This window comes from Mirounga angustirostris, unplaced genomic scaffold (assembly GCF_029215605.1).
Source record: "Mirounga angustirostris isolate CCGP_5_RB_7025 unplaced genomic scaffold, mMirAng1.0.hap1 SCAF_1, whole genome shotgun sequence".
Lineage (NCBI taxonomy): Eukaryota > Metazoa > Chordata > Mammalia > Carnivora > Phocidae > Mirounga > Mirounga angustirostris.
The window spans coordinates 176,607,469-176,751,647 of record NW_026991709.1 but is presented as its reverse complement, the minus strand read 5'-3'; the positions used below and the strand labels follow the sequence as shown (position 1 = coordinate 176,751,647).

Genomic DNA, 144,179 nt, shown 5'->3' with positions numbered 1-144,179 from the left:
CTCTCTGACATACTCCTTACTCTTTCATCCATTCTTTCAGTACACGAATTTTTTCAAAAGCTGCCAAGAACGATCAGGGTTTTTTGGCTTTTTGGTTGTTGTTTGTTTGTTTTTCCTGTACTCCTATAAAAAGCCTTTAGTTCGGGAGAAACACTGTGATTTCTTTCATTTTCAGGAGTGTTTTCTTTTTAATTCCTTCATTCCCTGTGTAAACTGGAGCAGTCAAGTCAGGTCTTGAGGTAGGGGAGGGATATAAAGAATTCTCAGCCTAGTGCAGATCATCAGTACAGCCAAGAGATATTGTATGTAGGGGAAACCTTCCAGGAAATGTAGAACTAACATCTCCTCAGAGAGAAAAAAAACAGTCTCTGCTCTCTCCTAATCTGGCCCAGGGATGTTTGTTCTCTGGCATCATTCGCTGACTCAGAGGGAGAAAAACTCTAGGTTCAGATGTCCCAGTGCCACAGTCTCTTCCTAGCTGTGTGGTCTCAAGCTGAGCCTCAGCTTCCTAATCTGTGAAATGAGAATAATAAAATCTGACAGATTTTAAGAACATCTGCCTGAGTGAACAACCTCAGAGCACCCAGGGGAGCACCAGAGGTGATACAGTCCGTGAATATGCCAACAGGCACGTTCTATCAAGTCGTGACCTGGGATGGCACACCTTTGCTCAACGGTGGCCCCCAAGCCCTGTTCTCCAGCCCCAAGCAAAGGGACCGGCTCTCCTCATGCTCTCTCTTTGCTGACCCCACTGCCCGTGCCCTGATCTTGTGTAAAGCACCACAGCTTCCACAGCAGGCACTGGGCGAACAGGGCTGAGTGGAAGGGTCATTGCTGTGGCTCGCCCCCGCAGGTTGGGAAGACTCGCCTTTCGGGGCCATCATTTCCACTGCTTGAAGCTGATTTTCTCCTTTGGGGGCAACTCAGCCACCAGGACCTTCACCTTGATTCCAGAATGGAGAAGCTGGGGCAGAAGCTTGGTGCTTCACCATCCAGTTTGTAATACATGCGAGCCGCGTCCGAAGGCCAGCTCCATTCACGTGATGTGAGCGGGGCCTCTGGAACCGTGCCATTCAGCTTAGGGCTGCTACTTGAACATGGCCACTCTGCCAAGCTTTGCAACTACCATGTGAGCCAGTGGGCATTTTAACACATCGGGACAACCTCAAGGAGCCACCCTAGGTCGGTCTTTAAAAAGTAGGAGTCAGGAAACCAAGTCTGAGGGCCCACAGGCAATCTTGGCCTCCGCTCTCCAGGCATCCCTGACTTTCCAAATGGTGTTTCCAGGGTTGTTTCAGAATCCCCACGCAGAGGGAGGGCATCCAGGTGGGCCCTGACTACACAGCCCCCTCCACATCCTAACTTCAGGGAGAGCGGCCCAACTCCTCCACATTTTAGAAGTGGGATTCTAAATAAGGATGTGTTTGAAAGAAAGGAAAGAAGAGAGGAAACGGGGTGGATGATTAGGCTAGTGGGTTGTTAAAGCTCGTCTATTTTTTACGTTTGATGACTCTCCCGTAGCCGAGAACCTCCGACTGACATTTTTGTTCTAATGACTTCAAGGAGAGAAAGTCCTTTCATGGCTGACGTAGGGTAAATGGATCAGCTGTCTTTTAATCCTAAACAATGCAGGTGGTTCTGAGGTAGAAGACTCTTCAGAGCGGGGGCGCCTGGGTGGCGCAGTCAGTTAAGCGGCCGACGCTCAGGTCCTGATCTCAGGATGGTGAGATCGAGCCCCGCGTCCGGCTCTGTGCTCAGCTCTCCACCGGAGTCTGCTTGAGACTCCCTTTCCCTCTACCCTTCCCCCACTCTCTTTCTGTCTCTAAAATAAATAAATAAATCTTTACCCAAAAAAGATTCTTCAGAGCAGCGGTACTTCACTTTAGTGTGCACCCAGATCCCTTGGCAGCTTATTAAAAATCCAGATTCCTGAACTCCCACATTCCCAGGGTAGTGCTTTGAGTTGGAGCCTGGGGACAAGAACAGGGTCTGGTGTCCCCTCTGCCACCTACAGCTTTGCAACTGAGACCACATCAGTTAATCCTCTGTGCCTCGGCCTTCTCATCAGGGAAGTGGGTGTAATCATGTACCTACCATAGGGTTTGTGAGGATAAAATGGGTTAGTGAGTATAAAGCACCTAGAACAGTGGCCAGCATAAAATATGTGTTCAATAAATGTGATCTATTATTGATATCAGGGTGGAGTCCAGGAAGCTCTGGGTGACGGACAAGCAGCCCTGGGTGATTCGGAAGCAGATCCACAGGCCACACACGGAGGACCGAGGATCTACAAATACGTGGACCAGTCTTCTTCACCTGCAGGCCACTCCTTTCCCTTTGGTAAGAAACAAAGAGTATGACACTTGCGTGCCACCAAGCCATCTGTGTGTCTTAAGAGGCAGCAGCTATTTCCCCCTCAAATGGAAATAGCTTGTTATTCCAATTAGATGTGGAAAACATGCTAATTACCCACCCCCCAAATCAGAAAGGTCATGGATGGAAAGAAAAAAAACCTATAAATAATCCCCAAACCCAGAGAAAATAACTAGTAATGTGTTGTTTCTATGCCCCCCCACACACACAGACACACACACACACAGATTTTTTTTTTTTACCATAATCACCGTTTTCCCTTTAATAGTGCGACAGGAACATCTTGCCACGTGAATAAACATAGCCCTGTAACATTCATTTTAATGCTACTCAGTAGTCCAAACTATGGATATAATGTTATCCAGCCAAACCCTAATCGTCAGACATTCAGGTTATTTCCTTCCTGGCTGATGATCAACAATTGTGGGAATATTCCAGTTGCCCGTTCCTGTGGGTCCTACGCTTTTCCCTCAGTGATGGCGGGCCTGGGTAGGGTTTGCTGTGTCAGCCTCCCTGCAGGGCTGAATCTCAGAGACCAAACGGTCACAGAGTTTACACTCTCAAGGCAGCTCAGCAGGCTTCAAATCCAGCTCCACTAATTGGCTCATTAACTGCCAAAGGCCTCAGTCTCCTATCTGTAAAATGGGGACCCTGAGCAGGGTCTGAGGGAATGCGTGAAGTCTCAGCAGGATGCCTGGCACCTGTTAAGGTTCAGTCACTTACCAAATATTTAGTGAATGGAAATGTAACTAAACATCCTTGCACATTAGTCAAAACTCAGGGTAAGTTCCGAAGGTCAGAAGGGCTACACTTTTTAAAGACTTACTTCATACTATCAAATTGGCCCCCAGAAACGCCATACCACCCACAAAATAGAAGAATGCTGGTTTCTCTTGGCCCTCACAAACACAGTTAGGCACCTTCTGAGCTGATCTGTGCCATCGTTGGTGAGCAGAGCCTGGAACTGTCAAAGCAATTCCCTGAGGCCACAAAGGTGAGGCTCTGGAGTCCCATCTCTGTAAGGAAGAGCGAGACGGCTGGTGTCCCATCTGGGCAGGGAAGCATCCACCCTCTCTCACTCTGTGACTAAGCCCCATTAACCTTGCCTGGACACCAGAGTCACGTCTGCCAAAACGTATCAGCGGAATACTCAGCATCTCTATCCCGGACCCTGCAGAGGCTGCCCCCGTCCCTGGCCTGCTCTGTCTCTCGGTGCATCTGGAACCGAGCGAGGACCGTGGTCCAGCAGCGATGCTCCCTCTGGTCTCCCGGCGCTGCAGCCCAGGCCTCCTTCCATGGCCTCCCTCCTCCCTCAGCTGTGACCAGCTGGTCTGTTTTTCAGCCGCCAATGGCTAATTCCAAGATTACCCTTTCTAAGTGGATGAAATGTAATATCCACAGTGTAAAAGCTTTAGACTTGCTCCCAGCAGTGAAGCATGGGGCATTTCTCCAGGGGCTGAAGATCGCCTTTAGACCATGGTGAGCATGGTCTGCATTGCTAAACCCTTTCACGACACACGGCCCCGTGAAAGTGCGGGAAAATTCTGGCCAAGAGGGATGAACTTTATTACGACATGTTCTTGGTTCCCGAGGAATTAAAGAATCTGCTCTGGGTCACGTTCTCTAAAAGTGTGGAGAAGGGGCAGGGGGAAAATTTCTTCCAGGTGGTAGGACATTCTCTCCCCAAAGTTTTACCCTCGGAGAACACTTAGGAAAGGGGATTTGAAGAACATAGAAAGAAAATGAGCATTTTCAAAAGAGGGAGCTGTTTTTCATTTTCTGCGGGGACTTGACACCTATCAGGAAACAACTTCAACCCACAGAAAGACCTTGTTTAAGGCCGTTTTTTAAATTTCTTCCTCTGCTAAAGAACAATGACATTTTCCCCAGATTGTTAAAACAACAATAACAACAACAACAACACAGGCATTCAGAGAGATCTAAGAAAAAGAAATTGTTAGTAACAAAAATAATAACAATAATGACAGCCATCATTCATGAAGCACCTAACATTTTTAGGTAGTTAACTATCCTGTTCGCCTTCATGAAATCTCTGTGGAGCTATAGCCCTAAGATGAAGGCTATGTTACCCATATTTTATAGATAAGGAAATCAAGCTTAAAGAGGCAAAACAATTTGATCAACGTTGGCTATTGTGTTTCTAACCTTTTATTAAACTATACATTTTAAAAAGCATACATTGTAAGGGTACACATTACCAGCTGGATAGATTTCACCAGATGAACACATCCATGGGACCAGCAGCTCAACCCCAGATCTCAAGACACAGACCATCCTGATCAGCACCCCAGGAGCTCCTCTCCTGTTCTGCCACTCACTCACCCCCAAGGGCAACCACTGCCCTGACTCACACCATAAACTCACTTTGCCTGCTCTCAAATGCGCATAAATGGAATCATGCCATACGTACCGCTCTGTCCATAATTCGTGTCCTGTCACACTGTGTCTGTGGGATTCACCCATGTTGCTGCATGTGGTTCTAGTGCGTTCATCCTAGTGGCAGCATGATACTCCGTGATGTGGATATCTGTTCCGTAGCCAAACATTTGGGTGGTTGCCAGTTGGCAGCTCTTACAAATGGTGCAGCTACGAGCATTCCTGAGCATGTCTGCTGGTGCACGTGCGTGTGCATGTATCCATTTCTGCTTTCCAAAGTGGCTAGACTCCTCCCACAGTGTAGGAGAGTTCTAGGTGCTTTACTGCCTCAGTGAGACTGGGGATTGGCTCTTGTTTTTGTTCTAGACCCTCTGCTGGGTGGATGTCAGATAACTTTTAGGGACAGGGGCAGAGCATCAGACCCAAACATTTCTAGAACCATGCCTAGCCTGGTCCTGGGCACTTGGAGCATGCTGAAGGGATAGCTGTTGAATTAATGAATGACCCCAAAATGCTCATGGTGGGTTTTTTTTATAAGTTTTTATAAGATTTTATTTATTTACTTTTATGAGAAAGAGAGAGAGAGCATGCGTGCAAGCACACAAGCAGGGGGCAGGGGGCCAGAGGAAGAAGGAGAAGGAGGCTCCCCACGGACCAGGGAGCCCGATGCAAGGCTTGATCCCAGGACCCTGAGATCATGACCTGAGCCGAAGGCAGACCGTAACTGACTAAGCCACCCAGGCGCCCTTGTGGTGTTTTTTCAACAGTATTCTACCGTGGCCTATCCCTCAGTCCCAGACTCCTGCCTATCCCAGGCCCTACCTTCTCTGAAGCTACCCAGCAAAACAGCCTGACATAACAACTTCTTAGAGACTTAGAGTCAGTAGTAAAAGGAGGCCAAGGCAGGCTGCGAGTTGCCTCAGGAGGACACAGGCTCAGTCACGGGGGGTGGGGTCCCAGGCTGCAGAGCAAGGCAAACGTCCCAGGTGCCCACCTACAGCCAGAAGTCAGCAGCAACTGTCCCCTCAAAGAACAGTCCCTGGAGCAAAGGGAGGAAGAAAACCAAGAAGGCAGCTGTGCTAACAACCCTACCCATGGGCACTAACACATCATATGGGGGGGGGCATTCTGGGAGCTAAGGACAGAGAAGGGTCTCTTAATTCCCTTGCAAACGACATGGGTTCATTAGGGCAACTCTTACAGAGGAAACCAAATAAATGACGGTTCCAATTTTAAATACCCTCCTGAGAACAGGATTAAGTATGATTAAGATAATTCTATGTATTGGGAAAAATAGACAGCTGCCCAGGGCCCTCTGCCCTCAAAGGCACATGGGCTGAGCCCTTCCCTTTACTGCTTCTTTGTTATCCCACTGGCAATGTCTGGGAAGGGAATAGTACCAGTGACAGTGAGCATTACTAGACATGAGACCCTGCCCTGGGCTCCTTGTTGGAGTTGCCTCATTGAACGTTCGTGAAGCTCCTACAAGGCAGGAACTGTTCCTGTCCCCATTTAAAGTCGAGGGGACAGAAGCTTGGAGAGGTAACAGCTAAAGATCAAACTGCTGGTTAGCAAGTGGTAAAGGGGGACTTGAACCCAGATGCTCTAGTTATCTGCTGCTGTGTAACAAATTACCCCCAAAGCATAACAGCTTAAAACAACCACCATCTGGGCAGGGCTCCGCTCCATGCAGTGCTGACTGGGATCGCTTTGGGTATCTAACTGGTGGACAGGTTCATCTGGAGGGTCCAAGACAGCTTCTCTCGAGTGACCGGTGCCTTGGCAGGGAGGGAGGCTGGGCCGCTCAGTGGGGACTGTCACCGGAGGGAAAGGGTGTGCTCTCTCCAGCAAAGCCATCTCAGGGTAACGGCGCTTTTAGGGCAGCTCAGGGCTCAGAGTGAGCCACATGGAAGCTGCCTGAGGCCTGGGCCCACAGCAGGCACAGCATTGCTTCAAGCCTGTCAGAGAGCCCAGTCAGACCCAGGGCAGGGACACAGACAGACGTGGCTTCTCGGGGAGGACTAGCACGGTTTCTTCAGTCTACTGTATTTTTGTCTTTGTTGGATTCCAGAGCCCTGAGCCATAACCACGAAAGTATACTGTTTTACTGGTTATTGTTGGGTGTCTCCTTTGTGCGTGGCGTTTTACTCACTTCCTAAAAGAGAGAGAGAGAAGAAGGAGGAGGAGGAAAAAGGAGAAGAAGGAGGAGGAGGAGAAGAAGAAGGAGAAGAAGAAGGAGAAGAAGGAGGAGAAGGAGGAGGAGGAGAGGGGAGGAGGAGGAGAAGAGGAAGAGGAGGAAAAAGAAGAAGGAGGAGGAGGAGGAAAAGAAGAGGGGGAGGGGAGGAGGAGGAGAGGAAGGAGGAAGAGGAAGGAAGGGAGGGGAGAGGTGAGTACAGAAGAAGCCACGGGAAGGTAAGTTAGGAGACAAGCATTTCTCTCATTCTATCGATGAAGACACTGAAGGTCAGAGAAGTGAGTGCCTTGTCCAAGGTCACACAGCTCATGAGGGTGAAAGGATCTGAAGCCCCCCTTCTTTCCTTCCTTCACACTTTCTTCCTCTGGGCCCATGAATGCTCCCCCCACCCCTCCCCGGCAAGTCTGCAGCCATACATTTCCCAGTTCCCAAATACAGCACTTGACCCTTCGCTTTTGATTAAAGAAACCCCGGTTTCCAGAAGAGGCCGCCCTGAACAGCGCGCTAACAGAGTGGCCTTCCCTCTGTGGCTGCCCTGGTTTGTTCAAGAGGAGATGAGTCATCGCAGGGATCAGCTCCTGTGGCAGAGAGGATTTTCCTCCATCTGTCCACCCTTCGGGCCCAATTTCCTCTGAATTGCTTTAGGGAGATACCAGAACTACAAATGCCACCCAGAGACAAAAAATACACATATCCCAGTGGATCTCCAGTGCAGTGGGCAACTTTAAGGGTGTGCATGTGGGACCCAGAAAACCGTTGACGAAACCAAGGAGCTGCCTGGGCGAGATCTCTTGTCCTTCACCCTGACATAACACAGCAGCGCCGTGACACGCCGACACCGTTCATTGCTATAATGTGTCAGTGTGGGTAACAGAAAGCAGGCAAGGAAGGCTTAATTATAAAAAGGTATCTTTTCAAGACACTTTAATTCCCTCATTTTTTTTTTTTTTGTCCTGACAAGAACTCACACACATACCCAAAAATGTGAATCTAGTTTAATTTGGGACTCTCAAAATTATTGCTAATGGGATTTCTTAATACCCCTTGTTTCGATCTTAGAATTCCAAAAATTTCTGGCTGAGATTTTGTTTTGCTGGAAGCAATGTAGCCAGGAGGTTGGAAGTGGGGTTTCTAGAGACATCGTGCCTGCCTTCGAGTCCTACCCCCACCCCTCAGCAGCTGGGAGGCCCTGGGTAACTCATGCCCCTGCTCAGTTAAATCAGGTCTAAAATGGACAGAGAAGCAGAACCTCCCTCCCAGGGCTGCTATGAAGTTACAAGAGGCAAATATGAGAACAGCTTAATATAATACCTGGTACTTACCTACTTAGTGTTCATGTTTATTAAATACTAGATATTTCCATATTGTTATTATTCAGTAGCCCAAAGAGTTCAAACATATAAAGAGTCACATACACGATGTGGATATGTGCACATCTCAGTGTAAATGACCAGGTATATAAGCCCCTGTCAATCACTCTTAAACATTTGAATTATTATAAAAGTAATTTGTTTATTCTAGAAAAAATTTTAATATAGAAAAGTAGAAAGAAAAAATAACCACCACCTATTATCCAAGGACCTACAGAAAAACATTTTTCAGCATTCTGGCCAATATACTTCCAGCCCTATTTAGTGTGCATAAATATATTTAATTCTTTTTTCATAAAGTACTTGCTTTCTTATAAGGTGCTCTACTCACTGGTGATATATCATAAATACAGTCACATGTCATTCCTAGACAGCATCCCATGAAACATCTATATAGTCCTCCATGTCCTGAATATATTGCTATTCATTTAACTGATCCCCTGCTGTTGGACATGTAGGTTGCTTTCATTATTTTTGCAATATTAAAAACAACACTGAAATGAACATTCTTGAAATAAGATATTATGCACTTCCATGGTCTATTTCGTTTGGATAAACTCCCAGAAATAGAATTTCTAGGTCAAAAGTTCTACCCATTTTTAAGGTTTTATGTAGGGCCATTGCACCCTTCAGAAAGGGTGCATCTCTCCCCCAGTGATGAATGAATAGTTCTTTCCCCTATATTTACCACCACTGAGCATTCCATGTTCAATTCTTCCAACAATTTTTCATTGAGCACCTACTGTTTTCCAAGCACTGCTGAAAATGACTAGAACAAGTCCTTTTTTTGCTATGCTCACAGATTTTTCCCTATCTTCACAGATTTCATATACACAACTCTGAGGATCTAGTTTCAGTGTGGCCCCTTCATCTCTCTACTGGCCTGTCAGAGAAATGGACAGTCTGGCAAGTGGACCAGGGTTGGAGACAGAGCTTCAGTCTCTGGGACTGTGAAGAGCCCGTTCTTCTGTCCTTCAGCCAGGAACATGCTAGTTCCAACGCCCCTTGTCTCTGCTCTTGTGTCCTCTGTGCCTTGGTCTGCTCTCCTAATCTAAGCCTTCTGCCTATATGTGCGGCAGGAGCTTACAACCCAGACAGGAAGAGGGTTTCAGCGCAAACACCGACTCTGTGTTGGTGAATGAGGCGTGATAACCTGGCTCTCTGACTGAGGATGCTGAGGCTCGGTTTGAGATCCCTTGAAAGAATGCTGTGATTGGTTAGTGATGTCTGCTGCAAACACAGGAACAGAAGAAAATGGTATGTATGCCTATCGATTCTGTTATTTTCTCCATCTCCAGGCTTTGGCTGTCCTTAGCTCAGATTCTGCTGGATTCATGTGCCCTTTTCCTGTACTTCTGCTCTCTTTTGTTCCTTTCTTCTTCAAGCTCTCCCTGGTTCACTTTCTCTTTCTTTGTTTCCGTACTTCACACACATTTCTCATCTCTGTAAATAGTTTCCTACAGACTATATCCTCGTTGTGCTTAGCTCGCCAAGAGAGCTCTCTATTGCTCTCTCTCACTCCCTTGGTCTTTCTTCCTCTGCCTCTCTGTTCCTACGGATCCTCCGCTAAGTTTACCTCTCTGTGTTACCAGAAGCTGTTGGTGGTAAATAGTGTACCCCAGGCCAACAATACATAATTGATGGACTGACCACAGGAGGGGCTGTTTCCCTCAGGAAGCCCACTGTTTGGGAAGGAGGGGTCTGGTGTCCTGAGAGAGGAACCAGGAAGCCACCTCACAGGAAACAAAGCACATCATTTATGCTGCTGTGTTCACATTAAAGCATTGCCTGAGTGCCTCACAAGTTCCCAGAGACCGGTAAAATGTCACTTGTAGAATCAACTCCATGCTGCCCCAGGCCTGGGGATAGCGCTGAAACACAGCCCGGTGGGGCTAATGGTCTCTGAGCATAGTAGCACATTCCCATAAATGGTATCCCCTTACTGAGCTCTAACTACAGATCGGACATTGTGCTAAAAGGTCTGCACGCATTATCTTACCGACTCCTGACATTAATCTGGAAGGTATGCCAGTATTATCCCTATTTTATAGACGAGAAAACTCAGGCTCAGGAGTCTAAGTAACTTGCCCCAAATCTCTCTGCCAGGGAGTGGAGGGGCCTCCAACTGGGTCTGTGCAGCTCCACATCATATATTAGTCAATCCAATATACACCAATCCCTGGGTGGGGTGGGGGAGCGAAGGAGGGGGAAATGTCCCACCTATCCATCCCAGTGCCCCAAAGAACTGGGAAATAAGGAAGAGAGAATCACCATCTGGGAGTTAAGCCGTATAGTCAGCCCATACGAGGTCAGATCAGCAAACGGCAAGGTGGTTCTAAAGGATACTATGGCATCTAGGTCTGTAGGAATGAAAGTATTTGCATATATAAAGACAAAAAAACTGTGTCCCTTTGAAGGAAGCTTAGCTACCACTAGTGGAAGCCTTCAAAAAGAGGATTTAAAAAAAAAGAGGATTTAAAGGATGCCCATCCAAGCACCACCCAGGGGAGGGGTGGGTACACCGAGTCTGCTCTGCCCAGTGGCCTACCCTGGTAGGCTACTCGTTCACTAAGCCCTTATTCATAGAGCACCTGCTCTGTGCCCGCCACCGTGCTGAGCACTGTCCTGGCACTCGCCGAGCTGAGGTCCTCGTCAGGAGGCAGCTTCATTGGGAACGAATGAAGTCGGCGCGGCGGGGCCCTCCAAGAGCCCTTACAGTGCGTCCATGTGACCACACGATTTTGTGACATGTACCAGTGTAAGACATCACAACAGCCATCAGTTAAGGCCACCATCTCCACTTGGATTTCCTCTCTGTATTGAACATAAACATTCCCATTGGTCCCCCGGGAAGCAACCCCCGGGACAAGGACGAGGGCACACTTGGGTTACTCGGGAGGAAACCCTGGCCAGCAAGTGGGAAAGGCGACCAGCGAGGGCAGTCTGCCAACACAGGCCAGCCCCCCAGGTGAGCACTTGGAGCTTAACCCTATGGGGGCCTTTGGGGGACAGGCTGTTTTAAAATAGAGGTTTTATTCTTATTTAGGTATGGGAAGGACAGCAGATCAGCGGACGACTGCCAATGAAAAGACAGATTGTCACCCATGGTCTCAAGACGATAGGGCATGCCACGCCATGCTGGGCCACATGAGGAAGCACCAGCTTCAGGCAGGAGGCAGAGGATGCGGGAGCTGTGCAGAGCCTTTATTGTGGTTTCTGCAGGAAAGAATGGGTGAGGCAGGGTGAACAGGCTTATGCTGGGCCGGTTTGAATAGTCCCGGTGGGCTCTGGGACGTAGGGCGGTCCCTAGCTGTCTGGTACCTGGTCCTCAGGGGGTGAGGGCACGTGGATAGTGGATAGTGGCCTGGCACGTCAGAACCCAATAAAGGAGGTGGTTGGGGGTATGAGCTCTGGAGCTCTGGACTGGTTGGTCTGCATTTGGATACATCCCAGGGTGAGGGTTTTTTGTGTGTGTGTGTTGTTTTTTTTTTAACTATTTGGCTAACCTTGGAAGGGCCAATCCCACCAGGGTCGGCAAGGTCCCAGATGTCAAAACAATGGCAGCACAGAAAATAAAGACACGGCTAATGCACAGGGTACAAACCGGACCATAAAGCCGTCCCACCTCGGGGATGAGGAAGCCACTGGCTGAGGGCTTCTGGGGGTGGGGGTGGTGGGAGTTATTTCCCCAGCACTCCTGGTGGGCAAGAGGTTTTGGAGAAAGAAGGAGGTCCTGGCAGCTGAAACGGCTGGAACATTCTGAAATGCCCGGACCTGTGGGATGTGGGCAGGACACCAGCAGCTCTGCTCCCTGCACCTAATTTTACATTCATAACTGTATATTCTTTGTTATCAAGAAGCCCTCCAACGTGGTCTAAACTTTGGACTCTACAAAAGTGGGTCTGTCCCTGTGGGAGACAATCAATATCTGATTGTCATGGGCTGGATTGTGTCCCCACACAAATTTGAATATTGAAGACCTAACCTGCAGCACCTCAGAATGTGATTGTGTTTAGAGAGAGGGTCTTTAAGGAGGTAATCAAGTTAACATGAGGTCATTAGGGTGGATCTTAATCCAATGACTGGTGTCCTGATAAGAAGAGATGAGCACCCAGACACACGCAGAGGAAAGGCCACGTGAAGACACAGGGAGGAGGCAGCCATCTGCAAGCCAAACAGAGCCCTCACAAAAGACCAACCCTGCTAGCACCCTGACCTTGGACTTCAAGCACACCCCCAGAGCTGAGAAGAAATCCATTTCTACCGTTTAAGTCACCCAGCCTGTAGTAAGTGGTTAGCCCGAGCAAACTAATATAAGTGGTTAGCCCGAGTGGCAGCCCAAGCAAACTAATATACTCATTAAGATGTGCCAGGCTGGTAACTGTACATGCTGGCATCCAAGAACCTCCCTTTTTACTGGATCTGGTCTTCCACTGTGGCCGTGGGGGTTATTCGACTTCCCATGGGACAGGCCCAGGCGGGGTGCAGGCTACAACACTCTGGAAGGCTCATGTTACTTCTAAAGAGGGCAGCCATCCTCAGCTCCAGCTGCCTGTTCCCACACCTGCTTTAGCAAGAGAAGCCAGAAATCTGCATTCTGTATGAAAACTCCCTATTTCTAAAAGTTGGTCATGAATTCAAACATTTAAAAAAAAAAAAAAATACTCTCCAGGCCAAACAAAACAACTCTGCAGGCTGATTAGATGCGCGTCCACAGTTTGCAACTCTAGGCTGTATTTCTTCCTCACGGGGAGCTACAAAGTTCCCATCTGCTGGACATTTCTATTTCTTGTTGTCACTGAATCACTTGGCATTGGCCCAGGGTTAAAAATCCCATCTCTGCCACTGACGAGCTGTGGGAGCTTGAGCAGGTCACATCACCTCTTGTGCCTCGGTTTCTCATCTCGAAAGTGCCTGTCACCAGGGTAGATGAGCAGGGAGGGTCAGAGGCATGGTCCGCAAATGGCGGGTGTGCAGCAGGTGTCCAGGAAGTGAAAGCTCTTTAGGCCACACTCATCAGTCCGCCTGGTTGGCTGTTGTCGGCCTCCCAGGAATGCTGCCAACAGGCAGGACAGAGTTTCTGAGCCCATGGGGCCGGTGATAACTGAATTTCAAGGTAAACTTCTCCTGGTCATGACCTTGTCAGGCTGCATGCTGTCCTCTCCTGGGGACGACCTGACCTTGAGACACTCTCCTTTCTGGTGTCTGCACGCTGAAATACATCGCCGCTGGCTTGGTCTTAAAGGGTCCATAATGCTGAAGGCTAAAGGCGGGCCCTTGGTCCCTGATGAAATATCACTCTTTAGAACATTCACTTTGATCACTCACTTCCCAGGCATTGGAGCACAATGTCGAGGGGCTCCAGAAGGCGTCCGGGTTCTGCTGCTGGACTCACGGCATCACACACATTCATTTTGAATTCCCACCCAGATATGTAAAGAGGGGAAGATACTGCCAAACATCAATCTTGGGAAATGAGACACAAATGAAGCTAATTCTGTCCACCCAGACCCACTCCCGCAGGTGGGCTAGAACAGCTGACAGAGCCTGTGTCTACCTTTTTTTTGTATTTTTCATAAAGTAAACCCAACACTCGGCCCATGGGTCAATCTGAGAACACAGATAAGAGCGCAGCTTCAACCAGCAAGTTTTTACATGAATCCACAGAATATTCTTGTTGAGCATTCTGTCTGCAAGAAGGAAGACGACATAGCCAGGCTTTGGAACTCAGTGGCACCCCTAGCTTGATTATATCCTAGCCAGGTGAGGACTTTCAGCAAGCTACTGAACTCCGAACCTTGGTTTTCTTATCTGTGAAATGGGCCAGCACTAATGCCTATCTCATCGATAAGGTAAGAGGAATAAGCAAGGGAATGTGAAATGCTGAATGCAGGGCTGCGCTTAGTTGCTAAAATGCGCCCTGCCGGAGCTAAGCACTTTACATGGATTAAGTCATTTAATCCTCCCAATACCATGGGCTTCATTTTGCCACTGAGAGAATGAAGGCAGCACAGAGAGGTGAGGCAAGTCACACAGCAAGTCGATGGGCGAGCCAGGATTTGCGCCCCAGGGTCGGGTCTCAGTGTGTATCCTCCCAACCATAAAGGGAAGGTATTGTTTTCATAAATTACCACAGATTTATTTATTTGTTCAGCAAATAGTAAAATAAGAAATAACTAAAAGTGTGCTGAATATTTTTGTAAAATTCAAGTCCTAGATGTGCTGTGGGCAGAAAAAAGAGACTTGACTATGGCCCGAGGGGCAGGAAACACCTCTGTGGTTACAGAACTGGCGAAGCCGAGATGAGAATACAGAGAGTGAGCTAGGACGATGCTGCCACATTGATGTCATCAGCATCCCCCGGAGGGCCTGCTGAACCCCATGCCATTGTGTGCGACTCAGTAGAGCTGGTCTGGGGTCCGTGCCTTTGCATCTCTCCCTCTGCCCCCAACAAGCTCCCTGCTGATCCGGGGAGCACACTGTGAGAGGAGGAAGCAAAGAAGGGGAGGAGGGTGGAAATGGCTCGGGGAGAGGAGACTGCAAGGCCAGAGGTCTCATCTCCTAAGTGACCCCGACGATGCCTGATAGTGTTCTCCCCATTCTGGCAAGCGAGAAAATCGGACTTAGAGCAATGAATTAACTTGTCACAAAACTTCACAGTGGGAGAGGCAGGATGCAGAGCCAGGTCCTGGAGGGACAGAGAGAGCCACCCCCAGGAGTCCCCAGGGGCAGCCACGGCGAAGGAGGACTGTGGCACCCTGCTCAGCACCCAGGGCAGTCCACAGCACGAACAGCCTCACGCACACTTCCCAGGGCCCCTAGAGAGGCAGAGCTGAGGAGAACCCGCTCTGTCCATGTTGCCTCTCCTGCTTGCGGGTGCGGCTCCTGCCCAGGGCTCTCCTTCCCCCCCACCCCCCGCAGGGGGTGGTGTTTGGAAGCAGGATGCTCTGACCCTTGGGACTTTTTTTCTGCCTCTCTCTGGCTCATGAAGCCAAACAGCTCAGGTTTTTCAGAGCAGGACAGATCCATTAAGTGTTCCAGGAGGAACAAAAATCTGGGGAGAGGACAAGGGCACAGACCATATCCCCCTGTGATCCTTGCAGCCTTTTAATTCGAAGCTTCCAGAGAGGAGGCTGGTCTTGCTAAAATCATTACAATAATTCAAAAATTTCAATCTCCTTCAGTAAAAACAACACAAGGCAAAATATTCACATTGTAATCAGACTACTAATGGGTGGTCCAGGGGTTCAAAGTCAATAACAGTAGTTACTGGACTGGACGGTGGGGGGCTTCCTAAATGCAGTGCCAAATATTTTTTCTTCATTATCTTGCATAATAACGCAGGGCTGCACTTAGTTGCTAAAATGCACCCCTGCATTCTCGGGGGTGGATGCTTCCTTATCCCCATTTTACAGAGGGAGAAACTGAGGCTCCGAGGGATGGTGTACCTTGTCTCAGACACAGTTCACAATGGCAGAGCCAGGCTCTAGGTTCCCAAAGCTGCAGAATTTTCCCAAGTTGCCATCCTCCTGTATCACACACACCCTTCTTTCTTCTCTCCTCTCCTAGAGCTCAATGGTCAAAAGAGTGGGCACAGTGGAATGAGACCTGGGCTTAAACCCATGCTCCTTGGGCACATATTAGCTGTGTGACCTTGAACGTACACCGTTGAATCACGCAAAAAAGGGAATTTACAGGTGGTATAACTGAAGAGCCCAGGGACAGACCAGTGTTCGATCTGGTCTGATCCAGGGGCTCAGATCTGTTTTCTCCCTCTCCAGCTCTATGGCTCTGCTTCCAGACTGTTGGGTCCATCCTAGATGCAGTTTCCCTTCATGGAGGCAATATGCCTGCCGAAGTTCCTACCCCACATCCTCCCAGGTTCCTGTGCATTAGGAAGGTGTCTCAGCCCTAGCAGTCCCAATAGAAGTTGTGTTATGTTTCCGTGGCTCTACTGGGGTGTCTACTGAACCCTGAGCCAATCCCTGCGGCCAGAGGATCCTGATAAGCTCATTGGCTTGAGCCAAGTCATGAGCTTTAAGTCTCAGCTGGGGATAGAACCCCCTCCACAGCACATTTGCTGACAGTGGGGAAAGTGGTGGTTCTTCATGGAAATTAGGGAATAGTTAGCACAAGTCTGAATAGATTCCAGATATGCCTGATGAAAGAGCAACTGCTCCATGCCTCAATTTCTCCTTCTGTAAAATGGGAATTATTATAGTGTCTTAACTCAGGCTGTCATAACAGAAGACCACAGACTAGGTAGCTTAAACAACAGAAATTTATTTTCTCACAGTTCCGGAGGCTGGAAGTCCAAGATCAGGGTGTCTGTCAGCCTGGCTGGGTTCTGGTGAGAGCTCACTTCCTGGCTCAAAGATGGCTACCTTCTTGCTGTGTCCTCACGTGGCCTTTCCTATGGGCAGGCACATGGAGTGAAAGATCTCATTTCTTCCTCTTCTTAGAAGGGCACTAATCTCACATGGACATCCCACTCTCATGACCTAATTGAATCTTAATTCCTTCCCACAGGCTCCATTTCCGAATACCAATGGAGGTTACATCAACATATGAATTTTGGGGGGGACACAATTCAGTCCATAGCTGTTAGCATCTACCCTATTCAGTTAATGTGAGAATTAAAAGATAATACTGTAAAGTTCTTATAATATTTGGCCCTTAGTAAGTACCAGTTAATAAATAGTAGCTTATAGGTTATACATTTATTTTTTTTATTTAAGTACAATGAAATTCACCTATTTTAAGTATAGCGCCTGATGAATTTTGGTAATTCTATGCATTGGTGTCACCCCCCCACACCACAATCAGGATAGAGAGAGCACCCTCACCACAGAAGCACCTTCAAGACCCTTTGTAGTTGGGCTGTTCCCATGACTCCCAGGCCCAGGCAACCACTAATCTGCTTCATGTCACTAAAGTTCTGCCTTTTTTAGAATTTCATACAAATGGAATCACAGAGTAGTTTGTCTTTTGTGTTTGACTTCTGGCACTTGGCATAAGGATTTTGAAATCCATTCATGTTGTTATTGTGTATTAATATTTTGTTCCTCTATGTTGACGAGCAATATTCTACTGCATGGGTAGACCACAGTTTGTTTAACCATTTGTAACTGATGGAACTGTTTCTAGTTTTTGGTTATTATGAACCAGCTGCTAAGAGTGATCGTGTACTGTTCTTTATGTGAACGTATGTCTTCTCTTTTTTTTAATTTTTTTTAAAGATTTTATTTATCTACTTATTTTAGAGAGAGATTGACAGCAAGCACGGGGAGGTGCAGAGGCAGAGGGAGAAAGAATCTCAAGCAGCTCCGTACTGAGCACAGAGCCCAACACGGGGCTCAATCGCACGACCCTGAGATCATGACCTGAGCCAAAACTGAGAGTCAGACACAACCGACCGAGCCACCGGGCGCCCCTGAACATGAGTCTTCTAGACTAAGGTTTATATGGCAGGTTCTCTGGTTTATCTCAGAGTGTTCTAAACATGTTTAAAAATTATTTGTACCAATACCTGCTACAACATAAAAACCACAAACTACATGATCCTAATTATGTGGAATGTTGAGAATAGACACATGTATAGAGACAGAAAGTCTATGAGTGCCTGCCTGGGACTGGAACACTGGGGGAAGATGAATGCCTGCTCATAGGTGCTGGGTTTCTTTTCACGGTGATGAAATGTCCTAAAACTGATGGTGGTGATGGATGCACAACTCTGAATATACCAAAAACCACTGAATTGCACACTTTAATGGGTGAATTGTATGCTATGTGAATTCTATTTCAATAAAGCTGTTAAAAATTATTGGTTAAATGAACGAATGATTAAATAATTGGGATGATTCCATGTATGAATGAATATTCTTGTTTCTGACTGTTTAATCACTCCAATACCCTTTGGTATTTATTTATAATTCAGCACACGTATTGGATATCTAGTAAGCACCAGATAGGGTGCTAGGGGCAGAGGGATCAAAGACAGACGAGACAGGGATCTAGCCTCTCAAAAATACACACTTGAGAGAGGGAAACGGACTATAATTGCCGCTGTGATTGCTAACCCTGACACAGCACTCACAACGCTATGTTCACTAATAGCTGAAGTCTATATTCTAGTTATAAATATATATCTTTCTTCATCTACTCTTCATAGCCACCTTGGAGGAAGGTACTAGCGTTATTTGCACTCTTCAGATGGAAACACTGATACAGAGAGGACCAGTCACTTGCCAAGGTTACCCAGCTAGTAAATGGTACAGCTGGACCTTGAAGCCCAGGAAGGCTGGCTCAGTGTTCATGGCCATGACCGCCGTCTTCCACTGCCCATTCAGGGAGACAGGGCTCCAATGGCAAGCGTCCTAGCCATGGCACAGTGGGAGAGCCAAGGGCACTGTCCCGTCTCCCCTCGGGCTTGTGTTCTCAGCCCTGCCTCAGTCTTTACACTCTCTCCCTTCTGGCCAGCCTCTGGCCCTGATCATACCCTGCAGACCCCAAGAAAGGAGCCCCCCAGACCTACCTCTGGCATCAAGGCCTGCCTCATTACCTCTCTGTTTCTATTCCTCTCCCCCAGCAGAATGGAGAGCACCTGTTAGGGACTGAATTGTGTGCCCCACAACTTCATATGTTGAAGCCCTCACCTCCAAGGACACTGTGTTCAGAGATGGGGCCTTTAAAGAGCTAATTAAGGTTACATGGGGTCATCAGGGTGGGGTCCCGATCTAACAGGACTGGTGTCCTTACTAGAAGAGGAAGAGACATAGGAGTGTGGTGCACAGGGGAAAGGCCACATACGGACACAGCAGGAAGGCAGCCGTCTGCAAGCCAGGAGGAGAGGCCTCACCAGAAACCAATGCCGCAGACACCTTGATCTTGGACTTCCAGCCTCCAGAACTGAAAAATAAATTTCTGTTGTTTAAGTAACCCAGTCTGTGGTATTGTGTTATGGAAGCCCAAGTAGACTAATACCTCACTACATACCTGCTCCTCTCAGAATGGAAGCAGGCCTGGCCCTGGTGGGGATACACGGTGACTCTGGAGAGGAAAGGTCTGAAACACGGGCCGTTCTTGCAAATCTCACCTGAGAGCAGACACTGGATCAGATCTCCTCAGACCAGCGCCGTGCTGCCACCGGGCTCACGCATACCTGAGAGCTGACTGTAAAGTGGTCAATAAGCACCATCATTATCAAAAAGTAAATTACATAAGCTTTTATTAAATACATTATGTTAAAAATAAAGGCAATAAATACTCAAAACCACCCCTGTCTAAGTATTTTACTATATGTATCTGCACAGTAGATAAACCACAGAATGGTGCACAACTGCACATCTCGTCCCAGATCCCCATTCAGTGACATCACATTGGTAGTGTAAGTTAGGTCAAGGCAGGTGTATTTACACCACAGACATTGGCAAACACTTTAATTCAGAGCTTGATCTATTGTTGCATTGATGGTCTAGACTTACGAAAGTGATTGAGAAAATGTCAACAATTAAGTGCATCGTCTATATAGATGTTATGTTGTGAATAGCACAAAAATCAAGGGCAAGTTCTTGCAGTATTCAAACACTGCTATCCAGCTCAGCAAAGAAGTCACTCATGCCACTGATGAAAACAAATGTCTTCCCTGTTTTGCTTCCATCTTACTCTTTAACATAAGCAAAATTATCAACCAATATTCATGTTGGAGCTGCATCCGTTTGTCAGTTGCAACTGCTGGCTGGATACTGATATGGGCGTTGGGCAAACATCAACAAAAGCATTTTGTGAAAATCATCTGGCTATGTGGAATGTATAATATTGTCTGTTTAATTTATATTAAATTGTATAGTATGTTTCTACACTATAATTGCATAGAATATTATATTTATTTGTACTAAATGGCTTAGTATACATCACTAATATTAATAAAATGTATAATAAATAGGCAATATGTGTGAGTACATATATACATATCTATGTACTTTGGTGGGGGAGGAGAGGCATTTATTAGGCGTTAAACATTCAGTAGCACATTGTCGTATCAAATCCTCCCTGTTTGAGAAGACTGGGGCCCAAGGAGTGGAGCATCTGCCCCACATCCCACACCAGGGCTCCCGAGACCCTACCCAGTACTGGTGAGTCCACCTCATCACAGCACCCTGTGCAGGTATGGAAGGGCAATCTAGGAAACAGGAGTAGTCCCTGGGATTCCATCATTTCTATTTGTTCCTGAAATCCTCTTGGTGCCATACAAAAAGCTAAGCCATAAATCCTAGGAGGTGCATAATTTCATTATTCTTATTATGCTTAATTAAAATAACGCTGAGCCTGGGTTAGTGATTAACTTTCTCTCTACCTCCCTCAGACTCCCATTAGGGTAATTTGTTTCTGAACCCTCTGAACAAACACAGAAAGATTTTGTTTTTTCCTCTGGCTATTTTGGTTATTCTTTATGATTTCTTTTTTTTTTTTTTAACCCCTCAAGGGCGGCAAATTTATTTGTCAAACTTGTCCATCTTAGTCCTCGAGATGAGACCTACTTGAAAAAATGGAAAGGAAGGAAGGGCAGACAGACTTTAGTTCAAAAACAGTTCTGACACCATTTAGGAAATGAAGAGGCCAGGCACACGCTGGAAAAAAAAAATTCACATTACATATATCTGACAAAAATTAGCATATGAAAAGAATTATTTAATCTCGATAAGACAATCCAATTAAAAATGGGCAAAAGATTTGAACAAACATTTCACCAAAGAAGATGTACTATGGGCCAAAAGGCACATGATAAATGTTCAGTAACATTAGTCATTTGGAAAATGAAAAACCAAGCCACGGTGAGACAATGCTGGACACCCACTTCAATGCTTGAAGTTAAAGAGTTTAATTTCAAGGTAAAATGACTGGCCATACTAAATGTCAGTGAGGGTGAAGAAATCTCCCATACAGCTGGTGGGAATGCAAAGTGGTACAAACACTTTGGGAAACCAGGTGGCCATTTCTCATCACGTTTGAAACAGAGAGCAAGCATACAATGCAGCAATTTCACTTCTAGGTGTGTACCCAAGAGAAATGAAGACATAGGTCCACATGAAACTTGTACCTAAACGTTCACAGAAGCTTTATTTCTAAGAGCCAGAACAACCCACGTGTTCATCAACAAGCAAATGGATGAAGACATTGTGGTATAATCATTTAATCAAATACTACTCAGCACTAAGAAAAGGAATAAACTGGGCGCCTGGGTGGCTCAGTTGGTTAAGGGACTGCCTTCAGCTCGGGTCATGATCCTGGAGTCCCTGGATCGAGTCCCGCATCGGGCTCCCTGCTCGGCAGAGAGTCTGCTTCTCCCTCTGACCCTAACCCCTCTCATGTGCTCTCTCTCATTCTCTCTCTCTCAAATAAATAAATAAAATTAAAAAAAAAAAAAAAGGAATAAACCGTCGATGCACACAGCAACAGGGACGTATCTCTAATACTCAGCATAAAGAAGTACCTGTCGTATGATTCCATTTTATACCACATTCTAGAAAAAGCAGAAGGATAAGGACAGAAAACATCAGGGGCTCCCAGGGGCTGGAGGAAACGGACTAGAGAGTGGCACAAGATAGCTGTACCAGAGGATGGTAAGTTTGCGCATCTTGCTTGGGTGATGGGTACATGGGTGTATCCACTTGTCAACTGTATGTCAAGTATAGGCGTATTTTGTTATATAAAATTTATCCCTCAACAAAATGGATTTTAAAAGTACTAGCTGGGTAACCTTGGGCAAGTTATTTTACTCTTCTGGGCCTCAGTTTCCTCATCTGTAAAATGGTGATAATGACAGTTGTTACAAGAATTAAAGAAAACACATGCAAACACTTAGAACATGGGTTTGCACAATATTGGCTTGCTTTCTTTGTTGGTTTTTGATTTTCATTAAACTATAAATGGCCATATAATAGGTATTCATTCATTCATCCATTCAATAAATATTTAATAAGTACCTACTACATTCTAGGTGTTGTTCTAAGCCCTAGAAATATGCCAGTAAACAAAACAAAGATCCTTGCCTTCTTGATATTTAAATTCTATTAAGGGAAGACAAATAATAAATAATAAAGATAAAAAAATGAATTATATATTAAGTTAGACGTTAATAAATGCTGTGGGAAAAAAAGAAAAAATAGAATATGGTGATAGACAAGACTACTGAGTCAGGGCTCACACAGGTTGCAATATTTTTTTAAGATTTATTTATTTATTTATTTGAGAGAGAGAGAGAGAAAGAGAAGGAAAGGTCGAGCATGAGCAGGAGGGGCAGAGGGAGAGGAAGAGAGAATCTCAAGCACACTCCGTACTGAGCCCAGAGCCAGACATGGGGCTCGATCTCACGAACCCTGAGATCGCAACCTGAGCCAAAATCAAGAGTCAGATGCTTAACCGGATGCACCACCCAGGCGCCCCGCAGGTTGCAATTTTAAGTAGTACAGCCAGAGGAGGTTTTACTGAGTAGATGATGTTTGAGCAAAAACTTGAAGGATACGTACTTATAAGACAAAGGAAAAAAATACAAGCAGAGAGGCAGGGAAGGAGGAATCATAATTTCCCAATGTAATTATTTGTCAATTGCCTAAAACTGATGAGCATTCATTCTACGGGGTAGGGTTGGCGGAGGGGGGTGGTCGTGCTCTTTCTACTGTACGGTTTGATCACACTGGAGTATAAACACTGAGAAGGTAACAACGGAAGTGAAGAATGTTTACAAATCACAGGCAGGCCTGTTGACACACTGAATCCCAAACACCTAGATTCAAAAGTCACCTCAACCCCCTACCAGCTACGTGACCTCCAGCTGGGCATTCAACCTCTCACAGCGATAATGGTCCCCCAGGAGTGCAAGAAGGATTAAAGGAGATACCGTAGGTAGGGTCCTAGCATCACTGCGGTGCCTTTCCTCCTGAGAGCCCCTCTGGATCTGTGTTGCTGCCCCACCTTGCACACACCCCGCCCCCCCGTCTGACCACCAACGCTCCAGAAACAACAATTACTGTTCGGCTTTCTCCAGCACCAACACCATTTCCCCGACTTGCCAATTAGCATGTGTAATTTCAACACTTCTCCAACTAGATGATTTTAAATTCATATTCAATAATTTATGGAAATGAATGCTGGTATTTTCCCCCTCCCTTTTTTTTTTTTAAAGCACTTTAAAGAGATGGCCCCATCTTCTGACACTTGACACAGTTGATGAGCAATCTGCCTGGTGGCAGAGTGGTTCCACATTTGCCGGCGCTTGGCCTCCTGGGGAGACCCAGGAGAAAAGAAAGCTTTCTAAAACATTTCAATTGTAAGTGGAGTTCATTAGTTTAGATCCCATTACAATAAATTATTATCCACAGCTTTAAATCTTAACAAAATGGACACCACAATGATTAGCCTCTTCTCTGTTTGTAGAGGGACCCTATAATAAACCTACACCAAACTAGTTATTTGTCCCAAAAGGGAAAGCACCCCCATCTGACAAAAAAAATAGGAGCCGGATCTCTTCATTTCTCAGATGAACATTATTAGCACTACGTCCACAGGTAATTGTGATCATGGCAGAAGCCGGCTTAAAATCCTCCAGTTTCTCATCACTCTTAGGAGAAAGTTCTGTCAAAGAATAATGTTCCAATGAGAAAAACCCAATTCTTTTTTTTTTTTCCAGTTTTATTGAGAAGTAGTTGACATAGGACACTGTATTAGCTTAAGGTGTACAACATAATGACTGGGTATCTGTCTACGTTACAAAATCGTCACCATGGTAAGTTTACTTAACATCATCCAGAGCTTATGCATCTTATAACTGAGAGTTTGTGCCTTCTCATGACCTTCACCCATTTCACCACCCTCCATCTCCTGCCCTGGCAACCATCAGTCTGGTCACTGCTTCTGTAAGTTTGCTTCTTTTAGATTCCACATATAAGTGAGGTCATACAGTATTTGTCTTTCTCTGTCTGGATTGTTTCATTTAGTGTAATGCCCTCAAGGTCCATCCATGTTGTCACAGATGGGAGCATTTTCTTTTATATGGCTGCACCATATTCCATTGTGTGTGTGTATTACACACAATGTATATATACAATTGTGTGTGTGTGTGTGTATTCTCTTTATCTCTTTATCCATCTCTCTTTATATTCTCTTTATCCATCCATTGGTAAATGGACACTTAGGGTTCATGTCTCGGCTACCAGAAATAATGCTGCAACGAACATGGGGGTGCCTTCAAGAGAGTGATTTCAGAAAACCCAACTGTTACACTGACAAAGAATAAATATGTGTCAAACATTTATTTAACTCATTAATGAGAGAACAAGGGATATGGTAGAGTTGGTTCAAACAGCATTTGATGACGGGGGGTTACAGAAAAGGTATACAGAAGTAAGTTTTAATTTACTTGCTCATCTTTCAAGTTAGAAACAACACTGACTCAAGTTCTTCAGGGTGATGAAGTGATAACCGCTCGGCTTACCTTCTCCACCAGACAGAAACCACTGGATTCTCTGCAGAGCGACAGCCACCTACACACATACACGTCACCTCCCAGAGATCAGCCCAAATGGGTACACAGCAAAATCAGACAAAGACACGGTCCCATAGAGAATTAAGTCCTCCTTGGGTGGGCCTGGTAGATGATGCTCCAGCCTGACACTGAAAGAATCTATAGTCTTCCTTTTTGCTGTGTTTCTATGTTTTGGACAATTTTTCTTAGCAGTTCTAAGTCTTCAACATGGCAGATGAAGTTAGCTTCTTCCTCTTCCTCCAGCCACATCTGGTAATGCTACCCTCCGGAGACCAGTTCCTTCCCATGGCTGGGCCACACAGCTGCTTCCTTTGATGGACTCACAAACCTCCCCTCTCCCACCTCTACTTAAGGTCTCAGTTAAGTCATTTCCTCGGGGAATCGTCCTAACTCCCCTGGTCAGATCGCCTGTAAACCCTCGAAGGCAACCTTCCATAGGCCTCCCTCTTGGCACTTTTAACAGCTTTGGTTAACCGCTTCATCATGTAGCTGGTGGTTGAAAGTCAGGCTCCCTGACTGGACTAGAAATCCCCTGAAGGTAAGGGTGGGTCTGCTTTACCCATCACTGGACACCTGGGGCAGAGCCTGACCCGGAGAGACTAAGGCAGAGGGTAAAGGGGGCGGTGGCACCCTTGGCTCCTAGGCCTATGGCTCTTCTCAGGACCCAGAGGCTCCACGCTTGGGGGGTCTAATTGTGCCTAGTTCTGGCCCAAAGCCTGGCTGAGCCCCCGGTGTTCCAGAAAGTTCATGTGAACAGGTCACAGGCAGACATGGGACCTCTCGGCCAGGCTGCCTCTCAGGCAAATGGGAGGACTGTGACTCACCTCCGTGGGCCCATCTCTCGATCTGACCTGTGGGCTCTTGAGCGGAACCCAGGAAAGCAGTGTATTCTTCCCGGCGCTAAGTCAGGGCGAAGCTCATTTGATTAGGCTATGACAGATTGCAACGAGACACCACAGGATGATTGAGGGCTTCCTCTAATCACACCAATTGATATAAATTACTACGTCGGCCGCCCCGAGCGGCATCTGTGGGATTTACACCTCATTAGACCGGCGGTACCAAGGGAAGCAACAGGGAGAGCCCGGCCCTCCGTAGGAGCCATGTCTGTTCCAGGCCAACGTGGTAAACGGTGACTGGAGAGTAACATCAAAACCCCCCAGGCACCCCCTAGGTAGTGAACAACGAGCGGCAACGGAGCTGGAGGAGACAGAAACAGAAATAGTCACGGTTCTGTGTTGGGGGGTTTCTGATTTGAATCAACTCTTTACACTTCTGCCAGCCTCCGGTTTCTGTACTTCCTGAGGTCACGCCGAAGCCCCAAGAACGAGCGGATCGCAGAGCCAGGTGGCCTGGGGACAGTGCTGACAAGGACGCGAGGTCTGCAGAGGCAGCGGAGGCAAGAATTCAGCTTTGCCGGGGGCCGTGCCAAGCGTGGCTTGAACCTCCCAGCCTTTCCATTGGCCACCTCAGTAAATAAGCCGGGGAAGAGAGAGCACAGCTGTGTGACAGACACGGCTCTCAGATGAGCCCCCCGCCCCCCAGCCGAGCCCCAGCCCCCCTGGCAAGCCTCCCTCCGGAGCCCGGAGACGTTCCGGGCGGCCACCTCCCGCTCCTGCCAGCCCTCCGGAGGTGGAGGTCCGTAGGATACAAACAGGAAGGCGGGAAGCCAGGAAACCTGGATTTTCTTATGGGCTTCCAGAGGCGGAGGGGAGGCAGAGAAAGAGGCAGAAAACAAAGCCAGGCCATGGGAAGAGGCACACACAGCAGAGCCAGGAACAGATCCCAGACTTGACGATAAAGTCGGGAGGCTTTGTGTCATGATTATGTTTTAGCAGTGCTGGGTGTTTCGGGTTTTTTTTCTGGAAGCAATCCCAGTTTAGACTGAGGGAGGACACGGTCACAGGCGGACGCCTCAGTTGATGGATGGGGACTAGGTTACAGACACTGGCTCAGCGGATTAGATCCAGCAGGACAGAAGTCAGGCTCACCTAGAGGGTGCCTAGGGAGGACGCTATCCCCACCCTGCCCGGATGCCCTCTGCACACACCTGCCACCACGGCGGCTCATCAGAAACAACCGTGACCCTAAAGGAGGGCCCCCTGCCACCTGGGACACACAGCCCGCCTGCAGGGCCGGCGCAGGAGCCCCGGGAAGCAGGCCTCACGATAACCGATGGGGCACCGGGATGACTTCCAGCAATGTTCTCTACTGTTCCCCAACTGTACCTATAGTGACAACCGTCGTGGTGCGCACCTGAACGGTTGGCACCCCTTGCCTGTCTTCTTTACTCCCTCCCAGTGCCTAGGATCACCTCCCAGGAGACTTGCTTGCATGCCTGCATCCTCTCTCCAGGTCTGCCTCCAGGAAAACCCAAACCAAAGCAGTGCCTCTGTGAAACTTAGAAAGGGGCCCCCATCGGGTGGATGGGGTCTCAGGGGTGCAGGGCCCTTCTCTGGTCTGACGAAGTCCAACACCAGGGGACCGACAGGCAGGTGACCCGTGGGCTGGCTTTCAGCCCCCAGCTGACCCCTCTGCTGTGCAGCTTCGCCCGACAAAGAAGCCATTGGCGCATCCACCATTTCTCTCTTCCGGGCTTCAGGAAGGAACAATCTACTTTTGAGGCATACTGGAAATTCTACCAACATACTCTTGAGAGTCTGGACATCGCTAGGAATTCGGGGAGCAAGCACGGTGTGGAAGAAACAGAACAGGGCTTGGGTGTGAGTGCTCTGAGCTCAAATCCTGCCTCTGCCACTCTGGGTAGATCATTTCAACTCTCTGGAGTTTCCATTTCTGCGGCTGAGGAGAGCACATGATTGCTTGAGGCATAAGGTCAGGAAGCCAACAGCAAACACATGTGTGGTGTCTGGCAAGCTGTGTGACAGACACGGCTTTAAGACGAGCCCCCAGCCCCCCAGCCGAGCCCTAGAAAATGTCCTTTCAGACTCAGTCCTCCTCATCCCTCCTGTGCCTCCAGTAACATGCTGGGCTCCCAAAGTGGTCAGGGCCTGACTGAGACTCATGGGCACGATTCTCTGGGGCCCCTGACATTCACAACCCACTCAGCCCCACGCTAGTGTTGAATGCTCACTGCTGCTGAGAGCCAAGAGGTAATCATGTTAATGGAGAGGAGGCTACCGACAAGGTGATGATGACAAACCTAATAACCCTTCTGTCCTGACCTCCCCCACTTCTGGTTGGGCATAGAAAACAGCTCCTTACTCTTCCTTCGCTGAGTAAAGTGATGCATGAACCAAGGCCAGGTGAGAGTCCTGAGCCTTCCTTCCTTATTTCTTCACTACTGTGCCCTGAGGCTAACATCCACAGGTGTCGCTGGACTTCTCAGCAGGGCCTAGTGGCTTTGGTTCTGCCCCAGGTCTTCCTCACCCACACGTGCTGATTTGCGGCAGACCTCCTTACCTAAGCACAGACCCTGCCAAGCTTATTTCTGCAATCAAGAGAAACAGCCAATAAGACCTGTGAGAAATAAGACTCTGGAAGCCTGGTGTCCTTGACACCAGCTCCTCCAGGCTCCCCATCCCCTCACCCCCACCCAGGCGAGGGTGTTTGATCCACTAGGACACACCCCCCCCCCACATGGTCACACAGTCCAGGCCTCATAAACATGTTAGAGACCAGGAAAGAATAAAAGGTATCAGCTTGAAATATTTAGAAAAATATGCAAAATCAAAATGAGTGTTTAATTAAATGTCTACAAACATTAGGTCCACTTTGTTCACTGTCGAGTTTAGAATTCATAAAGATTTTATTACATCTGATAAGAATTTGTGATTTTTTTTTTGTTTTGTGTGAACTTCTAAGTATGCATGATGACTGCTTATAAAATGGAACCAATAATAAATTAAATGAGTTACTATTCATAGCCAAGTAAGTTCAAAAGCAAATTCTAAAAATTATTTTTAAAAAATATATAAATATATATATATCTCCCTACATATGATATGGGTACATTGTGATATATAATAAATATAATATACAATATATATGTATATTATATACTATATATAAATATATATACACATATGATAATGACACACTATAATGTTTGATATGATATATACTGTAGTGTCAGTTTCTAAAACCAAGAGTAACTAGGGGCGCCTGGGTGGCTCAGTTGGTTAAGCAACTGCCTTCAGCTCGGGTCATGATCCTGGAGTCCTGGGATTGAGTCCCACGTCGGGCTCCCTGCTCAGCTGGGGGTCTGCTTCTCCCTCTGATCCTCTTCCCTCTCGTGCTGTCTCTCATTCTCTCTCTCTCAAATAAATAAAATCTTTTAAAAAATAAATAAATAAAAAAATAAAACCAAGAGTAACTAGGGCCAATGAAGATCTTAAAATGATTTGCTACATGGCAATAGTCACAATTGTTATTAGTTCACGGGGAACTCTTTACTATGGTATACAGCCTCCAATGAGGACCCCATTTTTTTTTAACCCTGGATATGCAGATTTGAAAGTCAGTCGCTGGTCACTAAAGATGCACACAAATAATTCCCGGTTTATTATTTCAATGGAGGAAAAAGCCATTTTGCCCCTTAGAATTAAGGGATTTGATGACCACCAACCCATATGCCTTCCTCCAGCCTCTTGTCCTACAGATGAGCTGTCACCTATTTCCTCCAGAGATTTCAGGAAGCTGGCTGGGTTCGTTGGCAACTTCACCTCTTATTAAAAATCTCTGCAAGCTTACTGTGTCCCCCCCTGGGGGAGCCCCTGGAATCTCCTCTGAGCAGCCAGCTCAGCCATCGTGGCCACCCCGTCCTCCAGCCTCGATTCCCTGAAGGTGAAGCCACCACCGCAAGGCCCATATTCTCCACAAAGCCACTTCCACCCCATCACGGGTCCTGCCAACCTCTTCAGAGCAGCAAAAGATGCGAGGGGCCATTAAACCAGGCCACTAACAGAGACTGAGCAGAGTGGCACCAGGGAAATCCCCTCACAGCGGGCATCTCTTCGACTTTGGTTTTCATGCCACTTCAAGGAGCAAATTGATTTCAAATGCACACTTTAGAGCCTCTTGCTCACCCCATCGTCTCTCCAATTAAGGCAAAAGCCTCAGGGCAGCTGAATCTTCATTATGAGGAACCCACCAGCAGGCCTGGGTTGGAGGTACCCTGGGCAACTTCTGAGCCCCGGGAGATGCCAGCAGCATGACTGGAGACAGATGGGTGCTGGGTTTGTCAATGAATAATTCACACCCTCTGAGAGCCCTGCTGATACTTGGCATCAAAGAAGGATTCTTTCCAAGCCTGGCCACTGTGCAGATGGATGGGGGCTCCCGGGCAGAGGCCAGGACAAGCTTGGGAGGGGGTGGTAGGGGGAGGGGGTGAGGAAGCTGCATCCACTGATTGCCCTTAGGACCCCCTTCCAGCATCATCAGCAACAAACAAGCTGCTTTCCCAGGTTGGATGGCAAGGAGTCCTTATCAACTCTGCAAGCCACTCAGCCTGGCTCCTGGAGGGCTGTTGAATGAGACAAGACTGGATCTGCCCACACCCCCCAGCCCACCCCCCACTTCCTTGCAAAGCTCTGCTCCTGGATTCCCTCTACCTCCTGGTCCCAACCAGCCCTTAAGAAGTCACTGCCGGTCACATCTCATAGAATCACAGACTCATAGAAATAAGAGCTCAATTCAAGAAGCACTGGATGCCTATGACACGCCTGGCACTGTTTGGTGCAGCAGATGCAGTGTAAACAAAATAACAAAAAGCCCCACATCCTGATGGAATTTACATTCTTTTGGACAGAATCACTGTGAATCAGTATGATCTAGTCTCCTCTGCTGAAGAAAAAGAAAAAGGGATCGAGGTCCAACTGTGGGCCTAATGCTGTGCTAGGAGCTTTATATTTCTCATTTAATTCTTTCCCCAACCACCTGCAAAGGTGAGATTATGATTTCCATTCTACAGAAGAAGAAACAGAGGCCCGAGTAAGTTTAGTAAGATGCCCACGGTGAGAGAGCTAGTAGGGGATAAATCCTGATCTGTCTTCAAAGCAGGTGAAGTGTGTCCCCCAGGAAGCCTCCCCATTTCTCTAGCCCATACTGTCTCCCTTGAGTTGTGACACCAACATTTAAGAACTGTGTGTGCTTGAGCAAGGGACGCAGTTTTCCCATCTGTAAAATAGGATGGACAGCACCTATCCCCCTGGGTTGCAGGGAAGATGAGAGGTGGTTAGGCCTCTAGAGCCCTTTGCCCTGCGCATGATGCTGGTAAGTGTTCAGTAAATGCAAACCATCCCTAGCAGTCGTAGCAGTATTTCAATATTTGATGTGAGCTATCCCATAGAAGGAGAAAATGAAAAATTCTATCTAGCAAATCAACCTTAATAAAAGAACAAAAGTCCCCTAAGTCAGAGAGGCTTACTACCAGCATACAGAGTCAGGCCTATAGAAGAAAAACATGGCTACTGTGTTATGAATCCTGTAGATGTCCAACAAGCCACAACCTTCCGACTCTTCCTATCAGAGCTATAGTACATGACTAGGGGGAACTGTGAATTGTAAGGTGTGCATGTGATCCCCAGTCCTGTGCTGGCCATGGTGACTGCAGTGAGTCCTGCCCAGAATGGCTTTGGGTGACAGTGCCAGGCATGGACTTCCCAGCCTACAAGGGTGGCTCGGCTCAGATTCAGTAAGTGCCATGGGTTCCTTGCTAAAGTATGGGTGGTCGAGAGCAAGGGTTGCCCTATCACAGCCCCTAGTTTTCCTTAGCCAGGAAAAGACCACTTCTTTAGCACCTTGCAAATACCTTTTCCACCTTTTGTTGTGTATCAGCTTTTGTTGCCTAAGGACCCACGTTAAAACTGAAGTGTTTAAAACCTCTATCATTTCTTGAGTTCACGATTCCTCAGGCTGGAAGTGTGGGCTCAGCTGGGTGGTTCTTGGGCCAGCCTCATTCTTATGGCTACTGTCAGTTTCCAGAGCAGCTCGGGCTGGCTGGTCGATGGGGCCTCAGCTGGGACAGCTTGCCTGGGCTTTATGTATCATCATCCCACGGGTTATACTGGGTTTGTTCCTATGATGGCAGAAGGGCTCCAAAAGCTGCAAAAGAGAGGACAAGCCCCACTGTGCCTGCATCACATGTGCAAACATCCCCAGGGGCCAAAGCACCTTGTTCAAAGTCCAGAGTCAGAGCATAAGGGCACTGAAAATTACATGACAAAGGGCCGAGGGGTTGCTAAGGGGAGGCATCCAACGTCCCAAGAGACCTGGTAAAACCCCTACATTGCTCAGGAAGTATTTGGATACAAGTAAAAGAATCCTACCCATGTCAGCTTAATTAAAAAAAAAAAAAAAAGGCAATTTACTGGCTGGGTAATTGAATGATCCAGGAATGAACTAGCTTCAGGAACGGCTGGACGCTGAGTTTGAAAGGATGTCAGATCTGTCTCTCCATCTCTTTCTCTGTCTTTCCCATCTCCTTCCTTCTCTCCATCTCTGCTTTCTCGTATATGATATTCCTTTTCCAGGAAGGTTTTATCCACGTGATTACAAAGATACTCATCAACAGCTCAAAAATAGCTTTCTTCCTGTACACCGATTGAGAAGAAAAAGTATCATTTCTAATAGCTCTGGCCCAGGTTCTGAAGAGGAATTTCATTGGCTGGCCTTGGGACATCTGCCCATCCCTGAACTAATCACTGTGGCCAGAGAGAGGAACAGGATATTTTGATTGGCCAGACCTGGGCCATGGGTCCAACTCTACCATGCGATTACACTGTAATTTCAGCCTTTCAGATAGGCAGGGAATAAGCACCATTATTACAGAGGTCAGGAATGGTTTCTCTAAGAGGATGCCAGGCAGACAAAAAGGTGGCCCAGGTGATTACGGAAAGATGCTTAGGATGACAAGGTTTTTAAAACGCTCAAAGGAAAAAAAAATAAAAATAAAAAATCAGGAGAAGGTCTCCCAAGATAAGAGGATATAAGAGTGTATTCATGGTATACAGAAAGAGACCCAACAGTGGGAGAAGACTGTGTTCTATGGTTATATATGTTACATTTTCTGGGAAGGCATCTCTGGTAGGCTATTCACCTCTTGGTGGAAAATAATCCACTAAGACATGCTTGACCTGCCAGGTTATCCATCTCTTGAATATGAAATTTCTCAGGTGAGTGGACGCTGGGTTGGCCTCCATCTTTACTGCGGGACCACAAAAAGGGCCACAGCTTTTGGAAAGAGAACCTTGAAGCGGAACTCTACCATTCCTAGTCCTAGGAATGATCAGGTAAATGGAAGGCACTCCCCAGCCTGAGAAAACAATTATGGCCCTGGCTGGCCCCTGTGACAGTTGCAGATGGGTTTCCTTCAAAAGCTGGCTTTGTCCCCTTCCTGTAAGTTTTCCCTCTCCACAGACTGCCATGCAGGAGCCTCATCCCTCTCATCCCACCTTCCTGCAAAACCTCCCCCAGGAGGGCTTGGAAAAGCCCAGATGCTGTAGGCCTGGAATCCAAGATGCTCCTGGAGAAGTATGCATATCCCATTTCTCCTAACCTGAGAGGTTGGCAAACTTGTTCTGATAAAAGGCAAATTGTAAAATATTTTAGCCTTTGTAGGCCAAGAGGACAACTCACAGCTATTATGTAGGTACTTACATAACAAGAGAGAGAACAAATTTCTACAAGTTCTTTTCAATTGCTTCAAATATATGTATTTTTTTTAAAAACATAGCCCATTTGCAGGCTGCACAAAAACAAGTAACAGGATGGACTTGGCCCCTGAGTGCTAGTTTGTCAACTCTGAAGGAGCCACAAGGCAAGTGGAATTCCTACTGGAAGGGAAGACAGGTACTGTAGGATCTAAATCACAGCCACTGAAAGCAAGAAGGAGGGAGGGATGGTGGGAGAGATGCTGTGAGGGTAGTGTCTGAAAGAGACTGAGGAAGTCTGGAGGGAGAACGGTGACTCTTTCGGGGCAGCGACCACGATAAAAGAGTGACAGAGAGCAAGAGAGTGAGGTTATGCAAGAAAGAACAGGAGAAGACTTTACAATATTTGCTCTGCTTTATGATAAAATTCACAAAGGACTGCAGTAAATATTCAATAGCTTTTCAGTTATTGTGGTACTGGGTTTTCTTCCCCTCCTTCTCTTTATGTGATCCACATTTGAGTTTGGGTCCACAACTTTAATGTGGCATTCTATAAGCTACTTCCCAATCCTGTAGGGCTAACCCTACCCCTCTGTCCCAATCATCCCAAGTAATCTGGTTGCCATCACATTCTTCCACCTGGGATACACCCCACCCCAATTTCCCTCCACTCCACCAACCTCCTATTCATCCTTTCTTGGGAGATCTTTCATGACTCCTGGGGCCCCAGTGCCCTGAATGCCCACCCCGCAAAAGCCTGCGCGCCTCTCAGGTTCCTCGCTTTAAAATGGGACCACCCCTGCCTGTCCCTGTTGAAAGGGAGGCAAGGCAGAAGGAAGCACTTTGCAAACTGTAAAGGACTAGGCACATGGAAGCCAATGGTGGCATTTGGTTCCAAGGAGAGCCTATTTTTGGTCATCTTCTCTCTGCCATCCTCTGCAGGTGATACTTTCATGGACACTTAGAGCCAGATCCCGCACACACAGTGTTACTGGGAGGGGAATGATATGCTTGTGATTTGGGGATCTGCTTCGCCAAAGAACAATTCAGTCCCCTTGGGAGGAAGGTGGAGGACGGGAGCGTGCTGACTTCTCTCCTAGCGCCTCCCCCGTATTCCAGGTGATCGTTTTTACATATCAGGAAATTCTGAGCGTGCCAGTCTCAAAGACGCAGGTGTCTCCCCTCCCCAGCAGCTTCCAGCCTGCCACCTCCTCGAGCTCGGCTCAGAACTCCATCTGAACCTGTCTCCTATAATTCTTAAATAAAACAGCCCCCTCAGTCGACAGTAATTAAACAGAGACTCCGCCGCGGCGAGCTTGGCATCCGCACCTGCCACCGGGATCCCCTTTCTCCAGGCACCTGCGCTCGGCGGCCATCCGGCCCCGCCCCGGCCCCGCCCCGCCCGCGCGCACGCGCAGTCCGCCCGCGCCCGCCCGCCGCCTCCCGTGGGCGCCCGAGGAACAGATGGAGCAATCATGCTCCTCATTCTGCCAGAAGGGCCCCGCTGCTCTGGGGGGAGTTCTGTGGTTGTAAGACACATAATTAGACACGTCAGTGGACAATGCGGCGGATTAGAGGGGGTGGGCTCGCATAACGGAGAACAGGCCTCCTCATTGATCTGCGGCGCGCCCAAACGCCCGGCGCTCCCACCCACGCCCGGCCCCGAGGGAGCAGGGGCACCGCGATCGCCGCGGGGTGGGGGGCCCGCCTGCTGCCGCCGCGCTCCGGCTCTGCCGGCCCGCTCCGCTCGAGCAGCGTGGAGCAGCGTGGGCCGTTGCTCTTCCTTGTTAAACACCGCGCCCGGCTGATTTATGTGCAAAGGATGCCACTTCTGTGGACGTGTCACCTGTCAAGTGTCCAAGCACGACAAGGTGGCGGTGGATCCCGCAGTCTGCGCGGTCGAAAAGACAGTGATGTTTTCAGCCCATCCACCCACAGTCCCCACCCCTGCCCCCCAGGTGTGAATGCTTCAAGAAAAGCCCACTAGAGGGGACACACGCTGGAATTCACCCTCCCCCCCCCCCCCCCCCCAGAGGAGCCAGATGAACTTGAGCAACTCAGGCCACCTCAGTAGGCTCTACAAGGGGCAGCACCTAGTGTTGGGAAAGAGCTGGGGCTGCAAAGGGGAAGTTGGGGTTTGCACGCAAGGCTGCCCCTTGCTGCGTGGGTGACTGGCAAAGTCACTTGGCCTGGAACCTGGTCTCCTCTTCTGTTTCATGGGAATAATCACCCCACAGACACTTATGGGGCAAAGTATGTCCGAGCTGAGCTTCTTTGTGAAAATCAGGCTAGTTCAGAGTAGTTGGGATAACTAGGGTGTCTCAGGTGGGTCCTGGGGGAAGCAAAAGCCAAGAAAGTATTATAAGTGCAACCTCAGAGAAAGAGAAGAAAGGAGGAGAGGAGGGCCCAAGGCAGCGAGGAGGACTAGCACTTGTGGAGGGAGGAAGAGAAGGAGGACGGGAAGGAGGGAAGAGGGGAAGGAAGGAAGGAAGGAAGGAAGGAAGGAAGGAAGGGAGGAAGGAAGGAAGGAAGGAAGGAAGACTGGGCAGGGAGACCCCACACAGCCAGCCATGCAACCTCAGAAAGTCTGGAAGGACAACAGGGAGCCTAGAGCAAAGAGCTTATGGAAGGATCCCACATTGGGCAGGAAGGGCCCAGGTCTAGTGCCTGGTTGTGCCCATCAGTGGCTAGGAGAACAGCCTGGAGAGAGTGTGGCCTTCAAGTGAACACCGCATCCCCTTCATGAAGCTGTCAGCTCACCTTGAAGAGAGAGCTAAGTAGGGCACTGCCACGGCTACCCCCAGCATCATGCGTGGCCACGTGACTGAGACAAAACCAACCAGTACATTCCATTTTATTGGCCAGCTGTGAATGCTTCTGAATTTACCTACACAGATCCAATCAGACTGAGTCTGAGGACACTTGCTGGAGACGCTGGGACACAGATACTCTCTTTTCTGACGGATGTTAACAAGAAAGGAGGTAGCTGCAGGGGCTGTTGGAAGCCACCTCGGGATATGGGAAGTGTCAAAATTGGGATGAAATCAACACTTGAGGATGGGAGAGCGGAGAAACTACAAGAAACAGGGCTTTGGTCCCATCATTGGGCAGCTGGGGTAAGCCTCTCCTAAAATCCATTCTGTGGCTGGACTTCTCAGTTCATGAGCTAATAAACCCTCATTATTGTTTGAAGCAGTTTGGTCAGTTTTCCTGTTATCTATAAGAAAGGCCTCCAATTTGATCAGCAATATGGGACACGGATGCCCTCTGAACTGCACGAGTAAGAACAATCATAGCGTCAAGTTGCAAGGAATTGAGATTCATGAAATGGTGATATGGGGACCCCAGGCTGCTCTGGGACCTCAGGGCAGATGTTTGAATCTTCATTTCAGAGAGGAATGTGACTTAACTCCATGTGTCTGCATCCTTGGGCGCCCAGCCACTCGCATTTCCTTGACCAGCTGGTGTCTTCATCCTCTCCTTGGTATTTCTTCTGCTACATAGATTCTTCTAGTTCATATTTCTTCTCCTTCCTGAGTTTGTAGGACTGACTCCAGCTCTGCTTTGTGACTTTTCTCAATGCATTTCTCACCCTCAGCAACCACTGCCAAGGGCCTATTATGCTCTGCACTTGCCAGTGCAGATTTCTGAGAACACAATTCTGATTATCCCAGCTCTTGCTTGTTTAGACACCAAAGAGATCCTGATTCCACTGCCTGCAGAGGAGGCTGTTTCTTTAAAACTTCTCAGATGGCCCAAGTATGCTGCCAGAAGCACAGAAGCACCCCTGGTTTAGTCAAGCTTTCCAGGCCAGGAGAAGCCCCAGCCTGCCCTTGGGGCAAGTTCACCCCTGAGGCCGGAGCAGAGCCTCCTCCAGTTACGGGTCTGTGCCTAGAGAAGAACCGAATGCAGACACAGTCCCTGCTTGACATGCTTAAAACAAGAGAGGCCTCACATGGACTTTGGCACAAGGCGGAGGCTCACCATGCGACGGCTCTTAGTAAAGTCTAGTCTCATCCCTAATTCAAAGGTGTACTGTCTTTAAAACACTGTCTTTAAAACACAGCAGCCGCTCCAGAGCTGAGGAAGAGCTGTGAGGAGGCACCTGGACAGGCCAGACGTCCGTGCTGGGCAAACACACTGCACGACGGGAAAATTCCGATGATTCCAACTCTGGTTCTCAAGGAAAAGAGTTTCTCTTGAAGCTAAATATGTTCAGTTTAGAGGACAGACTTCGATTCTGAAATGTCCTTTTACTTTTTTGATGTTAACGTGCTTTTATGAAAGAACGGTTTCGGTGGCTGGGTGAGTATACCTATCCAGGTGACTCTTGAACAACATGGGTTTGAAGTGGGCGTTTCCACTCATACATACAGATTTTTTTTTTCAATTAATACAGTACTGTAAATATACTTTCTCTTCCTTATGATTTTTATTTATTTTATTTTATTTTTTTTTAAAGATTTTTTATTTATTTATCTGAGAGAGAGAATGGGAGACAGAGAGCATGAGAGGGGGAGGATCAGAGGGAGAAGCAGACTCCCTGCCGAGCAGGGAGTCCGATGCGATGCGGGACTCGATCCCGGGACTCCAGGACCATGACCTGAGCCGAAGGCAGTCGCTTAACCAACTGAGCCACCCAGGCGCCCCTCTTCCTTATGATTTTTAAATAAAAAGATTTTACTTAGAGAAAGAGCACACGCACGCACATGGGAGTGGGGGGGAAGGGCAGAATGAGAGAGAGAACCTCAAGCAGACTCTGCACTGAGCACCGAGCTGGACCCGGAGATCATGATCTGAGCTGAGATCGAGTCGGATGCTTAACCGACTGAGCCACCTGGCACCCCTCTCTTCCTTATGATTTTAATAACATTTTCTCTAGCTTACTTTATCATAAGAACACATTCTATAATACGTGTAACATACAAAATACGTGTTCACTGTTATTGTAAGGCTTCTGGTCAACAGTAGGCTAATAGTAAAGTTTTGGGGAGTAAAAAGTTATATGTGGATTTTCAACCCCTAATCTCTGTGTCGTTCAAGGGTCAACTGTATATGCAAAATCAAGTGTTGGCGGCTTTATGTCGGCAGCCCTCTGCATTCCACGGTGGGTTTTTTTCCTAATTTTAATTTTACAGAATTCCGAACACAAGAATTCTGGAACCCGATGCTCTGTGGCGTAGGAGTTCAGAGGAGGGAAATAATTTCCAGCCAGGAAGAATGAAGGACGACCTTCTAGAGGAGGTGACATTTGAATGGGGGGGCCGTGAAGGGTGGGTGCAATGTCCACCTATGCAAAAAGAGAAAGCAGTGCATGAGCGAACATGTCGAGGTGAGAGTTTAACACAAAGCAAAAATACCGTAAATATTTAACTATGTACTGTGGGAAAGGCGCCCTGAAAGGCACTGGATTGCCAGAGGGCTACTGCATTTGGGAGGGCGAGGTTCTAGACTGGTGGTCAAACAAATTCTGTAAGCGGGGCTGTCGAGTCACTCTGCCATTCCTGCTGCTTTTTCCCCTGACTGCTCACTCGAAGAGAGCCGTTGGGAAATGTCTCCCTGGGAAGAACGTGGACCACAGCATATCACTGCCATCACTTAGGGTCCCGGAGACAGAGCCTTGAGCACGCGGGCCTGGCTGGAGTGGGGCTGGCATGGCCAACTCACAGCCCGCAGCACCCCTGAGGCCAAAGGAGAGGACAGAGCAGAGCGTCCTAGCAAGATCCTTCCCGGAGGTAAATCCTTTCTGTTCGGGGTTTTTTCCCCAAGGGCTCAGGCATCCAATTCCACATTCATCCTTTTCCTCTGGCTTATCTTTTCATGACTTTGGAGAGCAGTCTTCCTTATCTAGGAAAACAAATGGGCTCCACAGAGAGCTCAAAACAGCGAAGTCATTTATCTGTCTGACATGTTTCCCTGTTTGTTTTCTCCAGCCTTGAGACAAGAGTTGTGTCAACTGTGGATGGCTGTGCCCTAGTCACTTGAGAGGCATGAATCAATTTCCAGCTGCATTTATCACTTGCTGCCTTAAATCAAGTCTAATCAATGCTTCCTTCATTTGGTATGGATTGCAACTATATATAATGCGCTTGGAGAACGGCCGGGAAAGAGAGCAGATCACAAACAGGAATGCCGTCGGGGATTCAGACGGAATGATGTTAAGGAAACATTTGCAGTTTTTGACTCGCTTTAATGGAGATGCCTGACCAAACAGATTTGTTTATGAAGTTTCACTCCAATCCACCTGACGTGCAGCATCATTACACGACCGATCAGTTGATTCGAGGGGACTTTTGCATATTCAAGTATTTTGTGATACGTTATGAAGATTCGGTATACTTTTGAGTAAGGTTTAATTCCTACATTGTCTTTAAAAACTCATTTCTATTTCCTTTTAGAGGTATCTTTGTCACCACTGACTACAGAGGGCAATTTCTAGTTATAATAAAAATCTCTTTGTAACAAAATAGATATCCAGGGGCCCCTCTGATAAAAACAATTTTTTATGAAGTCTTACAGCGGAGAAAACTTGACCCTCTCTCTCCTTCCTCAAGTTCTTCGTCATAGAATTTGATACCTACAACCAAAGTGGATTTTCCACCAGCAGGTGTGAAAACAGCCCCCCAGCTGTTCAACCAACTCAGAAAGTGGTAGGGAGCAGCCCTGTCTCATCTGTAAATTAATCTTGTGCCAGTGACAGATGATAGGGGCAGAGTTACTAGCACCTAAAACATCATGCCCACGGCAAGGCCCTGGATTCTTCTTCAAGGATAATGGGAGAGGAGAGACAGAATGCAGAAAAACAGGTCAACGATAATGCAAACCCAGAAGATGAGGCCGTGCTGTGATTCATTGGCATAATTAATATTTCTCTCTCATCTGCTGAACTGTGTAGACTTTTACCACGGGCATGCATCTGGAGCGATTAACAAGGCTGACTCATTTTCACAGTGCCGGCTCCCCCAGTGACCTGTTGGCAGGTAGCTGAACAGAGCCCTGTTCAGCTCTGGGAAGTCAGAGAAGAGTAATAAACCCTCATGCTGGTTTAATACTGTACAGTTCATCAAGTGTTTTGAACATACAGTCTCATCACCCTTTAAGATAAGCAGGAAAATAGCTCTATTCCCAGATTCAAAAGGAAGGAGGTGGTTCGGAGGTGGGTGTACCCCTCTGTGGGCTGGCCATCCTTGAGCTCTAGCTCTGGAACTCACCTTTTCACCTCATCAACCCCAAAGCCTTAGTTGCTTCCACTGAGCTCCCACCAGTGGCTGAGGTCCTCTCCTGCTCTTTCCCCAACATATTTGTTTCTCCCATCACCCAGGGTTCTTGGGAAACTCATATGGTTACAGGAGATCCCTAGAGTTGCATGGCAGGTTGTCAAGTTAAAAAAAAAAAAATCAAATAAAAGGCAGCACCTTTGGACTTGTTTTGGGTTACAGACGTGGTGTAGTGTTCTTAACTCATCTTAAACAAAGACAGGGTAATGTGATATCACAAAGCTTTAACCCTCTGTGAACACAGGTATAGGTAAAAGAAACATGGCAGACACAGAGTCGAAAATTAAGGCGCCCACTCGTATCCTCTTTGATACTCAGGAGAGTTGTTTAATGAGCTCCTCTGCTCTGAGGATGTCCGGGAAGGATGTTTGCTCATTCGCTGAGAAAGAAAGTAACAGGTTTTTCTACCCATGGCAAACTTCACAGAAGTAGATCCTGTGTAGATAACTAAGTAAGGACAGAGTTGGTAGAAGGAAGAATTTCCATGGCTTTAAACTTTTAGACAAAAGTGGCTCTGCTCAACTTGACGTTAGTAGAAGTGAACGAGAGGAGTAACAGTGCATTTTCAAACTGGCTTCAGGTAATGTGCCACCGAGAAGAAATGCATTTTCAATGGTCATAGGGATTTTGAAGCTCTCCAGGGAGCCCGAGGAAAGTCTTGAACACATTCCGACAAAGCTGCTAGAGTGTTTAGGAGTTAACATGTGTGTCAAATGGCACAGTCACCCCAACTATCCTGTTAATACAAACTGAAATTTATATTGGAAATACAAATACTCGCAACCTATATAAACCTAGAGTGAAAAGGAGCAGACCCTTTCTTGAAATAAAAATGCTACTGAGATTAATACAGATCAGATTTCATTTCATTTCCTCCCTAGAGCAAATTGATTTATTTCATTTGTTCATTCATTCAGCAAATATTTATGGAGCTCTGAGAATATGGGCACTGATGATTCAGTGGTAACCAGACACGACACAGAACCCGCTCCCTGGGAGCTTACACTCAAGTGGGAAAATTCACATTGAAAACATTAATGGAGACTTATACTTCCAATCAAGATGGAGTAATAAACACCAGATTTACTCTCCCACCCAACATAACCAAAAAAGAAAAACAGGAATAGTACATGTAACAATCGTTTTCAAGACACTGGATGTCAGGCAATGAGAGACAGTGATCCTGAGGGATGAGAAACCAACACAGTGAGCTGCGTTATCGAGCTGACACTGTCCAGGCTGCACGAGCAGGGGACTCCAGTGGACTCCCGAGGTGAGGAGACAGAGCTGAGGACGAGCAGAGACCGAGGCAGCCAGCATTTGCAAGACAGAGGACCAGAGAAGAGAGAGCTGCAGAGAAGGACGGATATCTGGAGAGGGCCCCTCTAATACTCACAAGAGTACTTCTTGCTGAGACCATGTCATCCTGGGAAAGCACCGTCTGAAAGCATTAGAGGCAACAGTGCTCAGCATTCACCCAGGCGCCTATTTCCATCACCCAGACTGGAAAATCTGTAGTTCCAGGGGCATGGGAAAATCTTTCCTTCGTACCAGGCAACAGTTCATCCTAGACTGAACACTGTTCCAGACCTGCCTAACAAATTACACAAGCAAGACGTGCAAAGATCAAACTATTTTCGAGTAACTTAACTGCATCCCCAAACAAAGCTGAAGAAGATAAGGCTACATATTCAGCAAGGTGAAATTTACAATGTGTGGCACCCAATTGAAGGTTACAAGGTGTGCAAAGATGACTCATAACGAGGATCTGTATCCAGAATTTATAAAGAACTCTCAAAAGTCAAAAAATAAGAAAACAAGCAAACCAGCTTTAAAAAAAAAAAAAAGGGCAAGAGATTTGAACAGACACTTCACCAAAGATTTGTGGATGACAAATAAGCATCTGAAAAGAGGCTCTCCATCAGAAGTCTTAAAAAAATGAAAATTAAAACCACTGTGAGATACCATCTCACTCCTATTAAAATGATAAAAATGGTAAAAAGAGATCACACTCAGTGATGACAAGAATGTGCAGGACCTGGAAGTCTACTTTACCGGTGGAAACGTGAACTGGTACTGCCATGTTGGGACACAGTCCGTTAAACATACAACTACCATACGGGCTCAGCCATTCCACCACTGGATATTTACCAAAGAGAAATGCACGCATATGTCCGCACAAAGACTTGTACACAAATGTTCGTAACGGCTTTATTTGTAACAGCCAAAAGCTGGAAACAACCCAAATGTCCATCAGTAGGTGAATGGAAAAATCTATCCAATGAAATACTACTCAGATACGGGAAAAAACAAAAACCTTTTTAAAAAATGCCTCTTGAATACATGCTACGTCAACAAATCTGAAAATAATTATAGTGAGTGAAATAAGCCTAATTTTTACAAAGAGTACATATTACTATAATTCAATTTACATTAAATCCTAAGAGATGCAAACTAATGTTCAGTGTCAGAGCAAATCAGTGCTTGCTGGGGAATGGAGGGGTGGGTGGTACGAGGGGGTAAGGGAGAGGGGTAACAAAGGGGGACGAGGACACTTGGGAATGATGGGTAAGAAGAGAATCTTGGCTGCAGTGATGATTTCATTTCGTGCATATATATGTCAACACTAACCACAGTGTACATTTTAAATACGTGCAGTTTATTGTTGTCAAGTATCCCTTGGTGAGGCTACTAAAAATATTAATGGGGGCGCCTGGCTGGCTGATAGAGCTTGTGACTTTTGACTTAGCGTTGTGAGTTCGAGCCCCATATTGGGTGTAGAGGTTACTTAAAAATAAAATCTTGAAGAAAACCATATGAATGGGCTCTACATTCTAGAGATTCTGGCCGAACTGTTAGTTCATCTTCAATATTAATTATACTTTGGCAAAAATACTTTAAAACTTTATTTTTAAAGTTGTACCAAGGAAACCAACAGGTATCAATATCAGCTCGCTGAAAAACAGTGTTGTATACACTAAGAAAAAGGACAAAGTGAAAATGAAGAATTACCATTCAGTAAAGGAAACCAAATCTGACATAATTCTCAATGGTGGGGAAAACCACTCGGAGTCAATCACTTGGTGTTTGCCAGTCACCTTCCAGCAGCCGAGTCCTTGAGTTCAGAAACTTGAACGGTCGAGTTCAGGTGCTCTCCAAGCTCCTCTATCAGCGGCCGGGACCCTCCAAGAGCCGGGGAGGAGGCAGGCGGCTTTCCGGGACTGCCATCTGAGGTCTCGGTGGCTGAGTTTCTGCACACCCCACCATTGACAATAAGCAGGGCGCTGCCTCCCTCCAGGGAGGGGCCTCGCAAGGGATCTGCTGTCTCAGATTCACTCCCTGTGAGCTCCCCTTGTTCTGAGTCTGAGCCCTCAGTCTCAGAGGACGTGGTGCTGTCTGCTTCCTCGGAATCACTTGCCTCGGAACTGGAGGAAGGGGTCTGCCGCCTGGAAACGGAACGGGCTGCTTCTACTGCCGTTTCCTCCTCCTGCACAAGAAGAGCTGCGGCTTCCAGCGCTTCCAGGTCTAGTCCCAGCTGGGCCTTTGTCAGCGACACTTCCTTTAAGGCTTCTGCAAGAGTTGCCAACTTTTTGGACCTTGAAAGCCATTTGAAGAAGAAATATTAGGACTATTCATTAATTGGCCCAGGAACAACAAAATAAAGTTGGAGCCATACTTCATGTGACACACCAAGATAAATCCCAAAACAGATCAAAGAGATAAATGTAAAAAAACGAAGCAAATAAAGTATTACAAGGAAATGGAGGAGATCCCCTTTATGCCTCTAGAATGAGGAAACCTTTCTAACTATGACTTAAAATCCAGAAGCCACAGGGCACCTGGGTGGCTCAGCTCAGTCGGTTGGGCACCTGGGTGGCTCAGTCGGTTAAGCGCCTGCCTTCAGCTCAGGTCATGATCCCAGAGTTCTGGGATCGAGCCCCGCATCGGGCTCCCTGCTCAGGGGGAGCCTGCTTCTCCCTCTCCTTCTGCCACTCCCTCTGCTTATGCTGTCTTTCTCTGTCAAATAAATAAATAAAATTAAAAAAAAAAAAAAAAATCCAGAAGCCAAAAAAGATTGACAAATACAATTAAAAAAAAAAACAACTTATTTAAGACAACAACAAAAACCAACAAAACAAATCATAAAGTCAAAAGACTAAAACAAAATTGAGAAAAATACTGGCAATTCAACTCATGTCAAAGAGCAAGGCCTAATCTCCCCAACAGAGTTCTTAAAAATGGATATAACAATTCATCAGAAAAATGGACAAAAGACATAAGGAGACAATTCCCACAAAAGGAAATATAAATTCCTCTTAAACATATGAAAAGATGTTCAACTCCAGTCAAATAAGAGAAGTACAAACTAAAGTCACTCTGAGATACATTTTTCATTTATCACAGTGGCAAAAATCCAAACATTAGATAGCACGACTAGCAAGGCTGTGGGGGAAACGGCACCTCCCTACACTGCTGGTAAGAAATTAAACAGGTCTGACCCCTTGTGAAGGAGAAGCTGGCAATAACTTACAAAATTGAAAATGTACATCCCCTTGACCCAGCAATACCACATCTGGAAATTAAACACATATGCTACAGGACAGAGGCCCAAGGTTATTAATCCAGCATTGTTTTTAATACTCCAAAATGGGAAACAACCAAATGCCCCTGATTATGGGACTGGTTAAGTTACGAACACTCCATGCAAAGGAAGGGTCCATGGCTGCATAAGAACGAGTCTGTTCATGGGCTAACCCAGATAAACCGTTTCACAGCAACAACAAAAGGCGTGCCATATGTATATGCTACCTTTTATGTTAAAAAATGAGAAAGAAATATAAACACATCTATTTGCTTGTATACTTATCAATAAACCTGGAAAGCTACAGAAAATACTAGCTTACATGGGGGGGGGGGAAGAGTGGGGACTAGAAAGGTGGAGGAGGATGATGGTGAGAGGGAGGCTTTTCACCACAAATTATTTTTAAGCCTCTGTGAATGTTAATACCTATTCAAAAATTTTAAATATACAAAAAAAGAAAATGCAGTACTACAGAGAGCAGCATGAAGTGCTTTTCATTTTTATCAGAACACCATTTCATGTTATGTCAGAGGGTATTTTTCTAAATTTGTAATGTTACATTATACTAAACTTTTTAATTAACTTGGATGAATGAGTTGTTTTCCTTTTGTTATGAAAGAAGTAACGAAAAGTATACCATAGGTGTCCAAAAACCCTGTCTTTACTCTCCCCAAGAGGAAAATCGGAAGTGACAATGGAAATGGGTGGCAGTGAGTGGTCAGCATGCTGACATGGCTTCTGTGTGTCTCTAAGTTCAAAGGTGAAATGAGCATACAGAACATTTAGTGGCTTTGAGGCACATTGGAGGAGGGTGAGTTCACAAGATAAGGTCACTTCTGAAAGAGTAGTCCATCCCATAGTATTGAGAAAGTGAAGCCTCGTTACACTGCAGCTGAAATAACTGGTGGGGCAATGGGAACGAGTGAACAAAGGTGGTATTTTTCACCACCTAGATGAGCCCTTTGGTCTCAGAATATGTGGCGTAATAATGACTTTGTGCAGGGAAGCTCCATCCCCCCTGGGTTCTAGGGCAGGTGCAAGGTGCAGCGAGCAGGGGGAACGGCCATGGGCAACAGCCCTCACTGAGGGCAACTTTCTCATGTGCAAGGAAACCCCTGAGTGTCAGTGCTAGAATTCCCAGAGCTTAGAAAAAGGAAGGTGGATAGGGTAAAGAGAAAAACTAGAGTAAGATCACCTTAAGTCAACTTATGATTCACCAAAGGGTTATAAACTCTGGATGCTCTCACCAGCTTGAGACACCTTGAGGAGCACAGTTATGGAGTAAGATGGTTACATCCATGTCCAAGGCGGGTGTCAATGGTGTCCACCCACCATTTATTGTGAAACCTTGATGACCACTGGTAAAGAATCTGGTCTGAGTTAGTAGACAGTCTGAAACATCTCTGCCCTAAGGCCCTGTCAGCCCAGGAGCTAGTTCACTGCCATCTTTTTCACTGAAGCAGGTCCTCTCGGGGTAGTAACCTGCAGCTTTAAGAGATAAAAAGCAAGGAATCTGGGAAATAAGACCATGCCTCTTACTAAATCATAATATTGGAAACAAAATTTTAAAATAAAAGCTCTTACTTCAGTGACCCTTACATCTCATTCTTATTAGCCATGACAAATACTTCTGACAATATATGAAAGATGATGTTCCACAAACACTTGCTCCAAATGACAACCTCGTGGGTCAGTTTCATCTCTGTCCACATTACAGATGACACAAGAGAAGCCTGGAGGGGTAAGAGAGCTGATGAAATCTACCCAGCTAACAAGGCACAGTCAAGACCGGAAACCCACGCCTTAGAGCTCTAGTGTGCTCACTCCTCCACCACAGAGCCTCCCACAAATATCCAGGCTCTGAAAAGTCTCCCATCCTAAGACCACATTCTTCACTTCTCCCCATTTGGAGCTCTATTCAACATCTTCCAAATGAGCAAGTTCTGACAGGCCCAGGCACAGAAATCTGCAAACACTGATGGCTTTAGCTTAGCAAGCTTCAATGAAGTGCACATCTGAGCCTGAACAACAGAGGCTTAGAGCTGGAAGAAAACATCTGGATTATTTTTGTGGATACAGTGAAGAGAGTAGATGTGTCAGCTCTCAAGCTGAAACTACCTGGATCTTTGTTATTGTCTACTATACTGTATCTGTCGTGTAGAACAGAATAAATCTGGATTTCAAAGCCTCTCACCTGTAATCCTGGCTCTTTTCAGACCCGGCATATCCCACATATGTGAGACTAAAAAGGATCCACTCTGACAGGCAGGGAAGTAGCCCAGATGAGCCATGTGACCCTAACAGGACTTGTGCCTGTTACCAGGTAATGTGAATTTTCATCCTTCATTTGTTTCTCACTTTAACTGCTGTATTACGTTTAAAGTGACCCATTTATATAAAATATGTAAAAAAAAAAAAATCGAGGCACCTCGGTGGCACAATCAGTTAAGCGTCCAACTTTTGTTTTCAACTCAGGTCATGATCTCAGTGTCATGAAATGGAGCCCCACGTTGGGCTCCACGCTCAGCATGGAGTCTGCTCGAGATACTCTCTCTCCCTCTGCCCCTCCCACTCATGCTCTTTCTCTTTCTGAAATAAATACATCTTTTTAAAAAAAATTATGTAAAAAAAGAATTCTATGTTCATTTATGATTCTTCACCATGCTGATTCATCTCCATTTCTTATTAATCCCACTTTTACTACTACATCAAGCTGGCTAGTTCCCTAAATTATTAAAGTTGTGATAGAAACCTTAAGTTTATGGAAGAAGCATTCTGAATTCTCCACTTAAAGAATGCTAGAATAAAAAGGAATTAAAAATTTCAAAACATCATTGATGTAGAATGTGACCTAATGGTCCAAGGAATGAAAGTTGGGTTTCTTTCTATTCAATTATTTCATGCAGATTACTTAGCAATCATTGTTTGCAAAAAAAAAACAAACAAACAAAAAAAAAACCCTATTCATTTGGAGAAAAAAAAATTAAGCCATGAAAGAGGAGCTTTTTGTTCTTTCAACCACTGGTACAATTAGAGTTGGTTCTAAGTCTGCCACTCCTTGTAAATTCTAGAACCTAACTCTGCAATGGCCCTTTCCATTTCAGAAAGCACCTCATTTAATGTAGTTAGTGGTTTTTCACTGTCACACTCAAAACAGACCAGCTAGTTCATGTCAAAGCTCTGTCGAGTGACATTATTAGTTAACCAGAATGCTTACAAAAACCAGGTACATGCAGATATAAAGTAATGAATACACTGAGTTACTAGTTGTACTTATGGTATATATTTTATATCTAAGTCAAGAGCACCTACTTGTTAAGAATGTATTCAATCAGGAGTGAAGAGATTCATCCTTTAAAAAGAGACATGACAAGTGGATCACAGTAATGTCGTATTTTAAAAAGATACTCAAAACAGGTTTTCCTTAGAAAGTTTTTGGAAATGTAATCCTACCACGTAACTTTTAAAAAAGCTTTTATTCTGTTTGTATATGTGAAATAATAACCTATTTGGAGGATTTTTTAAAAATTAAAAACGGCTCTCTGACAAGTTCCAGTAAATACAACTACCAGGAAAGAGTAACAGTAACAGCTGGGAATACGTGCCTTTATCATAGCTAAGCTAACAGAAAATTTCCTCCGTTATTTTATATTTTGGTGATTGAGTTAAAGGGTGAGGGACTGCATGGCCTATGAAAGAGCCAAAACCAAGTGCAAAAGGAGCCCTAAAATGTAGGAAAACCTGGGTATAAATAGAAAGCATACATCCTGTTTCTTGTCGTAGAGTTTTGTCTCCAACTATCAATCAACTTTTCACCACTTCCTGCAATAGCAGATCTACTATAAATCTCGTAGTAACTGACTAGGTTTCATTTCCTCTGCCAAAACCCACTAACCTGCCAGGCATGACACACTGACACTAGAGCCAGCGACTGATAATGTAAGACAGGGCTCCAGTCAGGCAATTCCACAAACATTTCACACCGGATGATGGAATACACTGACTTGGCCTTTTAATTTCAAAGGACACACACATACACACAACCCCAGTTCCGTCTGGGACAAACAGTCCATCAGCTTTCTTTTAAAAGGGTACTGATGATAATGGCATATAATCATGTAACTCCTGTCTACTGGAAAGAACCAGTTCCAAACTTCAGAATCCCCTGCCCAAAACACATATATGGAGCCTGACGTAAAAGATAATGCATTGGTTTTAAGTAGAAGTTGCTAGGGACAGTCTTCTTTTGAAAGCTGCCATGAAACACAAGTACCGACGGATGCACAGATGAACAGAAAATTGTGTGCTGATACACTATACTAGTGAAACCTGCCTCCAGCTCAGTTATTAACAGAAACGATCCATTGCTTTAAACAAGAAGCTACTTATTTAATACAGAAAATACTGCAAGTTATTTAAGCCATACTGAGTCTGGGCCAGTGAAATCACTTTTCACCTTATTTCCAACTTGATGTAATACCTCTCTGGGCCTGGGCTCTGAAAATTAACATGTAGTCTATGGACCAGCAGAATAATTTTCTGAAAATTCCTTGTATTAGTTTCCTAGGGCATAACAAACTACCACAAACTGGTGGCTTAAAACAACAGAGATTTCTTTTCTTACAATTCTAGAGGCTAGAAGTCCCTTCTGAGGCTCCAAGGAAGAACCTCTCCCACGCTTCTTTGCTTCTCGTGTTGCTGGCAACCCCGGGTGTTCCTTGGCTTATAGACCCATCACTCCAAATTCTTCCTCTGTCATCACACGGCACTCTTCCCGTGTGTCTGTTTCTTCACGTGCTATCTTCCCTCTGGAAGTGTCTCTGTGTCTCTTCTCCTCTCCTTACAAGGATACCAGTCATAGTGGATTAAGGGCCCACCTTACTCCAGCATGACCTCATCTTAACAATCAATTACAATCTGAAATAACCCTATTTCCAAATAAGGTCATATTCTCAGGTTCTGGGAATTTTGAGGGGATACTCCAACATACTACACCCCTTATAGCTGAAACAAATAGACAGTGGAGATGCTCATTAATGGAAGATAAATTAAGACCAAAAAAGGTCACTTAAGGTAAATCAACATAAAAGGTCAAAATTTAATAGTAAATAGTAACAAAAAAAAAGGTTGAGATTTCACCTTCAAAAAAATTACAAACTCACAAACAAGTTCATAAAATATTTAATGACTCAATTTGTAGGTTATAACTGCAACTAAGGTACCATTTCTCCAAATGAACAAAGAATGAACCAAATATTAATTGTTTTGTAACTGTTCTAACAAAATTACAATACAGCGCTATATGACATTCATCACTTTAGGTCAGTCTTTTACAGCAAATCAAAGAACAAATAATCACCAAGGCAACAACAGTTTTCTCAAGTGTCTTCCAATCATGCGATACTCAAATGATTCCTTTGGCATTTAAAGACTTTCCACTGATGTCACTTATTGTAGAGTTTTCTTCTTCAACTATTAGCTAATCCTACGCTTCCAAGCCTCATTGTCAGTGGTTGTGTGTTTCCCTCAAGCACTTTCACTGCCCTTGTGAAGTCCTTGATCTTTTGCCCAATCTGCAATTTATTTGCACTGTACAGTATCAGCGATCAACAAGAAGTCAAACAACAAACACACTGGCCGGATGGGTGGGTAGGATGCTAGGAAGGAAATGATATGCTAGAATGGGGACTAAATTTATTAAGTGGTTTGGTCACTAGTGAATATGTCTGTGTTTTGACTATCATCACTTCTCTTTGTAACTCTGTTAAGTACAGAAATTTGAATGAATATTCAGAAATAAGGACCCCCCCACCGCGGCATGACACACATAAGTAGCTGCACTAGATACACAAACACGCACACATTTTTAGAGCAAAGTAAATGACTTCATATTAAAAAAAAAAAATTGCTATGGTAATCCCACATACGTTAGAGCATGCCTCAGGTAGGTGAATGAAGGTTTACCCAAATCCAGAGAGGCTACTATTTTTACTTCTTCACTGATTACCCATCTAAGAAGTGGAAGGGTGAAGGTGATAAACAGATTTAGAAAGGCACAATATTCATAAAGAACTGTTTGAAAGAAATGGACTCAATCCCTCCCTGAAATGGTTTTGCATTTATGCCAGACCGAATCAGATTAGCAGAGATGGAAATGTGAGTCCCATCAACTTGCCACCTTTCCCTCTACCCCCCCGCCCCCAGCAGAACTGCTTTTGCTGAAATATGCTTCACTTTAATCCTCCAAACTGGTGTGCAGAGTTGATTTCAAAACCGGCCCCACAAAACTCTGGGCAGTGTGAAACCTGCAGGCCTCCCTTTCCATCCTGGCTTTTAGGAAAGTAAAATCTGTGACCCACTTGGCATGATGGAATGTACCCAAAGCTCCAACTTGCCTCCCTTTTCATTTTGTTGCTTTTTTCCTTCTTTGACCCCACCTTTAATTAACACCATGTTGTTTTATGCGTGCGCGCAAACACACACACACACACACACACAGAAATGCTTTAAATAATTTCTGGTACAAGGCAAAGAATAAATATGTGATTTTAATGAAACCAAATAGCTGGTTAAGTAAAAAATACACAAAAATGAAAACAAAACAAACAAAAAAAAAACCCACTTCTGTTGGATAGAAAAGGATATGTGGAAGTGAGGATTATGGGTCCAAGGCTGAGACAGATATATTCTTCTCTAAAATGATTCCGTGAAGCATATTTTGGGTATGTCAGATTTGAACAATTCTGACAATATTTCTACATTTCATCTATGTGAAAAGGGCACCCAGTGTTGTTTAGTAACAGAGGTGTAGTATTTTGACCTCTTAGCTGTTCAGATGAAATGGCTGTTCAGATTCCATTAAACTAAGTGGAGGTCAATCAACAAGATGGAGAAGGCATTACTATGAAGGTGGTGGAAGAAAGGTATTATGGGTGGAAATGTGCCACCCACAAAGATATATTCAAAGTTAACCCCCAGAACCTGTCAACATGACCTTAATTAGAAATAGGATCTTTGCAGATATAATCAAATCAAGATGAGGTCATACTGGGTTCGGGCAGGCCCGCAATCCAATGACTCCAGGGGACAGGTGTCCTTACAATAGTACTGTATGAGGATACAGAGACAGAGAAGGCCATGTGATAATGGTGGCAGAGACAGGAGTGATGTATCTATAAGCCAGGGTATGTCAAGGATTGCTCACTACCACAAGAAGCTAGGAAAGAGGCATGGAACAGATACCCCCCTGAAGCCTCCAGAAGGAACCAACCCTGTGGAAGACACCTTGATCTTGGACTTCTGGCCTCCAGAATTTTGAGAGAATAGCTTTTTGTTGTTTTAAGCATCCGGTTTGTGGTCATTTGTTACAGTGGTCCTAGGACACTAATACAGAGGGGTATATAGGGATCGAGACCTTTAGAGCTGAACGGAAATCAGAAAGCATCACATACAACCTCTTGGTTTTACAGATGAAAAAAATGACACAAAAAATATCAGCAGCAAGGCACAGAACAGTTTCCTTCACCAATAAAATGCAGAGAATGGATCAGTTTGTTTCTAATTCCCCTCTGAATCTAAACACCATGGTTCTACATTTCTATGTTATGAGCATGATGTTTCCCTGTATAAAAACCTGCAATGGCTTCCCAAAACAGAATAAAATCCAAACTCCCCAGTGAGGACAAAGCCCCAGAGATCTGGCCCTTGGGTCCTGCCTGCCTCTCAGTGAGGTCACCCACCATTCGTGTCCAGGTCACTGTTCCACTGCCCTCTCTCCGTCCCAAGGACACACGAGCGCATTCGTGCCTCAAGGCCCTTGACACTTGTTGTACCCTCCTTCTGGAACATTCTTCCCCTAAGTCTTCCCATGAGGGGTCCTACTCATTCAGTACTCAGCTAAAATCCCACCTCAGTCTTAGAAAAGCAGTCTATGTAAAGCAGTGCTCTGGAAGCGATTTCATGTCATGGAACACACAGAAGATGCCATTTGCCTGGCATGACACGGGGTCTGCATCCACCTGCCAGCCTGAATGCTGAGGGGCCAGTATCTTCATTCCCCCAACACCCATTCATGATGCCATGGACCACCAGCTGGTACGCTCTGCCCTCTGCCCTCCAACTTCTTATGCCCAGACCTACTATTAGGAACTTGGTGAAACAGGGCAAGTTTTGAGGTCTATAGAAGTGGAGGTTCTGGCTGAATTTTTCAAAAATGTCCTTTTTGTCTCCACTTTCCCATCTTGAAAGCAGAATGAAAATGACTGCTTCCAAATTTCCTGGCATGCTCTGAGAAGGAAAGACCGGGTTAAGCGATTTAATGTGTTTATTTCTTTGTGTGCTTGTTCTAAATGCTAAAATTTTCCTTGGTTACAAAATATAAAGTTAGTGGGCTCTGCTGCTTTCACAATACTGAGACAGGAAAATACTTAAGTGCTGGTATGTTTACCACACACACGGGCTGAAGCATGCAGCTCTCCAAATTATGATAGGAGTCAAAAACTCTGAAAATTCAAAATATTTATCCACTCACTGGTATGATACACCGTGGAATGTCTTCTTAAACACACATCACCACGGCATGAAGCAGTTCATCCTGAACCATTCTGTGGGTTCTTAGTGATAATCCTGCTCTATAAAATTATTAATTGTCTGACGTATCACATAAGTGCGGCCTCTTCCCATTCACTGGGAACCACGGTTTAACAGGCTCTCTGAAGGAAGTGTGGAACCTTTGCTTTCCTCGGGAGAAAACAGGAACAGCATGATAGGACACAGCTCTGGGACAGGCTGCGCCTCCCCAGGGCCAGGCACAGCACAAAGAGGCCAGCTCCGGGGCAGGCCTGCTGCACCCTCCTCTGCTCTTACGCTCCACGCTGTGCCCATCAGGACGGCTCACTGACAGAATAAGGGCAGCGACTGAACTTGCCTCCCTTCTGCAGGGAAGACAGAGCTGAAGCACTGAGCTCCTTCCTGAATGTAGACTCACTAGGTGTGTTCCTTGTTGGGCCTGGAAAGCTGTACCCTGCAGGGAAGGAGTCCCACTGGCGTGTCTTAGCACTGGTCAGCAAAGGCAAGGAGGAAAGTGCTCAGAAATACACCACCCATAGTCTACTTGACACCCAACCTCCCCAATTCCCCTGCGTCACACTCCTTACAAAACTACAGGACTAGCTGTGCACTTTCTTAATGTCCTCAGATCAATCTGCCAGATTTTTTTAAAGTTGCCCCAAAGAGACCTTTAAGATTAATGTTGAGTTAGAACACTCACAAAAATAACGTTGAAAGAGGGGCGCCTGAGTGGCGTAGTCATTTAAGCGTCTGACTCTTGGTTTCGGCTCAGGTCCTGATCTCAGGGTTGTGAGATCCAGCTCCAAGTCAGGCTCCACACTCAGTGTGGAGTCTGCTTAGGACTCTCTTCCTATCCGTCTGACCCTCCCCACCACTCTCTCCCTGCTCCCTCTCTCTAAAATAAATAAATCTTAAAAAAAAAAAAAAAAAAAAAAAGCTTTATGAAGGAATGAAGCCACACACAGAAGAGTATACACTGTATTATTTCACTTCCACCAAGTTCTAAAACAGGCAAAACCAACAGATGGTGACAGAAGTCAGGAGGATGGTGGTTACGGGGTAGGGGTCAGAGAATGACAGTGCACTAAGGGGCACCTGAGAGCCTCTCAAGCATGATTCTTGATTTGGGTGCTGGTTACGCAGGTATTTTACCACAACAGAGTTCATTCTTTGTCTACTTATAATCTGTGTGTACTTCGACAAAAATTAGCTTAAAACAACAACCAACAAACATGTGTCCCGGAAAAGAAGTCACAGGCTTCTAACATTTGCTCTGGTAAAGTGGACGGAGCCTCCTCAAGAAGGAGTGTGTCCTAATGGGGGGGATGCGGGGGACAGGATCACGGAGCCGGCTCCCGCTTCCTCTGGGCAAACTGGCAGGACCTCTAATGCAACACTCCTCACTGTAAATGTTTTTTTTTAAAAGGCATGGTGCGTTCTAAAAATACAAAGAGAATCTCAAAGTATGCCTAGAGAAAGATCCATTAGTCATCTCTTTCAATGTGCGAACTATACACAGAAAGATGTTCTCTGCAGAAGTATATAGCTCACTCCTATGGAAGTTATCCCCCAGGTAGCAGTGAAAGTCAGTCTGTGGGGCATTTCAAATAACATTTTTAAAGGCATTTCCCCCCACCCCCCCCTCCCCAGACATTTGATCTACAGACCAATCCTAGTACTTTTTGAAATACAAAATAATAATTTCTACTAATTTTCCTTCTACTACTCCTTCCAAAACCCTAAAACAGCTTCATACCTATCAAAAACCTGAAGATGAACCCCCCCAAAAGTCTTTATACCGGTTGAATGAATATTTTACTCAAAGTGAGCAATTTTATCTAATTTGTGTAGTATAGAATAAAACTAACTTTCTTAAAACAGGTAAGTTTTTTAAAAAATGAGCATAAAAGGTTTAGAAGACTTCATTCTGTAACTGCAATCCCAATTAAAATTTACACAGCAACAAGAGAAAACTTCCCACCTGGGGTGGGGGGAAACAACAAGACCAAGTCTTTAGATGCTTCGTTTATTATTATTATGATTAGGAAACGGAACAGGTTTTTTGGCTGACCTCAGTCGCTTGCGGGTCTTCTGCCTCAATGCCGACATTTATTTTTTTTGCCAGGAGAGTATGTTTACCAACACATTTCTCTGTGAAATAATAGAACTGGACATCATGGTCAGATTTTTCAAATCATTTCTCAAAGTCAAGGGATTTCTTTTCCTAATAAACTCCGCCGATGTGTAGATTACATGCATGCATAGATTAACACTCAATGTAAATATTTCTTGTATTGATGATAAAGTCTTAAGAGGAATCAACTCCTCCGCTTTCATTCCGTAAGCTTCCTCTTGACAAAAAGAACTATTTAGCACTCTTCAAACTAACCCTGGGGCTTTACTTTACATTACATGCTGTCCCCTCAGGAGTTATACCATCAGATTGTGGCACTTAATTCTCCTCTCATCAGCCAGAGACTAACCATTTATGCCTCTGGCTAATTTGCTTCTATATAAATGATCCATTTCCTCAAATAAAACTTCTACAGAAAATCCCTAAATTCTACCACAGGTCAACAATGCCATCCCTGAAACCGTTGGGACCTGTATGAATTTTAAAACTTCCATTTGTTTGTTTTACACTTCAGAAAAGTAATTCTGGATCTACACTACTATGCCATATATGACCTAACACCCCCGGCAACAACCTGTAATCAAATACACTAATATTTTTCTGCAGCAAAATGTACTATTAGTCTCTCCAGTGGACTAAATAAAGATCTATATAAATAGCCTCATATCAGGTGAGTTCAGGTCAGTCAGGTTTTGCTGCCAATTGCCCTGAAAATAAATGTACTTTCAGAACTTTCTGGGTTTCAGAATTGTGCACAAGGGGTTGAGGAACAGAACCAGAAGCGAGGAGACTGGGCTGCAGTTTTTCAGCTCAACTGTCTGGGTCCAAGGTCAGTCTTTTGACAAATATTTATTGAGTGCCTGCTATCTGCCAGGTTTGGTGCATATAATTGTGAAGGTAAATGCAGTCTCTGATCTGAAGATCAGATCATCTCAGTCTGTGGAAGGCAAGAAACAAGCCATCACAGCATGAAGTGAAGTAAGTTTATGAGAATGATTAGCACAGGGTGCCCTGGCAATGTCCAGCTCAGGGACTTTGAGAGTCTTAGCCACGGAGGAGACAGTCTCTTCCCACAAGAGAATTCTATGCAAAAACCGTTCTGTATTTTAAAATGGGGGCAAGAAGTCCACCAAAGTCCTAATTCTAAGCCCAGATTGATGACTTCAATGCTTTTCTTGAAATTTCAAATACTAAATTCTTTGAGGAAAGAAACATGTATTTCTTCTTCTCTGTCTCTTACTGTGCTGTTCCCTCTACCAATGTTTATAAAGTCTGTCTACAAGGTATAGTAGATTCTCATTATTCACGGATTCTCTACTTGCGAATTTGCCTACTCGCTAAAATTTATTTGTAACCTCAAAGTCAATACCCTCAAGCACTTTTATGCTCATTCACAGACATGGACAGAGAGGTGAATGTTTTAGTTGCCAAAGAGCACGTTCCCAGACTTCTTATTTCAGCTCTCAGACTGTGAAAAAACTTTCCTTTTCAAGGTCTAGTGAGTGCCACATTGTTTGCATTTTGGGCTTTTTGATGATAATTTCACTGTTTAAAATGGTCCCGAACTTACTGTCAAATTACTTTCTAGTATTCTGTTTTTTAAGATTTACTTATTTGAAAGAGCGAAGGAGAGACAGAGGGAGCAAGCATGGGTGGCGGGCAGAAGGAGAGGGAGTCTCAAGATGTGTGGCTCGATTTCATGACTCTGAGATCGGGACATGAGCCAAAACCAAGAGTCGGATGCTCAACCAACTGAGCCACCTTAGGCACCCCTTTAGTATTCTTAAGTGCTTGAAGGCTATAATGTGTCTTATGAAAGAAAGTATTTGTGTTAGATAAGCTTTGTTCAGGCTTGAGTTACCATGCTGTTGGCCATGAGGGTCACTGTTAATCAACAATATATAAGGTGCCTTTAAACAGAAACACAGATAGAACAAAGGTACATACTGTTTGATGAAAATGTTGTGACCAGAGACGAACAGGAACCTAACCCTGTATTTCCCCTAGGAGCAAAGGTTGAGTTTGCAAAATCAGAGTTTGTAGCAACTTTATAGAACATAACTACTGTGAATAATGAGAATCGACTATAATTCAGTACTAGCCATGAGACCACAGAGGAAGGACAGCCATTTTGGAGTGAAACGGTAAAGAGAAGGGGGGCAAGAGCAGAGAAGGTTTCCTACAAAAAGGGTAATGTACACACAAACATTCTTAAGGCCCGTGAGAGTAGTCCAAGTGAGAAAAGTGGGATGGTTCTGGTGACATGGGAACCAGAGAATCATAGTACAAGACCAACAGCACCATTAGGTCCATGGCTACATCCCTGGACCGCAGGACAGAAAGACAACATTCTACAAGGACTAAACACAACGGATTCTTGAACAACACCGACTTTGAACTGCGCTGGGCACCAACATGCAGATTTTTCTCAATAAATACAATACAGTGCTGTGAGGGTATTTTCTCTTATCATTTTCTTAGTAACATTTTCTTTTCTCTAGCTTACTTTAAGAATACAGTGTATAATACATATAACATACAAAATATGTTTAATTGACTGCTTATGTTAGGAATAAGGCTTCTGGTCAATAGTAGGCTATTTGTAATTAAGTTTTGGTAGAGTCAAAAGTTGTATGTAGATTTTTGACTACATGGAGATGGAGGCAAGGGGTGGGGAAGGGGAAGGTTCAGCAGCCCTACCCCACCCCACCCCCCATGTTGTTCAAAAGCCAACTATACTCTATCTTGGAATGTGGCAGGAAAGAGAGATGCACGTAAGATCATCTATTTACAAGGGAGCTTGACTCTCAGACTCAGATTCTGAAATGTCCATGGTTCTGGATGCTTCTTTTAGCCCTCATTAAATCTTCCAGGACAGAGCTCAGTCAGTTAAGCGTCTGACTCTTGATTTCAGCTCAGGTCATGTACTCAGGGTCCTGGGATGGAGCCCCAAGTTGGGCTCCACACTCAGCAGGGAGTCTGCTTGAGGATTTCTCTCCTTCCCCCTCCGCCCCTCCCCTCACCTTTCTTCCTAAAATAGATAAATAAATCTTAAAAAACAAAATCTTCCAGGACAGTAGTTCTTATAAAGACATAGTGAGCCTTCAGAGAGAGTCAGGTGCTATATCATAAAAACAGACTTCTCCTAATTCCTATCCAGGCCCGTGTGGGACCAGCTTGATCTGGGGCTTAGCACACACACACAACCCTACTGGGTGCAACCACAGCTCACATGTAAGGAATCAATGTAGAAGTCTGCTAAGACTTAGGGTATTCAACAACTGCCTTAAGAAGCCTTGGAATTGAAAGCCATTCCTGACAAGAGTGCTGACAAGTGTTCAACTACAGAAAATCAAAACTGGGAATGGCTGGTTTTCTTGATGCTTGCTTATGCTATTTCAACAACTACTTGAACTAAAGTGCAAAGTATCTATCAGAACATTCTGAAATGACGGTCCCTAGCCTGTTCAAGGGGAATTTAACAATATTTTTAATAAAGGCAACTGATAACGATGACTAATACTTAGTTTCTCTCCTTAATAAAACCTTGCTACTTCAGGGGTAATCCCTGGACCAGCAGAGCAGTGGTATTCGGCACTTGTTACAACTGGAGGATCTCAGGCCCCACCACAGACTTCTTCATCAGAATCTGCATTTTAACAAGCTCCACAGGGGATTTGGATACACAAAAGTTTGATGAGCACTATTCCAGAGAGTTGTGACGGTGTCAAAGTGATAATTATCATCACCACTTTACACTTTCCCGTGTAAGAAAATTGCTGACTCAATCTGATCAAACACCTAAAAGGGATGGGAATAGTGTGAGATTGTCTTGTTCCTGGGTCAGTTCTAGAGGGCTAAGCATTTGCTATCACTTCACACATTCTACAAAGGGCAGCCTGACTATGAGCCAGCCCTCTGTCACTCAAAGCACAAATATAACCTCCAAACCGCACTCATTCACCAACGCTGGTGCCAGGTAAAACAGTGCAAGGAGCCCTACTCCAATGGTCCTTTTGGCTCAAGAGTCATCACCTTGGCCTCTCCGGATCATAAGGCTCATTCTCAGAAACGTTTTCTTTCTCATTCTGCTCTTTTCATTCATTCATTCATTATTCACTGAAAGTACTAATGTGCCCAAGCACTGAACAAAACAGACAAGAATCCTTGTGCTCATGGAACTTACACTCTTTCATAGGAAAAGACAGACAATAAACACAAAGTAAGTAAAATACAGAACGTGCCAGAGAGTATAAGTGCCATGGAAAAGGACAGCTAAAAAGGTGGCTCAGGAGTACTAGGGGCAGGGGATGTTCAATTTTTATGAGTGCTTCAGGAAGGCCTCACTGAAAGGTGACAAAAGGGACAGCCTGAACCATGGGACCTAGCTTTATTCTTGCTTTTTACCTATTTCATTTCTTCTGGGCTTGAATCTCTAGTCTATTAAGCTCACTACAACACTACGCATAGCCCCTGGCCCCTAGTCCTGAAAGCTACCTGGAATTGCCACGCGGCTATTTCTAATCTCCACATCATGTATGCATGCCTCAGCTACTCCTTCTCGTACCTTTTACCCACCTGAGCCTGAGACCCAACCTACGCTGTCCCAAGTTCAGGGGAAATTACAACAGTTCACCTTGTTTCTAAAAAAGAAAACCCATAGGTTTAGCACAAAAGAAGAAAAATTCTGGCTTAGCCATAATTTATAATACTGCATATTACAAATTTAAACTAGATGTAACTATCTGACAGCTCAAAAACCTATCATTCTACAGCTAACTTATCTCATCTAAGAAAATGTAAAAGATGCCACAGGAAGGCTTCCTGCTCAGCCACCAGGGCAACAAGGAATAGATTCCAGCATTTCAGCCCCTGCTACGTACGGGGGGCAGGGATGACGTTAAAGGCACAATTCTTTCTCCTTTAAGGACCAAGCAAGCCACTTTGTTGAAATCCCCACAATCTCAGATCGGAAGATCTCTGAAAGATAACAGAGTCCAGGGCTGTCCAGGACAGCTTTACATAGTGACGGAAAAGCTCTCCATCTGTGCTTTCCAACACGGTAGCCACTAGCCACACATGGCTACTGAGCATTTGAAATGTTGCCAGTGTGACTGAGAAACTGGACCTTAAATTTTATTTAATTTTAATTAATTAAATTAAAATAGCCTCATGTGGCTTACACAAAATTGGGCCACACAGATCTAATCTAAAGCCCTAATTTTCTTTGACAAAGATGAGGCCCAGACATAGCTCAGGCCACAGGGCTAACCACAGCCTTGAGTACTAATATTCCACACTGGCACCAGGCTGGAGGGTTTCAAATGGCTTTCAGATGCAGGAGTCTGTCTGATCCTCTCCTCAGCCACATGAGCTAAACACGTCTGTACACTGTCCCTATTTTCACAGGCGCTCAAAAGCAAACATGTGCCTCATGACAGAGGGTTAACCCCAGGGAAGGCCAGAGCCTCTGCGGTGCAGACCCACTATGTCCTGGCTCACACTGAGGCAGTGATACCATCTGGGTAATTAGAGCTTATTTATGACATGAAACAAGATGCTAGAAGAGGACACTTGCCAGTAAAACCGCTGGAGAATCTTTCCTATGGTGTGGGATCCAATCCTTGTCAAGACAGTTATGCAAATTAGGTCTCCTGGGGTAGTTTTATCAGGCCGGGAACTGTAATTTGTTCCACATTTTAAGGTGGTAGCCAGGATTCTCAAAAATTAGGACTCAACTAGTTTGTTGGCCAGCTCTTTAAAATCCTATGTTCACTTTATCATCAAGACATATAAGCAAAAAGTCTTCTATAATTAGAACTGAAGAGTTGCCAAAGAGTCCCAATCAGACCCAAATTACTACCTAGAAAAATTACTGATTACTAAAAATAAGAATGAAAAAGTGGCTCAAAGATATTATTTGACTAAATATAGGGATACACAGTACAACTTAAACCTCCAGTTAGACGGTTGTTAGGACGAAACCTGTTGGCTGAACAGCGTTTCATGTTCCTACACGAACTGGTAGCAAAAGCCTAATTATGGTTTGATTCAAACGATGTTACCAAACGCTCCCTGCATGGGGCGAGAGAGACATGCTTCTCTCCTTCCATTCCTTCCCAGGGCATCTGCGCTGGTGTTTCTTGGAGCTGCCCCACTCCACAGAGACAAACCCCGCCCCACCACAGCGGTTTACAGAAAAGTAGGGACTGCCGTCGGCAGGAGCCCCCGACACTGGGCTTTGATCCCAGCTGCAGGTCCCACCTGCTGAAAAAGGCAGCTCTTCATTCCCCTGCTCAAAAACACCAGAAATCAGCAGAGATAAGCTGACAGGGAAAATTACACAAATCGCTGACCCTGCTGCAGGCAGCAAAGAGCTGCCTGGGCTTGGCTTTGATTTTTCCGGAGCTGGAGCCCGAGGGGAGAGGTAGTTTGACTTTCTTCTTTCCCAGCGCAAGGTGCATTCCCAGGGCGTGGAGCCCCGAGGAATACCAAGTGCAGAAGAAAGGCAAGCAAATAAATAAACAAAACAAGAACACAGGCTAAACCACGGCGAGGGGTACTATGAGCGGCCAGGAAGAAAGATCATATCCCTGGTTACAAGCAATTCGGTTTTACCGGTTTTTACAAAAAGCTCTGGCTGTGATCTCCGTCGTGCTGTGGTCCTGCCGAGTGAGGCGACAGACTACATGCCGCAAGCCTTCCTTACGCGTTCCTATTGTTCCCTGGGTGTCGGCAGAAGAAAACAACAGGATAGCTGTCCACGTGCGGGAGAGGCGCTTACACAGAGCACCTCGTGACCAGCAGTTCTTTCCCGGACACGAGCACAGACGACGCTCTTTTTCTAAGCCGCCTATTTGCTGCTTCATGGTCACCCACGGTTTGCCTTAAGAACGGGGCTCAAAATGAACCATACGGTCTGTTTCCTCCCGTTTCCTCCCCAGCATTCGAGAGGCTGCGGCAGCTTCCAGAACTGATCCCACTCTAACGTGGTCACTGCTGCCATCCAGGTGCCACAGTTATTGAGTGCCCGGCACTGGCTGCGCATTTCTCGAGCCCTCGCAGTAAAGCAGGGCACGAGCAAAGCAAGGCTCCCGCTTGCATGGAGCTTGCAATTTGGCAGGAGGCAAGCGCAAGGAACTTCTGATCCAGTATCAGACTCCTTGTCCGTTCAGCCGAGGTCACCAGCTCTGCGGCCTTCCTGAGCCACGCAGATGGAGTCTAGGGGGGAGGGCGGGGTTCTGTGTCACGGCAGAGAGCACTTGTCCCACATAATGGAGACAGCTGGCCTCAGCTCTAGCCAATTGTTACCATGTGGGGATGAGGGCCCAGCAACTGCCAGAACTTCCGGTATTTCCAGAGCAGCTGTAAATCCAGACTTTTACATCAAATCTTCCCATTTTTAAGTGCTGACAACCAATTCAAAGTTTTTAAAAACTCACTGAGAGCCACTGGCGTGAACGTTCCCATTCTGCAGACTTATTCTCTAACGTATTCTGTATACCCCACCCGTACCTGCCACACCAGTGTGACCAGTTTCTCTCTGCTCCCACATCCAGCACACTACTGTGACTTTGGGGATCTGCCACCAGTTAGGCCCCTGCCTTGTACATCCCCTCCTTTCTTTCTGTGCCCCGCCAGACTCCACCTGTCCATCCTTAGTTCCCAGCACAATCCTCTACGTCCCGAGCCCTATAGACCACACCCAGTGCCCCGTCCCCAAATCTTGATCTTTCTTCTGAGCACACCGCCGGCAGTGGAACTTCGTCAACAGCGTGTGCAGTGTTATGGGGGGTAGGGTGGTGTCACACGCTCCGGAAAATGACAGGGAACTGACTGACCACAGCAAGGTGGCTACGGGCCCAGGCTCTGAAGACAAACAGGCCCGGGTTATCTCATCTCTCTGAGCCTCAGTTTCCATGTAACCTGGGGCTATCATAAAATGGGGACATAACCCAAATTCACATAACCCGTGAAATGAAGAGAGATGAGGATTGTAAAACACTCGGCACAATGCCTGACATGCAGCCAGCTACTATTATTACAGACTGATTGCCTAATTCAGCCAGTGTTATTGGTAAGCAAGCATTGCATCACTGGCACTTCGCTGTTTACAAACCATCTACTGTGTTAACATGCTCTAATCACACTGCACGCGTCTCCTCATCTAACTCGCCCCATTCCATGAACAGCTGAAGTGGGTTTAAATGAGTTGTCCAAAGCCATACAGACACAGCCAGCTGGCTCCCATACTCTTAACCCTGATACTCCATGGTCTCTCTACATTCCTAACGGCCAGGGACAACTTTGTGACCTCAACCTTCTCAAATTAAAGGCAGGATTTGGCTCTGTGGACTGTGGCTTAAGATGATCAGGGCCTGGCTTGGGCCAGACTGTATCTGAGAAGTTCCAAGGAGTTTGCTTCTCTGTCCATCTGACCAAGGGCTGTCGGTCTGTTCAACAAACTGAGAATGAAGAGAAGAGAAAAATGCCCAGGAAGAACTGTAAAATGACAGCTGTTATTATGGAAGGCAAAACCTGGGACAGTGGTTACAAGAATAGAAAAGACAGTTTGCTGATCACAGAAAAAATAAGTGGTGACGGAATCAGAATGATGTTTCTAGCCTGCAGCATCCACAGAGAAGACAGAAAAGAGGCAACTATATCCTGCTTGACTTTCAAAAGGTGGAAAAGGAAAGTGGTGAATCCAAAGACAGTGAACCCCAAATCCACGAATGGCAGGCAGTCAAGAGGTGACATGGTAGGCTCAGGAGCTGGCGTGGGTGCATGAGAACCGACACCATCCCCCCGACTGGCCTGAGCCGGAGAGTCGTGGGCAGAGAAGGCACCTGCATGTCAGGACTGCATATCACAATCTCCTGTGGCTTCTCTATGGGCAGAACACAGAACACGGGGCAGATGATTAAAAAGCTGACTGGATTTACATCTGACCTTACAGGGGAGATCAATTTCAAGCTGAAGGAAAGTAGCTGGTGGAAGAGCACACAAAGTTGTGATGACAGACGTTCTCGCTGAGCCTTTCATTCACTGTCACAGGTGAAAGCAGAGAATGTTCGTTCTAATTCCTTAAGGGCAGAAGCCTTATCTAAGGCCTCTTCAATTCCCCAGGGCCTTGCCTTGTGTGTGGCACACAGTAAGTGCTCCGAAAAGGATTACTGAAGGGATTTCAAGAGTCAAGTTTACAAACAGCATTACAGCAGACGGCGGATTCCAGTTCCGAAAACACTGAACAGGTGGATAGAATAAACCAAATCCAAAAAGGTGCAAATGAACAAGGACAAATGCAAAGTTCTTCAACCACTACCACAGAAGCAGAATTACAGTTAAACAACATCTGTGGCTAAAATGTTAAGGGTTCTGGCTAATGACAAACTAAGAATAGTGTGTTGAGGTTTCCAGCGATGAGTAGATGCGCTCCCAGACTACAGGAACACAGTAATGTTCACAAAAAAACCCGAAAACAACAGCTCAAAGGCTCCTCTCTACTTTCTGGCCAAACCTGGAGTATTTTGTCTAGCTTGAAGGATACTTAAAAAGGACACTGACCTGGGACGCCTGGGTGGCTCAGTAAGTTAAGCATCTGCCTTCGGCTCAGGTCATGATCCCAGGATCCTGGGATCAAGGCCCACGTCAGGCTCCCTGCTCAGAGAGCCTGCTTCTCCCTCTGCCCCTCCCCCTGCTCACGCGCTCTCTCCCTCTTTCTCTCTCTCAAATAAATAAAATATTTAAAAAAAAATAAAAATAAAAAAGGGGCACTGACCAAAAAAAGGGGGGGGGGGCGAGGGCAATATTGAAAAGTAGAGTTTGCCTAAAAAGAGACCAGGAAGGCCGAAGATTTGAAAAGTTTGGACCTATACGAGCAAATGCAAGACAAAAAAGGTTGATCTGGAAGCCTTAGAAGGGATAGAGCAGTGATGCTCTAGACAGCTGAAGACACATTTAAAGAGAGAATGGGACTTATTCTATTTGGGTTCAGAATTAAAACTAGTGGGAAGGAAGCCAATGCCAGTCCAACTTAAAGGAGAACTTTTAACCAAGCTAAGGTGCTTCAGAATAGAACAGGCTCCCTCACTCGTTAGTGGGTTTCTAGGCACTAGAGCTTTGTGTTGAGGCTAAGCAATCACACAGTGGCAACAGTGCAGGGGGAATCAATCCCCAAATAAAGCCTTGCAAATGAGAAAACTGTGCCGGGAATTTCAATTCTGTAAGTGACAGAATTAAAGATAATCATCACCAAGAAAAGTCTTCCAGTGGAGAGATGACTTTGCTGGGGTCAGAAGAAAAAGTTTCAGGCAAAATGTAATATTTCCAATAGAGAAAATGGAATACACAAAAGCAAGGAAAAGCTGAAGTTTATGGCAAACTTGGGAAATGATGAGTTTATCTGTTTGGCAGGAGAGAGACAGGGAGCCCAGTCAACAGAAGTAAGGAATGAAGCATAAAAGATGAGGAAGAGGATAGACAGCTGGGGCTCTGAACCCAGCTCAGGCACTCAGGCTTTTCTCCTGTTGGCAAGGGGAAATCAGCGAGAACTTCTGAGGACAGCCATGATCAAAACGGCATTTCAGAATGATCAGACTGGCATGACTGCAGGAAAAAACAAGAGGGGGAATGAGATTCTGGTGGCAAGGAGAACAGACAGAACACTCTGGCAACAATGAGAAAATATAGGCCTGAGTTAAAGGAAAGGAAGACCAAAAAGAGGAATTTAAATGAAAGACATTGTATAGGAAGAATTAAAAGGACTTCGTGACTGATTCAGTGTGGAGTGGGGAGTCAGACAGACACACTTGAATCAGGGAACCCAGACATGTCAACGTGCCTAACAAAAAGACCAAAACCCCCAAAACATCTGAAGTCACAACTGGTTCCCAAATTACTGATCCATCACAGCTTTACGTCAGATGTTCAGAGTATATTTTTCACCAACAAAAAACACAAGATTTCATAATTATCTCTGAATTTGAAACTAGTCACCAAAAGTTTATTGAAGCATGTCTAGAAAAATTAACTCCTCCAAGGACAGAAAGGAGATAGGCCAGGACAATACCAACCAAAACAAAGTTGGGATCTCCATATTAATATCAGACAAAATAAACAAAGGCAAAAAACCCACACATTATTAGTGATAAAGAAGGCCACTACATAATAAACATTTCAATTCGCCAGGGAGATATAACAATTATAAACTAATAACAATGAATAATATAACTCAAAATATAAAGTAAAAACTGACTATCAAGTCTACAGAAAGAAAATGACATGATCACCAATGCAGTAGGAGACTTTGACACAACTCTTCCAGTGCAAAAACTGATACATGAAACAGACAAAACAAATCAACAAGGATATAAAAAGTTTAAATAGCTCAACTGCCAAGTTTCATCCAATGGACAGAGAACACAGCTGCTAACAATTGGAGAATACACATTATTTTCAAGCTTTAAAATTTATGAAAATACGAGACATAAAATTAATCTCAACAAATTTCAAAAGAATGGTAAAATTCTCTAACAAATACAAGGACGTTAGAAATCAGTAACAAAGATATCACTATAGGGGCGCCTGGGTGGCTCAGTTCTTGGGCGTATGCCTTTGGCTAGGGTCACGATCCCAGGGTCCTGGGATCGAGGCCCACGTCGGGCTTCCTGCTCAGCGGGAAGCCTGCTTCTCCCTCTCCCACTCCCCCTGCTTGTGTTCTCTCTCTCACTGTCTCTCTCTCGGTCAAATAAATAAATAAAATCTTAAAAAAAAAAAGATATCACTATAAAAAACCCATACACATGGAAAGGAGAAACACACACTTCTCCACATTTCATGAGTAAAATCAGAAAATATCTGAAATGGAATAATAATGAAAATTCAGTTTATTTCAAAACTTGTGAGATGCACACAAAGTAGACACCTGTAGGAAAATGTATAGGCTTAAATGAAGGCTCAAAGTTAATGAATTAAGCATCCAGATGTCAGGGGGAAAAAAAAGCCTAATAAATGCCCCCAAAACAGAAGGAATGAAATGATAGATAAAAGTAAAAAGTAATGCAAAAGAAGACAAAACTAAAATATCAAAAGAGCAAATATTGGTTCTTTGATTAATCAAATACACTCTCTTTAATAAAGAGTGAAAAGACAAATATTACAATAAGACACAATAATACAATTATTACAATAAGACAATGTACAGACACTATAGAGAAAACAGGAGAGATAAAATAAGTCAGATAGTTTTCAAAATTTAGATGAATTGGACAAATTTCTAGAAAAACACAAACCTATTAAAACCAACTCAAGAAGAAACAGAGAACCAGAACAGTTCTAAAACAACTGGAAATTTTGATTGAATAGTTAGAAATCTTCTCAAAAAGAAAAAAGTCAAGATGGCTTTTTTGGTGAATTTTATTGAAGAATCAAGGAAGAGATCAATACAATTTATAGAAATTATTTCAGAGAACAAAAAAGGAAAGGAGAGTGCAAGAATGGAAAAAATTATGAGCCAGATTCTTTTCTCCTCCTTCCATCCTCTTCCTTACTCCCCCATCTCCCCTTCTCTCTCCATCCCTATGTTTCTTGGTGTGCACAATACACAAACATAGTCAGCAAATCAAATCCAGAATCATATTTAAATAATACATCACAATCAAGATGGGTTTATCTCAGGAATGCAAGGCCTAACTTAAGTTAGAAATTCTATAAATGCCATTCATTACATTAACAAATTAAAGAAGAAAAACCTTAAGATGCATCTCAAAAGAGGAGGGAAAATATGCAATGAGATTCACTGACCATTTAGGATCAAAAACTCTTTGCAAACTAAGAATAATGGGAACTTTCCTTACCTTGATAAAGGCTATCTACAAAAGCCTGCAGCAAATATCAAAAGCATTTTCTTAAAGAACAAGATAGGGAAGTACATTACCACCATTACCTATTCAGCATTGTGCTGGAGGGTGTGACCAATACCATAAAATGAAGAATAAAGAAAAAGAAAGAATATAAAGATTGGAAAAGAAGGGGCACCTGGGTGGCTCAGTGGGTTAGGCATCTACCTTCAGCTCAGGTCATGATCCCAGGGTCCTGGGATCCAGTCCTGCATCGGGCTCCCTGCTCCAAGGGGAGTCTGCTTCTCCCTCTCCCTCTCTCTCTTTCTCATGAATAGATAAATAAAATCTTAAAAAAAAAAAAGAAAAAAAAGATTAGAAAAGAGGAAACCAAACTGTCATGATTTGCACTGCTATTTCCTGTATAGAAAACTGGAGAGCACCTATACATAATAGTTAATAGCACAGTTTAGTGAGGTAGCAGGATACAGAAATCAATATAAAAATGTGAAATTAACATTTCTGTATGCCTTAAACAGTTTGAAAGTCATTTAAAAAAATTATCATTTACATGGCAATAGAAAATCTAAAGCAATAATCCCAAAGATGTACAGAGATTTTAAGGAAAATATGATAAAATTTCACTGAAAGACACCAAAGACAACTTAAATACAGAGTCATACCATGTTATGGAAGGAGACTAAATGTTTTGGTCTCCCCAAACAGATTAATGGATTTCAAAGCAATTCCAATCAAAATGTTTTTCATGGAACTTGACAAGCTGATTCTAAGATATAAAGCCATAGTAATTAAGAATGTATGGTATCCACATTTGACAGACAAGTCAAACACTGGAACTGAATAGACAACCCAGAAACAGATCCACGTGTATATGTAAACTTGATGTATGGCAGAATGAGCGCTGCAGGATGCATGAAGCAAGGATGGACTATTTAATAAATGAAGCTGGAGTAAGGTGATCCATATGAGAAACAATGAAACTGGATCCCCTGTCTCATAAAACACACCAAATCAGTTCCAGGTGGACTAAAGACTTAGATGCTAGATGCAAAAGAATAAAAATTTTAGAAGATACTGTATGAGAATATCTTTATGACATCCACATCATAAAGAGTTTCTTAAATGAGAAACAAAAAGCCTGCCTCTAAAGGAATATGCTGATAAATTCTACAACATTAAAATTAAAAACTTCTGTTTATGAAGACACTACAAGGAACCTAAAAGATAAACTACAAACCAGGAGAAAATGTTTGCAACATATTTAACCAATAAAGGACTAGTATCCAGAATACCAGAAGAATCCTAAAAATCAAAAAGAAAAAGAGAGCACTAATGAGCAAGAGGCCATACCACAGACTGACGTCTCACAGAAGGAACATGAATGGCTCATAAACACATGAAAAGATGCTCAGCTTCATTAGTTATCAAAAAAATTGAAAATGGAAATGACAAAAGGAACTCTTTCAACACCCTTGCAGATGGTCAAATCTTAAAATCTGAACAAGTATTGGCATTAAGGTTGAACTAGGGAAGTTCTCATACACCGCTGGGTGGGTGAATAAATTGAAATAAATTGGTACCACCACTTTGGAAAACAGTTTGACATCACCCAGTCAAGTCTCACCTACAACCATCCCCTAAATGCTAGCAATTCCATTCCCAGGTATAAAAGTTACTAAAAAAGTGTACACAAGTACACCCCAAAGCATGCACAAAGATGCTCAGAGCAGGGTTTTCCTAACACCCCAAACTGGGAAGGAACCATTCACCAACAAACAATTTAGAGAACAGAAAAACAAACTGCAATGTATCCAGACAATGAGAAAGTACACAGTAGGAAAAAAAATAAACTATACCACTGTACATCACCATGTAAAAATCTAAGAAAAAGAAAAAAAATCATGTCAAAAGGGCAAGTAACAGAAAAACACACAGTAGGATTCCATTTACATAGTTGAGAAGCAAGCAAAACTAAAACTAAACTGGGGTACATCCAGAGATGGTAAAACCTTAAGGAAAAGCAAGGTAATGATTAACACAAAATTCAGGGTGTGGTTACCAGAGGTGGGGGGGAACATGATTGGGAGTGGTCCCACAGGAAGCTCTGGGCAACTGGTCAGGTCATCTATTTCTTTTCTTTTCTTTTCTTTTTTTAAGATTTTATTTATTTATTTGACAGAGAGAGACAGCAAGAGCAGGAACACAAGCAGGGGGAGTGGGAGAGCGAGAAGCAGGCTTCCTGCCGAGCAGGGAGCCCGATGTGGGACTCGATCCCAGGACCCTGGGATCATGACCTGAGCCGAAGGCAGACGCTTAACGACTGAGCGACCCAGGCGCCCCTCTTTTCTTTTTTTTTAAGCTTATTTATTTTAGGGGCACCTGGGTGGCTCAGTTGGTTAAGCGTCTTCCTTTAGCTTGGGTCATGATCCCAGGGTCCTGGGATCAAGCCCCACATCAGGCTCCCTGCTCATTGGAGAGTCTGCTTCTCCCTCACTCTGCTTCTCCCCCTGCTTGTGCTCTCTCTGTGTCAAATAAATAAATAGACAGTTTTTGTTTTTGTTTTTTTTTTTTAGTAATCTCTACACTCAACATGGGACTCAAACTCACAACCTCGAGATCAAGAGTCGCATGCTCCTTTGACTGAGGCAACCAGGCGCCCCTAGTAATCTATTTCTTAAGGTCACTGGTGAGTACATTCATGTTCAGTTTCTTATTCTTCTTTAGAGTGTACATATATACTTTATGTGTTCTTGTATTACTTTATATATCATTAGAAAATATTTTAAGAAAATAACTAAACTCTATAAACACAGGAAAAGGCACACAAAAGGTAACCTTCGACAGATACCTGAGCCCAATAGTTCCTTTAAATAATAAAGGAAACAACAGAGACAAAGAAAAAAAAAAAAAAAAACTAACCTTTATTCTGAATTTCTGAATTAGTAACTAATGTACAGATCACCCACAAAGAGGCTAAGTTCTGTACCCAGAAGAATCTCTCTAAGGAAGGCCAAGAATTTTCTTGAGAATTACTTTATGCTAGTTAGGGCTCTTCATCCATTCAGCTGTGCAGGCCATAAACCCAGGCATCATGCTCCCCATTGTCCTCTCCATCTCTCCCCAGACCCATTCTAGTTCCTCATGTTACTTCCCTGGTCAGGCCACATTCAGGCCCATAAGCAATTCACACTACTACCCCAGGCATCCTCCCCCACCATCTGCCCCACATCCCTCTCTGGCTGCCCAATGCTCCAAAGACAGAAATCACATTTCCAAACACTACCTAGAAGGGACTGTATGGTCTGGGCTGTGACCTCCCCCACCCCACCTCCCACACATACACCCTTTGTTTTAGCCACCTTCTTTTCTTTTGCAGCACTTTCCAAGGTTCTGATTTCACTTTTTGCACAGGTCATTATTTGATTAACAATTCTCTTCCCTTAGACCGTAAGTTCCTCAAGGGCAGGGGCCATGTCTGGTTTTTGCTTACCATCCTAGGCTCAGAATCTTGGCAGGGAATGTTGCACATAGTAGGACCTCATAACTATATGTTGAACGAATGGATGGAAGAACAGATACACAGGCCTAAAGCAGTCACAACCGCCCTAGCCAGCACTGCAGGATAACAGGATCCCAAAAGATGTGAAACAAAGTAGATTCATGGCCTCACCTCTCATTCCCAAGCCTCAAAGGGACAGCCCATCTTAGATTGGTAGGGAATTCTTGAAAAAATATGACCTGTGGAACAATGTTACACTGTCCTACACAGAGGATGAGAAGCATTTGTTTAAAAATAAAAACAAATGTTCTCTTACAAACCTGGAGCAAGACTGTATCTTTCTGATAAAAGGTAAGACAAACCCAGCATTTATCTTCTGAACATTTTAGATTTGGAATTTCACCTGAATTCATGGATTATAATAAAGCTTCTGAAAGCTAAGTATGTGTAGTGCTGCTGTGTTCAGAATACAAGCTTTGCAACTTCTTCAGTTTTTAAAGCTTGGTTTTTGTAATTAATCCAGTATTAATAGAGTGGAGAACCTTTGCCAATAGTTCTATTCAGATAGCTTTAGCTTACACAGCTCATAACTGAAATCCTTTTAACTGCTGTGTCCATTAAAACAAGAATATAGGACATATGCTGACAACTATAATTTTAAACATCAAGTTGAAAATGAAGGCAATTTCTCCCAATAAGAACAAAACCCTTGTTTTCCTGAAGCATTAGGATACTCTAAGGATAGAAATAAAATCTAATTTGGCTGGTGAGCTTACTTGGAATGGCACAAGGGTACTTAATACTACACGCGCAAAGGTGTTTTATTCTTTGCTCCAAAGAGTATCTCTGGGTTCTAGTAAGGTATCAAAAAATGACATACCCAAAGAACAACTCTGGGTATTTATGTGGCCTGGGGTTATAGGCAAGAATGAGTCTGGAGAAAATAAGATGATCAGAGCAGACATCACTTTTCACACTGCACTCTTGTCTTTTAAAGCACACCACAGAATTTTAAATTTGTGATGCAACATATCCACCATAAGACTAACAAAAGTTTAACTAAACAAAGGGCAAATATGTTATAATAGAAGTGTATTCTATTGCTAGATGTGTTCTTATAAGACTAAGAACACATGCATAGTAGACTTCTAACAGTGGTCTTTTTTCTGCTGTGTAATTTCATATAAATAATAAAATGGCACAAGGAAACACTGAAACTCCACATTTGAAAATAACGTCAAATTACCACTTGAGTTAAATGCAAAGTTTATATATGAGAGATTTCAAACCAGCACTGATGGATTATCTAATTATTCTGTTTATTTCATTTCATTCAGGGCATGAGGGCTTTCTTTTATCATTCCTTTATTTAGTTGAGCCTTGCATGCAGACCACTGATGTATGTTTTAATGTGATTGCACCACTTCAGCATATACAGCTTTATATATATGCTGCTTTTTTCCATTCAGCTTTCCAGTTATGATTTTTCATGATAGTAGAACATCATTAACCCTCCTAGACAGTGGGCTCCTTGATGCAGAAATCTTGACCTTGATCTTACCTCCAGCACAGAGTACAATGCTGGCCACAGCCAGGTGCTCAATAAATTTTGGGTTCAATCGGACTCTAAACTCATTTAAAACAAATGAGCCACAGAGAAGAGAAATATTTATAATTATAAATAATTATATTAAATAACTGATAATTATAAATAAAGTATTGATAATTAATAAAGACGTATAAATACTTTAGACAGATGTAGTTTGATCTACAAAACTCTGTTTTCACAGGTGTATCTGCCCATGAAAAAAGGAATAAATCGAATGGCTATACCTGTTTCCTTCAGTCACATCACAGATCACTCAATATGTCTCCTGGTCATGTGCGTAATTTGGGGATGACAGTCCGGAGAACATCTTGGAACTGATGGTTGAAATACCTTCTTCCTTCTCAACCGGCTTACACACTGTCTCCAGACTTGTGGACAATAGGTAGGTACAGATCCTGGGATGGTCAGTTCTTGAGCCTGACTCCTCGGGGAAGGTGTCTGGCATTCCCAACACCACACTCTGGGCCAATACTGCACACCAACAAATAGTTGGCATGCAGGAGATCTAAATGTCCATCCACCTGCCCATCCAAACACCCACACATTCTCTCTTATAACCTCCAACTCACTTGGACTTCCATGTACATAAGTAAACAAGCATGAAGTTATAGGTTTCCTTCATCATTTATCCTCATACATAACATCTCTGTAAGAGCATATATCCTTGTTTTATGCTAGGATATGAAGAACAGAACACACACTGCAGGTCTTACGACAGGTTTAGTACTGTGTAAAGAGAAGGTAAAGCTGCTTCTTTTCATTGAAGCTTTTCACTGAATTAGAAAGGAAATTTTCAGTTCAATGACCATTTACTGAATGTCATTAATAAGCGGCATACATTTGGCTAAGGTGCTGGGGTACCAAGTTGAATATGACCTTTGCCCTTTAGAACATTCACAGTCCATATTTCTCTGGGCCCTTTGTCCCTGAGTCAGTAATTAACAACCAAAGCACAAAATCATTCCTCATGGAATCATACATCTTGAGAATAAACCTCTATCACACCCCACTCCTAGACACATGATCGTCTGTTTCAAATTTCATTCTTTTTTTCCTCAAAATGGTAGTTGGGTTTTTGTTCTTCACTGTTTTAAATTAACAGAAGAATCCCAAAAGCAAAGACTACATAAGGCCCAGTCGTTTTTGCTTAGGGAAATATGTGCTGCCATCCTGACAAAGGTTCTGCATTCAGAAGTTAGGCTTCCTTTTCTTCCCCAGGCAAACAGAACAGACAACTGAAGCAGGGAGTGAACACTTCACATCTGGCATAAACATCTCAAGCTCCAGCACCTGAGTTTCTATGTCTTCAACTCAGTTCATGCAGATGGCACAGACCAACTCCCAATTGCCTAGGCAAGACAACCCTCCCCCGCCATCATTCAGAAGAAACGTATGTGCTTCCCTCTGGAAATAAGGATGGTCATTCCTCTAAACTTCGGATCAAGTATCCCATCACTAAAAAATGTTTGGTACCCATCAAACATGAGTTTTGCCAGCAATCCATATGTTAAATATTAATGACTTTAATTTCTTTCCTTTAAAATAAACAGATATGCCTATTACAGTCTTCCTCCACTACGAAAAGATGGTTCCCTGTGCTCCATGGGGTAAGTGCATTTCACTTTGGAGGCCAATGCAATAAAAGATTTGGAGAATGAATGTATATATCGAAATCACAATTTTACAACATAACTCTCCAGGAAAAGGAGGTAAGACAAACATAAAATAAAAGCAGAAGGGACGCCTGAGTGGCTCAGTGGGTTAAGCGTCTGCATTTAGCTCAGGTCATGATCCTGGAGTCCCAGATAGAGCCCTGCATCAGGCTCCCTGCTCAGTGGAGAGCCTGCTTCTCCCTCTGCCCCTCACCCCACTTGTGCTCTCTCTCTCACTCTCACTCTCTCAAATAAATAAATCTTCTAAAACAATAAAACAAAAACAGAAAACATGATGTGCTTTATGACAGTACCAATTAATCATTAAGTTTAAGAAAAGCACAGAGCTTCTATAAGGAAAAGACAATGCAAATATTTAACAGCTAACATTTTCTTCAGTTTAAACCTTTCAAAAGGCCACACCAAGTAAAAACATTTAAAAATGAATCAGAAATTTGTTGATATCCACCCATTTAAAATACAGTCTGTCAAATTCTTTCAACATTCTGTTGATATCTATTTTTTAAAGATAAAAACCATTTCCTGGAAAGCTGTTTAAATTGAGAATAGTTAGCAAATAATCTGATAAAATTATCTAAAATAAGTATCATGTATCACTTAAAATCTGGAACCATACCTCAAGCAGGCCCATTCCCCACCCCAGTCCTGACAATATGCTCTGTAGCTCTATTTATTATTTTCCCAGCTTCTATTTATTCAGAAAAGTAGTCAGAGCAGGAAATGGGACAAGTCAAATGATCACAATCAATCTCATCACCTTCACAACATGCTGTGAGTGTAATTAATCCTCTATTTATTTAGGGGACTTCACACCCCTTACATTAAGGCAGCGACTCCCTGCTGGCTTCGGTGGAGATAATTATGTTATAACAAGGATTGGGTTTCAATCATAATAGGCAGAAGAAAAAGGAAATTGTACTTGAAGTTGACAGTTTTTTTAAAAAGCCTTCTTGTGACTCCATTCAAAGGACGCTCTTGACAAAGCTCTCCTTAAACAGAGCACTTTCCAAGTGCGATAACCACACGTACGCCACATTAATCAATGTAAGCCTCTTCTCTGAATGACACGTGAAGACAATCCAAGCACTGTGACAATTCTACATGAAGCAGAGAGTACTGGTTTACAAAACCAGACTAAATCAAGCCCACCCGAACTCACTTGATCCTGTGAGCATCCTCCAAAGACCTCTGATGGGTGAACAGGCCTCAGAACAAGGAGGTGAAGGAAAATACCAATTTGCTCACATGGTAGCTAATTATACGCTGTAAAAAGCCCTGGCTCCAGCAAGCCAAAACCAAGGATTTGAGAAGTCTGGAGCCAAGTACCCAGGACCAAAAATGAGTAAGGACAGAGACAAACCTAATACCACCACCTAGTCACGGCTCTAAAATGCTCTTGACGCAGGCAAACCTCCTTGTACCAATAAATGCTGTGCATTTTCCAGTTCGGGGCGTGCCTATTTCACCTCTGAAACCCTCCATCTTTTTTTTACAACAACTCACAGCTACACTTTCTCCTCTAATCTCTACCTTAAGAAAATTAATGGGAAAAGATAAAGCCTTGCCAACTCTACATTTACACACCTCTATTTTTTTTATTAAAAGATCATAATGATGATGCCCACAGTACATGCACAAGTAAAAATGATGTACGAGTATGTTTCCAAATTTCTAAAAATTCTCAAATATGCCAAACCTTTAGTTTTCAAGGTCTGGATTCTTGATGATTCGAGTATCTGTATGTATTAAGCTCCTGAGGTAGCTTTAGCATTTCAGTAGTATTTCACTACCTTTCAAAACCTTTTAAGCTCTTGGATAATCAAAACATGAGAGACACTGAACATTACTGATATGAGTTCCAGTTCTTAGTAAAAACACAACAAAACAAAACATGGTATCCTGGAATAGGAAAAGCCGTTAGGTAAAAATTAAGAAAACCCAAATAAACTATGGAATTTCATTTCTAAGAATGTATCAATAATGGCTCATTAATGGTGACAAACACACCTACCAATGTAAGATGTTAATCACAGGAGAACTGCGTGTGGGTTATTTGGGAACTCTTTGCCATATTTATCATTTTTTAGAAATAATAAAACGATCCTAAAATAAAAAGTTTACCTTTAAAAAACAGTAGGAGAAAAATTACAAATTAGGAAAACATAATAAGCAAAAAAACCCCCAAAACAACAATAAAAACCCCCCACAAAACTTTTAACATTCAGATATAGAATTCTTTTGTTAGTTTTCTCAATACACATAGTTACAGGTAGCATTCATATCTTTACAGAGTTATTTTGGCCTGAAATCTGTAGGAACATTCATAATCCTATGATTTATTGGCATATTTCTTGTAAGAGAAGTCTAATGAAGAGCGACAGTCCCCAGTGGGCACCGCTGAACTACTGGTGATAAGGTAAAGAACCATTAAGTAAATCCTTTCTATATGAAACCCCACGGAAGGGATACAAGTGAATGAACATTGGCATGCACTAATCTTTTCTTATGGAGATAAAACCCACTGCCATCCAGGATGAATTTGTGGATTTAATTAAAAATAAACAGTAAAACCAAAGAGCAACTTGACATGCCAGAATAAGCATCTTACCAAAAATGATTTCAATTCAAGAGAGGTTTAATTTGCTTGAAATTATGCACAATTGTTCCTTGAAATTTCTATATGCTAATCATTAGCAACTAATGTAGCACTTGACATTTTACCATTTATTGCAGAAGTAACTTCCGATACAAAAGTAAAACCACACAGTGAGTGCCTGGTTATCATCTGGTATGCCTGAATTCCACAGAGCCATGAAATCAATTTTCTTACCTTTACTGTAAGTCTCAGTGACATGGGTGACGGTCAAGTGTCAGGGTTCTTCCTCAGCTATAGCTCAAAATAGCATCATGGACTTACAGCGGTGTCCTCTTAAGGTGGCTGCATGCCCTACATGCCCCCTTCTCAAAGAATGCCACTCATTCGTGACAGAGTGGGCCCTGGCACCATGTGTGTACCACCTCAGAGCGCATCCCCACACCTTTCCTACTGTGACCAAGGCAACTGGACCAGAAAAAGACACGGACCCATGGCCGGGCCAATCACATTCTTCCTTCCTGGGAATTGCAAGCAAGGGGACTTCGTAGTTTCTTCTCCTGAAATCAGATACATGTGAACTCAGCTGCGGGACAGCCATTCCCCACGTGCATCAAGAGAGAAGGGTGGCAGGAACTTGCGTGAAGGAGCAACACAAGAGACCACATGTTACCAGACAGTAAGCTGACTGCCGCACTTCTTCAGGACTTGAGCTCATGAGGCCCAGCTGCACTCCCTGCACCTGGCTTCCAGAAGATAACCTGTGGGCTCCTAACTAAACTCCTGTTTTTTACTATAAAAGTCTGAGTGCATTTGTCTTGTGTAACCAAATGGAGAAATAAGGATTTCAAATGCAGTCCTCTTACCAAAACACCACGACCCCAAGCTAACTGTGTACTCCCTCATTCATAATAAAAGGACACGACAAGGATAGATAAAACTGATCTAAATGCAAAAAAGCCTCATATCCATTCTCCCGCTTCCAACACACCATGTCTAGAACCAGGAAATCTGTTCATCATGATGCTTCCTGATCATTATGATTATTATGATATTCATATGTGTAACAGTACTATGCAACCAGATGCCATTGTTTATGTTTTGCTATTAATTTATGTCCCTTCTTTGTCCAAACTCTCTTCCATACATCTTTTCCAGCTGTGATCCAAATGTTCTTGACTACTTCTTTATGGATATTCCTTAGAGACCTCAAATCGACATTTCTAAAACTCATCTTCCCTCTGTCTTCTCTTCCTACCTACACCCTCTCTCCACTCTCGTTTAATTTCAGCAAGTACACCTCCAAATGGCCCCATTAACTGGCCAAGTAAAATGTGGATCTCCTCTTTGACACTTCCCCTTCTCACTCTCCCCAACATCCCGTCATTACTAAGTTCTGGTTCATCCACCTCTCAAATCTGACCACAGTCTCCTTCCCTGCTCACTCCCCTGGCTCAGTCTATGCCTTCTGCCCACATCACCTGCAAGCTAGTGAGGCTTTCAGTGTTAAGTCTGAGCTCCACCCCACTCAATTTATTCCCTGTAAGGGGACCTGATGGCTCTTCGCAGAATCTGAATCTCATCACATCACTCACCCAGATACTGCATGGCTTAACCTCTTCAGTTGCTCCATACTCTTCCAGGACAAAGTGCAAGCATCTTTAAGTGGCCAAGGCTCCACATGAACACCTTGGCCTCATTTCTTTCTTCCATGCCTATACCTATGAACCATCCATCCTGAGCTTTTGAGCACTTTAAAAGAACTCTTTAAAAGAACCTATTGTGAAATACTCTTTGCCCCTGCTTCCTCATCTGCATCTGATCTCTCTTACTCATCTTTCGATTCTCAGCTTCAAACTATTCCTTCCAGAAGCTGTTTCCTCTACCCCAAGGCTAGACAATGTGGCTTCCTAAGTGCTTCCACAGCATCCATGCTTCCCTACTGTAACCGCTCGCAGGCTACAGCACTGAGCTCCCCTCCCATCTGTACTCCCCACCACAAGAGCAGCTGTAACATGGCGTGTCTCTCGTCCACCCGAGCATTCCCATCACCAACCTCAGTACCTAGCATATATAGTGGGGCTCCATAATCAGCAGTTGAAAAAATAAGTAATTCTCCTTTTACACTCAATGCTGATGTTCTACCTTGGGATTTGAGTTACCCCCACTCCCATGACTTTTGGCAGATAAATCAAGAACAAGAGAGGGCCCAATCGAAGAGATTTATGCTATTTCCAGGAGCATAACCCTATCCCCTACAAAAGCACATACACAGAGGAAGCAACGGAAACAGTATAAAGCAATGATGAGGTCCTAAGTTTTCTAGAACTTTAAGATTACAGTGCTGAAATGGCTTTATGTTCACTCACAACTGAGGAAACTAAGGTGCAGGATTTATCAAATGAGACAGAATTATTCAGTGATAGAATGATTTCCCTCCACAGACTTTGCACCTTTGAGTCCAAAGGACCACTAATAAGATTTGGTGGAGCAAAGTATGCTAAAAAGCAGTGAAAATAATAAATGCACCAAATGTATTTGTCAGGGTAAACTATCAGTTCAATGTAAAATGGCTCAGCACATCAAAGACATTTTTGTTCTTTTCCCCATAACCAACTACCTTAAAAAAACTATATTAGAGAGAAAAGGTGTGATTTAACACCCTCATGACTAGCTCAAACTTAGACTAAAGACAGCCAGGATTTCAGATTTTAATTTCATTTTTTTAAAAAGAACAACCAACCAAAATTTTCCCCATGTAGCTAAAACAAAATAATACCCAATTTGATCTCTCATGTTTCAATATACACCATGCATTAGAACCGTAAGGTATCAAATTTTCTTCAGTGGGCATATACTTCTTTTATAATGAGAAAAAAATTAGTTATTTTTTTAAAAAAAATACCATGCTATAGATATTATGTTATAAAGGAAAATGATTTATAGGATACTATTATAAGTATAAGACAAGTTACAAAATGATAAGTGCAGTATTATTTTCACTGGTTTAAAAAATGCACTGGAAAATAAGTAGAGAAAATATTAAAATACTAATGCTGGCTGCATTAGATAAAGTGATGAAGTGACCTGCTGAAGTCTTAAAGGCCAATGAGGGAAAACTGGAACATATTTTACAGCTCATGCTTTTCTCTCCCCACTTACATAAAAGGGTGTGAACTTTCAGAGGGTTAGAACTATCCCTGCTACTGATAAATGCAGCTCACCAGGAAAATCAGGGAAGGGCAAAATCTACTGAATGTAGCTGAAAATGTCAATTAAAATAAGAGGAAAAAAAAAAGTAAGAGCCAATGCATAGTTTTTAAAGTTTATGCTTTTTTTCTTTTTTTAATGATGAAAAATGCTCTTTTAATTGGCTCTACTAGGTACCTTTCAATTTAATGAAAACTGTGCTCCTAAGGGACTGTGATGGGCCCCAGACAGGTGCTCATTCACAGGGACTTTAAAATTTTAGAGCGGGAAAGAGATAAGCACTTAAATTACTACAAAATGAGGCAGGCATGAGATGTGCCCATACGTTCTTAAACCAAGTGCTATGGGAGAATCCAGGAGGAAGACAAGTGAGTCATTAATTCCTCCTTCTATAGAAAAAGCTCCCTAAAGGGATGGCTTTTTTCTTCTGTTTTTTTGGTGTTTTTTCCCACATGCCATGGGTAAAGAAAACTGGTTGTCTAGGTGGCCTATCTGGGAAAACATAAAATCCAGACCCAGAAAACCCTGAGACTACCAGACACCTATCTCTTAGAGGCTGCATGACCTCAAGCAAATCACTTCCTCATGCTGCCACCCAGGGAGCATCTGCAGCCGTGACCACTACACTCGAAATTTCCAGGGAAGCTTGCAGTGAAGGGTGACAGGGAGCGTTCCTTTTTCTTTTTTTTTTTTTTAATTTTTTTTTATTATGTTAGTCACCATACAGGACATCATTAGTTTTTGATGTAGTGTTCCATGATTCATTGTCTGCGTATAATACCCAGTGCTCCATGCAATACGTGCCCTCCTTAATACCCATCACCGGGCTCCAGAAAAATAATTTGCCATCTGTCACTCAGAATAAGAACACAGGACCTTCCGTTTTGAAAATCTGTGAGTATACTCTATGAGACACAGATATCACAAGGAAAAATAACTACACAGTATAGAGCACAACTTAGGATTTAACTGTTGACCGAACTCCATTAATTCAATGTAAGAATGACTTTGCTACCCACATTCCAGCAAGTTTTTGCCAAAGTGAATGTCTGACTGTAAAAATGAAATGCTGTTCTTTGTGCTCATTATAATTTAGCACTTATCTGCTATTTTAAATACAATTTCAGTCTTTATTATTATAATCAAAAACATCAAATAGGGATTAAGGAAAATACAGAACTTTTAAAATATAAAAATAAGGAGCTAGATTTCACTGGTAAACTAACTATATGGGAAAGAAAGAAACCAGAAGGTGAAAGGTGAGGAAGAAATTCGTTATGAAAATCATGAACATTCACTGCAGTATTATTTTAGAGCCAAGACAGTTCACAGTAAAAATGATATTGGAAAGCTCAATTTTGCTGTGTTTGAAAAATTAAGGATTAAATTAGAAAATTTAATAAAAATCAGGTAAATGAAAAAATGTGTTATTTCAAGGGAGAAAAAAATAGGCTCAACTAGAGTTAAAATATAAGATACAAAGTGAGGGGCGCCTGGGTGGCTCAGTCATTCAGTGTCTGCCTTCAGCTCAGGTCATGATCCCAGGGTCCTGGGATCGAGCCCCGCATCGGGCTCCCTGCTCCGCAGGAAGCCTGCTTCTCCCTCTCCCGCTCCCCCAGCTTGTGTTCCCTCTCTTGCTGTCTCTCTCTCTCTGGCAAATGAATAAATAAAATCTCCAAAGTAATCTGAAGAGTTCCTGCTGGTTTCCCCGCTCCTGTCCCGCTTCCCAATACATTGTATCTCTTTGAAAAAATTACTGTTATCATAACAATTATTAGGGACCTAAGAATTTCATCTCATTTCCTGCAACTTAAAACCAAGGGAAAAGGATTTTTTTTTTAAGCGCAAGGAGGTGTGCTAATCCCCACACGGACATGAGGGCACACACCCTTCCACTTTAATGAAACATGATCTCCTCTCTAGTTAATAAGGAATGCCACAGAGAAAAGAGGCGCTCATAGAAATGGGATCCTCACACAAACCTCCATGCTCATTACACGTTTATAAAATTCTCACCCTGAAGGGAACAAGAAAAACCTAAACCCACACAAATAGACTATTTCAATTTAATTTTATTATGAAAACAACAGGAAGTGGCAGCAGGGTACTTGATAAGCTCAATTAGCAGGAGGATGAAATGAAGTGATGACATGCCATGATGACCTCAGGGGTTAAAGATGCAATTTTCCATCTGGCGAAACCGAGATTTCCACCACAAACACTGCCGCCACCTGCTGTATGGTAGTAGGCCTTATGAGAGCAGACCATCCGTTTCTCCTTACAACACACAGAGCCTCGAGTTTTGTCTTAGTTCACTCTGCATGTAATTGCTTCCCCATGAACAGAGGCCAAAAATAAATTCTATATAGTGGCTCACTCAGAACAGGCACTAAAGGTAAACTAAGGCACTCACTGACCAATCACAGTGGTGGGACAACTATCATGATTGTTTTTCTTCTAAGTCAAGAACGATACTGCGGGGGGCGCCTGGGTGGCTCAGTCGTTAAGCGTCTGCCTTCGGCTCAGGTCATGATCCCAGGGTCCTGGGATCGAGCCCCACATCAGGCTCCCTACTCCGCGGGAGGCCTGCTTCTCCCTCTCCCACTCCCCTTGCTTGTGTTCCCTCTCTCGCTGTCTCTCTCTCAAATAAATAAATAAAATCTTAAAAAAAAAAAAAAAAGAATGATACTGGGCCATCATTTTCCAGAGCACCTAAGAAGCCCTCCCATCAAGAGCTCTATTTGTGTGCTCTCAATTAATCGTCTTCTGCTACTGAAATGGATAATCTGTTGAACCTCTTCACAAAATGAAAGTTCACTGCCTTTTTAAACTTCATAGGGTTACCCGAGGGAGGCAATGGTAAACACTTTGGGCAAATCTTATATATACCACGTTGGTGAGTGTTCGGTCCCTTAGATGCATGTGTTAGTTACCAAGAATCATGTTATGAAACTTTGAAGGTTGTCTTTTTTATACTCTGAAGAACAGATTCTGTAAGAAGTGGTTAGCCAATGGGATGATAGCTGATTAGGTCTGTGCCCCGTGATGTTTACACAGGTGTCCAACATGGCACACACACACACTCACTCACTTACACCCCCCAATGTAAGTAATCTGCAGACACAAGTTTGGATACTCAAGGATGGAACTTTGAGATTTTATATTGGACAGTCAATAACATAGCAATGAATACTTACAACTGTCTGTCTGCACGCCTATTTGCTAGACTAGAACCATGCTTCCCCGCAAAATGAACTTTTCACCATCTGCACCTCCTCCCGAAGCAAATTTGCCAAGCTCCCCATGTTGATCTTCTTTAAAGCGTTTGATAGCTAGATGCGGTTTCTTTTTCATTACAACTTACCTCCCAGGCTATTTCATTTGCTTCCTCCTAGGTCAGGAGGCATTCCAGAAATGGGAGCATGTAAAATTCATAAGTAACTCAAAACTTACTTGGCTTTCTGAATCCACACACAGTAGTCTGAGATGTAGAGATCATTCAGAATATAAGCGGGGTCATTTTCCTGAAAAATTTTGTGAACATCCAGTAGACACTTTAAAACTGCACTTTTACCTAAAGAAAATTTTTTAAAAAATCAAATCATTCTTAAGAAAAACACATCTGTTTATCTTAAACTGAGAAATTCAGATACTGCGAGGTAATATATTTATAGCAGTTCAGAACCTTAACCATGTTTTTAGAATATTTTTAACATTCCTTTATTGCATGAAATCTTATCAGTACTATAAAGCCCAAAGCTCTTTATTTCATTAAGAATTATGAGTAAACCTTATGCTCTATTTCTATATCTGATTAATTGTGGTTACTATAAAAACACTATGAAACACAACCAAGTACATTAAGCAAAAAAGAGGAAAGTTTTCCTCACTAAATGAATATTTAAATGCCCCACAGAATTATAAAATATTCTTCTAATTCAAGCTTTCAAAACACCATGAAAAAATTATATTGTTTTTTAAACTCTTTTATTCTTTATGCCAACATTTTTTGTTAAGGAATTATCTGGTACTAACTTAAGTTCTTGCACCTTAAAGAACTGAAGAAAACACAGAATGAAAACTAAAATATCACAGCACTCATTCAAAAATAAGCTGACAAAATCACTTGGAAAAAAGCCATCAAGTACTAAAGTCTTGTTCAATCTAATTACTTCCGCCTGGTTGTTAAATGAACCTAATTTTAATCCCAACGAAAGCCTACAAAAGGAACCTTTGACAACTCAACAACAATTCCCTAGGTGTCCCGAACTTTATGACATTCCCTGAAATGTATTGACTATAAGGCAAATTACTAAATCTATAGTAGCACCACTTCCTTTGATCAGTAAAACACAGCATTTTCAGGTTAACAGTTTCATTCTTATCTTCACAGTCCCAAAACATAAAAATACTGTATATCAATTCCTGAAGATATTGGATGTGCTTTTATCGACATTTCCCTCTTGACTTTTAGACAGATAAAAGAATCATGAGCTAGCTAAATACATCTCAAGGTGCCAAAACTGTTGCCACTAAAATTTTAACACAATTAACACTAGAAAATACATTTCAAAAGAGCAGGGACTTCTGTGTTAGTGATTTTTTTTTTTTTTTAAGATTTTATTTATCTGAGAGAGAGAGCACAGAGGAAGAATGAGAGGGAGAAGCAGACTCCCCGCCGAGCAGACAGCCTGACACTGGACTTGATCCCAGGAGCCTGGGATCATGACCTGAGCCAAAGGCAGACGCTTAACTGACTGAGCCATGCAGGTGCCCCATGTTTTATTTAGTGATTAATCCCCACTACCTAGAACAGAACCTTGTAGCATCAGATTTTCAATTTCAATATTTTAAGAATGAATGAATGACACAGTGATCGCGTGCCTTACACCCTCGCAATTCCTCTCATCCCAGGGCCTCATACTGCAGCCCTGAGGATTCTTCCTGGAAACGCCCCTCGCAGTTGCCCTTTCCCCACCACTCCTGGTGCCACTATCCTCACCTGTACTCTCATCGTCTCACACCTGGATTATAAGATCTTCCTCCTCCCTCGCATTGCAGACTCTCTCCTAGTCCTCTGACACACTTCTCCATGTACTTCTTTCCTCATCCCCGCCCCTGCACATGCTTTCAAGGTCCTCTGCTCAAATGGCTCCCACACCCGGACTGCCTTTTTTCTCCACTCCACTTAATGGCATCTTAGCCTGCCTTCACGGCCTAGCCTAAGACTTCACCCTTCAGGAAGCCTGAGCTCACCTCCTAGTCTTCGGAGCTCTTTACTGAACGCTGCAAAGGAACATGGAAAGGAAACAGTTGATCGTCCCCAGAACCTTCCCTGCTCATTTCACAGAAGCAGAACCTGAGGTTCAAGATCGTAAGATACTCACAGGATCCAAATTCTGAACCGACTGGCTTGTGGCTAGCCACTGTACTACATTACCCACACATTCTTGGCCCATTCTGTCGCCAACACATTTTATTATTCTGGAGTTAGAAATTAAGTTCAAAGCAGGGGCCAAGCCTTTTTCAAAAGTTTTAACTATGTGGCTTCCTCACATGCAGATGGGAAGAATGCCAATAAAAACCCTATTGCTCAATTGGTTAAGAGAAACAAATACTTAGAAGGCCTAAAACTACATTTGGTTAAGTCAAGACCAGAACTGTGACTATCAGAGTGGCCCGGGTTAACTATATCAAATGACTAGTGTGGACCCCCCACGGCAAGCCTATTTTCATTACAAAGTATGTAATGTTGAAGGCAGAGTTTGATGACAGGAGGCAGGAAATACAATCAAAACTCACAGAAGTGATGAAACCAAGTTAGCCATGTTATCTCAAGAGAAAAAAATCAACAGAGAACTAACTAATGTGTAAGAATTTCTTGAACAGTTTTAATCGCCACAGAGAAGAAAATGTCAGGGCAAGCATATGCCCATTTTTTACTTTCTCTCTCTCCCTCTCTCTTTTTTGGAGGGGAAGGGTCCAGGGAGAAGGAGTTTACTTTTATAACTACCAACTTAAAGTTTTAAAAGTTAACCATAGGTCTTTACAAAACAAACAAACAACAACAAAAAAACAAGCAAAAGGAAAAAAACACAAACAAAAAACTATTTACTTGAAACTTACACAAGCCCCTCTATAGTGTGACACCCCAGAATCCTGCCCCTCGAGATCCCATACCTTACTAATATAAGCCGGTTAATAGAAAATGCAGGATTTGGAGCAAGACCTCACAGCAAATAAGTGAGTGAAGAGAAAGGGGCAATATGCTGGCTTGAAGGATGGTGGGAAAAGGAGACTTTAAATGGGGTGGGTTTAGGGAACGACAGGAAAAGATCATTTGGTTGGAGCAGGTGGTTCAAGCAGGGAAATGGGGAGGAGTAAGCAGGTGAGTTGGGAGGGAGTCAGAGTGTGTCACGGGCTCAGGAGACAGGTGTAAGAAGGATGAGGAATGAAGGCCTAAAAGCAGCTGTGGACAGCAGGGATAAGAGGCCCAACTCCAGGGATATTTATTAAGAAGGGTATGGAAGTAAGGTCACATGTTTAATGGAAATCCAAGGCAATCATTACCCTAATGAAATTATATAGCTTCATTTAGCAGACATGCCTCAAGTAAGGTTGTCTCCTTGCTAAGGACCACAGGCAAATTCACATCTTCACTACCACCAAAGAATAATAATAATATAAGAAATGTCAAAAATAATGTTTTTTAATTTAAAGAAAAGTTACATTGTATTTGTACATTTTGACTATTTTTTTTTAAAAAGACAAATACACATAGGAAAAAAACCTTAAGTGTATTTACACCCAAAGGGTATCAACGTGTCTCTCTGCATGCACTGAAAAAGTATCTAAGTGCCTGACATGTGTCCAGCACTGTTTTACATGAAGGACTACAGTGGCTTACTCTTCTTTGTACTTGCCCCTCTTTTCAAGCTTTCCCCACAATAAACATTTATTTGTTTAACAAAAAGTGAGACACACTCAGCTACACAGCCAACCTCTGAAATATCGGCAAAGAATGCTAAAAAATTTTAATTCATATTTAAATTTTCTGTAAATTGTAATTTTGAACTGAGAAGCAATATTTAGATCAGGTAATTTTAGAAAATCACATGCAAGGCAGTTTTGAAAGGGAAAGTTGTGCACTCTTGGAAAGCTGTGTTTTCACCGTATGTCTCATTCAAACTATTTTCACAGTATGCTATGTGACAAAAAAGGTAAAAGATAACTCAGCCACTGGCAGTTGACAATCTAGAACAATGTAAGTACATTTAAATCATCCTTTCCCCAGCAATGTGGACTGTACCCCAAGGTCATACTTGGGTCTCTTTTGTTCCCACTACACCACCATAGACGATTATAGCCGCACAGTGAAGAGACTTGTGCAGCACGCAGGTTTTTTTTACTCCCCTTTGTACTGACTGCTCTCTCTCAGGTTGTTAACCACTTCTCTAACAGCTATCAGGAAAGAAAAAAAAAAAACTGGCCTTGCTCCAAGCTGTCACGCAGCCAGTGGCCAGAAGCCTTCAGGGACTCAAAGCACCTGGCTCCTGGGGGGCTTTATCCAGTTGTGGGCTCAGCACATAGCAGATAGGTATAAACTGCTCAGGCGTAAATCTGAGGACATTCTTCCTGCTCAAAGGCACTGGAGGAAAGTAACCGTTTTCAGCCAGTTCGCCGCCTGGTCCAAAGCAGGAAAAGACAAGGAGCCTTGCACAGTAACTGTTTTCACTACAGCAATGCACCAACAGACCTCTCCAAGATGTTAAGTCTCCAGAGTTAGGGATTCTCCAGATTGACACGGTCTTTACTTAAGCCAACCGTAACCATGGAAGAAAGGCTTCTGGGACCCAGATCTCTTGTTCACTCATGAAGGCAGTTTAAAATTAGTATCCTGGTATTATAAATGACAAGTGCCATGAATGTTTTACCTCAGGGAAAATGACTGTACAGTAACAACACAGAGAAACATAATGACAACATAAAGAAAAATATGCATGCCAGTAACAAGCAGGTGGGCAGTAAACAGTACTTAACACATTCTCTGGCTACCCCCTTCACCAGCTTTTCTTTAAAGAGAAGGCAAACTGGGGCACCCGAGTGGCTCACTTGGTTAACCATCTGACTTTTGATCTCAGCTCAGGTCTTGATCTCAGGGTTGTGAGTTCAAGCCCCAAGTTTGGTGCCACGCTGGGCGTGGAGCCCACTTAAAAAAAGAGAGAGAGAGAAGGTAAACTAAGAGCAGTGTTTTCCTGCTCTGTACAGATGTGGCATTTCAGGCTAATAGATCTCAAAACAGAGACAAGATTGAGCTATTTTAAATCAGAATCCACTGGCTATTTGAAATTTTCCTGTAGCAGATCAGGTTTGGCAATAATGTCTGACAGACCAGCTCATGGTTGGAAGCACTTAAGAAATGGCTCCCATCACTAAGAGATGATCAGAATAGTGGATTTGGGGGGGGGGGGGGGCTGGCTTTTAGCCAGCGAAAAATAATATAAATTGCTAACTCTACATAATAAAAGCTGAATTTCTTTTCAACTCCTGATACATTATAGCTGCTATGTGGCTGTGGTTTTCTGGGTATCTAGTTCTACCCTTTAAAGTTTTGAGCTATGTAAGACAAGGAGCCAAAAAGAGTAAAGGGAAAAAAAGTGGTTATTTAGAATACCCGAAGGAAAGTACTACTTGGTTTTTATTCATAAAAATCAACTAAAAATAAAACCAACACTGCTATCGTTTTAAGATGATAAGATATCATTAGATTCCTGGGATTTTGATGAGACCACATTATCAGAAGGGATAACTTAGGAATTACTTCTAACATTAATTTTCATAGATTATTAACCATAAAAACACATGATAGGGTAATTGTGTCAAATTAACCAAAATTAAGAGAATCGAAGTGTGGTAATTTGCTTCAATGCCAGGCCCTGTTAGGAAGTAGCTTAAAGTCAAGTTCCTAACAATTAACACAAACATACATTAAATTCAGTTTTATGAATGCTTCTCAAACCATTTCACTGTTTTATCCTAAAATTCCTCATATGGTTATTTAGGCTCTTACATTTCAGAGTTGTAATAAGAAACACACAGGAAGCAATAAGAGTTACTATGTTGAGCACAAATTTATGATCCCGTATCGATTTTTAAAACATTTTTAGTTACTAGAAATACATATATTATTATTATAGCCACAAACAAAAGTAACACAAAGCAAACATATACTTTGTAGATGTTCCCTTTGCCTGGAATGCATAACTCCCAAGTCCAAACCTAATTCACCATCAAGTCTCAAATCAGGCAGTACTGCTCCTAGAAATGGGGTCCCAACTCTCCCTCCAGCTGATCTGGGCTCTTTCATAATGCCTGGCACACCCGTCTAATATGGGAGTTAGGAGCTACCCACTTGCTCTGCACCGAGTACTTTACACACATTAAATCATTTAACCCCACCAATTAGGTACTTCCTTGCTCATTTCATAAATGAGAAAGGAGACTCAAGGATATGGAGTTGGCTAAGATTACAGTTATGAAGCAACAGTCAGGGCTTGAAAGTAAGTCCATCTGCCTCCCAGCCACTACGCAATAAATACTGTGTCAATATTTATCACCTGGACAGGAAAAGAACACGGCGGCTCTTCACCTTTCTTCCCTCATCTAGAATAATGTCTAACAAACTGTAGGATCCTGTTCAATAAGGCTGGTTGTTAATATAGTCTGGAGTACATAAAGCCTAAGTTCAGAAACCCTTGGTCAAACTGCTCAGTTAGCGTCTAGTTATAATACCTGTGTGATCTATAGATTAACTTTGTGCCATGACAAATGTGGAATATCCAATTTGTTCGTGCCTTCCCTTATTATGTCTATTCCCTGACACGAAAGAATGTAACTATGCCAACTTTCTTACATCATTACACCATCAAAAGTTCAAATAATGGATTTAACCCAAGGCTGCCTTTTGCCTTTTCTGCTCTAACAATTCCTGCAAGGTTTGCTGGTTTAGAAGGACAGCCTTGACATTAACTCCATTTGCCTTAAAGTCACCTGTCAAAGCGGTAGTTGTTTCAGTCTAGAAGCATCCAAATTCAAGACAGAACATTAAAAAAAAAAAAAAAAAAAAACCACCTATATAGTAAGCACAAAGGTAGAAGGTTAAGAAGCTGAAGATTCAAGGAAAAAGGCTCTGGAAACAATTGCAATCTAAACCTAGATTAAAAAAAAGAAAAAAACAAGGGGCACCTGGGTGACTCAGTCGGTTAAGCACCCAACTCTTGATCTCAGGTCAGGTCTTAATCTGAAGGTTGTAAATTCAAGCCCCGAATTGGGCTCTATGCTGGGTATGGAGCCTACTTTAAAAAATAATAAATAAATAAACAAACAAACAAACAAACAAACAGTGTTTATAATTTTGTAATTCTGCAGGTAAAATTTTACTTTAACTGTTCCTCCTTATGAATACAGAATGTATCTCAATACCTGGTAGCTCAACTTCAAATCAATTCATCTTGATGTTGTTTTAATTAAAACTATGAGACTGTTTTTCAATAGATATTACTTAATATTCACAGTTCTGACACTTTGGATTTAGTTTAGGTTCAAACTGGGAAAACTAAAATTGTACATGAAGTCAGAAAGAAGAAATATATAGGAAGAAAGACAACTGGATCCCTCAAATGGCTCATAAAAGGAAAAAACCAACCCAGTCCTACCAGCCTTATGAGCCCCTTCTGGCGCTGTGATATACTGATGAGTACGTCAAGGGAGAAAGAACGAGCCCTTTTAAAACCCTCCCTGTATTACAGTGCGTGTATGTTCACTGCTAAATGATGTGCACATTGATAAAACAGAGTTACGCTTCTTTACATTTTAATCAATGTACAGTAAATATAATTTAGTAAAAATGACTAGGCATCCGTATCTACACGGAAGTTTATTGCGCATTAAAAGGTTACATGAGAATTCTGATTATGAAATTAAGATTTTAGAATTCTGGTCCCAAATTAGAAAAGGCTAAAGAAAGATCATTAAAAAGCCACATATACATAATTTTTGTGCAGTTCTAGCTAATGTCTCTGCAATGTAAAAATGGTAACAATTATAACTGTTCTGTGTGGAACAGTTACGCAGCCCACGGTCGGTCACGGGGGTCGATCATGGGGGTTGTGGGTCCCCTTGCTCCTGGTGTTTGATCCTTAATCTGAATCTGTTTCCACATGTCAACAGAGGGCGGACTTCTTAAGAACTGCTATGGGAAGGAAATGAGACAATGACCATGCATACACATTACAGATGACAAGGGAAGAAGGACAACAGGTCAGATGGGATTGAGGGCCCCACCTGCTTCTCCCTCGCTACCTGAGAAGCATCTGCCCCCATATTCCTTCCTCCTCCACGCCACCGCAGGCACTCCAGTTCAGACCCTATTACCTGCGCCTAAACTACCTGGCTTCAGGTAAGAATTGTGGTCTCCTCTCGTCTGTACACTAATCTCACCCCCTTCGATGACTGGATCCTCGGTGTTACTGCTGGATGAATCCGACTTTGTGAGCCTGTCACAGACCAACACCACACTCTGCAGTGGTACCTCAGTGAGTAAGGCCCAGTCTCTTCAGCAAGGCACTGCAGACTACCCACAATCCTGGCCCAACACACCATTCACACCTCTTCCCCACAATTCCCCTTCACAACCCAAGCCTCCAGACAAACTAGAGTACTGGCCATTTCTTGGACCTAACTCTTATTTTCCTCTACCTGCTTTTCCTTACCTTCTACTTTCTCAGGGAATACCTTCCTTCATTTCTTTTGTAAATTCCACACATTCTTTAAGTAATAACTACCACTAAGCCTCCCTCATTAGACCTATGCTGTTTGCTTCTTCCTTATCAAGCCCTCACTTCTACTCAAAAGCCCCCTACTGGGGTCACAGGTCCTGGAATCCTGTGACTCATCCCCTCCATCCTGACCAGGTTCTGGCTGACAAAGCAACACAAAGTAAGTGGAAAGAAAAGTAAGGGTTCTACCTTTTGTTTTTTGCTTTTTAAGGTTTCTGGGCATAGTTACTTAGGTATTGCAAGCTATGTCCTACCTCCTTCTGCAATCTACTCCTGAGGCACACAAGGCTGAGATCAACCTGAAACTGGGACTGAAAGAGCAGGGGTTTGGTGCAAGCCCTCAATGCAGCTGGAAACTGGCAGGGACAAGAGGGTGTGAGAAAAACAGGTCGGCTCTAGGAATGCTTGGAGTCGGAATGAAAAACCTAGGGCCCACACAGGTGGACCTGGGCATTCAGCCATGCAATGGCTCTGAGCATATTATTTAGAACTCTACTTCATCATTAATACTTTCACTTTTGAAAATTTTTATCTTAAAGATCATTGCTTTCTAATTCTTTTTAAGTCCCCCAAACTGGCAATGTTACAGATCCACATGGCAACAACAGGCTACAAATGGGGCATGTATGTTGCCAGCTCACACAGGCCTCATTACTCCTGACTGTCTTAAACCCTGCCATGTCACTCACTCACCCGTCTGGACAAGCAGGCATCTCAATTCACTTCCCCTAATGTTGTGAGGGACCTACTCTTATGGGAACTAGCTAGATCAGCTACATCTCACCCTATGGGCAGGAGACAAAAAGCTGAAATGATCCCCTTCAACACTAACTAGTATTTGGGACGGAAGGCAGCCAAAGACCTCTGCTCACTCGTGAAAGTCTCCCTTTCAACCTTCTAGATACATATATCTGGAGCAAGGGTAGGATCATTTTTTCTGTAAAGACCCAGAGAGTAAATATTTAGGCTCTGCAGGCCACATAATGTTTCAACCGCTCAACTCTGCCATCATATCCCAAAAGTAGCCATAAACAATATGTAAGTGAACTAGCATGAATGTATTCCAATAAAGCTTTATTTATGGGCATTAAAATTTGAATTTCATATAATTTACATTATGTCATCAAACACTATTTTGATTTTTCTGTTCAACATTTAAAGATATAAAAAGCATTTTTGGCTCATAGGTCATACAAGATGCATTTGGATTTGGCCTTTGAGTCCAGTTATTTTCCTAAGGGACTTTCTCCTTTGTATCTGGTAAATACTCATATTTTGTATCTTTCCTTTGTCTTACCATTACTGTTACATAATAAACTCCTTAAAAGCTAAGGCCAACTCATATATATATTCCTATAACTCTTTGCTGATTCTGTTATGATGCCTTGCACAGAGAAGGAATTTGATTTATATATGTTGTATAAATGTCTCCATTTTTCAGTATTAATTCCTATTTAAAGGAACTCGAAATTGAAAGAATATAATTCTTCCATGTTTTCCAGTAACATATGAAGTACTATTTAATGAACTTCACCTAGGCCTGTTGCTATTACTCTGCAACAGGAAAGTGATTCATTAGGTCAAATAAAATTTTTCCTCTTTGTTCTTCCAAATTTGTCTTAAATATATACAATTTTCTGCCTTTATCCTCTTACAAAAAAGTAAACTTAAAGTTACTTCCTTAAAAATTCAGATCAATAAAAATCTCAAAACTGACTTTAGATTTATTAAATGAGGCACGAACTATAGAAAAAATTTTTAAGCCATAATATCAAACCACATAACTAACCTGGTTTTCCACATTGCTCAGCTCCAAAACTGCAGAAATGAACAAAACTTAAATAGTATTGGAAATATAATGCAGATTTCAATTATTTATTGATTTCAATACAGTATTCAATAGTATTGAATAGTATTCAAATAGTATTGGATATATAATGCAGATTTCAATAATTATTTAAGAGATCAGCTGATTTTGAGCTATACCCACCAGTAAGCATTACTATGTAACTCAAATTTCCAAAGCACACTAACACAATATTTCAAGTGATTTTTTTGGTAGCAGAATAACCATAAGCTCTTAATCATCTGTGGCAATTAAAAGGCAATTTATTATTTGTAAACCATACAGGAAATGCTGCCCCCTGCAGAGTATTTTAAAAGAACAAAGAATGTTTTATATAAATGTAACCCAGAAATTATCATGAGAGCAACTTTTTAAAATTCTAGTGATCCACAGGATTATTAGAGGAAAAAGGAATTCTATGGAGATGACTGGAATTTTATTTTCCTCACCTTAATGTTTATGCTCATATACAATATCCTTCTATACAGCAGTGTATGTATAAACCTACAAAGGCTCCAATGACGAATAATATAGATAAATAGGAAGAATGTGCCAATTTAAGAGACTGTAAGACACAGATTTTGGCTCTGAGGAAGAGAAGGGAGTAGAAGGAATTTGCTTCGCCACATGGCAGGACAATCCAGGGAGAGAGGCCAAGGACCGGCTCAGTCGTGACCACACAGCAGAGCCCTGTCCTCCTCTTACTCATTTCAGCTGCAGCGCACATGCTCTGGGGCTCGGAAGCCCTCCTTTCCTGGATTAGTCAGTATGTAAGTGATTAGCAGAAACAGGCACAAATGGCACTTCAATATTTTATTTGAATTCCATGCTATTTAAATTTCCTGAAAGCACTAGGATTGCTCCATTCTTAGAAACATTTTAATTGCAATGGGGAATTGACGAGGAAATAAAAGCTCAAGAACAATTCAGGAGAGGAAGAGAACAGAGAGTAAGAATTTCCTCCTGGATAGGGAGCAGGGAATTAAGCGATAATAATAAAGAAGGAGAGAAACCAATTCTGGTGAACCAGTTAACTCACACAGGAAAGGGAACTAGATACAGAGGCTGTAGGGCAAGTCTCAGGATCAGTCTATCAACTCTAAATTGTCACTGATGAAACCACACTAGTCTAGGAACTTCTTCACACTGTTCACTCATAGTATTTAGAATACTTCCCCCCATCCTTCTGTGCCTAAATACCACTCATCCTTCAAGTCCCAATTCAAATCTCATGCCTTAAATGAAGCTTTCTTTGATTCCTACTGAAACAGCACCTCTCCTTTTTTGAACTATTTTGTCCACATTTCATGTACTGTACTTACCACCGTCTACTGTGTTTTGTTTTTGACGGACATCTTAGCTCCCCTAGGAGCACATACACTCCCCAAATACAGTACACAAGTCTAATGGATCTTTCCGCAGCTCTCTGTATTTACAGGATACTCTGCACATAATAAATCGCGTTTTAGTGGGTACTGACAAAATACCGTTGAATGGATAAATACATGAACTCATCAACCAATTAACAAGTACTTTAGAATGACAGGAAACTAGAATAGGAACTGAGAATCAAAAGTCAAATAAGGTAGAGGCTCCCCTCTGTAGAAGGTTACATGTTTTAAATGACAACTTAAAGGCTAGTCCATTACCCTGACTTTATATTTTCATCCAATATATTTCTCCTCTGAACTTATTACAAATGCAGTTTTTAAAAAACCTAACAGTTGTATAATTCCACGCCCTGCACGAGAATTTAAGCTCCGAGTGTGTGAGTCGCACTTCCCCTGCTCACAAGTATACCTCCAGACCCAGCTCAGCACCTTGACACAGTAACTGCTCAACATTAGTGAATAACTTGCAAAATAATTTTACATAATGTATTTAAGGAGTAAAAATTAGAAGGTCTAACAGTTCTTTAAAATGTCCGTAACAGGGAACTCATAAAAATTAAATACAGATGGGGCACCTGGGTGGCTCAGTCGGTTGAGCATCTGACTCTTGATTTCAGCTCAGGTTAGGATCTCAGAATGTGAGACTGAACCTTGGACTGGACTCTGCGCTGGGCATGGAGCCTGCTTGCGATTCTCTCCCCCACCACCCCCCCTCAACCCTCTCTGGTGCAGGAGATCACACTCTCTCTCTCTCAAAAATAAATAAATAAATAAATAAACAAACAAACAAACAAACAGATAAATATCAACACTGGAAAATCCTAGTGATTTCATCTTTTGGTTTTCAAATTGGGGGTAATTTCTACAAGTCAATACAAAGAACTTGCTAAACTGACTTTGGGCTAAACAGAATTCAAATGCTAAAAACCAATTCATCTCCAAGGTTGCAAGAGAACTCAGAATTCACATAATACACCTGCCATACCCCTATTTCTTGGACATTCTTCTTAAAGAAAAAGAGCAGCCCCAAGCCTTGTGCTATGGCTCTTCTTGTCTTCCACATTGATTGTGCTATTATATCTATCTATAGAAGAGCCAAGGCAGTCCTTTCTGAAAAATTGATTATTAAGCCCAATAATGACGAATATGTTAGGACTATTAATTATATGAAGCAAAACCAGCTTTTAGTTGGTAACAAGAACTAATCTCGTGAAGGCTATTCCTTGGGTTACAGCCTGCCATGTAACTACTAGTCATCAGACCTCAAATGTTTATACAAAGGTAGGTTTCTGGGGCGCCTGGGTGGCTCAGTTGGTTAAGCGACTGCCTTCGGCTCAGGTCGTGATCCTGGAGTCCCGGGATCGAGTCCCGCATCGGGCTCCCTGCTCGGCGGGGAGCCTGCTTCGCCCTCTGACCCTCCCCCCTCTCATGTGCTCTCTCATTCTCTCTCTCTCAAATAAATAAATAAAATCTTTAAAAAAAAACAAAGGTAGGTTTCTGTTGGACTTAAGAACAAAACAGAACCCAGAGCGCCTGGCTGGCTCAGTCAGTAGAGCATGCGACTCTTGATCTCAGGGGTTTGAAATCGAACCCCATGTTGGGTGGAGAGATTGCTTAAAAATAAAATCTTTGAAAAACAAAACAAAACAAAAAATACACAACCAAAAAAACTAATTTCAAACATATGTTTTCATTAGCCAAAAAAATTTATACAACTGTCTGAACAAGAATTATAATGTTTTCCACAAAATGGTGAATAAACTTAAATTTAAAACATTGAATTATAGTGGTTAAGAGCCCACACTTAAAAAACCAAAAAACTTTTTATGAAGGAAAATCATGCACTAAAAGAGACCACACGATGGTGAAGTGCCACATACGCATCACCCAACTTCAAGCAGGTACCAACGTGGGTCAACCTCGTTTCATCTGCACCTGGCCCACTTTCCCCCAAACCTCTGTGGATTATTCCAAAATAAACCCCAGGCTTCACATAATTTCATTTATAACCATTTGAACACTTCAAAAGGCACAGACTTTGAGTCAGATAGACCTGGTGTCAAATCCAGGCTCTACCAACTAATGGCTTTGTGAGCCTGGGCAAGTGACTGAACTTCTCTGAGCCTGTCTTCTACCTGCAAAATGGGGATAGTAATCCTGACTTCGCAGGAGTACAGTACGGATGAAATGAAATAAGCTATCTGAAGAATGGAGCCTAGCGCTGGCCCGCAGGAAACAGTGGATATGGTAGCTGCGGTTATTATGACTGTACTAGCAAAGTAAGACAGGACTCTTTCTGCCTCATTTCCAAGGAGCCCCACAAAGGACAAAGCAAAGAGCAAGTATATGCATATTTTAAAAAGAGATGCTAACCTCTCTATGCTAAACTTACAGAGACTAACAAAAAAACTGATGATTTATGACCCTCTCAGCCCAACACTGACCTCTAGGAGTTTAAGGAAAAGAGGTCCAGAAGAGCTCTTTGGATAAAACTGTAGTGCTATGGGGTTTCAAGCACCCTCCACGGGGAAGGGGGGGACGGGACGGGACTATTTTCCTGTCACCCTAAACCAAGAGAAAGGGAGTTTTAAGAGGGGCCCCTAGAGAGTGTAAGTGACCACCCCTAGAAATTGTAGGGGACAGAGACTGGTGTCTGACCCACACCTGATAAAAGCCCCGCATGGAGAAGCAGGAAGGGGCAGCCTGGGGTGGCTGTGTGGAAGGCCTGCCCCGGACGCAAGCAGTACTTCCTGCAACGGCAAAGAGGAGCCCCCTCTCGCCAGGGCTGGCTTCCCAACCTAAGGCAGACCTGAGATGGGGAAGGGAAGATTTACTTTTTTAATCAAGTTCAAAGGGGACATTTTAAGTACTTAAAAGAGACTCTTGTAACTTAAAGTGATATAAAAATTTATAGAATATCTATATATAAGATAGGTGTGTACGTGATATGATATTTATAGAATATATATTTCATCCAGAAACAATAAAAGAACAGACAGAATGAGTTCAAAGAACTGAGAGAAAAAAACTAAGTTTCCCATGATGTTCCGCACCTTCAATATAATAGTTACATTATATGTTCAAAAGCTGAGCAACAGCAGAGTGAGGAATGCCATCATAAAGATTAATGAAATGCAGATATTAGTACAAATAATAAACTGTACGAAGTGTATATCAAATATTAAACTATGTCACTTCTAAACAGAATAAAATTTCAAGGCATATAAGAAAAGCTGCTCTTTTCATCTCTTTTTTCATTTATAACCACAGCTAAGCGATGCTTCCGTCAAGGATTCTACCCACTTCTTCCCAAATGAATGGAACAGGGGGGAAGAAGTGAAAGGTGCTCAAGACATAGGACAGAAACAAAAAGTGGAGAGATGATCATGTGGCCCAAGGTTACCGATCCAGGGACAGAAACTCCATGCACAAGGTACTGTGTTAAGCACTAGAATAGTACTTAAAGGGGCAAAGCAGGTTTTCTGCCCTTAAAGGAATTTGGATTAGACACGTAGCAACAGCAAGAAATGAACGTACACAGTCTTTAGGGGGTGGGAGAAGAAACACAACACTGAGACTAGCTCAAGGCCCAGTAAAGAATTCTTGTGAAGGCTACTGTGAAGTCAGGAAAAGCTAATTCATGGTTCTTTTAAAAATTCAAATCTTAAAATAAAATAAAAACTTACATCTTAGTCAACCCACTATAATGAGATATTCTATAGATTCTGAAGCCTTGCTACGCTGGTTTTGAAAGCTCATTCCAGTTAAGATCAATATTTCTTAAGGGGGAGAGTTATTCGTTACTTTCAAAAAATGGAAACACTAAACTGACCTTTCTAATAAAAAGTGTGATCGCTGTGATTGCATCTTGAATTATAAGCAAGCACAAATTCATTCTTGGAAAATAGTAAATGCCCCAGAAGAGCTACCCCGCGTCAGTGAGAGTATCCAAACAAATGAGATTCTTCAATGGCAATAATGACATCCTTGTGCCATCCACATGTACAAACATAGGTTACAACCCTCTTCCCCACAGCTTATGGCGTGTATTCTAGACAACCCAGCTCTGTTTCAGCACTAACTAACCATGACCTAAATTAGCCACAGAAGATGCTGTGTACAGTTAACAGAGGCTTCAGATTCATTTTCAGCAGACACACATCCAGTGTGTTACCTAAGGTTTGCTGGGGCTCTCAAGACACAACTGATAAGACTATTTCTTGTCAGATTGATAATGATGAAAAGTTAAGTCTCAATGTCATTTCTCACCTACAAAAACCGTTTGAGTAATTGATTACCATGTAAGTCAACACAATCAAATTTATTTCTGGTTATGCAATCACAGAACTGATTACTTTTCAAATAAAAATGCAGAGAACCAGATTACTTCCCAGAGTAGAAAGTAGCAACTGTGTGTGTGTGTGTGCATGCACACATACACAAACACACAAACACACACACACACACACAGAGACACGGGGGTTTTGCCAGTTTTCCATCTGGAAACCATGATGTAACAGGATAATCGCAAACTCATTCTCACTGCTTAAATCTGTGAATAATGCGCAGATCATCTAACGTGACTTAAGTAAGAAATTATGACGGCATGTAACTCAAGTTCAACAACCAGTCATTTATAGTAGGTTGATTTTTCACGGTAATCTTTTCGGATTCAAGAAATATCTTAGAAGGCAAGGAAGAAATAACATGAGAAAAAAACAAAGCAGTTTCTTTCCCACCAAAAAGTTAAGAAAGATCGATTTTTCAAAGGTAGTAGCTCTACAATCTTATGAACAACAATCCTTCAAAATAAAATACAGCTACCCTAATCCAAGTGGATTGATAAAAAGGTATCTTTCATTTAACTATAATTCATTTTTAGAATTAGAATTATTATCTACCTTAAAAGAATCTACTTCAAACATGATTTTTCCCCCCAGGATAAGAAGGCAACGGGTTGGGCGCCTGGGTGGCTCCGTTGGTTAAGCGACTGCCTTCGGCTCAGGTCATGATCCTGGAGTCCCGGGATCGTGTCCCACATCGGGCTCCCTGCTCAGCAGGGGGTCTGCTTCTCCCTCTGTCCTCTTCCCTCTCGTGCTCTCTGTCTCTCATTCTCTCTCTCTCAAATAACTAAATAAAATCTTAAAAAAAAAAAAAAAAAAGAAGGCAACGGGTTACACAGAAGTCAAAGAAAAACATAGGTGTACACCTCTAGGAGGGACAAAACATTAGAGATGGGATTCTTCCTTTTAAGCCAATGATGTTACCTGGGTGGTAAAGGGAAGAGCTTCCTTACTTCCCCTTCTTATCCTAAAGTCTGGAAACTAAGCCCCAGAAGTACCTTTATCTAAGGACAAAGGAATGACGAGACTCCCAGGAAAGAATATAAGAAATGACCATAAAGGATGGAAAGCTACTTCTAAATAAATGTGCCAGAACTACGATGCTATTACCTTCAAAGTCATTACCTTGGAAATTATATACTTAATCCAATGACGCTGTGATAGTCACTCTGGAATTTGGTTCAGAGCTCAGAATGTTCCACATCCTTAAAACTAGTTAATCTTTGTCTTTTCAGGTTAGATTTGGCAATAGTCAAAAGTCCTCAGAGTAGCTGTGCTTTTCTTTGGAAAGTCTTTCCTGACCTCCCAAGTCCAGGTTCTGTGCCCCCTACCCAGGGATCACTTCGTCCCCTGGCAGAGCACCTTTCACTCTACAATGGAATTGCTTACTTGTCAACAGTCCCCCAGGAAAACAGTAAACTGCACAGAAACAGGGAATATATCTTATTATTTATTATTACACCCACAATCCTAGCATAGTGCCCAGAAAACTGCAGGCCTCCAATACTGAATGATGCGATCCACTATCATACAAAATGGTTTGGAATACAGTTGTCTATCTTCTCTACTGATCCTTCCAGCATCTCTCTGGAAAGAGTACCACACCTCACTGTGTGACTATCTACCTACAGAGAAGAACTATTACTTTATATACCTGGGGGGAGAAGTGATTGCATTTGATGATTTTCATTACTCATTTATGCACAGAAAAGCAAAAATCACAACATCCTCACAGACTAGTAACTTTTCCACTCTCAAATCTGCAAGCACAAGAATATCTTACCTAGTTGCAATATCTTTATAGTGTCTCTGTAGGCTTTCATCACCAACTTGAAGTGGCGATAAAGTGGGTAGCACAAAACTCGTCTTCCAAAAGACACCAGGATTTCATGAACATTAGTCCAAGTCTGTGAAGTAGAGTTTAAATAAGTAATCATTTCCATATTACATAAGCAAAAGGACACAACAAAATATGAAACTACTCTCAATTAAAAACTCTAAGCTTGGATCATCATGAAGCCACGCAAGAAATACAAAACCATGAAATGAGATTCTTTTTATATACCTTACAATAAAATACTTAATTGACGTCTTTGTCATTTCTCATACTTTATCAAGATATCACAAATGCTCCTTAAAAATCACATATGCAGCAGGAAACTTTTAAAAAGTCTTTTAAGAATTACAAATATGAATCTAAAACACATGGCACTAACAAAATGCAGATGCACATAAAAGACATTGTTAAATGATATATGTTTCATGTTTTTGTGCTTTAGGACCATTCAAGATAGTGTAGATGAAAGATGTGGAACTTGTCAGTGAAGTGTGTTCACAGTCTCCCTCTTCTTCTTCTTTTTTTAGTCCTTTGGGCGTGAGTAATACATGGTAAATACATGGTATTTACTTCAGTAATTTGCTTTCACTTACCAAAGAGAAAAGTTATTTCTTGAAAAAAAAGTGTTTTATCTTGAAAAGTATCAAACAGAAACCATCAGCAATTCAAAACTTACACTGCTAGACAAAGGCAGTTTTGCGCAAAATTGTTTTTTAATTGGATTTTGGTTAAAACTGTATTAAAAATGTAACCCATATATAAAACTTAAAATATAACAAGTAAAACTAAGGGAGCAGAATAATTTCCATGTGTATTAATCCTTAATGAATGAGAGATCTGATTAAGAATATCGAGTATCTGACAAAGAACAGCTTCTATCTAAAAATAGAATTATAAACTTTCTAAAACCTCTACCAAAAACTAAATACTTTTAAAAGTTTCACATAGCTCTTAACATCTCTGGCGATTCTAAAGTTATCTCAAAAACAATAAAAATTTCAAATTAAAATCATAAATAGGTGAACTTACTCATGTAGATTTTAATAATTTGAACTATGAAATTATTTAGTCACCAACTACTTTGTTTTCAAACTAAGTAACCAACGCAATCATTACAAAAACCAGTTTCTCCATTATATGCTGATCATGGCAATAAGGAGAACCCAAGTGAAGTCTAGAGAACAGTGATTCTCCATCTTTAATATGCATATGAATCCCTGGAGACCTTGCTACAGTTTCTGCTTCAGTGGGTCTGGACTGAGATTCTGTCTTTCTAACAAGCTCCCAGCCCAGGATGCTGGTTCACGGAACATTCTTTGGAGTAGCAAAATTCTCTGACAAAGCTGAATATCTCAATTCCTGTTCACATCTATTGTTTGAACAAAGTGATGCCATGAAAACAACTCTGATTTAAAACTTAACCTTACTGTATTTAGGATTTAAACTGGGAAAAAAACCCAAAAACCTAGTTGACTAAATTAATGATACAATTATCAGCTATTTAAATTGACACTTTTTTTTTTAATGCTAGCTTTTCTTTCTTTCTCTTTTTTTTTTAAAGATTTTATTTATTTATTTGACAGAGAGACACAGCGAGAGAGGGAACACAAGCAGGGGGAGTGGGAGTGGGAGAAGCAGGCTTCCCGATGAGCAGGGAGCCCGATGTGGGGCTCGATACCAGGACCCTGGGATCATGACCTGAGCCGAAGACAGACGCTTAACAACTGAGCCACCCAGGCGCCACCCCCCCCCCCTTTTTTAAGGTAATCTCTACATCCACCATGGAGCTTGAAGAGATGACCGCAAGATCAGGAGTCATATGCCCCACCAAATGAGCCAGCCAGATGCCCCTAAAATGACACATTCTTCAAGTTTCTAATTACTGTTGTGATGTTCAACAATTTGTTCAGAGCTAGTATATTTTAAAATAGCATCCTTTGATAAGACTTACACAACTATTTTCTATGAAACAGATATAAAAACAATGATTACTATACTAGAAGGGTTATCAGCTCTGACCATACTAATTGTAGGACCTAAGATAAGTTATTTAAACTATATAATCTGAGTTTCCTCATCTGTAAAATAGCAATAATACTTCTCTCACAGACTTACTGGAAGGAACAGGGGAGGTAATATATATAAAAGGCTTAACACGGTTCTTGATGGTCAGGAAATGGCAGCTAGCAGAATTATCACCTAGGTTTGCTGCCCAACTTTGAGCTCTGAGCCCCAATATATGCCAACTTACAAACAGGCTCTAACTCCACCCTACCTGCTCCCCCAACAGACCATGTGTGGTTCTTCCTCCAAAGTGTGTTCTCCTTCTCCCAAATTCCACAACACCCTACCTAGCTTCATTCGTATACTATGATTAGCAGAAGAGTTACAAATGCAATCAAAATTTTATTAAAAAGATGGAAAAAACACTTGTATAACAAAGTTTCCACTTTTAAAAAGTCAAGTAATTACTTGAATTACCCAAAATGAATGGCAACAGAAACATCACTTTTTAAACAAAATCTAAAAAATTGGAACTGAAAATCATACCTCAAACCAGCACAGTGTGGGACTCAGTTTTCTAATATTCCATGCAGATTCGACCTTTATTTGTTTTGGAGAAAAGAGTATTGTCATTTTAGAGGTAAAGTCATTCCAAAATAAAGCAAATATACCCATTTATTCAACTAGTATTTCAGTAGCATTGACATATAGAACTAAGAAGCATCATGACTGAGGAAAAATAATTGCTTTGCAGAAGCTATCAAAGGCAAGTTTCTGCCTACTTTCCTTGGGATTTCACAAAGTAAAGCTCTTCCACTGATAAGAGTAGCAGAACATAAGAGCAAATAAGCAGGGGCTTTGAAACTAAAAATTAAAGCAAAGCGATGCTTCCTCAATTTCTGTCCCTTCTCAACTAAGTTACTTCCCAAACATTCTGTGAATAATCTGCCAAAGGACTCAAAGATAATGTTGAAGTGCTGACTGGGGCACTTAAAAAGCTGCTCAAGAATTTGGCCTTTCAGAAAATGCTTGTGAGAGAATAAGTACATTCTAGAGGTCTTGAAGTTGCAAGACTTCATGATGTCAAATATGCGAAGAATCAAAAATGGTAAATTTTATCGAGCATAACTAAACACCCTCACTCATCTCCTTAAGCAATAATGTGAAGTACTTTCTTTGTCAAAGAAAATATTTTCTCCAATTATGGTATCCTTAAAAGATGAGTGGAAACAAAAACCATCTCCAGCTATATTATACCCCTGATACACTCGTTAATATTCATTTTAGAGTCAAATGTAAATCTCAAGAGTCACCTTTGAAATTTTCAGAATCATAAAACAGAAAATTTGGCACATACCAAATAATAATCCTAATACTATGCTAATGCTACAATGTTGAGAAAAGCAGATTAAATAATATACATCACGACCCAATTTAAATACACATACACACAAGTACACAATGAAAGACTGGAAGAGATGTATCTCCTCATAACACTAGCTATTTCTGATTGGCTGAGATTACAGGAAGTTTTAATTATTTTCTTCATATGTGTATTTTTCCTTTTATACTGATATGAATTATCTGTGCAATTTATAAAAAAGGAAAGCATATACTCAGCTGGAAAATAACCCTTGAGCAAGTACAATTATAAACAGCTGCAGGGGCACATTAACTGGAAAGACTTTTTTTGGCTTTGTAGCCTTTTTTAAATATACGATCACTGATATAGGTAAGAAAGAAGCTTAGCTCTTCATTTACAAAATCAAATGTGGGCTAAGAAGAGATACAACAAATTTTATATTATTAAAAAAAGATCATTTAAGAAATAATGTACTTTATAAAAGGCTTTACTTTTACAGGATTTCTTTCAATAGCAAAAAAAGATATGACTCAAGTTTTTAAAAATGTGATTTACATATAATTTTTTCAGAAGCATACCTACTGTATAAATTAAGGGACACCTACGGATAAATGCTCAGAGTCCCTTTCTCTGTAAAAAGCTTGCATCTGCTAATGGACAGCTTGGACAGAGGAAATAAATGGGAATCGTAAAGTTTACCTCTTGTCAATGTCAAGTGGAAACAGCTCTCTTCTTTGGCCAACTCATCTCCTAAAGAAATGAGAGCTCAGGATAACCTTTCTCTACCCTCAGCTTTATTGCCTCGCTCCACTACTTGGTAAACACTGACGCCCAGAGAGAAGAAAAAAAATCAAGCAAGCATTATGCGTTCACGTTGGTACTCCCCACCGACACACATGTGCAGCTCTGCCAGGAGCACCCCCTGAATAACTAATCACAACAGCTCTTACTCTCGACAGGAGGAGTGATGTCTTACAGTTTATTTAGTCTGGTCACTTATGCCAACATGCAGAGACATACAGGCACTTACATTCTTCTCTCCTTCAGTGACACGAGTTTCATAGCAATACGCCAGAAGGATATCAATCAAACTGTAGTACACTTGGCGATGAGCTCTCTTGTCCAGTAGGTAAGATTTATTGACAAATTTTCGTAGCTGGTATTTCTCTTCTTCAGAAAAAGACACTACGGAAAAAAATGCATTTAAAAATTAAATGTTCCATTCAGTTTTGTAAAACCCCCAGTGTGGAGGATTTGTCAAAATTAGAACTTCGATTACAGAAACTGAAATAGGAGTTATTTAATTCTGAATATAGAAAGAACTTTTAAACTAGACTTCACAGTTTTACTAAGGGCTGTGCATCTGCTCAAACCCTAGTAGAGCTAAATAAAGGAGAAATGTCTAAACAATATCTCTTATTTCCAAGATGCCCCTTTTTTGCTACACTGTCCTGTATTCAAGGCATCTAAATGCTGGAGCTACTAACTTTAAAATAAAGATAAGAGAGTTCAAGAACAGAAAACATAATAGCCAAGTAAAGCACTCTGTAGATATTCATTATCCACTTTGAAAGTTCTACACAAAGAAATAAGAATATTCCCATATAATAGTCAACGTAAGGGCAAAGTATACTGATATTCTTTATACACAGAAACAAAGTGTTACATCACACATATTTAACTTGAGAAAAGACAACAGTGTGTCTTTTCTTCTTTGGCTTGTCACCGTTTCTCCATCTTCATTGACAGCCTTCCCCACATTAAAAATCTAGTATATGTCATTTCCTATTTCTATTATCATATAATGTTATACAGACACACAAACATATACAAGGGAATTTAGACCTCACCCACCCCAACCCCTGCCAAGGAATTAGATCATTTTTCTCCATCTAGCCTACCTTACTCAGGATCTCTGGCAAATCTCTCCAAGTCAATTGGTACTTAGCTAATTTTTGTAAAGGAGTAGAATATTCCATGGCGTAGTATGCTCTATCCAACCACTCCCCCTACTGATGGGCATCCACTATGCTTCCAGTTTTCTGCACTGTTAATAATGCTGCATAAATGTCCTTACCCCATGTCCTTGGATACTGAAGCTTTATTTCTATAAAATAGATTCCCAAGAGTAGATTCACTGGGTTAAAAAGTGCATCTGTTTTAAAAAAATACTTCATTTAGAGGGTACAACTCTCCTTCTTTTTAACGGTCATGGACACAAGTTCTCTTTCCTACACACATCCCTCACACCCAGCTATAAATTTAAGAGCTTCTCCTACTCGTTTCCAGTTTAACAGATAGGAAGTGACTGTGGTAGAAAGAATTCTAAGATGAGACCCACTGAATCACATCATTTGAATGTGGGCAGAACCTGTGACTTGCTTCTATCCAAAAGAATATGGTAATGGTGATGGGACAGTCACTACCATGATTATGTCCCAGTAAGATTAGACTGGACCCAGAGACTCATCGCTGGTTTTAAAGAAATATGATGCCATGTTGTAAGAGGGCTGTGTGGCAGCAAGCTGTGGGGGGCTCTGAGATCAGACAGTGGCCCCCGGCTGACAGTCAGCAAGGACATGGGGACCTCAGTTCAACAGCCGCAGGAATTGAATTCTGCCAGCTATCATGTGAGCCTGGAAAAAGACTGTGAGCTCCAGAAAAGAACTTAGCTACCAAAACATACTAAAAAAGAAAAGAGAAGAATAGCCAAATTTATCTACAGCCAGATAAGATCCTGAGCAAAGACCCAGCTAAGTAAGCCCGAGTCCTGAGCCATAGAAACTGAGTCAAATTAGAACAGTTTCTAATTTGTGGTAATTTGTTATACAGCAAGAGAAATCTAATACAATGATAGATCACTGTTACTGCAGCTAGTATTTTTCTAAATGCTAAACTTTGAGCATTACTTTATAGGTTTGTTGGCAACCTGTGAATGAACCATTTAAATGTGTTTTGCCCATTTTTTTCTATTGGATGGCTTGTCTTGTTCAATTTTTAAGAACTCACAGTTATAGAAAGACACCTTGTCATATCTCCAAATCTACAACATCCCCATTGACTTTGTCTGTGGGATCTTTTGCCAATGAATTATTTATTTTTTGTGTAGCCAAATATGTGCATCTTTTTTAAAAAAACAGATTATGAATTTACAGCCTTTGATAAGATTTCCCCAACCCCTAAATTGTACACGAAGCCTCTCAGCTTTTCTTTTTGTGTGTGGTTTTTTTTTTTATTTACTTGAGAGAGGGACAAAGAGAAAGAGTGGGCACATGCACAAGAGCAGGGAGAGTGGCAAAGGGCGAGAGAAAAGCAGACTCCCCACTGAGCAAGGAGTCTGATGTGGGCTCGATCCCAGGACCGAGATCATGACCTGAGCTGAAGACAGACACTTAACCGACTGAGCCACCCAGGTGCCCCTCTCATTTAAGATTTACAGTTTCCTTTTTAAAATATAAGTCTTTAATCCATCTGAAAGTTACTTTTTCATGTTTTAAGATTTCGGCTAATTCCAGATGAATAGTTAATTGTGCCACCACAGTCTGGTCAGTAATCCATCTTTTCTCACTGTACTGAACCACCAACTTTATGAAATAGATGTGCTGCTTTTCTTGCTAAAAATTACTTCCAAGCATTTTCAGCTTTTGTGACTTGTAAATACATTTTTCCCCATCTCCAGTAAGTTACCGAGAGGAGAGAGAAAATCTATTTCTTTTCACATACCATCCTGACCAATGTTTGGCTACCCAGACCAAAAAATTAAAGTACTGAATAAACGCTAATGATAAAAAAAAAAAAAAAAAGTTATGTCTACACTGGTAAGGTAAGCAAGTGTAAGACTGAAGTTCCTTCTAAGTTACCTTTGATGTCTACAATACAGGCAAGCCAACAAGTATCTATTTTCTCACATTAAAACGAACATTATCGGTTACCATACATACGAAGTAAAATACATCTTGTCTTAAAGCAAGATTTACAGAAAGAGTTAACAGATAAGTACATACATGTACTCAGTTCCTAGCTAGTATAAGTAAAACATGGCCTACTACTTGTCTTCGAGTGACTTCTACAGAAACTCAACCATCCAGTATTTTTAAGTTACTTCCAAATAAAAATTTTATTAATCTCTTATTTTGAAAAGTAATCCTTAATTTTCCTTCCATGCCCTATCAGACAATCACCTTCAAATTCACTTAAAAAGTTTTTAAGCCTGATAAAGAGGAGCATCCAGCTTCCAGTTCCAGGGCTTCCTATCAACCTAATCCCAAAATAACTTTAAAAGGCTTTCTCCAGGGTTTAGAATTGCCCATTATATTTAGGTAAGGACAGGCTAAACTGCTAACCAAAAAGAACCCAAAATACAGTGACTTATATAAGATAGATATTTCTCTCCCACGTTATTCTGAGTGAATGATCCAGGACTGGTGAAGCATCAGTATCCCATCATATGACTTCCATCTATGCATCTAAGAAAGCTGCTCCAGGTTTTTACCATTTTCTAAGCAATGGGAAAGCAGAGTAAGATGGCAATCACCTTCTTTCTAAAGACCTGATCCAGCGCACATAGCACTTCCACTCATTTCCCATCACCCAGGACTTAGTCACATGACTACACCCAGTGGCAAAGAAGGAAAAGAAAAGGTAGTCTCTAGGGCAGTCACTACCTGAGCACTCCTATGCCCAGCTCCAACTCAAGAAGCCTCTCAGGGGAGGAGGACTAACCAAAGACACCTGGCTGGCTGTGATGCTAACTTTTAGGAGTCCAAAAATTATTAAATCGCCTTTTTTTTTTTTTTTAAATTTTAAGTAGGCTCCACGCCCAACGTGGGGCTCAAACTCATAACCCTGGGATCAAGAATCACACACTCTACCAATGGAGCCAACCAGGCGCCCCTAAATTGCCTTTTTAATATTCCCAGATCACCCTCTCGATAGCTAGCTACCCCATCCCTTTCTATCTCTGCTCAACAAAAACTGCCCTTCTGCTCCTCACAACTGGGTAAAAGCCAGAAGAGACAGAATATGATTACTGACACATGCTGGCCCCTTCTCACAGAGTTCCCTAACCCACTTCAGTCCTCTCTTAGGAGCCTTCCCCTTAACATGGCTTCTTTTTGTTTAAAGGCTTCCTTCCAGCAGTTTTACAGTCTATCCTCTGGGGGAAAGAATCTTAAATACAGTTATTGGAAATTACTAGAAGCAATACTCCTTTAACTCATTAAAATTTACTTAATGCAAAAACACAGGTCTTGAAATATATATATGTAATCATTTTTTCAATGATGTTAGAAATCTTATGATTAAAAAGTTTAAGAAGATAAAGGAAATAAATTTGCACAAGTGTTGCTTACATAAGTGACAAATAACTATGAGAATGCATTTACTTAATTTGCTGGCCATAAAGAAATGTGTATGTACTTTTTTTTTTTTTTTTGAGAGGGAGAAAGTGGGGAGGGGGAGAGGGAGGAAGTGGGGAGGGGGAGAGGGAGAGAGAGAATTTCAGGCAGGCTCCATGCCCAGCACAGAGGCCGATGCCGGGCTCCATCTCAGGACCGTGAGATCATGACCTGAGCCGAAATCAAGAGTTAGGACACAACCGACTGAGCCACCCAGATGTCCCAGAAATGTGGATACTTTCAAACTTAATGCAGGTAGGTGACCGGTAAAGCCTTTTTTAAAGACTGATATTTGCAAACAAAATTAATTAAGACAGATAAAATAGGTATTGAATGTCCCATTAAAGGGCTCATATGAAGATCCTTTAATTTAAATAGAAGCTCTCCATTCAATTAAAGCAATCTGATGTAAGGAAAATTTAAGAAGGCACATACTCACTGCCGAAGAAAGAACACCTAACAAAGTATTTTAAGTCCCCTAGTATTTCATAAGGTTTGAGACAATATTCCCCAAGGTGTCGTTTTTGAGATGTTCATTACTTTAGCTAATAAGAAAGTGCCAGGTGTTCATGATGATATTATCACACTTGAGAAAAGCCTTTATCCTAGTTGACTAATAAGGACTTCTGCTTCCAGATAATTCTAAATCAGAAGGTAAGCATGTCCAGAACCACTTAATAACACATTAACTCATCTAAATGTTCACTCCTTCATTCTTAAGTAATCACATCTGTATATATGCTGAATAATTTGTAAAGGCTGACCTGGGAACTACAGGTTCTCATGTTCCATCACCCACAAGTAAGGGCTTTCCCATATTACAGGTCACCGTCGGGGACTGTATCTGTAAGAAAAGCCTACTAGAATTCCTCTTCTGAATTCTTGGAGCTAGGTGCCCCTAGCCTTTCCTTAAAACATACCACCTTTCTCTGAGTGTTTTCAAGTCCCATTTTGGCCTAAAAAGTTCATTGATAAATACACAGATATAAATTCTGAAATTCAAGCAAAGAAACCAGAGATGATAAATAACAATATCAAGAAAATAGGAAATCACTAGAGAAACCAAAAGTCTGAGCTCCCCAAGGCCTTTTTTTATTGGAGCTGTAAATCGTATCAGCCAAAGGGGAACTTGGGGAGGTTTGCACACAATCAGGTCTAACCAAGCAGCAGCAATGGGAAGAAGTACAGATGCAGTGCCAACAATAGTTGGATGATTGCCACCATGAGTAACATTTGTCAAGCATTTGTATGACTTCGCTACACTACAAAGCAGCTCTGCTATATAGTTCACAACATTTCGGTTAATTATACTTCTATAAATAATCTACAGTCAAACAAAGGCAGCTGAAAGCTCAATTCATTTGGGGAAGAAACTGGTGCCCAAGCATGATGCAAATGGCCCAGGACCACCTCCCAACATTAAAAACCCCAATCAATATGTCTGACGACTGCAAAGGGGCTCCCATCAAAATGGGAAGTGACCTTCTTACTTCACTTAGAACATTTTCTAGTTTTGTTACTTTTAAATCATTCCTTCTCTCTTAATCCCCCTCCCAAATATCTCTGTCTTCTATGGGTCAACAATTAAACAATCTCTGATCTGGCTCCTCTCAGAGGAATGCTAATCTGTCGATTGTATTGTATACTTTCTGGAAACCGATCAAGGGAACCAGAAGAAAATGTGTTGCATTCAAACCTTTTGCCTAAATGGGTAGCCCTGCAGGGCTACAACTTTCAAAGCTGACACTGACAGCTCTACAAACACTGACGGCCTCACGGGTGCCAAACAGGATGTCCCTGCTAGGAAGTTCACGGACTAAAAATGTTATGTGGTGTCACAGCAAGCAACCATGTGCCAAGATTCTTGGGCTGAGATTAACCGCTGAAAGACAACATGGGAAATGTGGTAAGTCCGTCCTCATGAAACCAGAGCTCACGGGGAGCACAGCGTTTTAACACTTCCATTTACAAGCCTTCAGGGGAGGAAGACTGGGATCATTACTGAAGATGTTAATAAAAGTCTCCATGTTATAACTCAGGGCTACAATGAAAATGACAGGAATCACAACTGAGGCAGAGACAGGGAGCGAAGTTCACCATCGAAGCCTTATCTGGAATTCGAAACAATCTAGCTTACTATTTTATGACGAGGATGAATCAAAGGGAAGCCCTCACCTGCCCTGTTCTATCTGCCTGGCAACGGCTGATGAGGGAGCACAAAAGAGAAACATCCAAACGGCGTGACACAGAAAGGAAGGAGACCTGGGAGGCACAGAACAAAGAGGAAGTGGAGGGGAAAATCCAACAGTAGCATGCTCCCTGAGTAGGCTGAGGACTTCAAGGTTTATTTCTTCGCTGATTCCCTTTCTCCCATATTGTAATCTGGTTTGACACACTTCAACTTATTTTCCCAATTCTAGGTGTCTCAAATACTTGAATGGGGTGGGGCGGGGGGAAGGAAGAAAAATCTCATTAACAAAAAACCTTCCCCTCAAAGTTTTATAAATGTACAACAATCTTGATTTCACAGAGAAGCCATTCAATTCCTGGCTCTCCTGCCAATGATTTTACTCTACAATAATAATCTTTAACATTTCCAATATGCTAGGGATTTTAAGTACATCATCTCATTCAATCATCAAGACAACTCTATGAGGTAGGCAGCAACCCAGCAAAGATGCAAGATCACACAACTAGCCTGTGGTGGAGCAAGGCATTAACGCCTGAGCCCCATCTTTAGCTTCTATCCCATCCTTAACCCTATACTTGGCACATGTGGAAAAGGTACTCTCTGTACAACAACACAGAGCTTGAGTTCTTCTACTTTACATCACATGTCCTTGGTATTTTAAAAGGTGACTTTTAAAATGAATCACCATACTAGCTTAGTAGACTATGACTGTTCCTTAAGCACCAGTTGGGGTACATGCCTTGGGTTGGATGTAGATGAAGGGATAGAAGGGGCAGTGGTTAAAGCAATGACCTGGCTTAATCTTCTGTTAAAATTATACACAGAGAACTAACCTAACTCAAAGGCTGGCTCTCACAGGAAACAGGACCTAGAACAAGCTACAATTGATCAAAGAAGAGCGAGTTAGAATTTAAATCAAAGGGAATGCCTTTTCTTGATTTTTAGGGCAACTAGCTCACCCTTGTGGACAGAAAACTGCACAACCACCAATTTCCACCCACACCGCCTCATTAAAATACTGCTCTGAAATTGGGGAAACTGATTCAGACCACTAGATAACCTTGATGATTTCAGAGTGAGCAAGCTTTCCAAACAGATCTACATTGCATAGATAATTACCTATCTAAATTGTGTTAGCAATCCTCTACCTGAAAATTTGTCAATATAATGTGGGAAGTCTCTGAAAGAGTCTTAAACTCAAATCAAATATAAAACCAAGGATTTGTTGAAAACAATGTAACAAGAGTCATTATTTATAAATGAGTTTCTCTTCTGCAGTTGAGTCAATTATAAAAGATTAAAGTAGCAATTTTTCAATCTGGGAGAAATCACCTAAACTCTTAACAAAACTGAACTACAGAAGTATTGACAGCAGTATTTATTTATTCTATAAATATTTACTGAGTACTTATAACAGGCACTATGCTAGACAATGGAAACACAGCAAATGACAGACTACTGCATTACTACACAAAGAATCAAAATACTGTTCTGCAACAGACCTGTAGCTACTTTAGACTGAGTGGCCAAAGAAGGCCAATGCAGAAGTCTGTAAACAATGCAAAGATCCATCGGTAGTAAAGAGCCCAAATGTGCACTTGTATATACAACAGTATACTAGGTAGGCACTGAAGCTCAGGTAGAGCCTTAAGTACCAATATGGAAGATGTACAACATAGACTACAAACTGGAGAAAGCAAGGAAGAACAGAATGTGTAGGAGTCTGTGTGTATAAATTTCTTACAGCAAATATTCAGATGTGGGTAAATGCACTGCAAACACCCCAAAATTGTTAACAGTGATTACTTTCAGGAAGAGGAATTTGGAGTGAGGAGATTCTATATTCCACTTCATGTATGTATATGTATGTGTACTCCTTTCATTTAAACACTGAAATTTCATTTTTAATACAGAAAGAAAAGCCAAATCAGTAATGACAGAACACATGGGCCTTCTATTCTTGATCTATCCAAAACTTAAAATTCTAACATACAGAATTAATATTCTGAAAAAATTGGGAAGGACATATCAAATTCATTCAACAAAGGGAATGAAAACTAGATCTTTTCCACCATTACTAATACTCAGATGTCCGTACCGGAGAGGAATGTTCAGATCTTTTTTAAGATTTATTTATTTATTTGAGAGTGTGTGTGTGCACACATGCCCAAGCATGCAAGTGGGAGGAGGGGCAGAGGGAGAGAATCCCCAAGCAGACTCCCTACTGAACATGGGGCCAGAAGAGGAAGCTCTATCCTACGACCCATGAGATCATGACCTGAGCCTACACGAAGAGTCAGATGCTCAACCAACTGAGCCACCCAGGTGCCCCTAAATGTTCAGATCTTTCAAGCAGATTACTTAACTACTACAAATGTCCTGTGTGTTCATGTCCCTATATTTACTTAAAAAATAAAAATTTTAAAAAGGACCCCAATGACTCAAAAGTAAAGCATACTTCAAAAGACTGTTCCAAGACAAGTCTAATCACTGAGTGGCATTTTCCAGTCGGGGATAAAGACTACATTTCCAAAATTAACAAACCAAAATAGTATCTTCCCTCTATGAGGCAATTAGAATCGTATGCTTATAACAGGGAAGATGGTCAACAAATGAACCTAATTTTGAGTTTCTTACCTAATGCAGCATGATTTTCTTGCTCCTGACTCTTTCCCAAAGAGGCCATCATTTCTGAATATATATCAATCCACCAAGGATTATACTTCAAAACCTGTTCAACAGCCTCGTCTTCAAAAAAGTCAGCTCTGGAAAGAAAACAGTGAATGAGCATGTTACATAGAACTGGGCTAGTTTTGGTTTTTTAAAATTTTATCTTAACTCATCACATTTGTACTAGAAATACAGATTATTAACTCAAAGTACAGATCAAGGAAACGAGCACTGTATTTACTTTTTTGTGGTTACTAATCACCATACAGTGAAAACTACGCATCTGACTAAAGGGATAGTTTCTGCTCTCTTCAGAAACAAGGTACAGAAAAGACCAGTCCTCCCCTGAAAGCCCATCCCATGTACGGCAGTGGCATGGGGTAAAGCAAATCTGAACACACAATGGACTGAAGCATGGAACCTGGGCTAGGTTTGTAAGTACCACCTATTCCGGTAAGGTTACAGTAAAGGAAAGAAACTTTTAACTCCACCAAGCAAAGAAAAGTAAACATATCAACAGAAAACACAGGATACTGCATACCCACAAAAAGGCTACACATAAACACACATACACATTTTTTAGCATGTGCCTTCATACTTTCTACCAAGATGCAATTTCTTTCATAGCTCTGCTAACTTTAATAGTTCCTTTGCTTAAAACTATTGAAAAAGAAAAAAGCAACCTTTGTAAAGAACAGAAAATTAATTTTCCTGCACTTTATTTTCTCAGGTTTTTTTTTAAAACATTTTATTTATCTGAGAGCGAGCAAGAGAGAAAGCATGAGCGGGGGGGGAGGGGCAGAGGGAGAAGCAGACATCCCCCCCCTGAGCAGGGAGCCCAACACAGGGCTCGATCCTGCACTTTATTTTCTCAGGGTTTTTAAAAACATTTTATTTATTTGAGAGAGAGCGAGCGAGCAAGAGAGTACGAGCAGGGGGCGGGGGGGGAGGGGCAGAGGGAGAAGCAGACCCCCCCTGAGCAGGGAGCCCGACACAGGGCTCGATCCTGCACTTTATTTCCTCAGGTTTTTTTTTTAATATTTTATTTATTTGAGAGAGAGAGAGAGAGCAAGAGAGAGAGCATGAGCGGGGGGAGGTGGGGAGAGGGGCATAGGGAGAAGCAGACTCCCCCCTGAGCAGGGAGCCCGAGATAGGGCTCGATCCCAGGATGCTGGGATCATGACCTGAGTCAAAGGCAGACGCTTAACCGACTGAGCCACCCAGGTGCCCCTACTTACTTAGTTTTAACTTGAAAAATAACTGTTACATTCAAATTATACTCCTGGAGGACATTCATTCAGAAATTACAACCCTGCATTCAAAGTTGAAAACTCTGTATTCATAGGAAGAGAGTGACAAAAACTCTGGGTGAAAAATTCATTTATATTTCAGTTAATTAGAAACTCAAGGAATTGGCTGATTTCATAAATTGATTTTCTAGCTGAAAGTTTTATGATCTGAAATATTTTTTCCTTCAACTGAGATAGTGAAATCTTTCTAAAAAGAAGTATCACAGATAACTCACAGAATTCTCCATATGTGCCAAGCACTGCACTGAATGGTTTTCACCCATTATTTCCTTGAATCCTCACACCACCCCCAGGGGTAGGGGGAACTATTAATACTCCCATTTTACATCAGTAGAAACTCAGGGTCAGAAAATTTGTATAACATGGCCAAAGTCAAAGAACTGGTAAGAAGTATGGCCAGGATCTGGACCCAATTAAGTCTTACTCCAGAATCCAAGCTATTAACCAATATAAACATTCCATTTTTATGCCTGAGGAAATAAAAGTACATATTGGACAAAACTGAATAGCAATGATCTTGAAATAGTAATTCTCAATATCAATTTTGTCACGTGCATGAGAGAGATTTCAAAAAGATAAGTAATAGGAGTAAATGGATAAAATGCTAACTAAGTCAACAAAAAGCACTATACTCTTCGCCCGCTCCAACTCCACTTTGGGCAGTGGGATTACACGGCTGACAAGACAGAGGCGGTCATGGTCCGTACAGAACTTACAGCGCCATGGGAGAGTCCAACAATCACAATGCAAGTGCTATGTAATTGCTATGACCTAACAGTACAAGCATCTATGGCAAAGTGAAACTGGGACAGCAGGGAAGGTGCCTGGAGAAAAGACTATCTAAGCCAATAGCCGATGATAATTAACAGTTAACTGGACTTAAGAAGGGTGGGAGAGAGCATTCTGAGCTGAAAGAACAGTTAGCAAAGGCGAGGAAACAAGAAGTCGCAATTAAGGGGGAAAAAAAAAAGCTGAGAACAGCTGAAAATATTATGTTGTAGTGACAACAACATTTTAAGCCATGTCAAGAAATCCTAGTGGATTTTTATCCCTAAAAACAACTGAACACTTAAAATCTTTTACATACGGGTCTGAAATTGGTGCGTCTTGGAATACCAGTGTCACTGCAGTCTGGAAAATGGTCTAAAGGAACAAGCCTCAAGGCACAGGAATCATGGAGGCCTAGAAGAGGGTAGCAGCCAAGGACATAGAGTGAAGTGGATGGATCTGACCTACAGCTAGAAGCTAGAATCCTTAGGATGCAGCGGTAAAGGGAGGACCAGGAAGAGACTGAGTAAAGCAAACAGTAAAGAGATAAATGGAAATTTTAATCACTTCAGGATAGATTAGAAGTGTTGGGGTAAGAAAGAAGTCAAAGATAAATCCCAGGTTTCTACTCTGGATGACTGGCATGAAAAATGGTACACTCTGCCAAAGAGAAAATTCAGAAAAGACTTTGCAGGTAAAAACGATGAGCTCGATTTTGGACATGTTGCGATAGAGGAGTCGGTGAATACCCTGTCGCTCTCCAAACCCTTAACAATGTCGCTTTTCTTCAGAGCACTTCTCAACAATCACAATATTGTCTGTTTCCCCACTAGAACAGGAGCCCCATGAGCGAAGGGACCTTGTCATATTCACTCTAATCCTCAGTGTCTGTGACACTACCTGGCATGCAGTTCATCCAAACAAGTATTTGCTGAACAAGCAAGGGCACATGTGAAAGAATGAATAGATGAAATTTTAATGCTTTTTCCTAAGCTTGCCATTTTGAATAAAGAGCCATGTTGGGAGCAGGTGACCCTCTTCCCCTACTTATAGTCTTCAGGTTCCTCAATCAATCCAAAAGCCTAATCCGTATACCAAACTAACAAATGTACAGTTACTGAAAAGTTCAAACAGCACCCCAAATGCTACTGATCATTTTTGTACCTTCTTATCTCACAGTATTTAGAGTGTTGACTAAATTCTTCTATTTTTCTTCCAAAGAAGGAAACAGGCAGATTTTATGAATTGGTTAAGGCAAAGGATATGCCAACAATTAAAAAACAATTTACCTGGGGAAGGAAAAAAAAAAAAAACACTCGGCAAGAGAAATACGAAAACTTTGCTATGATAAGCAAAACAGGAAGGCCTATTAAACAATGTTTCAGGATGCCTTCGACAAACTGTAGCGTAAAAATAATAATATCCAAGAGGAGTTAGTTACAAATAGAGAAAAAAAGATAATCAAAAACAATACGTGTTTATGGATTATCTGTTATATGCCCAGTATTCTGCTGGGCTGCAAAACACACAGTGGGGAAAAACATCACACGATGGCATCTAGAATTTACAACAAAAGATTTAAAAATAGTAATTATCCTAAGTCATTTATATGTGCCTTTGAAATGTATGAATTTTTCTGTATGATGAATTAACCTCACTGTGTTCTGCCTTGGGATGGATTTAAAATTGGTTTTCTCCAAGACCCCAAAAACCTGACACTATAAGGAAACATCATGACCAGTAGGGATTAAATCAAACAACTTGAAAGTGTCATATAGTACACACTAGCATACGTTATGCATTAATCATGTTCATTACATTTTTGTACATAAATGTATAATATAATACATGCAATGCATTGCCTGCAAGGTAGGTAAAAAGTGAAGTAAACTTTTTCTTCCACTGTATTAACCAATAAGAACAATTAAAAAAGCACTGAGCCAAAAAAAATTTTAATTGAATATTTAAAAGAATTTTACTTACACTTCATTTATTATTAGCACATTTGGGTGAGTCAGTCAGCCAATATAAATGAGTAAGAAATAACACAAAAATGACAATTAGCCCAAGTCCCACTGCTACTGGAAAAGTCACAAAGAACCTTTACCTCATGGCTTCCACTCTCCGACCTGCCCATGACTAAATTTAAACCACTCCTTGAGAAATGGAAAGAACAGTTCATGCATACTATGAAAGAAAATGAGCTTCTGGATAAAGAAACACAGAAGATGGAGAAAAATAAGGACTGCATATAATATCGCACTGCTAAGTATAAATTCCAGTTTCCTAATTCTCTCAGGCCATAGTTATTCTTCCAGTTTGAGAAGAGAAGAGATAGGCAGTTCTTCTAATTAAGCTCCCTCCCACTTGAAATTTTAGTCTTGTAAAGCTCATTCTGTTTTCATGCTGGCCCGAGAAATTTGCTGACAATGAAATTTCCCACTTTAAATATTCGGCATGATTTTAAATAGGTTTCTTCAAATTACTCTTCAGTGGACCTTTAAAACCACAATTGGAGAGATAAAGGTAATTAGAAATGGCAATGTAAATGGAGCTGAATCTCTCAGATGTCCTCCAAAATATAACATACCCTGCTCTTACCCAGTTCCCCCCAGGACGTTGAATGGTTCGACCATTTATCACTACACATCACTCAATCCATTTGCACATCACAAGATATATTTCTGCCATTCCAATTAGTCTCCCACTGTGTCACAGGAGATAGAATGTTAATCACAAGAGCAACAGCAGTTAAACTGAAATAGTGTACATGAAAAGGAAATACAAAATAACAAATGGAAGGACTCTTTTCAAGTCCCAACCGAGCCACTTAGTAGTGGTATGACCTTGGGCAAGTCCCTTAACCTTCTTTCCCCAAATGTTGTGAACTGATTTAAATAATCACTTGAGAGCACTTGGTAAGCTGAAAGTACTATATAAAATAAGGGACTATGATGATTATAGCTGCACATACAACAGTTTAGAAATTGTTGGCCCAGAGCTTGGGAAGAATAATAATTGAGGCCTATAACAACATACAACTCACATCCTAAGACAGTCTAGCATCCACAGAGGCCAGGTGACAATCCCTTACTTAGAAGAAGTGTTACTATCATGGCCAATGAGAGACATCACAATGTCTCAAGTGATTATTTACCTCTCCATTAACTAGATTAAGTCTGTTAGGCAAATACAAGCCTGATAGAGATGCATTATGTCGAAAGACACAATTAAAGCAGATGGGAAATACAGCAAAACTTTAAAATTAGAATTTATTTATACCCTACCACAATGAATAATTATTTGTTAATTAGACTCAGATCTTCAATTACAGGTGCTCGCAGATCAAGTGTTGGGAAAACCCTGGATCAGCCAAGAAATGCAGTACATGTAGATTCAAATTCTTAAAGAAATTGAAACATCTTTTCATTTACATATACTGTTAATTACAACAAAAAGTCTACTGAAAAGAACTAAAAATATTCTCATGAATGTGGTGTTCTACTTTTAAGCCTGGCAAAGAAGTACATTAAGAGTTCTCCGTTGCCAGAAAGACCTACTGAGAAGCACATCTTACAAAGATCACAGAGGCATAAGTTTGTAGGTTAATTCAAATGTCAGTTAAGGTTCTGAGCCCTCACTAATTTCTAGAATCCTAAAACCACATGCCTAGCATACTTAAAAAGACATCCAAAAATTTTCAAATCAATGTCAAGTCAATTATTTAATCCTCAAAAAACTCAATACTCACAGATAATGATCAGGATCAAATTTGGCCAGCTCAGCAGCCAGGCGTTTCTGCCTTCGTTCAGCTGCAGGAGTGAAATCTGGATCCTTAATATCAATAACATCACTCAATTCATCCTAAGAACACCCAGGAAAAAAAGAATAATTGATATCTCCCATTTCATCACTGAAAAATCTAATTTTACACAAAAGGCCAAAACAAAGGAACCATCTGATCATACTACCTGTGACATTTCGATTCAAATCCAGCAAATGTTTGTTAAACACCTATTGCTTGCCAGGCCCTGCTGGAAGCTTTCACATACATTATCTCATTTAATCCTTACAATAAAGTGATATTAGAACTATAAAAGTTCATCATAAAAAAAAACCACAATAAACCCCGTGCAAGCAAGCAGGAACATTGAATTCATCTCTTCCCCATTTACTCATAGGAATTTGCAAGGTATTAACAGCATATTTAAATAATTTCTAGACAGTAAGATGGAGGTGCTCCTGCCACTTCAGCAAACAGAAATGTAGGTAACTTTTACGTGCCTGTAAATCTCTGCTTGACCAGAAATGTACTACATCCAGTCAGCCAATCTCCAGAGGCCAAGCTAACCTTGGGCGCTATACTTTCTTCCTTGTTCTCTCTCCCCCAAGACAAGGTGGACAATCTGGCCAATCAGATATTTCCTATCTTTCTCTCTCTTGTTCTTTATTCTTTATCCTATAAAAGCTTTCTGCCTTTGGTCCCATTTTGTAATTCTCTGAATGGAGACTGTTCACTTCCTGAAGTGTTAAATAAAAGTCTGTATCACTGAAAATTGTCTTCTTTTTCTTTTTTTTAAGATTTTATTTATTCATTTGAGAGAGAGACAGAGCACAAGCAGGGGCGAGAGGCAGAGAGAGAAGCAGACTCCCTGCTGAGCAGGGAGGCCAACATGGGGTTCGATCCCAAGACCTGGAGACCATGACCTGAGCTGAAGGCAGTCACTTAACCATCTGAGCCACCCAGGCACCCTGAAAATTGTCTTCTTTTAACAGGCAAAATGGTTTGAGTATCAGTGGTTTGAACATCTTCACATAAAGCTTCCTTTTGTTTCTTCCTAAGGTCTAACTCAGCTGGTCTCAATAAGGATTACCAAATAAAACTTACATACAAAACTGTGTGCATTCTACTTTATAAGCAGATTTAATATTTTTAAGGGCAATTTTAATGTATATGACTTTCCATTTCCAAATTTAAAAATCCTAAGTAAGTCAACTTTACTATAAAAATCTTCACCTGGATGTACACAAACAGATTGTAGCATGTGTCCTAGGCCAACTCCTACAGAAAACAGGTAGAGTAGGAAAACTGTCTGGGATACCATACAGCTTTTTTCTTTTGGTTGGAATTATGAAGCCAAGAAACCTCACACAATGCATAATATTCCTGAAGCTACACCTTTTTTTTTCTTCAACCTCCCCATTTCAGTTACTGACCACAATTGAGAAGTATGGAATTAGAACCTTTCAACAGTATTAACTAAATTTCTTTAACTAAAAGAAATCACGGGAAATAACTTGACAGAGTGAAGTCAAACTGAAAACAAGATTTGTAAATGGAACAGACAGGTTAGTGCCTAATAATTGGGCTTAGATTTGAGAGCTTTAAGGTAAACTCCCTATAAGGAAATGAGCTAAACTGAAGGAGCCAAGGACACTAGGATACACACTCCCCCGCTTCCCGCAACACACACACAATCAAAATTTGTGCCTTAAGGGAAAAAAAAAAAAAAAACCTCTCTTGTTCCTACCACAATCCATTTAGCTCAAGTAGTATCAACGTTTAATCTAAGTACATTCTAATACTGCGAAAGGGTCCACAGAACTTTGTAGAAGTCATATCCAGAACATGTTAATACTTCTAACTACAAACATTCGAGGCAGAAACCTGATTACTGGTGGTCCCCAAATAAAATTTTACATTCCGAAAGTTCCTTTACAATCACTTTTGGGAAATTAAGAACGTATTTTCCTATAGAAATACTATTATAAATAGTAGTTACATGCTCATGGTAACCCACAAGTTTATTCAATTCATAATAAACTTTAAATAGAGTACTCTTAATACAAAGAGTTTAACAACCCCGCAGCAATGTTTCCGTGGGAAAATGCTTTCAGAGCTCCACTTTAATCCATCAGAAACATCTCTTCCCCAAGCAGGACAACCTGGACCCTTCCTCTCCTCCTTACTCTCGCCCGCCTGAAATTCCCTCCTCCAGGCACATAGCTGTGTGCTGACGTAGGCTCTTGGGGAAGAAGTCGAGTTGTACTGTATGCACAGGACTCACCTCAGCTAGATGACTACTACAGTCGTTTCCTGCCCACGGACCCCAAGTCCTTCTCCCCATCACCCCTGAGTCACCCACTTCCTTTCCTCCTTGCCCCAAGGAGTTCTCTGCATGTACATCCGTGTTGTACACACACACACACACACACATTTCTGAAAGCAGCCTGCTGCAGCAGAGAAACTGTGACTGTGCAGTCAGACAAAGACTGCTCCAGTCTAACTGCGCAGCCTCCCTGAACCTCAGCTTCCTTTCTGTGAACGTGTTTGGTCACACCTCCATCATGGGGCTGGGTAATACTCTCCTCTTGCTGCTGTAACAAGTTACTACAAATTTAGTGGCTTAACACAACACAAACGTATCCTCTTCTAATTCTGGTGCTCCGAGGTCCAGAGCCAGTGTCACGAGGCTAAAATGAGGGGAAGGCAGGGCTGGTTCCTTCTCAAGGTTCTAGGAAAGAATCCCTTGCTTTGCTTCTTCCATCTTGGAGGGTGGCTGCCTCATTCCTTGGCTGGTAGCCCCCCATGACAATGCCGTTCCTCCCTCGGCTTCCATCATCACACGGCCTTCTCTTTTTCCACTCTGACTCTCTTACCTCCTCCTTATAAGGACCCTGTGATTGGACAGGACCCACCAGGATCATGCTGGATCATCTTCCCATCACAAGATCCTTAAGTTAATCACACGTAAAAAGTCCCTTCTGCCATGTAACATGACATGTTCCCATGCTCCAGGGACTGGCACACAGACATCTTGGGGAATGGGGTGGAAAGGAGCAAATTCATTCTGTCTACCACAGGCTGTGATGAGGATTAAATGAAATAATATATGAGTAAGGCATCAAGTACAGGGCTTGATACATTCAATAAAGTTAGCTGCTGTTCCCTGTTACTCCCTTCCTACTGAGAAGACCTATCCTCCCTCCCCTGCCATTTCCTTACTTGGCCACAGCAATAAAAAGAAAAAAATAGGGATTAAAATATGCCGCTTCATTATTTCACCCGGACCAGCTATAAGGTCACAAGTGGGATATAATCTGGGAGTTTCTATAGGTATCTCTACATTTCAAAGGATAAATGGACTAAAAGAACCACAGGCATTTCAAAATACTAACTGCACTGAGAAAAAAACCCAGACTTTTTCCACAACTCACAGCTCTGCACAATCCGGCCCCTGTCTTGCACTTCACCTTCACCTCCTACCTTCCCATTCTGGCTCAAATCCCCCAAGCCACACAGCAGACTTCCTTCCATTTCTAGAACTCTGAGTCTTTGCATTTACAGTACACTTCTCAACCATTCAACACTCTGCAAATGTCACCTCCTCCAAGGGGCCTTCTCTGGGCATCCTCACCAAAGTAATACCGCCCTCCCCCGGCTCTCGTGTCATCCTATCCTTTCCTTCACTTGTCACTATCTGAAATTATCTTATTTATTGTTTACATGGTTACTGTCTATCCCCCCCCACTAGAAGATTTCAGGAGGATAGGAGTCTGGTCAATCTTCTCCTCACTGTATCCCCAGCACTGTTCCTGGCCTTCAGTATTAAATCATTCATTCAGCAAATACTGTCCAAGGGCCTGCTCAGGGTACTAGAGATCCAGAAATAAACACAAAGACAAGATTCCAGCTCTCAGGGGAATGGGAATTAGACAGTAAAAATGCAGCTATCCTTCCTCTCTCCCTCCTCTTCCCTCTTGCTTCCAGATTCAGGGCCTCCACATGTAGCTACGTAGCCTGTACCCCAAAGAACATTAATGTCCACAGCAGTACAAGCCCTGCCAGACTCATCCTACCCACAGTCATACACAGTGGCCCTGTTCCAACTGGACCCTTGAGAGGCACTGGAACAAACTACAAAGCAAAGTTAGCCTGGGGTAGAGAAATCTGTCTACGGCATCCATCAACCAAAGGTAGAAAGATAAGAGGTTGGGAAATGTTCTGATTCTCTCTCTTTTCTAAAGCACTGCTATGGCCCCTGTTACGAGAGCCCTTTAAAGAGGGGTATTGCCAAGAAAAGGTCGTGTAGGATTTAAATCAGGCTTATGTTAAGTTTTGGCACAGCTGGGGCAGAGATTCTCCAGAGAGAAAATGAAGAGCTGTGTGCACATCTGGCCAGTAGATCTCCTGAAAACAAGATCTCGGGGCCCTGGGGGAAGGAAAGGGCCAACAAGCCAGCGTCCTGTGGCTGCCGGCAGCAGTGGTCCCAGGAGCTTGCTGGGCTGGCGCCCGGAGACTCTAGGATTGTTGCTCCTGGCAGCCACCACTGCCCTAAAGCTTGCTGTGAAGGCCTGACTCTGAGCAGCCAGGGCAGTCTTCCAAAGGCGCCTGGCGGCTGGCAGCAATTTCAGAAAGGAAAGGAAAAAGGGCAGCAGGAGGCAGGAGATACGTTAAAAAGAATTTGTTTCAGTGAGAGAGAAAAAAAAAAAAAACACTTTAATTTTCTTCTCATTACCAGTATGAAATACAGAAGTTTCCAAGCAAATGTAAATGGGAGGAGAAAAAAAATATGAAAGACTAAACCTCCCCATAAAGGGTTAAATTATTCAATTAAGAGAAGATACCTGGGTCTCGGAATTATGGAGGTTTCCCTTTCTTTATTCATCCATAATGAATAAATTGAATGAATAAATTCATTCATCCATAATGAATTTATACAGCTTTTATCATCAAAGAAAATAAAGCTATTTTTTCACGTAAGGGGGGGAAAACAGGCTGTAAAAAAAAAAATGAGCAAAATATGAGCCATCAACAAAACTTCATGGATATTTTCTCACCCAAAAGCAGAACGAGAGAAACTCTAAACTTGTGAGAAAACGGTACTTGAGAAAATGGTGACGTTTCTTAAATACGTCATTTGAAAATAGAAGAGATGTTCTCAAATTTCTTAGTGCAGCAATCGTTTCAGTTTCTTCCAGTAGCTCCACTAGCAGAAAGAGAGTCATACCACTCAGTTTTTAACCACATGAGCACTCAGTTTTTAACCACACGGTGTGACTGTCACAAATAGAGCGGTCATAAATGCAGAAGAATTCTGTGAGGAATACCAAGTATATGAGATTTTTGTGCCACTATCTCATAAAACACATCTAACTGAATACCCCAGAGAAGGTGCACTCTGGTTCACATGATTTTTGAAACGTCTCGTATTTCCTAATGTCACGGGGGGAGTGAGGGAGAGCCTGGATGGCTCAGTCTGTTAAGCGGCCAGCTCTGATTTCGGCTCCTGGTCTCCTGCCCCGCCCCATGTCCAGCTCTGTGCTCAACGGGGAGTCTGCTTGAGATTCTCTCTCTCCCTGTACCTCTGCCCCTGCTCCCCTCCCCCACACATGCACACACGCACTCTCTCTCACTCTCTCTCAAAAATAAAAATAAATCTTTCCTAATATCAGGAATGACACCATAGTCTTCTAATTTTATTCATGTAAGAAAATAGACTATTCTTTAAAGCCTACAGGTGTCTACTGGCTTGTCCACTGGTAAAAGGTACATAAATAACAGCAACAATACCAGGATGGAAGAGTCACGTGGAGCCCAGCACAGTGCCTGGCACAGGGATGTAGTCAGTAGCTGTTAGCTGACAATGCATGGACACTGGAGGTCCACATCTCTTACAGAGGGGATCTCTCCAGATCCCCTGGAAAGGGGTGAACTTCAGGATTCAGACTCAGGATTCAGGATTCAAACTCAGAGTTTCAAAGAATAACATGGTATACATACATTCCACATTTTATTTAACCCCCTCTAAATCTGGGGCAGCCCCCCGTATTCAAATACATTACTACTTCTATGGCAAAATTTGTGAATGTGCACACCAAGTGGATTTAAAAACTACTGAAAGATACTGGTTCCGATCAGGTTTTGCCACCAAACTGAATACAAAACAAAAGTTTATTTCCAGAACTTTCCGTGATCCCAATCCTACAGACATGGGCTATGCACCTGTACTAGCAGCATTACTAGTTACATCATCCCTCAGAGTGTTCTCACACGCGCAGATCTCTTTTTTTCTATGTTGAGGAAAATACGCTTTCAAACTGCTTAGAATAGCAATGTTATTTCAATTAAATTCTGAACAGTTTAAAGATTTTAGATAATCAAGTTAAATGCTGGGGAATAATAAACATCAAATTCAGTGGTTCACTTCTGAGGGGGAAACAATGACACAATCAGGGGCTCCAACTATGGAGATGTTTTACTTTTTAAGCTGGGTGATAAGTCTCTAGAGATGTGGTGCCTTGGTTAAGACATTCAGAAAGACAAAGAGTATTTCAAAATAATTTTTTTTAAATAAACCTAAATTACTTATTGAACATCTTCAACAGATATAAGAACTTGTGACTTAAAAGGACTGGCCTAGGCTCCCATTCTGGCATTCCGGCAGCTTCTCATCAAACCGGCAGAAATCCCTTGAAAGGATCTTTCCTCAATGGCAGTGGCAAGAATTCAAGTTCCCTGGCCTCAGAAATGACATTCCATCTGAATGTACAATCTGTACTTAGCCTGCATGACTTGAATTATCATTAATTTAGAGCTTCAGACAGGTAAGCCCACAACTGACTGACCACAGAGTGGCTCTCGGCTAACCAACTGAGGTCCATTCGCTGTAGTTTCTGCTGTAGACAAAACTGACTCTATTCTTCCTACCTCAGAGATGACCAGCAAATGCGATTAGGAAGAAAGAATACGGAGAGACCGTAATTCAGCAGAAAAGCAAAAAAAAAAAAAGGTTCTGAAGGGAATATCTAATTGGCATTATTTGCTCAAGTAAATCCCAATTTTGTTCTCTTTAAGGAGTCTCAAGTGCATTTATATTTTTCAAGGGCAGAAGTCTTTCTAGCATCCTATTCTTTTTTTTTCAGTTTTCACAATGTAGTATCTCCTTAAGTTTTCTCAATGGCCTTACAAAGTAGGTGGGCAAATTTACCCCTGTTTGACAAAGAGGAAACAAAACTTGTTTGTAGTCAAATAATTGTCCTGTCATCCCAAATCTAAACAACAGTAGAAGTGGGACTAAAACAAAGGTAAACCGTTCCTTAGTAAATTCAAATATGTCTTAAAATAAGCCACACTCTAGACAGATTTAACATCTCCCCAGGCAGGGATAAAGTAAAAAAAAAAAAAAAAAAAAAAAAGCTGTTTGTTGTGGTTTCTTTCACTTAAAAGCAAACAAAAAAACCCAAGTTAATGGTTCACACTTCCATTATATAACATTCTACGGATGCATTTTCTATAACATAGGGACAAAACAGTTCAAAATCTCTTCTCTCCCTTTCATTCTCCCCACATAGCCTAAAATAAAGTAGAATTTCCTATGTGTTTTGAGGAAGAGAGAGTGATGTCATTCCTTTTTAGCCTAACTGACAAATGATCGGGTTTTAACAAGAGATTACATTCAACCCCCATCAAGGGTAAATAGACAAAAGTGCCTACTGTAAACCAAGAACTAAACAATTTGATCAAAAGACACAAATTCACCCTCACCAGGAACATGCTATCTCATTTATATTTATAAAACAGGAGCGACATCATGTAATAATTTTCATTTTTTAGAAGTATAAAACAAAGATTTCCAGGAAGTATGAGGAGAGAGGAGTTCCATTTTGTATTTTGGAAACTTCATGTCTAGAATACTGAATGAAGTGGAGAAAAAAGAAAGTAACAGGACATCTGACATCTGTAAGCGCAGTATGACCGGGCAGAACAGCCTAAGCAATGGAAAGGAACAAACATCTGTGTCACCACTGCATACAAGAAGCTGTGATTTGTGCTCTAAATACGTCACCTCCTACACTCGTCATAAAAAACCTCCAAATAGGAACAGAAATGAAATTAAAATGTCCGAATGGTAAAACCTTATGCACCAGGGTGTTTTAGAAAGACAACATACCTGTAACCGCTGAAACACTCTGGATCGCAAGTTTCCAAAGCCATAGTGGTACTGAGGATTCAGAGCACCTTCAGATGCCTCTTCATAGGGGGACTGTTCAATTTCCCAGTCGAATTCTCCATCCTCATCTTCTACTCCTCCCTCAGAAACCTCAGATGCACCTGAATGTGTTAAATATTAATTTGTTCAAGTACTGGATTCCCTAGATACAATTTGGGAAAAAAAAGTATAGAGAAAAAATGCCTGCCCACGTGTACCAAAAGGGATATGTAAGAATATGCGGAGCCCCACTATTTTTAATAGCCAAAAAAAAAAATAGAACCCAAAGGCCCATCGATAGTAAGATGCAAAAATGACAAATGCAATGAAAGCAAATAAACCTCAGCTATAGATGGATAAATCTCATAAAAATATGAAGTGAAAGAAGCCAGACAAAAAAGAACACATACCATCTGAATTACAGACACAATTTAAAAGCAGGCAAAACCAAAGGTAGTGGCAACCTTGAGAAGAGGGAGGGAGAAGTGACTAGGAGGAGACTCAGGGTAGGATTCAAGGGTATTGGAAATGTTCCATCTCTTGACCTAGGTGGTGTTCATTTTATGTAACTCACTGAATTATAAACTTCTGATCTAAGCTCGAGAGGCCATGATTTTGCAAAATACTGAGATGCTGTTTTGATTGGTCCAAAAACATGACTGACATACTGGTTCGGTAAAGTTCTTTTTGTCTTTAAATTATATGTCACCAAATAAGCTATTTTTGCATTTTCATGTGATGTCCTTGTCACTGAAGATTTTCCTCCAATTTCCTATCTGCTATGTCCCTTTTCCCTAGGAACACACAGCATTCCAAATACTCTATCTTTATTTCTTCTTAACTGCAATAAACATACCTATTTCTTCCACAAGTGCTTTTGCAGTCCTGGATTTTCTTGGTGCCAGAAGAGCAGTTAACATGTTCAGCCCCTCAAAATGCTGGCCAGGAGTTTCTTTGGGCAATCGAATGGTAAAAATTCCTTAAAGATAAATTTATTTTATACTTAGCTCTATTAAAAAATTCAAAGACTTCACAAATATATCTAAGAAATATGTATCTTAGTAAATTATAATTCTATTTCATAAGGCTCCATTATGCCCTTATGAATAAAAACCAGGATAGTAAAAGGCTCAAATAGGGTTTTTCAGAATCACTGATTCAGCTGTCACCTCTATAAGAAATTAATCTGCTAAAGCTACAGAATGCTTTAGTCTTACACAGTATCCGTTTAACCTACTGATAATATTAAAAGTCCATGTCAAAACCTCTAAAACTCAATGGACTGAGCAGGTAGTAGCTTAGAATTAGCCCATAGCCACTTACAAGATTTACTTCTGGACTAGAAGGGAAAAAAATCAGGATATCTAATCCAATGAATACCAGCAGTTTCAAAAACACACAAATTCTTAAAGCAATTATAGCTTAATTAAGTTCTCTGAGATCTCCAGAGACATATCCCCAAAGTCTAAGGTATACTCAAATTCTACCTATGTACTTCTTTTCTTTCCCTGATTGGGCTTATCAACTTCATCCAGACTCCCCCCATGAACTTCCATTATTTACTACTCTGAATTTTAAAACATTCTACCCTTTTCATTGTACTTAACCACACTCCAATACAGTTGACCCTTGAACAACATGGGACTTAGGGCCTGTCCCCCTGTACAGTCAAAAATCTGTATATAACCTGACTCCCCAAAAAGTTAACATCTAATAGCCTACTGTTAACTGGAAGCCTTATCAATAAAACAGTTAACACATATTTTGTATGCTATATGTATTACATACTATGCTGTTATTATAATACAGAAAAAAGATGAGATACCACCTCACACCCGTCAAATGGCTAAAATTAACCACTCAGGAAACGGCAGATGTTGGCGAGGATGCGGAGAAAGGGGAACCCTCTTACCCTGTTATGAGGAATGCAAGCTGATACAGCCACTCTGGAAAACAGTATGGAGGTTCCTCAAAAAGTTAAAAATAGGGGTGCCTGGGTGGCTCAGTTGTTAGGCGTCTGCCTTTGGCTCAGGTCATGATCCCAGGGTCCTGGGATCGAGCCCCGCATCAGGCTCCCTGCTCCGCGGGAGGCCTGCTTCTCCCTCTCTCACTCCCCCTGCTTGTGTTCCCTCTCTCGCTGTGTCTCTCTCTGTCAAATAAATAAAATCTTTAAAAAAAAAAAAAAAAAAGTTAAAACTAGAGCTACCCTATGACCCAGCAACTGCACTACTAGGTATTTACCCAAAGGATACAAATGTAGTGATTCGAAGGGGCACCTGCATGCCAATGTTTATAGCAGCAATGTCCACAACAGCCAAACTATGGAAAAAAGCCCACATGTCCATCAACAGATGAATGGTTAAAGAAGATGTGGTATATATATGCAATGGAATATTACTCAGACATCAAAAAAATGAAATCTTACTATTTGCAACGACCTGGATGGAACTAGAGGGTATTATGCTAAGTGAGATAAGTCAATCAGAGAAAGACAATGATCATATGGTTTCACTCATATGTGGAATTTAAGAAACAAAACAGAGAAGCATAGGGGAAGGGAGGAAAAAATAAAATAAGATAAAAACAGAGAGGGAGACAAACCATAAGAGACTCTTAACCATAGGAAACAAACTGAGGGTTGCTGGAGGGGAGGTGGGTGATGGGATAGGGTAACTGGATGATGGGCATTAAGGAGGGCACGTGATGTAATGAGCACTGCATGTTATATGCAACTGACAAATCACTAACTCTACATCAAACTAATGATACACTATATGTTAATTAATTGAATTTAAATAAAATAAAATTTAAAAATAATGAAGAAAAGATAATGCTATTAAGAAAATCCTAAGAGAAAATACATTTACAGTATGGTACTATATTTATTGAAAAAAATCTGCATATAAGCGGACCTGCATAGTTCAAACCCATGTTATTTAGGGGTCAAGTGTAAATACAACCTTCCTAAACCCCTGGGTACTTTTAAAATTTAATAAATTTGTTTCAATATGCAACTTACCTGCAATTAAAAGCAGATTTACTACCTAGAAAGGCAGTTTCATTATATTTCACTATCACATTAATCACTGTGTTATGGGTTATAACTTTGTCATTTAACTCTTTCATGCCATTCTTCCTCCCTTACCCTAGTTTACTGACGTCAATAAATATTCACTTGATTAATTACTCAAGAGTATACGAGGTGTTCTTATTCCAGATCCATGGATAAAGGAAAATCCAGTGACTTCTCCAAAAGCAAAACAAATGATTTCAAGGCTAGCTGAAATGAAGAGCTTATCAATCATGAAAAGAAAATTCAGTCAGCCTTTAAATGCCACCTTTGGACAGTTTCTCTCCCACATACATGTTATTAGATTTTAAGTTTGAAAAGCACAGAAGGAAAATTCCATTCAGAGCTTAAAAATCACCCACATCTGGGCGCCTGGGTGGCTCAGTTGGTTAAGCGACTGACTTAGGCTCAGGTCATGATCCTGGAGTCCCGGGATCGAGTCCCACATCAGGCTCCCTGCTCAGCAGGGAGTCTGCTTCTCCCTCTGACCCTCCTCCCTCTTATGCTATCTCTCATTCTCTCTCTCGCAAATAAATAAAATCTTAAAAAAAAAAAAAAAAAAAATCACCCACATCTTTTGTAATCAATCACCTCACATAATCTGACTTTTAAATGCTTACTAAAAGTAGTGGAATGGAGCGCCTGGGTGGCTCAGTCTGTTAAACCTCTGCATTCAGCTCAGGTCATGATCTCAGGGTCCTGGGATCAAGCCCCACATCCAGCTCCTTGCTCAGTGGGGAGCCTGCTTCTCCCTGTGCCCCTCCTCCTGCTTGTGCTCTCTCTCTCTCTGACAAATAAACATATAAAATATTTAAATAAAATAAAATAAAATAGGGGAAGTAGAAAATAAACTTAAGAAACAGAGTATTTAAGTAACTTTTAAAAATATTGTGAAGTACTTTAAAGGACTGAGAAAATTGTACCTGTTAAGAAATCCATGAATAATAGGCACTGGGCTTGTTAAGAAACAATAAAGTGTGACCAGGACAGACTGTATGTGCAAAACATCTAAAGGTCGCCATCATATCTTGAAGGATTATGACATAGTTATTCTAACATGAAGAATCCAAAGAAAAAACTAACAAAATTCCAAAAGCAATACCTTTATCTGTATCATAAGATCCTTGTTCACTTCCATTTTCCACAACTCTTCCAGGAAGGGTTAATCTGCAGATTTAAATTAAGATTTCATTCAGTCCTTCAAGCACAAAGTATAAGTGACCATCAGTGATAGTATACATTAACCACTGAAATCTATCAACCATTTTAGAAGGCAATTCTCCTCAGCATTTCTTTAACATTTTACAAACTAAATAACTTATATCTCTTCCCTAGCTGAGAAACAAGGAATCACAGATGACTCATCGTTCTGTTTGAAACTCCCTAGTCACCAATAAAAGCAATACTGAAAAAAAAGTGATACTTAAGAAAAAGCCACAATAAATATTAGTTATCACTATTGTTACAGTACTTTCATCTTCCTAATGAATAGAGACTTATTAACATAAATGTGCCTGACACAGCAGGGGCTCTAAGAAGGTGTGCTCCTCCCCAGCCCATAAAAAGAATTTTAAAAATGGAAAACAATAAAGAACAACAAGGCCAACTGTTTATTTTGGGCAAACTACTACTTAAAAAAAAAAAAAAAAAAAAAGCAAAAGTGTTTTTCTCAAGTCTCATTATTACTATACAGAGATTTCCCCTTCTTTCATACTAAAGGAACTGACTTCCCTGTTTCCAGTTTTACTTTGGTTCAGTCAGTCTTCCACTGAGGGCCCAAAAGAATTTTTCTAAAAAAGAAACCAGACCATCACTTTTCTTTTGAAAAAACTTCTATGGCTGCCTGACACCAAGTATATAAACTCATTGGTACCACCTATCAGACCAGCTCCCATTCCATTCCAAACTTAAAATGTGAGGCTCCTTTCCTCCTATAACCCCCTCCCCTCTGCTTCCTATTCTATCATCATCACCACCACCATCACCATCAAAACTTGGCAGGTCCCAAAGACCCAGGGCTTCACAACCTAGGTACCTTTGATCTTAAAGCTTCCTGCATTTCCAAACCAAAATCCCTCTAAGCCCAACAGAAGGAGTCAGTTTAATGCATAAAGTTGTTTGTTATAATGATGACAAACACTAACTTTACTATCAGAATCTGAATTGAGTCCCAGCTCTGCCATTTACCACCTCTGCAACTTTCTTTGTACAAGTTAATCAGCTTCAAAGCTCCTATTCCTCATTTGTAAAAAGGGAAAAGTAACAGACTCTACCCCAGGGTTACTGTGAGAAGGAAAGGATAATGCAAAGGGCTCAGTGGCTGGTGAAGTAGGTCCCAAAGATGTAAGCTATTAATACCAACTTTCTTTTCCTAAACTCTGTAAGTATAGAGATAAATTCTTACGCATAAGAGTGAAATCCTATTTGTTCACAGATCTGCCACCCAATTCCTCAAGGAGATGAGCGAGGTTTTATTCGCCTCTGGTATACTGTAGTGAACTGTATTTTCAAAGATGGCCTGTCTCACATCACTCCTCCCAACTGTGGGGTCTATGTCCTCTCCCCTTAAAACTGAGTGAGCTTGCAAGTGTCCATCAATAAATGAATGGATAAAGAAGATGTGGTGTGTATATATACAGTGGAATATTACTCAGCCATAGAAAAGAATGAAATCTTGCCACATGCAACAACATGGATGGATCTAGAGTATTATGCTAAGTGAAGTCAGAGAAAGACAAATAGCATATTTCACTCATATGTGGAATTTAAGAAACAAAACAAAGAGGGGGGGAAAAGAGACAAATCAAAGAACAGACTTTTTTTTAAGATTTATTTATTTGAGAGAGAGAGCACAAGCGAGAGAGCAAGGGCAAGGTGGGGCAGAGGGAGACGGAGACAAGTGGACTCCCCAAAGAGCAGGGAGCCAGACTCAGGGCTTGATCCCAGAACCCTGAGAGCATGACCTGAGCCCAAATCAAGAGCCGGCCGACCAACGGACTGAGCCACCCAGGCGCCCCTAAAGAAAAGACTCCTAACTACAGAGAACAAACTGATGGTTACCAGAGGGGAGGTGGGTGGGGGATGGATGACATAGGTGATGGGGATTAAAGAGTACATTTATCATGATGAGCACTAAGTAATGTACAGAATCGGTGAATCACATATACTGTAAACCTGAAATTAATATAACACTATATATTAAACATACTGGAATTAAAATAAAAATTAATTACTTTTTAAAAAAAATTGAGTGGCCTTGTGGAACTGTTTTAACCAATACAATAAAGTAGAAGTGACCGTATGATTTCTGAGGTTAGGTCATAAAAGGTGATATGAACCTGCCTTTCCCCCTGGAATACCTGGCTTTGAAACCTTCAGCTCCACCTGGGATTCCCAAAGGAATCACAACTAAAACATGCAAAGACACCACATAGGGAGGTCCTTAGAGTACACGAAAAGAGACGCCCTCCCCCTGCCACTCCACCATCTGATGGCCTGTCTCACATCACTCCTCCCAGCCACCATATGACTACAAATGATTTAAAGATCTCAAGTCAGAACAGACCAGCCCAGCCCAGCCCTTACCAAATTCCCGACACACAACGAGGACGAGGGAGTTAAATAATTGTTGTTTTATAACATTAAGTTCAATTGGTTATGCAGCAACAGATAACTGGAAAAGTAGGCCCTTCTAATAAATATCTACTGTTTATTGAACAACTGATTGCCTGGGCAATCACCAGGCATGGTAATAAAAACTATGCATGTATTATCTCAATCCTCACATCAACTCTTTAGGATCCCTAATATCAGTCCCATTTTACAAATTAGGAAACTGAGACTGAATAACTTGCCCTAAGTCCCAGAACTATTAAGTGTGCTGAGACCCAGGTGTGCCCAACTACCAAGCCCCTGTTACCCATGGATGAGTCCATGTGAAGAATACTCTTTAAATTGTTCCACACATAACCTCTTATTTGGTCTTCATCAAAACTCCCCAAATTAAGCAAAGTGGTTTTTACTTTGAAATTTCTGTTATTGTATTTTTTATTTTACATTCCTATCTCATTTAAGATCTTTTCTCTGAAATAGAGCTACCCTATGACCCAGCAATTGCACTACTGGGTATTTACCCTAAAGACACAGATGTAGTGAAAAGAAGGGCCATATGCACCCCAATGTTCATAGCGGCAATGTCCGCAATAGCCAAACTGTGGAAAGAGCCAAGATGCCCTTCAACAGATAAATGGATAAAGAAGATGTGGTCCATATATACAATGGAATATCACTCAGCCATCAGAAAGGATGAATACCCAACTTTTACATCAACATGGACGGGACTGGAGGAGATTATGCTAAGCGAAATAAGTCAAGCAGAGAAAGTCAATCATCATATGGTTTCACTTATTTGTGGAACATAAGGAATAGCATGGAGGATATTAGGAGAAGGAAGGGAAAAATGTGGGCGGGGACTGGAGGGAGAGATGAACCATGAGAGACAATGGACTCTGAGAAACAAACACGGTTTTAGAGGGGAGGGGAAAGGGGGGATTGGTTAGCCCCCTGATGGGCATTAAGGAGGGCACGTACTGCATGGAGCACTGGGTGTTATACGAAAACGATGGATCGTGGATCACCACATCAAAAACCAATGATGTATTGTATGGTGACTAACAGAACATAATAAAATTAAAAAAAAAAAAAGTCATGGAAACAATCACTCCATGAACTGAAATAAAAAGTTCCAAGCTAAAAAAAAAAAAAAAAAATCTTTTCCCTGAGCCTCTGATCCTTCATCTGTAACATTAACAGAAACTACTTTGTAGTACTGTCCTAAAATCAAATGAGATAATCCATGTAAGTATAAACCTGAAGTAAAAATTAAGTAAATGTTCGCTACCACCCACACCACATCTTCCTCCCACTCTTCCTGTCTTGCCTTAAATATCACCTTCTTCAGAAAGTCTTTCCCAGGCCACCTTACGTTTAAACAGGCTCCCTTTTTTCTATCAGTGCACTTTACTCCCCTTAAGAGCACTTACCACAATTGTAGTTATATGTTTACTTGTTCATTTATTGTTCTCTCCCCACTAAAATGTAAACTACACGAGACACCACCACATCCCCGATACCAAAAACCCAGCCCCATATAAATAAAGTAAAAAAATGAATTTAAAAAAATAGGAAAGTGCAGTATATGCAAGTAGGTGCATTAAGTCAAGGGCCTAAGGAAATCTGAGCAAAACTGGTCCAGGCCCAGTGAAGGAACCAGCTTGACTCAAGAGGCAGCTTTTATTAGGAAAGCACATGGACAACCACCACAATTAAAGGGCAAAATGAGAGAAGTAGCAGACGAGGAAAAGGCAGGAGAACAAGGCTAATTTGGTGTCAACGAGGCAAAGGAAGGAGAGAATATCAAGAAGTAGGGAGCGGTCGGCCAAGAGATCGACACAACTCTAAAAAGAACGGGAAAGGAGAAAAGTCAAACGGACGGGTCGGCTGGGAAGTCGGTGCGCACCGTCCCAGGGCAGCGGAGAGGCTGGGAGAACTAACGCGGGACGAAAACAACAGAAAAAAGGTACGGGAACTAGGCTGACGGGGCAGAAACTGCAAAGGTCACAAGGTCCCAACCGCCACGTTTTACAGTGGCTCGGAATCTCTTTACGGTGGGGATTTAACGAAGTTTAAGACGGAAACGAGCTTCCTGCAGCATCTGGAACGCAGGCCTGTCGAGGTCGCTTCCTCAGCACCGAAAGCACCTGCGGCCATCTCGGAAAAAAGCAATCGTTAAATCGAGAAGTGCTCCCTCGCCCTTTCCTCCTTCCTCGGTAAGCAGCTATCTAATGAGTAAGTGAAAAATGAATGGACCAATCAACTAATCAATCCCCTAAATTCGCTCTTTCCAAGGCCGGACAGCGGGAACTCGCCTGAGAAAGTACGGCTTGGCGTAGAACTTGAAGTCGACCCCCTCGAAATAAACGTCGAACTCAGAGACCCGGGCGTAGGGCACGCGTATGGCGACGGTCAGGAAGTCGGGGTCCTGGCTGAGGTCGAACGCGGGGGTCAGCATGGCTGCGCTGGACTCGGGTGCCCGAGCCGCTCACGCTCACAGCCGCCGCGGTCCCGCCACTCAAACTCTACAGCAAGTCCCCACGCGCCGGGACTCGGCCGGGTAGCCAGGGCGCTTCCGGCTCGAGACGGAAGTGCTCCTGCGTGGGGCAGGAAGTCCCGCCCCACGCCGATCTCCATGGAGACTAGACGCTGTTAGAGGAGCGTGGGGCTCCGACCACAGGAATTGAACCAAGGGCATAACTTGGAAAAACCCGGACAAGAATCCTCTTTAGACCCATCAAGTCTGTTTAGAGATCCTAAGAGATGATTTTGAACAAGCATTGGCTTTGCAGGTAGAAAACCTGCGTTGGAATCCCTTCTCGGCCACCTCTCAGCTGGGAAAATTACAAAACCTCTCTATGTTTCGGATAACTCTTCTTTAAAATGACAATAATTCGGGGCGCCTGGGTGGCTCAGTTGGTTAAGCGACTGCCGTAGGCTCAGGTCATGATCCCGGAGTCCTGGGATGAGTCCCGCATAGGGCTCCCTGCTCAGCGAGGAGCCTGCTTCTCCTTCTGATCCTCCCCTCCCCCCCAGTACTCTCTCTCTCTCTCTCTCTCTCTCATTCTCGCTCTCTCAAATAAATAAATAAATCTTAAAAAAATAAAATAAAATAAAATGACAATAATACTAGCCCCATAGAGATGTGAAGATAACATGAAATGCAAGTAAAGCTCTAACAACGTACCTGGCAAGTTGTCAACGCTCCATGTGTGGAAGCAGTCACTGCAGTAGCCACAGCAGCGTCGTTACTGTGGTTTTCCTTAGTTCTCACCTGCCTTGTCACAAATCCCCTTTCTCCCTCCCCTCTTTCTCTGCCTTTTTCTCTTCCCCTCCCTTTCCCTCTCTTTTTCTGTTACTTTCTCTCCCCTCCCCAATTCCTTATTTGAGTATTCTCATTTACAGAGCGTCCAGTCCACTAACCTTATTTAATCTGCATTATGAACTCCGAAGAACACGACACAGAGACGTTAAGTATTATATCTTATAATCATGCATCTTAAAATTATCAGAACCCAGAACGTCTGATCTTTAAACTCCGTTAGTGCCTGCATTGACAAATTGCCGTCCCTCTGTACCCCTTCTTGCCTTTTCTCACATTTCTCCATACACTTTAGTCTATGCTACTCAGATTCTCCCAGTGCCGGTCCCACTCATCTCCCTCTTTCCCTACATATTCCCTTAGCCTTCCTTCCTCTCATTGTGTTTCCTGTTACTCCACCAGAAACTAGAGTAATCAGGAAATACTATTTACCTCCTGGTTTTAAATGTCAATGGAAAAAGGGTGAGAGTTATCTCTGGGGTAGCGAGTGGACCAGATCATTTCAAAAGCCTTATCAACCTCCAAATTTTATGAATCTTGAAAATTAGTTAGGACTCAGGCAAACATCAGCAGGAGCAAGTAAAACAAAAATTTCAAAATAAAAAGCAATCTGCTTAACTCTGGGAGCTCTGATAAACACAAAATAAGAGGTTATGTGTGAAACAATTGAAAGAGGACTCCTTAAACGTTCATCTATTTCCTGGGTAGCAGAAGGATTAATTGAATTAATTGAATGGTTAATATGTGCCAGCACTGTGACAAATCCTTTATAATGATTTCCTTTTTCCCTCCTGACAGCTCTTTGAAGTAGGCATTCTCTATCCCCAGGATCGCACAGGATCACACAGCTGTGAGTTGTGCAATGGGAATTGAAACCCGACTGAGTCTGATTCCTGGGCCCAGGCTCTAAAATACTATAGAGTTCACTCCTTCCAATATTACCACCTACCCAACTGTTCCACGTTCTGAGTCCAAGCCATCCTGCTTTAGACCATACTGAGCCTTACAAATAATAGATGTTCAAAATTGAAAATGAATTGGTGCAAACTTGGAATTAGCAAAGCTCTCAAGAGGTCCCTTGAGATAGGCCCTTGGCTGGATCATTTCAAATTAGCTTGTCTAGAAGGAATCTTTACTTCTACCAGGGGACCTCATTCCTGTAGGTCACAAGCATTAATATTTTTAAATTATTAATGCCAAAGAAATAACTGAGACTGAAGCTATGCCAGCCATGAGGATACTGTAAGTGAAAGCACTTTACAAAGCAGAGCTGTGTACTTCCTAGATATTTTACTCTGTAATTGGCCACACGCACACACACAGGATTGCAATACAGATAAACAGACTATAGGGTTCACTGCTGCTATTTGTAAGAAACATACATTGCATCTGCTATATCACAAAATATTGACCGTTGCAACTATAGAACAGGGATCTGTTGTTTTATTTTAGGCAATAGTTCATTTTATTTTTGTGTTTCTAATTAGTGGCAAATTACACAAGTTCAATACATTTTCTTTTTAAGAAAACAGAATATTACAGATAAGTTTCCCTCGACTGCCATCTAACTTTTGTCCCCTCTTCCACTTCCCCAAAGTTAATCCCTCTAGATACACTTTCATATGGTTTTTATTTAACATATTAATAATAGCGATTTTATTTTTTTATTTAAAGTCAATTAATTAACATATAGGGTATTATTAGTTTCAGAGGAACATTTTATATTTCTACATACATTTCTAGGTGCCCTGTTACTTCACGTCTGTGTGTGCATGGGCACATTATCACACTATAGATGTAAATCTACAACATTATTTTATTTTTTTACTTTGGTAATTTTTTAGACCTATGTATACTGACTCATGGATCATGTTGAGTTGAGTCAGTTGAGTTTCATGTCTAGATATAGACATTGCTTGAAAATACATTATTTCAACATTTCATGTTAACTGTTGTAGAGGAAAATCAAACAAGAATGAATTTTTTCATCATTTTTTGAGCCATTCAAAGGCTACAGTATTTGTTTGTTTTCATTTTTCTTTTTCCTTCAGGCTTATTTTTGGATGCCCTTTCAGTGTTTTAAAAATAGTTTTCTCCTTGGCCACCTTATTGAGACCATGTATATAATCTGCCATCTCTGATCATATTAAATAAGCCCATCCTCTAACAAACTTGATTGTGATCTGCAAGGTTCAAAATTAAGTGTTAAAATAAATTTAAAAATATATTTTCTATAAACAGTTCCAACTTCAGCCTTATGACAAAATTCTATTAGTGCTGAAATGCTCCTTGTTTCCAGAAGGTGGCATTCATATAGGCGATTAAGACAATGTTACCGAAATAGCTTCCTTAAAAAGCTATTTACAGCTCTAGTTCATTATCTGAGCCATTTTTGGGAAGTGGTGGGATCTTACACAGAACTCGCAAACTACACCTTAACCACTGTTATTATTTTGGTGTACCTATTTTCAGACTCTTACTCTATTCAGAAAAGTATAGAAAGATTTTTAAACAAAAATGGTATCATATTCTATATTTTTACTTTTTTCACCTAACATAGCATTACAATATTTCCATTTGGCTAATTTTTTGGTCAAGAATATTGTACTGTAACTGTACCCTTCTTATTTATCTGTGTTAGTATTGTAACACTTAAAAAATGAACAAAGGGATGATTGGTTTTGAGAGAGGAAAAAAAGATGAACCCAATAGTAGAATCATAAACATAGATCACAACCCTAGAATAAAAATACAAAAGTTAGAATACAAACCAGATAAAACATTTTGAAGTTTGAAAAAAAAAATATCCTTTTATATAACAATAGTAAATACAATAGAGTAAGTTTCGCAATTCCCAGTTATAAACTGCTTCCAAGAGGGCTTGGATGAATCCTTGGATAACTTAAAAATGAATACTGGATTGTAAAAGAGGCTTAAGGGATGGGCCCAACAGGATATAGACAGAGCAGACCATGAGTCTTCAATGTTTTTTAAACCCCTTTATAGTTAAGCACAACTCTTTCTGATCCTTGCACCAATCCTAGAGCCCATTCAAGTTACGTTGTTAAAAGAGCATAGCACTGGCAATAACCTAGCACAGTAATGGGTATTTCAGGTAGGATTTAGGCCAATTCCAATTTTCTACAAGCCCGGGAAAGCTCTGAAGAAAATCTAAAATGCCTGCAGCTGACACCAGTAAACTTCTTGCAACATTTTTGTGCTTTGTGCGGCGTGTAGCTAAGGGCTTAGCAACATATATTTCAAGATACTAGTCCCATCCCATTAGATGAAATGCAGATCACATAGGAATTCTAACCAAAGAGCAGTTCAAGCTTCCCTCATTGTTTAACATCATATATCTGAAAGACGTCTACAGAAGGTGTTGTTTTGATGCCCTACCCAGGTGCCCTTTATGGAAACAGGGAACCCATCTGTCACTAGCAGCAAGTGTTGTTGATGGCTTGCCCTTGACCCCTTCTTCAAAGAATTGCCCTAGTCCATTGTTTCTCCATCCCAAGTATTTCTGAGAGATAATTCTTTGTTGTGAAGGGCTGTCTTATGCATTGTAAGATGTTTAGCAGCGTCCTGGCCTCCAACTTCCCAACACCAGTACCAGCCCTGCTGTTGTGACAACCACAAATATCTCCCCAGACTTTTCCAAATGTTTCTTAGGGCACAGAATTGCCCACAGTTTAAAATGACTGTCCTAGATTGATTGGAGGCTCTAGGAAG

The 144,179-nt window shown here is 42.2% G+C and overlaps 1 protein-coding gene across 2 annotated transcripts; it reads right to left on the bottom strand.

Moving 5' to 3' along the window:
- Positions 1–42,963: 42,963 nt before the first annotated feature.
- Positions 42,964–139,702, bottom strand: SHQ1 (SHQ1, H/ACA ribonucleoprotein assembly factor). 2 transcript variants are annotated; one of them, XM_045861964.3, is made up of 11 exons: positions 139,441–139,702; positions 134,616–134,680; positions 131,300–131,422; positions 130,405–130,565; positions 122,202–122,314; positions 116,340–116,467; positions 107,146–107,300; positions 105,299–105,352; positions 102,695–102,818; positions 84,948–85,068; positions 42,964–44,362 (listed from the first exon to the last, which is right to left on the bottom strand). In XM_045861964.3, exons 1-11 carry the CDS (start codon positions 139,581–139,583, stop codon positions 43,861–43,863), a joined length of 1,689 nt encoding a protein of 562 aa, XP_045717920.2. In that variant the 5' UTR covers positions 139,584–139,702; the 3' UTR covers positions 42,964–43,860. The 2 variants fall into 2 exon arrangements, with proteins under 2 accessions (XP_045717920.2, XP_045717921.2); XM_045861965.3 differs by lacking the exon at positions 131,300–131,422.
- Between the last annotated feature and the right edge of the window lie 4,477 nt (positions 139,703–144,179).

What these genes read in the sequence shown, in the direction of transcription:
- SHQ1 (XM_045861964.3), bottom strand. Translation starts at nt 139,583, where the DNA reads ATGCTGACCCCCGCGTTCGACCTCAGCCAGGACCCCGACTTCCTGACC. An exon ending in AGCACTTGTGGAAGAAATAG is followed by an intron (nt 130,566 to 131,299) that starts GTATGTTTATTG and finishes TAACACATTCAG; the next exon opens with GTGCATCTGAGGTTTCTGAG. An exon ending in AGAAAATCATGCTGCATTAG is followed by an intron (nt 107,301 to 116,339) that starts GTAAGAAACTCA and finishes TTTTTTCCGTAG; the next exon opens with TGTCTTTTTCTGAAGAAGAG.